At 37.8% G+C, this 121,896-nt stretch overlaps 1 protein-coding gene across 1 annotated transcript; it reads right to left on the reverse strand.

Moving 5' to 3' along the window:
* Window positions 1-76,488: 76,488 nt before the first annotated feature.
* On the reverse strand, window positions 76,489-121,361 carry LOC121877164 (stomatin-like protein 1). Its single transcript, XM_042382776.1, has 11 exons — window positions 121,287-121,361; window positions 118,179-118,400; window positions 108,886-109,163; window positions 107,259-107,419; window positions 106,904-107,002; window positions 102,852-103,063; window positions 96,377-96,418; window positions 94,798-94,854; window positions 92,031-92,180; window positions 87,904-88,089; window positions 76,489-77,880 (listed from the first exon to the last, which is right to left on the reverse strand). Exons 2-11 carry the CDS (start codon window positions 118,396-118,398, stop codon window positions 77,870-77,872), a joined length of 1,416 nt encoding a protein of 471 aa, XP_042238710.1. The 5' UTR covers window positions 118,399-118,400; window positions 121,287-121,361; the 3' UTR covers window positions 76,489-77,869.
* Between the last annotated feature and the right edge of the window lie 535 nt (window positions 121,362-121,896).

Raw genomic sequence — 121,896 nt, forward strand, 5'->3', positions numbered from 1 at the left:
TCTCCTTCGACATTGTCCCACCTCCTTCCATTACTCTAGGTCCGAACACACTCCAGGTTGTAGATTCCACGAAGCTCCTCGGCGTCACCATAGACAACAAACTAAATTGGAAACCACACGTCATTGAAGTATCAACATCCTCCAGTTTCCGTCTCCACCTCCTCCGCTGACTCCAAGTCCCTGGAGTTCCTGCACACGAGCTCCCCTCAGTGTTTCATACATAACATTCCACCTCCTCCGCCGACTCAAGTCCCTCGGAGTTCCTGCACCCAAGCTCCTCAGTGTTTACACAACATTCATACTTCTCAAGCTCACCTATGCCTCCCCCACCTGGTCTTCCTCCCTAAATGCCACACAACATAAACACCTAGAAAAAGTGCAAAAGAGGGCATGCAAGATTATTCTCTCCCCTTCCTACTCCACATATCAAGAAGCGCTCAACACACTGACCCTTTCGACTCTCACTGACCATCACCACGACCTCATCTGCAAATTTGGTAAGAAGCTTCTACACCAGCCCCGACACCGGCTCCTACTACTACCTGAGATCCCTTGTCCGAGAATTGCTGTTCGACACCACAACCGCATCCAGCCCGTACGTGCACGAACTGATCGCTATAAGAACAGCCCAGTCCCAACCATTGTAAAAATTATCAATAACTTGTAATAAATCAGTGTATTCACTCCCAGTAAACACTGCTCCTGTTGAAATGAACTGTAGTTTGAGCTTTTCCCCATCTAGTTATTATATGTCTCATTTGTGTCACTTATGTTACTTGTATATTATTTGTAATTCGTAACCCATTCCCCAAATATGTAACTGTATATTTTCAGCCTTCTGGCTGCCAAGCTCTTTCAATAAACCGTTAATTATTATTATTATTATTATTATTATTATAGTTAAGGTTGTGTCATCACCAAGTGTGCTATAGTTAAGGTTGTGTCATCACCAAGTGTGCTATAGTTAAGGTTGTGTCATCACCAAGTGTCCTATAGTTAAGGTTGTGTCATCACCAAGTGTCTATAGTTAAGGTTGTGTCATCACCAAGTGTCCTATAGTTAAGGTTGTGTCATCACCAAGTGTCTATAGTTAAGGTTGTGTCATCACCAAGTGTCTATAGTTAAGGTTGTGTCATCACCAAGTGTGCTATAGTTAAGGTTGTGTCATCACCAAGTGTCCTATAGTTAAGGTTGTGTCATCACCAAGTGTCCCATAGTTAAGGTTGTGTCATCACCAAGTGTCCCATAGTTAAGGTTGTGTCATCACCAAGTGTCCTATAGTTAAGGTTGTGCCATCATCAAGTGTGCTATAGTTAAAGTTGTTTCATCACTATGTGTCCCATAGTTAAGGTTGTGTCATCACCAAGTGTCCTATAGTTAAGGTTGTGCCATCATCAAGTGTGCTATAGTTAAAGTTGTTTCATCACTATGTGTCCCATAGTTAAGGTTGTTTCATTATCAAGTGTCCTATAGTTAAGGCTGTGTCATCACCATGTGTCATATAGCCAAGGTTGTGTCATCACTATGTAACCTATAGTCAAGGCTGCATCGCCAAGTGTCTTATAGTCAAGGATATATCATCACCAAAGTGTCATATAGCCGAGGTTGTGTCAAGTTGGCGAACTGTATATAGAACATCATCATGTCATACTACCTAGGCTATCATCATCATGGCTCAGAGTAGCAAGAAGATGGAAATTAGTACCTGTTAACTGATAGTGAGGAACATATAAGTCTGTAGCCCCTGATGAGACTGTGAATGTGCGCGCGCTTTGGGATTGAACCAGTGACCCTTAGGACAGGAGGCGAGCGCTGTGTCAACCCGGCCACCGCACACCTAGGCCCTGGGAGCTTCATCTGTATTTTGAAATTATTAATATTAAACTAATAAAGCATGGGATAGGTACTCAGCTCCCTACCTCGACCCTGTGCTTTGTTTTAATGCCCACATACTCAATATTCTCGGGAGTTATGTTATGTGTATGAGATATTATGGGATATTATTGTACTATGGACCAAATAGAGAAGATTTTGTAAGGGGGGCGGGGGACAAATTGATACGCATTTCTGTTCGTCAGGAAATCTAGCTGAAGGAGACTTTATATTTTCTGAGTTTCCATGCTGTAAACTTCAGTCCGCACGGTAAGGGAATTCGTGTTCGTAACCAGCTCGTGAACAATGGTAGATTCGTACATTTTTCAGACGAACAACAAGAGCCCTCGGCCACACTCACCGCTCCTAAAATAACCTTTACAACCAATAAGGTCTTTGTGATGAGCTGACGTCACGCAGTCCCTTGAGAGACCACCAGAGACTTCCTATTATCCTTGGCATTACAATTATACTTGAAACTAAAAAAAAAAGATAGAGGATGCCTTCGATTTTTCACAAATAGGTACCCAATTTTCACGAGGATATAAATATCGGTCTCCAGCTCAGGTACCGAGAGTTTATCTGCGTCTTGGGAGTTAAGAACATAAGAAATTTTTGTCGTGTTTTTCTAAAGAACCTCACTTTCGGCATTGTCTTACGTTATCCTTCCTACATTTACCTTTTTTTCGGGGTTTAGTGTAAAGAAAAAAAAAAGCCCGAGTCGACTCTCCATATCCCGGGGATAGTAGGTACGGCTCCCGGAACTGATATAATGTCTTTAAACATGGGCTTGATATAGGTTTTTTTTCGGGGTAGAGAATTCAGGAAAACATTCTCTGCGTTGTTTTCCAGCCGAGTGAGGCCTAAATGCCACGTCAACACGCGAGTATCTGAAATCGTTGGTTACTGTGGAGGCGGCTGGGGAGGATGCCTTAGAAGGATATCTGGGGAGCGAGGCTAGGGAGGATAGTTGGAAAGAAAAGCTGGGGAGGATGGCCGAGAACATTTAGAGTGGAGCACTGTGGTCGCCAACCCTCAGATATGAGGATGGTACTCTGATTGATTGACGACTGGGATATGCTTAGTGAGGATGGCTGGAGACGGAGGATGAGGAGAATGGCTGGGGAGGCAGGAAGAGGAGGAAGGATTAGGATATAAGTTGGGGAGGAAGACTGTGGAGGAAAACTGGGGAGGAAACCTGGGGAGGGAACTTGGATAGGAAGACAAGGGAATCTAGGGAGGTTGGTTAGGGGAGGAAGGCTAGAGGAGGGACTACGTAGAAGAGGACCTAATCAAAGAAGCAGTAGAGGGAGGGGAGGGAGGGGAGAAAGGTTGGGGTGGGAGGGTAGGGAAAGAGGCAGAGAGGGAAAGAGGCTTGGAAAGGAGGCTGGAAATGGAAGAGGTGGAAAGCTGGCCAGGTGGATGTAAGTTATAGTCTTCATCACTGAGAAAGATAACGTTATTACTGTGTGCGTGTGTGTGGGGGGGTGAGTGTTTGGGTGATATTACATAACTATATGTAGAGAAAGAGAGAGAAAAACACATGTGTAATTTTTACGTACACAATTTTACTGCCTATTATTTACCCTCCCTGAAACAAATTTTAATATTACAACTATTTTTATTTACTTTTTTCATTTACATTTGGTTATTTTTTCTCCCTTGCTGTTGTTGTGGTTATTGAACAAGTTAATCGAATCGCGCGCAAAGCTCATAAAATCGCCGCAAACTGTGTTATATATAAAGGCACCACACAACACCACTATTTCGAAAGACAAAAGAGGAAAAACCATTGTACACATGTTGGTTTCTCTTATCGACTATGAAATACGTAAACGATCCATATGTATAGAGGGCACGAATTGATATACATACATACATACATACATGGCCACTTAGGCGTGAATCTGTTTAAGGTGTAGAAACGGTCGCCAATACAACAACCACACCCTAAGTTAACGAGCTGAGTGACCCAGTGTCAAGGAATAGTCCAAGAAGACCGGACACCTCGCCAACTACACTGGCTAACCATTACCATTACAATACATTATTCTATTATATAAAGCGTATTTAAAGTTAATTTCGTTCAGGTTTTTTTATTTGTATTATCTTTCTACGTCTGTTTTCTTTCTTCTGATTGTTATTTTCTTATTTTATTATCCTATGATTTAGTGGTCTGAAGTTTCGAAGGTTCATTGGTTCGGTGGTTCATTGGTCCAAAGGTTCATTGGTTTAGTGATTCATTGGTTCGAAGATTCATTTGTCCAAAGGTTTACTGGTTCTAAATTATTATTGTTCTAAGGGTTCATTACTCCAAAGGTTCAAAACTCAAAGGGTTCATTACTCCAAAGGTTCAAAACTCAAAGGGTTCATTACTCCAAAAGTTCATTACTCCGAAGGTTCATTACTGCAAAAGTTCATTGCTCCAAAGTCTCATCAGTCCGGAGGTGTTGTTTTATTAGACTTTTAAACCAATGAATCGTTAAAGTATAGATTTTAACCTTTTTTTACACACATTTTTATTATCTTTCGTATCTTTGAAGCTTCACTGTCCTGATCTGATGATATTGTGTGTTCTCTCTCTCTCTCTCTCTCTCTCTCTCTCTCTCTCTCTCTCTCTCTCTCTCTCTCTCTCCTTTGTTTCATTCATTTTTACTAGTCATCTGAATATTCCATAATTTATTGTTTTATTTTTAATTCATATCGTATTCTTTTATATTTTCCCTCCTCTATTATCATATCTCATTTTACCCACTATTATTAATTCAAAACTATTCACACTTTTTTATACAATTGGTCGTCATCTTATTATTTTATTATTTCCATATATTTAATCATTATCATTATTTATATATTTTTTGTACTATTTTTATTAGTATTATTATTATTATTATTATTATTATTATTATTATTATTATTATTATTATTATCTGGGTTTATTTCTCTCCTGAACGTCAAAGACAGACTGGGGTACTTACTGTCAAACACCATTCACTAAAGTCAAAACCCTTCTCCTCCTACCACCCCACAGAGCATCATACAGAGGGTCTATCTTCCATCATTCTCCACTCCCACATCTCGCCCACCATTCCATCATCCTCTTCAGAGAATATTGTATAAATATTTGAAATTCTGGACAACTCTTCCCTCGTATAGCTTCCTCCAACCAACCCGAGAGTCTCAGGTTCTCTATCTCAAAACACTAATGTTATTATATTGTTATTTGGCTTGTTATCGTCTTTGTGTTCTTGTTGTTTCTTAAAGATACTGATGAACACTATTTTTAGATTTACGTATCGGTGTAAACTTATCTAAATGCGTCATTACACACACACACACACACACACACACACACACACACACACACACACACACACACACACACTCCAAAAATAATACAGTGATAATTTTGAACACACAAACTGTCCCCCTTAATAGCACAGAATAAGTTGACCCGTTCCTGATACACTACATAAACTCCGCCTCACCAGTGTACGTAACGTTTTACCAATAACAATATCAATGTTTTCTGATAAAATAGCGTAGTTGTACCTCTCTTGTTATAGGAATTATATCACATAAAAAATATATTATTATTTTTTATGAATTGGTTATTTTGTTTTTTATGTAACCAAGATGTATTTGAAGTTTAGATTCAATTGGCATTAATTGGTATTTTATGGAATTGGGGAATATTTACAAACATGACGAAATTATTTTTATTTATTTTTTATAAGATGAAAATTTTGGTTGTGGGGAAGGATAAATAATATTGTGCCTAAAACATTTTATATATACTGTAGACTGTATATATATTTTTTTTAAAAGATAAACATCCAGTTTAATAATTCCGGATGGCAAACATGTTAGAAAATGCTTAGAAATGAATACCACATTTTTTTTAGCGTTGAATAAATATAAAATGATGACCATGCTTGATGTTTTGAAAGCCACGATGACAAAAAACCGGATTTCCACAAAAAATTTAAGTATGCATCGAGAGATTTCAGTATTCAATTGGTAAAGATTATGGAATTATCCCCTATAAATTTTACAAAACATTAAAAACCACAATAATAATAATAATAATAATAATAATAATAATAATAATAATAATAATAATAATAATAATAATGATAATAATAATAATAATAATAATAATAATAATAATAATAATAATAATAATAATAATAATAATAATAATAATAATAATGATAATAATAATAATAATAATAATGACAGATGTGACTCAAAATCAAACCTCGACGACCTTGACTCAAGTTGACTGGTATAAATAATTTACACCATTCGCGGTTTAATTCTCAGTCTTACTAAATAAAAAATATATTTCCTCTGTAGATAAAAAACCTATATAAATTGTTGTCTTTGTATCACGGTAAAGTACTTGCGTTTACCGTAGTCTGCAGTCTAACATTCACACTCTCACACTACCTACACCAGTACACTATAGCGATGCCTCTCCTAGGCCTGAATTTTTCCTAAAAGATTTTCCGCCATAATTCTGTCTGGTGTTAAGTAAAGTTTACAAAGATAGAGTCTTTGTGAAAATTTTAAGCCATTTTTTTTTTGGGTGTGTGTGTTTTTTTAGATGAATTAAAAAAACCTAAGTACGTTTTGGTTCGTTCAGATACGAGGAATAAGTCATCGTACGAACTGATGTGAATCCGCGGAGAGCACACGAGGGCAGATATAACCAACCCTTCCTGTCAGTGATCATTTTACCCCCCAGTTACCACCTCAATTTGCAGTTTGCCACCGTCTTTTATGACTTACACACACACACACACACACACACACACATACACACACAATAAAGATCACAAACCAATGCTCTTCACGGTACAAACACCTCCCCTCCGCCCTCCCTTCCCCCCAAGCACAAAAACGACCTTACAGACATACTCCACATTTGGGAGCAAGAAAGTTAGGGTGGTCATCAAAAACCACTCTGGGAATGCTGGTTGGATTGCTTCGTCTTTCCATCAAGGTCGTAACTTTTCATCTTTCCTGTTTTATCTCTCCCTGGAGCCACGGTTGAGGTTCTTCTACCACCTGGAGAGACAAGTTTTCACTGGAGGGTTGAGTCCCCAGGTGGTAATGTGCTCCTCAAGGCTTGTTATTCTCCTCCTTAACTCTTTCCCTCCGTGTCTTTCCCCTAACTAGGATATCAAAGGCTCACTCTCTTGCTTTATAAGTCGCAAAATGGATAACATTACCATTGAGTTATTCTCCGTTGATAATTGGTATCTTCTTCCCTATACCTCGCTCCTCAACACGACCATCTGACTGGTGCTCTGCTGCTGGTAACTGTGTATTTTCTTGTTAAGTTTCTTGTCAGTTTTTCCAGGTTTGGTTGAAGGTAGAATTGTAGCAGTCACTAGTCATTGTCAATATGGTTTTAGATGCCAGGAGCCTCCGACTAATGATTTGTTCTGGAAGTTTGATGAATTGAATTTGGAAGACAGAGAAGATCGTGTGATAGTCTTGTGCTTGACCAGATCATCTCTAGCCCAAATAGGTCCCAATCTAACCTAACCTAACCCAACCTAACCCAAACCAAAAGATTCCCACCAAGTTTTAATGGACCCTCAATCTTAATGGGTCATAAATCTAATGGCTAATGCAGGTTAAGGAGGGAGGGGGCCATTTAGGTGCATTAATCACACTAAGGTAAAGCATACGACCTACAAAGACGCCAATAAACACGATAAAGAAGAGAAGAAAAAAATAAACCGGAGAAAAATTTAACCTCAACTTCTGGAGGCAAAAATAGTTACGGACGGAGCAAGACGCCATCACAAACATAAGTAACAAGAACAACTTAACATCAGGCACTAATGGCTGCTCCACCACTCTCACCAACAGTCTTAAAAAAGCGGTCACTTATGATTGGCTCCCGGCGGGCAAATCCTCTTACGAGACAACTTCCCGGAGGAACCCTAGGCCTCCCACCCACCCTCCCCCTCCATCTTACCCTCTCCGCCCTACCAAACCTACCTCCTACCCCCCCCCTTCCCTCACTCCACCTACCATAAGACCCTTGATCTTATACGATATGTTTGGAATCGATTGGTTTAAGAGTTATAAAGTTCTTCACCTCCTCCCCCTCCTCCTTCTCCATCTCCTCCTCCTCCTGTTCTTCCTCCTCTTACTTCTCCTGTGTCTCCTCCTTCTACCTCCCTTTCTTCTACTACATGTTAGGTCACAGGATGAATATTATTTCCACATTGTATAATTCACAACTGAGAGACTGTAAAAGAAACACACACACACACACACACACACACACACACACACACACACACACACACACACACAGCAGATCCACTCGTCTTTATAATACTCAAAACTTAAGACCCGGTTTAATTATGCAGTTTGTTTCTTAATCTCATTTGTTTTTCGTCTGTATCGTTCCTTGGCGGACAAACAACATGAGATTCGGATCATTTATCTAGACTTTTACGTAGAATCAGATAAGACATAGAACCATTTCATATTTTATATCTTTGAACTAAAAATCTTATGATGCGCTCCTGAATCTGTGGCTAGAGGCTGTTGTGTGAGACGCAGTGGGAGGTAATCAAGAAGAACAACTTTCCTACACTGAAAAACCCGAAACCCGAAACTCAAAGATAAGGCTCTCAGGCTGCCAGACATCCAGCCGGACCAAACACTCTTTGGAAGCATGTTCATGGTGAATCAGGAACACTCGATGGTGATTCTGGTTTGGTCTTTACACACGAATACCAGCCAGCCTTCTCCCGCCCCCTGCCTCTTGTCAAAGTCTGGGGAAGAGGGTGTGATTCTGTCTTGCGTTGATCTTCCCGACCATGGCGAAGTTTTACCATATGTGGACCCAATTTTCTTTTAACGTGTTTTTCTTTGTTCAACTGCTGCCCCACAGGATGGTTTACGTCCCAATAATACGCTGAATAAATGTTTATCCCATTTATCAGGAGAGAAGTTTAAACGACCTCCCGAGTGAACATTGTGTGGGACAAGAACATTCACGCCAGCTTGAGATAAACAACTAGAGAGAAACGCAGACATGATGTAAGAGTAAGAGTGGGGAAGCTGCCAGAAAAATGACCAGAGTTCCTGCAGGAGTCAGAAAATAAGGAGGAACTTTTCAACTCTTTAGGAGAAACTATCCAGGAGGCTGCGGCCAGTGTGCGTGACAATGGTGACACTGTCGTTGTGGTTCCATGAGGGAGGTTAACACTTTAGACACGGATATTTTCATCATCTTCGTCGGGTTGTTCTTCTTTATGAAAGCGACTGTAGAACACTTTCAAATGTGTATAACATGTGGAAGAAACACACGTTAACAGCAAGTGTAACAGACAGCCTGAGGGAGCATCAAATCAAAGACATCCTGATGCGAGCACCATCACAGGTTATGGCTCAGTGTCTACATAAAATGTGTCTGGTGTCACAGAAACATTCATCGTGAGGTCACCATTTTCTGACATGATTGGCGCTAGTCCGGAATTCAACTTGCTGGAGAATTTCGTCGCCACAAGTCAGGTGCAGCAAGGTGGGATCCCTTTAAGAGGAAGAACTTCGCCTTTGATCGTCGGCCACCTACACTAGATGTATCGTTGCAACAGGTCAGGCAGAACATCCACCAGCCCAGCGTATGGTCCTTGTGTTTCATTGCGCCGCCGGACGCATCCTGTCCATAAAACTTCTGAAGAAAGTTCGAGAATGGGAGATGACTTCTATAGTCAAAGGCTTCTGTAGTTTCAGAGGTGTTCCTGAAGCTCGTGCAGTCCGTTACACCTGCGGTAAAACTGGTCTGTTATGCACAGAACTCGACACGTTTCCGTGCATAAAAATATGACACATCTTCGTTAATTGTTGACCAGCACATAAGTATATATTCCCCTTACACGACCCACCGAGGACTAAGAAAAAAAATAATAATAATTCATATGTCCTACACCCATACGAGTTATTAATAAGAAATAAGGTAAGAGTGATCAAGAATCGGTTATTAGTTGCGTTAACCGCACTTTAACATCTCCCTCACCCGCGTGAATCATCTATCAGTCTAGTCAGCTGAGATAGGTTAGGTTAGGTTAGGGTGACTGACAGAAAGCATAGGCGCTGCACGCAACCGCCCTCACTTCCCCAGGTACAGTAAGTGTTCTTGGAGTATCCCGGAATCTAACCATTGGCTCTTAGGACAGAAGGCAAGCGCTGTGTCCACCCATCCAAAAAATAATTAAAATTCGAATCATCAGAACATCAACTACAAAGATTCACCGAGGCTGTAAAAGTGTAATTTGTTCTCCTCTAATTAACTGATGGAATAATTTCTCGTGTAATGGCAGTATTATTGAATGTTATTGTGTAGTATGTATTTCCTCGTCCTAATTAAAAGGTAAAGAACGACGCCATAATTAACAGGTGTTGAATAAGAGAGTGTGAGTAATGCTCCCCCAATATCCATTCACTAACTTCTGCCAAAAATAGTTGAAAAAATATTTAAGTGATCGTTAGTGTTTAATTTTACAGACACACACACACACACACACACACACACACACACACACACACACACACACACACACACACACACACACACACACACACACACACACACACACACACACACACACTAATTTGGATTTTCAGGAAAGATGAATAGTTCCATTTACCGGGTTTTTTTTAATATAATTTACGTTAATAAAGAAGATATTTCTCCCCTAGTATAGCCAGCGACTTAATTAAGCTGTTAATTACTATATTTGCTTAAATCATTAATTGATCATGATAATAAATGACAGTAATATAGAACCGATAACCTAACCTAACCTAACCTAACCAAACTTTTATGTTGTTTTGTGTAGAAATTACTACTTACTGGACGGTTCTTAAAGCCAATGACCGCTGTACATATATAAATTACATAAAAACAATAACAACAACAACAACAACAACAACAACAAATACATACATGGACATTAACTATTAGAAAACATTACTGTACTATTTTGTAAGTGAGTTTACCGTAACAAATTAGTTTCTTTCTGCAAAAAAAAAAATTAAAAATCAATCAAAGTTGAGTTTGTTGGTTATATATATTTGTAAATGATGTACTGTACCTAATTACCTACAGACTAATTTGTTCTATGTAAATAATTGGACTTACATCAGAGAATAATTAGTTGTACTTAATTAAAGATTCGTCGCACGTAAGCAAATGATTAGTTGCACTTACGTGAAAAATCCCTCGTACTAAAAGAGGACAACTTACGGAGTAATAATAGGGTAGAGAAATGTATGTCATTGCCGTGAAGATACCAAGTCATCACCGTGAAGAGATCAAGTCACCATCATCATCATCAAGTCACCATCACCGTGAGGAGGACACCATTAAACCACCACGTTTATATGAGACAAAACATCCAAGCAGCTAACTAGAAAGCTTACACCGGGAGGAGGGAAACCAACTTTCCCCCCAAGAAAGGAGGTTGCTCATTTTCTTCCTGCTGGCGTCTCGTGGAGATTTGTCCTGGGAGTGAGGTCCTGATTATCCTCTCCGTCAAGTGAAGTCTCCGTGGACCACTCCAAGAGGCAGGTTGATGCTGTGGGAGGCGTCTAGCGAGGCCCGTTTGACAGATTCTTATTTGAGAGCGGAGAGACGGTAGATCTTCGCCCTCACCCGGATCATCAAGTCATCATGGTTACGATAATGAGTTGTGGTGTATCTGTCTAAGGCGTGTTATTGTGGTTGATTTGTTGTGGTTTGGGCTTTGGGGTTAATTTACAGTGGTTTAGGAAAGGTCTTGGTGTGGCTGATTTATAGTGGTTTAGGCAGGTCTTGGTATGGTTGATTTGTGGTGGTTTAGGAAAGGTCTTAGTGTGGTTGATTTGAGTGGTTGGTATGGTTGATTTGTGGTGGTTTAGGAAAGGTCTTGGTGTGGTTGATTTGAGTGGTTGGTATGGTTGATTTGTAGTGGCTTAGGCAGGTCTTGGTATGGTTGATTTGAGTGGTTGGTAAGGTTGATTTGTGGTGGTTTAGGAAAGGTCTTGGTGTGGTTGATTTCTATATGTTGCACCAGAGGAAATATTTTCAATCGTAAAAAAAAAAAAATCCTTCAAGTCTCTCGAAAACTTGGTCAAATATTAGTGTATTTATCGCTGTTAGATCATAATAAGTCTTCGTTATGGCGAATATTACCAAAAAATATCTAAATTGAATATAAAAGCAAAATAAATTGAACTTAACATGGAAGTAAAATCAGGTAAAAGACATTGTTTTTCTTTTAACATTGGAATCTTATATACGGACTTGAGTGAATGTATACAAAATCAATGGCTGCAACAAAACTCAGACGGCTCTTAGTATAGCTAATTAACTAACTGCTGTGTCCTTTTCCTACTGTAGCTAACATTAATACATTTTGTCACACTGATATACGATTAGATTCATCTACGTCGATCTAATCACTACAGGTTGAAGGCTTCCACCACTCCGGACCGTCGCGTGATTCTTAAACGTCTCAACATTATTAAATCAAATCTATTTAACAACTGATCTTTCTTTCAGTGTCTTTTCTCATATTGTGGGACCCAATGGGACACTTCCTTGGGTCATTCTCAACCTGCTCTTCCTACAATATATGTGTGTGTGTGTGTGTGTGTATGTGTGTGTGTGTGTGTGTGTGTGTGTGTGTGTGTGTGTGTGTGTGTGTGTGTGTGTTTATCGTAGAAAAAAATATACATGGGATAAAAAGTGTATTCTTGCTTCCATTCACTTTTTTCCTTCTTTCTAAATAAAAACAAATCGAATCACTCTGACATTAATTTATTCCTCGTCTAAATAAATCATCTTACCTCCCTTCCGGCATCTTCCTTCACTTCTCTCCTCCTCCCAAAAATAAATTTCTTTCGCTACAAATTTACTCTCTCGCCCTCGGGTCAACCTTCGAGATTGAAAGTTTGAGGGTGTCGACAACCTCATCACGTGCAGGAAATTCCCCAGTCACTTAAACCCAGAGTCTGTCCTCACACTCCAGGTCGCTCTCAGCTCAAGTTCGTCCTCAGTTCAAGGTCGTCCTCAGTTCAAGGTCGTCCTCATCTCAAGATTAATCTCACACTCGAGTTTTATTTTTTATCTTGCACTCAATTTTATCTTCACGCTTAAGTTTGTTTACACACTCGATTTTTTTTTCACACTCATCATCATAAAATCTGTCCACATAGACTCATCTTTCTCCCACACACTTATCTTTCCTCGTGGTAGAGTGTGTCAATACACTCATCTTCCATCCACACGTTTGAGTCCATCCTCATACTAAAGTGCATCAGTTAAACTCACCTTCATTCTTCATCACGCACACAAGTCCGTCTATATATAAATGCGTTCATACACACAAGGCGATGTACTGTACACACACGCTCAAATTTATCCCCTTGTTCAAGTCGGTCCTCACATATCCAAGTCCCTCCACGCGCTTAAGTTTAATCACAACATCAAATCCCTTTCCAAACACCCAGGTCTCTTCACATATGAACTCAAGTCCATCCATACACTCAAATGAGGCCACACACTCAGTTTCAGACATAAACACGAGCGTTTTACCCATTGACCTCTTATTCACATCCTTTCAGTACACTCAAGTCAACCATCATCAAAAAAAGTAAAAAAAAAAAAATTAAATCGACATATACCAGCAAGTCCATTTTAAAAACAAAGTCCAAGAAAAAAAGCACTTACGTCCATCTATACAAAGAAGTCCACCATCAACAGAAAGTCCCAAGGAAAGCACTCAAGTCCATCCAATACCCAATTCTAACTTGGACGATCCCGCCTCCTCGAGTACAAAAAGTCTTACTCACACTCTGATAAGTCCAAACATTCAGGTCCAGCGAGGCGGAAACTTCCAGGCGACTTCATGAACATACAACAATAACACAATAACACACAATTAACTCCATAAACCAATTTCCTACCCCAATTTACTAATGACTAATAATAGAACACAAAAAAAAACTGAAAATATAGTTGTTGTTTTTGTGGTTCATTCAAGTTCTTTATAAAACCAATTTATTTTTATCTTAATCAAAAACCATGAAAGTGTTACAAATGACAAAAAAAAACTTTACCCCCCCCCACAAAAAAAAACAAGAAAAATGGGGGAAAAAACTCAAATCATTATTTTTTTTTACCCAATTACTTTTTACTCTATAAAACCAATTGTCTTTCTCCTTTTTTACCAAAACCAATAAAGCGTAATAGGGTCCACGAACCACCACAAACCCCCCTCCCCCATACTCCTCCTCCCCCTTACTTCCCTTCCTCTCTCACCCCTACCTCATCCCCACCACCTCCCCTCACTCCCCTACCACTCTTCCTCCTCTCCCCCAAAGGGATTTATTTATAGAGTCGAGAAAATGAAGGCGAACTCCAAGTTTATATTGACGATTAGAATTCTTCAACCAGTCTTTGAAATTCTGTTTAGGAGGTTGGCAAAGAACGTTTAGCCCACCACCAACTTCTTACCTGAGCTCTAAGATACACGGAGAGAGAGAGAGAGAGAGAGAGAGAGAGAGAGAGAGAGAGAGAGAGAGAGAGAGAGAGTAAATGTGAGAAAGAAAGAAAGTATTGGGGGGGGAGAAGGAAGAAATAGGAGAAAGACGACGCAGGAACAGAATGACAATAGAAACCCAACAAGAACGAGAGTGGAACAAAAAAGAAAGGCAGAGAAAGGGAGAGATAGAAAGAGAAAGATAGATCGAAAGGATATCGGAAGACTAAAACCATGAAAGACAAAACAGAAACAAATCACCAATGAAAGCATAGAGATAGATAGAGAGAGAGAGAGAGAGAGATTACAGAATACAACAGAAACACAAAGAAGAGACAGAGAACAACAGAGCTACGTAAAGAGAGAGAGAGAGAGAGAGAGAGAGAGAGAGAGAGAGATAACAGAACTACAAAGATAAGCATAGATAAACAGAGGGAACAAAGACAGCGCAAGAGAGAAAGGTAACGAGAACAACAGTACTACATAAACAGAAAGAGGAAGATAGAGAAAGATAAGAGACACAGAGAGGAGAAAAAGAGACATTGAGAGAAAGAAAACATAACTACAAAGATAAACATGAACACATAAATAGAGAGAGAGAGAGAGAGAGAGAGAGAGAGAGAGAGAGAGAGAGAGAGAGAGGAAACAGCCAGGCCACTTTCACCTTCGGAGTCTAATACGGTAAAGAGTAATGGCACAATATTTTACCGCGATTATTGGCGGTAAATAAAAGGTGACGAAACTCCACACGGGAGAAATTGACTTCCACGTGATCAGCTTCCATGAATGGCTTCAAATTATTCAAGACCTGAAAGTTGGTTACACAAAACTCAGGTCAGGCTTTAACCCCTCCCTCCCTCCCTCCCTCCATCCCCCCCCTCACTCCCTCCCTCCCTCCTGGGTATTGATCTCTGGTGGTGGTGGTGGTGGTGATAGTTGTTGTTGTTGTTGTTGTTGTTGTTGGTGGTGGTGGTGGTGGTTGTTGTTATAGTGATGATAATGGTGCTGGTAGAAGTGATGGTGAAGATATTGGTCGTGGTGATAGTAGTGAAGTGGAAATGACCAAAGCAGTTTTAATAGTAGTGGTGATGATTAGGGTGTTGGAAATATTAGTAATGACCATGTTGATGTTGGTAATGATGTCAACACAGTACAGAACATACTAAACTGTTGTCAGCCAGCATCAAACTTTACCCTACATAATTTACCACAGAATTACGAATAAAAATAAATAAAAAAACACTAAATTTTACGGTCAAACTTTCAGACGCTACATATTTTACAGGTTAAATTACTCTGTAAGCAAAGACCAATAACATCTTACATTATTTGATCTGTAAACATGCAAAATAAATTAGGGGAATCGTCTTTCTGGTCGTAAAATCAAATTATCTTCTTCTCTATCATACTAATTTTTTTATCTTTTCTTTCAGCTGCCAAATTGTTTTTTTTTTTGTGGTTAAGGAATATTTAAAATTACGAGGAAAGAATAATTTAAGTTTTTTGACTTGTAAACATGAAACAAATTATCATCATGAATCTTACTATCTGTTCATAATGTCCAATTTATTTCCTTCCATTCTTTTAAGTTTCTTTTTTCGTGTGTGTGTGTGTGTGTGTGTGTGTGTGTGTGTGTTAAGATTTGTCCATTTATTTTTCTCCGAAGAACTTCACGTAAATTTTTCAACAGTGTGCATGTCCCCGCACCTGTGGTAAGAAATGCAGGGTCATTGGCCAAACAGCAGCAGCGTGACCCGTACCAGATACTAACCTTGGCTTCGTAGTCATCTTGTGAAGCATTGAACCATTAAATCAGAACCACGCAGGTCCAGTCTCTAGGTCCCAAGCTCAGGTACTGGTCTAGGTTAAAGCACAGGTTCAGGTCCAGATCTGAACCTGTCAGCCAAACATAGATACTCAGGTCCATCATCAGGTAAAGGTCAAGGAACACTCAGTGAAGCAACGAACACTAGCTAGACCTGTTTCTAAATCTTCGTAAATGTGAACTTTCCCTTAGGCAAACTTTGTATTTGTAACCAGAAAGTATCCCGGATTCTCTCAGAAAATACCCTCGGTGGAATGCATAATGGCACTTCTTCAAAAGAGGCTTAGCGGAGGATTGTGGGCCGTCCATCAACATGAAAAAAATGAAAGTCGTGACGCGCAACACAAACACACACACACACACACACACACATCTAAAGGTCAAAGTTCTCGACATCTCACGCAAGGTAAAATAAATACTTTCAAAATACCAAGTAAATTGAATACATTATTTCTACACAATAAAAACTATATTCCACGAAATTAAAATAAATAAAAAACAAATAATTTTAATACACACAGCTTTTAGACTTCGACTGGAGGAAGAGATGATGATAAAAATGGTGTTTGTTCCCCCAGGCGTCACTGTAAGCAACTGCAGTTTTAGATTTACTTTTACGAATGAGCTGAGTAATTTACAGAACGTATCCGTGGAGGTTTATGGTAGGGACGAGGGTCGTAGTTCAGTGCTGGCGGTAAATATCGGTGAAATAAAACTCGGGTGAATCTGTACAGCTATAACGGAAGGGCTTAATAGTGATGGTCATATGGTGTGTAATGGTGATGGTGATGGTGGTAGTAGGGGTGGTGGTAGTATGGGTGGTGGCTGTGATGGTGATGATGGTAGTAGGGGTGGTGGTAGTATGGCTGGTGGCTGTGATGGTGATGTAGTAGGGGTGGTGTGGTATGGGTGGTGGCTGTGATGGTGATGGTGGTAGTAGGAGTTGGTGGTAGTATGGTGGTGGCTGTGATGGTGATGGTGGCTGTGATGGTGATGGTGGTAGTGGTGATGGTGATGGTGGTAGTAGGGTGGTGGTAGTATGGGTGGTGGCTGTGATGGTGATGGTGGTAGTAGGGGTGATGGTAGTATGGGTGGTGGCTGTGATAGTGATGATGGTAGTAGGGGTGGTGGTAATGTGGGTGGTACCTGTGATGGTGGTACTGGTGGTAGTGATGTTGATAGTATGGGTGGTGGTAGCGTGATAATGATGATTGTGGTGGTGGTGATGATGGTAATAGTAGTAGTGGGAGTAGTGGATGTGATGGTGATGCTGGTAGTAGTGGTAATGATTGTAGTGGTGATGGTAGTAGTGGTGGTGGTAATAATGCCAGTGATTGTGTTACGATGTTGGTGGTAGTAGTAGTGGTGATTGCCATAGTGAAATTGGTAGTAGTAATGGTAGTTTTAATTGTGGAACTGGTTGTTATGGTAATGTTAGTAGTGGTATAGGGTAGATGTACTATAATTACAATACTATTAATTATGTTGACAATAACAAAAATTAGGGCGCTTGTGTGGCTATTAGTGGTGTTGTAATTGGTATTTGTAATTATAATATTGACTATAATGGTACCGAAGGCTTTTCATTCAGCGAGGAAAGTGAGTTTTACATAAATCTCTTTGCTTGTAGCCGGAACACTCGTAACTCGCTGGGTGAAACTACAGAGTGGCATTGGTATCACACACACACACACACACACACACACACACACACACACACACACACACACACAATAGATTTCATGCTGAATGTAAACACGTAAACACAGTAAGTTCTTATCACATATACATTACATCAGGTCTAGCAGATAATACTAGTTTTAACTATACCTGATGCAGTTATAATCTCCCAATTGTACAACTTGCTCCAGCGTTATCAATACTCTTCATTACATTGCAAAATCAACAAACATATCCCTGTTAAAACTCTTAATACGACAAATTATTAACCATCTATAGATATATAAAACAAAGAAGTATGTCTGTTTGTGTGTGTGTGTGTTTGTGTGTGTGTTTGTGTGTATGTGTGTCCGCACGAAAATCTCGGAAACTACTTTACCGATCTGTAGTGATGATGGAAGATGTTATATGTAGTGATGTTGATGGATGGTGTTATATGTAGTGATGATGGATGATGTTATATATAGTGATGATGGATGTTATATGTAGTGATGATGGATGGTGTTATATGTAGTGATGATGGATGGTGTTATATGTAGTGATGATGGATGATGTTATATATAGTGATGATGGATGTCATATGTAGTGATGATGGATGGTGTTATATGTAGTGATGATGGATGGTGTTATATATAGTGATGATGGATGTTATATGTAGTGATGATGGGTGGTGTTATATGTAGTGATGATGGATGGTGTTATATGTAGTGATGATGGATGGTGTTATATGTAGTCATGATGGATGATGTTATATGTAGTGATGATAGGTGGTGTTATATGTAGTGATGATGGATGGTTTTATATGTAGTGATGATGGATGGTGTTATATGTAGTGATGATTAGACAATAAAATAATAACAGTTTAATGCTAAAAAAATATACTTTGCTGTGCCGTTGTAGTGAAAAACATGGAGGAACTTACATACACCGTTAATGAACTATTGATGGAAGAAGAAGTTTTGGGGACTGAACAGTGAGACAATGTGGAGCCTCCCGGAGGGTGGCGTCCTACTGTGGCCTAGGGGATGAGCCGCCCGGAGCTAACAGCGGACAGTCGGTCACAGGAAACAGATCAGGAAAGGGAATCCCGTCTTAATGCTAACAGAAAGCGAACAGCGGACAGTCGGTCACAGGAAGCAGATCAGGAAAGGAAATCCCGTCTTAATGCTCAGAGAGAGTGAACAGCGGACAGTCGGTCACAGGAAACAGATCAGGAAAGGGAATCCCGTCTTAATGCTGACAGATAGCAAACAGCAGAAAGGCCTTCTCTAGAAAATGATCAAGCGCATGAAATTCGTTTGAATGCTAATAGACAGAGAGCTGCGGGATCCAGAATTCTAAGAAAGAATACACAGTGACATCCACTTGCAAGAGCAGCATTTAACTATGACAATGAGATAGAATATGAAAAGTATCCCTCTGTTGTCATTGGCAACATGGATAAGAAATGTGAACACTGCGGTGCAAAGAAGTATAAAGGAGAATCTGCTGAACTGTGCTGCTCTCATGGGAAAGTACGACTGCCAAATTTGGAAAAACCACCACAACCATTGAAGACTCTCATGCTGGGAACAACACCAGAGTCAAAACATTTCTTGGAAAATATACTGAAGTACAATTCATGCTTCCAGATGACATCCTTTGGAGCTACCAGAGTAGTTAGTGAGCACGGATACATACCAACATTCAAAGTCCAGGGTCAAGTCTATCACAAAGCAGGATCCCTCTTACCACTGGAAGATGAGCAGGCAAAGTTCCTCCAAATCTACTTCATGAGAGATCATGAAAAGCAGACTACTATCAGGTGTGGCAACATTCAAGGTGTCAGACATGACATTGTCCTATCTCTCCAAGAAATGCTGCATGAGCGCAACACGCATGTACAGTACAGTCATTTAAAAATGCTCTGGAAAACATGCCTTCTGACGAGTATGAAGTCAGGATCAACGCAGACACTACCCCTAAGGGAGAACATGAAAGAAGATTCAATGCTCCTGTAGTTGATGAAGTAGCCATCCTGATTGTCGGTCAAGAGTTTGAGAAACGAGACATCATACTCAAAATGAGAGACGAGTCGCTCACAAGAAGAACATGATGCCACATGTACTGGAAGCTACAATACTGACAGGAAAAGCTAAAGGAGAGGACGTTTTTATACCAAGGATACCTCTCATCACCACTGACCTGCCATTTGAGTTCAAGCGACTTCAGTTCCCGGTTAAAGTGAGCTTTGCCATGACCATCTACAAAAGCCAAGGACAGTCCCTAAAGATGGTTGGCCTAAGCCTGGTGTTTCCTTGCTTCTCTCATGGACAGTTCTATGTTGGATGCTCCAGAGTGGGAACTGGCAAAAATCTGTACATACTTGCTGCTAATGGCAAAACCAAAAATGTGGTCTACCTTAATGCACTACAGTGAGGCAATGTGGAGCCTCCCGGAAGGTGGCGTCCTACCGTGGCCTAGCGAAAGAGCCGCCCGGAGGGCGACGATTCCGCTAGTTTTTTTAATAAATATTTGTTTCTTTTAGTTTTCAATAGGACATCGACTTACTTTATCATGAGTCTTGTTTGGTGTTGTGTATTGCCATTGTCGTGTAAGTGTGGAACATGTGGGACAGAAGTAGTGTTCTTCTTTAATGTGTTTTATCAAGAGGAAAAATGAGAAGAAGAAAGAAGACGTGTTTGACTCAGAGGACAGGCAACATTATTTACCTCCGCCTCTCTGACTGCACTAAGGTATATGAAATAGTGCAAAGGAGTTTAATCTTGTAAAATGTACACTTGTCACATAATACTGTCTAATAAAAACGAATGGACTGAATATATTAAAGACCAGAATTTTACAGTTACTAAAAACCAGGTTTATACAGACATTCTCGCAAAGGATTGTGGGTCGTCCACCAAGACCCAACACAAGAAAATAATGAAAGTCGTGACGCGCAAGACAATTGCACACCTCAAGGTCACTTAAAGAAATATATATATATATATATATATATATATATATATATATATATATATATATATATATATATATATATATATATATATATATATATATCATACACGGAAAGAATATAATTTACATAACGCAGAAATTTTGAGTGACTGGTAGCAGAAATGGTGGAGAGGCGAGAGCCTGGGGCGACACAGTGAAGAACTGCAGTTTAAATTTACTTATCTCGCTGAGTAGCTCAGTAATTTGCTGAATATCTCCCTGGGGGGTTTACTTTGCGGACTATGACCGTAATTTAGGTGAAAAAACACGAAATCTGAATTTATGCGAAAATAATGAGAATCTTTCCCGGTGTTCTGTTGATGATAGAGAGTTTGTGGTGGTGGCCGTGATGTCAGTAGTGGCAGACACCATAAATCCCAAGCTTGGTAAATACTACACGTCACTCCCTCCTGCGTAAAATTTGCCAAATTTATGCAAAAATATTTTGTTCTCATATTTTATAAACAAATTTAAAGAGATTTATACAAATAATATAAAATAAAATAAAGAAATGTTATGTCCGGTGTTGTGTTGGGGACTGTCGGTCGACTGCCCCGAGCATCACGGTGACCAACAAACGCTAATGGAGGCACAGTGGACAATAAGGGCACTGCAGATGTGCAAGATTAATTTTATTTTCAACTTGACCTTTACATTTCATCATCACACAAATGTCACAAAGGCCAGATCAAAAGCTTCTCTAAGTGTGAACTAAATTCTACCTGACGATATCACTCAAAAATATACAGCAAAGCTTAGCCATAAACTTTGTTTTTTCTCCAGTCAGAACATATCTCTCCCATGCATATTGTTAGCCTGTGTGTGTGTGTGTGTGTGTGTGTGTGTGTGTGTGTGTGTGTGTGTGTGTGTGTGTGTGTGTGTGTGTGTGTGTGTGTGTGAAGAAATTCAGCATCGGATCAGATGTGCATCTCATGCCTTGGGCGGACTCCGAAATCGTGTCTTCAGCTGTAGGGAGCTGAAATTATCCACAAAGCTGCACGTATATCGAGCAGTGGTCCTGCCCACCCTACTATATGGCAGTGAGACATGGGTCACATACAGGAGACACCTCAAGGCACTAGAAAACTTTCACCAACGTAGTCTACGTTCCATCCTCCGAGTTCGCTGGGAAGACAAGAGAACAAATGCCAGCATTCTTGTTGACATCAACTGTAGGAGCATCGAGGCTACCATTATCCATGAACAACTACGTTGGACTGGTCATGTTACCCGCATGGACGACAGTAGACTGCCGAAGCAGCTACTTTACAGTCACCTAACGAATAGTAAACATAACGCTGGCGGGCAACTGAAAAGGTGCCAAATCGATCCCCTCACCTGGGAGTCGATTACTCCACAACGTAACGATTGGAGGAGCATCACACGGGAAGGTGTCAATACTTTCGAGTTAGCCCGACTGCAAACCGAGGCAGATAAGCGCCAACGTCGGAAAGACGCTGCCACCGCCCCTCCCACAGTAGATGGAGCCCTCCACATGTGCAACGAATGTGGACGACGCTGCGGGTCCCATATCAGCCTTTTTAGTCACCTCAAAACTCACTAACGTAGGTGACATCCCTAATAACCCATATCATTTTTCCATAACTGAATGATCGTCATACTCGATTCCGAGTGACAGCAAAATAGTAGTTAGTAGTAGTATGTGTGTGCGTGTGTGTGTGTGTGTGTGCGTGTGTACCTTAGTCCCTTCCCTCGTAAAAACAAGGCAGTAGAGCAACACATTAATACACACACACACACACACACACACGAGCCTCACCGCCAGCACGGAAGCGTAACCTGCACTAAGCAGCCTCAACGCCAAACCCCGGTGTTGTAGTGACCATAAAACATAGTGTTGTTGGAGCTGTACCGAGCAGATTCGGACCCAGGTTTAATTGTAAGTCCAGGTTTGGGTTCAGATGTAAGTCCAGAAACAAGTCCAGGTGAGGATCTACATCAACTCACTTTTAGAATATTCAGACCAGGGACTCACCACCACCCTGGCTGCGCTCTGATGCTAAATCATTATCAAAACGAGGCAAGCGGAGATCCTGCATGTACAACCGGGAATTACCACGGATGAAACTGGAAATACTCTTAATGGAATCTATAAATCTGGCTCTACATAAGAGCTATAGAGAGGATTGTGGGTCATCCATCAACGCGAGAAAAAAAATATATGAATATCTATCGTGATGCGAACAGTGCATACACGCATTTCAAGGATAGAATTCTCAGCAAAAAATTTTAAAATATTCACTATAAAAATCATTCATTGTGATGTGCAAAACAAACACACATTTATGGATAATAATTATCAGATAGAACAACATTGTATAAAGATGAATGATTTCGATAATATTCAGACTTCGACTTTAAGCAGAAATGATGTAAACAGCGCCACCAGACGATGATGTGAGGAACTGCTTTTCACATTTCCCAATGGCGGAAGGTTGGCTTCAGTAATTTTCAAAATGCATTCGTGAAGGTTTTAGTTTATGGACTGTGGCAGCAGTTTAAATCCAACAGTAAATGCCTGTGAAAGAAAGAGGGAATTTATGTGGAAAAGGTCGGTAGCTTATTTTACTGTGTAGTGTAGTGGTGGTGATGGTGGTGGTGATGGTGGTGGTGGTGGTGGTAATGGTGGTGATGGTAGTGATTGTAGTGGTGGTGGTGGTGGTGGTAGTCATGCTGTTGTTGGTGGTGGTGGTTGTGGTGATGGTAGTGATTGTGGTGGTTGTGGTAGTTATGTTGGTAGTAGTGGTTGTCGTTATGATAGTGATGTGGTAGTTGTGTTGGTGTTGTGTGGTGATAGTTGTAGTTATAATGATACTGATAGTGGTGACGTTAAGGGTACTAGTGTCTATAATTGTGGTAGTGATGCCGGTAGTGTTGATGATTGTGGTTGTTCTTACAATACTAACAGTACAATTAATATGGTGAAGAGTGATTTAAATTGCTATCAGATGTCTCCGTTTTCGTGAAGTTAGGTTAAGTTAGGTTAGGTTAGACAGCATTAGGTTAGGTTAGGAGTGGTTAGACAGCATTAGATTAGGTTAGAATTAGTTAGACTACGTTAGGCTATCTTCAGTTTAGTTTGACTACCTTTGGTTAGGTTAGACAGCATTAGGTTAGGATAAGATTAGTTTGACTACGTTAGGTTATCTTCGGTATAGTTAGACTACCTTTGGTTCGGATAGGTTAGGATAGGTTAGGTTAGGTTAGGTTAGGTTAGGTTAGGTTAGGATAGGATAGGTTAGGTTCGGTTAACTTTGCAGATAGTAACACAAAGAAGCTACAATTCATCGTCAGTTTACATTTACAGGACCTCGAAAATAATAGCACTCCCCTTCGATCCTGAGACATATTGCATTAGGCAAGAGCCCAGTGCACCTCGTGGGAACCTCTTCAACAAATTGAAGATGTGGAGACGGGTCAGCAGAATCCTCCCACTTCAACACCACTGTCTCTTATTAGACTTTTTGCGGAATACATTTGATCATCTGACTTTCGAGGATATCATATGACGCAGCTCCTCTCTCTCTCTCTCTCTCTCTCTCACACACACCTACACACACACACATGTAATCACGGATAGATAGACTTATAAATACCGTAAATACACACTATAAGACCCCCGCTAAAGTAGATATTAGCTTCATTCCTCATATACTAGTGAGGGGAGAAATATAATGTTTTATATATATCGTCGACATTTCCGTTTAGTTGGTGTGAATTTATGCCCTCACTGCCACTCTTCTTCACTAGTTCCTCCTGCGATATTACAGAATTCTCGTTTGTGACAAATTATTCCTTTTATATTACTTTACTTGATGTGTTTTGAATTACTTATCTACTTACGTTTTATTTTTGCATTTACTTTAATTTACTCATCTACTTATTCGAATTTACTCACTTACTTTAATTGACTTACTTACCTAATTTACTTACTATAGTTAACTCGCTTAAATTTACTTACTTAAATTTACTCACCAACTTTAATTAGCTCACTTTAACTTACTTTAATTAACTTACTTTAATTTACTCACTCACTTAAATTTACTCACTTACTTTAATCTACTTACCAACTATATTCACGGTTCTACTATAATACACACAACATCTTAGTCTGTCCAACGCTTGTCTCAATACCTCATCGACTCCTATTACTTAAGACACATGCTAGTGATAATCCTAAACCATGGTGTAGAGAGAGAGAGAGAGAGAGAGAGAGAGAGAGAGAGAGAGAGAGAGAGAGAGAGAGAGAGAGAGAGAGAATCTTCGTGGTCTTCCTTGTTGTTTTATACCAGTTAATTGAGTATAATTAACCCCTTGAGTGCGATGTAATAAACCCCTTGAATACAATGACTTCAGTGCTTGAGTACGATATCTGAACCATTTGAATATGCTGACAAATTCCCTTGAGTGCGATCCTTTTGTACTCAGACGGTTAAATCATCGTACTCGAGGAGTTAAGCTAAGGTGTAGAAGACTTAGCGATAACGAGATAATTTTATGGCTATTGGACTTGTGTGTGTGTGTGTGTGTTTGTTTTTATGTATGTGTGTGTGTGTGTGTGTGTGTGTGTGTGGTTAGAGTTTCATTACCAACTTTCAGGTTACAGATTGCTGGTGGGTCCCGCTGCTCTGTCATATAAACTTGTGCACCGGAAAAGAGCAGATATTTGGGTGAGAACAGAGTGGGAGAGTGAATAGTTCTCTTTCAAAAATAATGGATTCAATTATGTTTTCGACACAAATGGAAATTGCACAGATGGGATTTCAGAGAGGTGATGAGTGGAACTTGCGGAATTTGTCACTATCATCCCTACTGAAGAGCCAAATGGTGTGGAATTTGGCTTGGGAGAGACGGAGAAAAGAAAATTGAGAACATGTTGGTGAGACAAAGCAGTGATCAGAAGAGCCTCGTGGAAGGGACGATAATGGTGCCAAGGTTCGATTGAGTGGAAGAGACTAAGACAAGAATGTTTTTTTTCTAGGTCAGGGATGTGGGGTGTTGCAGGCACCAGCTGTGTGAGTTGGTTAACAGTCAAGATTTCTGCTTTTATTCTTGCCAATTCTGTTGTGGAGTGTATTTTTTTTAAGCTGTGAAAGCTGTAATCACTGATAGCTCTACGATTGGAATATTATCATGAACTTTTGTTGAGAGAAAGTGTTCTGTTGGCACTGAGAACAAGATATAACATGAGCGCCTCGAGTGGGTGTAAATATTCATCCATTTCAGGCTATTGACCTAAAGGCAACAATTAACCAGACGATGACGCCAACCAATTACCGCCACAGGAAGATATTAATAGCTCTTCGTTGTCCCCGATAGAAACGGATTGAATCTGTATGATAAGCGAGGTGTGGGGAGCGATGGGTATAGCACATGGAATAAATATTTGCAGCAGGTAGGCCGACATACCAAAACCTTCTTTTCATACAGGATTGGAAAGTGAGGAAAAATGAATGTGTACAAAACATGAATGACATTGACATAAATATTGAAATTTGCTTCAGTTTAGGAATACCTGCACAATGGTAAGGAAAATTATATGGACGTTGTTAGAGACCGACGGTCAGAGTAAAGTGAATCTAATTCCCAGTCAAAATAAATGGTTCGTATTACCGCGTCAGGCTTCAAAGCGCGAGTGACCAATAGAGGTATGAAGACGGATTAGTTTACGCTTCATTGAGATTGTTGACGACGTGACTAATCAGCAAGTTTAAATCTCTAGACTAAAAGTTATATTGTGATAAGAGTGAAGACACTGGTTGAGGTAGAGAGGAAATGAATATAACTTCCAAAACTCCCGCTAATGTGCAGGGTGTGTGAAAAAATATATTCACACTGTTCTCACTTGTGGAAGACCTTTCTCATTAAACCTGTAACGTAGTGTGTACAAATTTTTCTAAGAGGCCCTGTAGTTTACATTAATTCCTCCCTGCTGGCAAACTGACCTCGATATTGACGTCCCAGAAGCGCCACCACCAGCTCGAGGCACAAAAGCTAAAAGCGGTCGGACTCAGTTACTACGATTTTCACTTGTAAACTCGGCAAGAATTTTACCTCCTTCAGAATGATCAATGTAGAGTAACGAGGTAAACAATCATTGGTATAGAAGCAAGGATATGATGAGTGGACGTACTGTGAGAATGATAAAGCAGTGGTAGAGGAGACGTTTATAAAATTGTGTTGAGCGAGGGTGTGCAGGACTCAGCAGGGTGGTCGGCGTGGGCGAGGCCAGAAGTATACCATTAGTGGAGAGGGACGCTGGAGGCGGTGGTCCTGCTATCCTGCTTCTTAACTCTTCACGATTTTCACAGTGTAGTGTGTGTGTGGGGGGGGGGGGTACGCTAAAAAGGAATTATCGTCAATTAAGGTTTAAAAACCCACTGACATTCTTGCCAAATAAAAATAACTTTTTATTGCTACTAATTAATGGTAATTAATTCGTATATGGTAAAATGGTCTCTGCTTCATTTAAGACGACGTTTACCGGCATAAACTAGACAAATTATACCAACATAGGTTAGGTTAGGTTTAGTTTGTGGTTATCAGCATATACCTAGATCACGCGCACCTACAGTGATTTACTTGCATATATATATATATATACATACTTACCAGAAGACGATGCACGAGCTAAGCGTATAAGGATATTATTTGAGAAACTAGGTCATACATCTCCTCGATGGAGTGAGTTTCATATCTGTGGGATTTTTCTGGAGCAGCGCCAGAGTGTGTCCCCGCCACGCTGCGGGGGAAAAACTGAATAAAATGTGACGTTTCCATTTGTGTGGATGAGATGATACAGACTTAGTTCAAAGTTTCTCTTGTACTGTACGTGCCACTTTATATTATAGACAGGCAGGCAGACAGACAGACACACAGACAGACAGACACACAGACAGACAGACAGACAGACAGACAGACAGACAGACAGATAGATATGATCACAATTAATGACAGCTTTGGTCCACAACTGTTATTGTACCTTGAGAAACTTTCTAAGTAAAATGGAAACGACAAAATCTATATAAAAAATAATATGAACTCTATCTCTTGATTTTCCATTCAGTCGAAAAATCTTTGTCGTGTATTTGGAAATTAACAGATTTATTTTCGGTTAGGTTAGGTTAGGTTAGGTTAGGTTGGGTTAGGTTAGGTTAGGTTAGGTAAGGTTAGGTTAGAAAAAAGCATGGAAACGTTTAGGAACCCGGGTAGTTATTGTAAGTAATTAGATCATTTTTTGGGGCGAGAAATTAGAGCACATTTATAACAGAAATACGTTTTGGGACGTCAGAACGAAATTTACTACGTTTAAAGGTAACTTTGATGAGATTTTTAGTTAAGTCAAAGGAATGAAAATACTATAAAAAATATATCCTTAAAGTTTGTTATTTGCAAAGCCTTTCCTTATTTCAAAGTTTAATATAACTTAAAGCTGATTGAGGACCTGACCTCGTTCTAACATCTGAGAGCAGAAAATTGGCGTCACTAAATCACACACACACACGCGCACACACACACACACACACACACACACACACACACACACACACACACACACACACACACGCACATAGCTGCCAAACACAGTATCACGCCAACTTTGAATCCCAAATATGATCCAGTAACAGGTTGTGGAATAATATAACCCAGAAAATAGAATAGAGAGAGAAAGAGAGAAGGGGAGGGGGGGGGGCAGTAGTAGGTCATGATCCCAGAGCTGTGAGTGTGGCCACCACAACATGAGGCTGGCCAAGGAAGCTGGCGCCTCCCCTGGGTCAGGTGATAAACACGAGAGCTCCTTGGCCAGCCTAGGGGGACCTGGCCTGCCCACACACCTCGTGCAGATTGAATACTGAAATTTACTTATATAATATTGTTTCCAGAATTTCGAATATATATATATATATATATATATATATATATATATATATATATATATATATATATATATATATATATATATATATATATATATATATATATATATATATATATATATATATATATATATTTATTTATTTATTTATTTATTTATTTATGTGGGTTGTATATATTGTAGTGGTTTTAAAATTAAAGTTTCTTCATCTAATAGGTGTAAGGATTAAATTATCATATAAAACAATGTTGTAAGTAACTGAAGAAATTTACGTTATATAACATAATTCAAAACACAGAACTCCATTATCAAACGCCAAGTGATGAGTATTCTTATAAAACAACTGACAGTAAAGACATTAGGTCAACAATACTGACGTCAGAGATGTGAACACCTGGTGACTTATTTACAAAATAAACGTAGCTTAGAGAAATTAAGGAAAGTTGATGTTGACACAATAAATTTATAATATAACTTAGGATCCTCCCCATACTGGCCAGATTTTATGTAAATAATATTGATGGTGTTGAAGGAATATCCTTCTTTCCTTAGGCTTTAGTAAGCCCCTTTGTAATATTTATATGTACTTGTGACACTTGCTAGATGCTTCTGGTATTATCGTACAGGGGTACCTTGTGACAGCACTAGGATCCCGGTTCCTCTGTCAAGGAATAAACTATTGAAAGTTAACTTATAGATTAGGACATATGTGAATCGAAATAAATAAGAAAAATCCTGAGATAATGACGTAAGTGTTAATGATATCCTGAGTCGATAAAGCGGAGGTGATGTTTACAATCTGAGTGCGTTCTAGCGGCACTATTTGAGTTGATATTTAATGCAGTATACAACTCTTGTGTAGAAATTTAATAGAAAAATTATAAATATAAATATGTATTTTACTTATAACGGAACAATACTTGTGATCTCTTTGTGAAGCAGAAGATATAATATCGCCTTTGGGACAATTGATGGCAGGCGCTCATAGAGGACATAACATAGTATGAGACGTTTGCAGAGACACACCCCACGGACACCGACAATAGGGCTAATTCTCTACGTTCTTTGATCACATACCACCTACCACACTGAGAAGCACCCTCACAGACACCCACAGACAGTACTATCAAGTAGATAATTATAGGAAAGTGTTTAGCATTGGTTTTCCAGGAACTGCGATGAGGAATTGTTGCTTCATGAATAAGACTGAGAGGTGATCTAGGTTGTATTGGCTCCACCTGTTGAATGGAAACAGGTATGCAAAAGCTGTTTCCTGTGAAGCCTTCCTGAGATTTGAATGGAATGTTGGCCATGCTTATGTTGAGTGGAATGTTGGCCATGCTTATGTTGAGTGGAATGTTGGCCATGTTTGTGTTGAGTGGAATGTGGCTTGTGTTGAGTGGAATGTAGCCATGTTTGTGTTGAGTGGAATGTTAGCCCAGGTTTGTGTTGAGTCGGAATGTTGGCCATGCTTGTGTTGAGTGGAATGATGACCACGCATGTGTGTTTAGTGGAATGTTGGCCATGCTTTTTTGTTGAGTGGAATGTTGGCCATGCTTATGTTGAGTGGAATGATGACCACGCATGTGTTTAGTGGAATGTTGGCCATGTTGTGTTGAGTGGAATGTTAACCATGCTTGTGTTGAGTGGAATGTTAACCATGTTTGTGTTGAGTGGAATGTTGAAAGCCCAGGTTTGTGTTGAGGTGGAGATGTTGGCCCATGCTTGTGTTGAGTGGAATATTAATGACCACGCATGTGTTTAGTGGAGATATTGTATACTTTTGTTAGGTGGAATGTTGGCCATGCTTATGTTGAGTGGAATGATGACCACGCATGTGTTTTAGTGGAATGTTGGCCATGCTTTTGTTGAGTGGAATGTTGGCCATGCTTTTGTTGAGTGGAATGATGGCCACGCATGTGTTTAGTGGAATGTTGGCCATGTTTGTGTTGAGTGGAATGTTAACCATGCTTGTGTTGAGTGGAATAATGGCCATGCTTGTGTTGAGTGGAATAATGGCCACGCATGTGTTGAGTGGTCCCTGTGGATATCAACTTGAAGTAATTCCAGAAGATAATAAATATTTCACTCAGACACTGGATTAATCGCCTCAGGTATAAGTTAAGGCATTTTAAATTTTGTTTGTGATTAGAAAATATTTGCAACGCGAATGAATATACCACAAGAGTCTTACTTAACTGTGGGCACAATTACTGAAGTTCTGTATTGAAATAGATTAAATTTTAATGGGTATTCAGAATGGTTTAATGTAGTTTTTATTAATACCATATTTTACGTCAGATTAATATTTTTCACCAAAAGAAATGTATTAAAGTACGTATTCTAGGTCCACATGGTAATTCAAGAGATTGATAACCTCAAAATCACTCAGTATGTCATTCGGTTAGGTTAGGGTAGGTTGGGTTAGGTTAGGTTAGGTGAGAAGACTGTTTATTACGAATTGTTTCAATATTATGTTCTTATAGAGATGGTTTATAAATTTAAGCTTTATATGGTCTATAAAATAGTAAGTCAGAAGAGTTTAAATGTTAATGTGTGGATTTAGAATTAATATTTCATTTTTACTCTCTATCAGAACTATTTTTTTTATCTCCGAAGTAACTTTATTTGGTTATATTATATTACTTTCAAATATATTATGTGACGTTTTATCGTGAACTAGTTTAAGAGTTATTAGTTGAAACAATATACTTGATTTATCGGTGCACCAAAGTTTCGAAATTTTGTTACTATATCCAAGTGTAAATAATGTTCGGATTTAAGTTACTTAATAATTCTTTAATATTTATTTCATAGAAAAAACCCATTTATAGATCAATATATTTTTTCTTGTAAACTGGTGGAATTAATACCAAAATAAATCAAAATTACTTGTATTTTATATCGTTTTTCTGTACTAAAGTTTCTTCCTAAACCATCCTCCATCTTCCTCTTCCTTTGTTTCACTTATTTCTGGTTTTACTCCCTTTAAGCAAGTCCTAAATTCTCCTTCGCCTCCTTCCACTTCCCACTAATACCCTTTCCTTTCCCTGAGCATCAAAACAAAGGTCCTCATCACCGCCTCTTGGTCTCAGAAATAAGATAATTCAAGTCTTCTTCATCCTCAGATCGAAGAAGAAGAGAGCAAGTCTAAAAGAGAGAGAGAGAGAGAGAGAGAGAGAGAGAGAGAGAGAGAGAGAGAGAGAGAGAGAGAGAGAGAGTTAAAAGTCGACGATTGCGATTAAGCTTTGATTTGGTTACAGACTATAAATTCTTAAGTGTTCTCTCGGGAAATCTAGTGAGAAGGACAGAGAAGCGTTTGTTTTGGTAACATGACAGATGCGACACTACATGAGATATGTTACACCTCACCGATTCTCTTACTCTGGCTTGTAAACACGATTAACCTTTTACTTTTAGCCTAAGTACAATATATCTAAGCCCCCTTTGTATAGTCATCCTAATATTAAATAAAAAAATAAACTATGTCAATCGATTTTTAAGGTTTTAGAGCTAAAAAAAATTTGTGCAAGAAATTACATTTTTTTTCTAATTTAAGAGTTCACGTGAGGTTAGTAATGACTTCCCTCTCACCTTGAACATGTTGGGGAGGGGGGGGGGGAATCAATTAAAGTAATGTGCAATAAGTAATAAGCAATAAGTTAATTATCTAACTTTCTCCTCGTTGTCTGTCCTAATCATACAATAATTCTTCCCCCTTTGTCTAACTTCATTCTTGGGTGACGGGGAAAAAAATCTTACTGTGCAATATAAGTCCACCTACACCAACAGGACACTCACTATTTAATGTTTACTCTGGATTTCCTCCGGATCGCCTAAGATGGACGATCATCTCTGTCAAGAAAACCTGTTAACACGTTCATGAGTTATAATCATCTCACGACGGATCGGTCAGGGAGGCGACAGATGTGAACGCGATGTGACGGACACAACGACATACACGATTCAATAATTATCTCGTGTTTAATTTGATTATATAAATATGACCAACATATTTTACTTTTATTATTGAAGAAAAATGTTTATAAGTATCTCATTCTGCGACTCACGACAACGGAAATAGACCAATGGTGGAGAGAGTGAACCCAAGGAGCAAAACACCTTCATAATGACAAGAGTGGCAAGAAGCGAGGCGAGGCTGGTGAAGGGCGTCTTAGAGTCTTGAGAAAGAGTCAAGTCAGCTCCCGCGAGGTAGACTGAAGACTCTCTTCTTGAAGGACAAGTAACAAAAAAAAACTAATTCATAAATCCGAGGAACTGAAGAAAAACAAGCGGTCAAAAGGCTTCCAGGGTTAGGTGGCCGTCCTGTGTGAGACTGTGAGGCAGGCAAACACACACACACACACACACACACACACACACACACACTCTCTCTCTCTCTCTCTCTCTCTCTCTCTCTCTCTCTCTCTCTCTCTCTCTCATCTATCCATCTCCTTTTACAAACACAAATACTTTAATACTCTATAGATACATCCCTTGTATGAATCGGTTAGGAACATTTGTTTTACTTAAGGTAAACCCAAAACCCTTTCAAGAAACCGACGAACTCCCTTACAAACACACGGAAGATTACATACATATTATATATATCAAGGAATTCGTATATACTTGGCTGCTTACATACCGAGTTATGTATTTACATTACACACACATATATATATATATATATATATATATATATATATATATATATATATATATATATATATATATATATATATATATATATATATATATACTGACCCGGGATGTGATCTAGGGGTCATAAATGAGATGGTGGGTACAAGATAAACAAATAATTTATCTAGATCGAGGAAGGGCAGACGTCTTGATCCATAGCGCACAAGATCTATATGATAATGTGACTCTTCTGCTCATCACTGATATATATGACTCGGAAGTTTTCGTCCTTTTGAGCCACATAAACGTCTCGTGTAGCCCCAGGTAGAAACATCACAGCTATGGACTGGTAGTTGATTCCGACGATAAAAACCTTCATATCTTTGTTATCTATGCTATCTTCTGCATGTTTATTTCTCCTCTTGTTATTATGCTTTATATTGAGTGTTAGAAATATTATAAAGCCGCGCCATAAATCAAGAAAATATTTTAGCCCAGTAACCCCCGGCCGCCATCGCCTCGTCTCCCACCACAACAACAACAACAATGACAACAAATGCCACATCAGCGCCACAGGGTCACAAATTCACTTTCTCCCACTATACTTGTCTTGTGTAAATTTGTCTTTGTGCTTTATTGTTTTTTTTTACGTGTTTTAGTTTCATTTATTTTATTTTATCTCACTTTTTTCCTCACCCCCCACAACAGCCACAATAAGAAACAACTGAGAATTACGAGGTTACAAATCTACCCTTATTCACTATATTGTCTTTCCTGTGTATCATAATTTTGTTCGTGTTTTAATTCCATTTTTCACTGTATTTCTTCTTCTATCTCTCCTACCTGCTTTATCCCTTGCGTTTTCGTCTTAAATCTATCCATTTTCTTCCCGCTGTGTATATATTTATTGTCTGTGCATATCTGGCTTCCATTCTTTCTTCTCTTTCGCCGTATTTTCTTCTCTTCTCGTTCTGAAATTACTGTTAGTTCCTCTGTTTACGCGGTCTTTATCATTGCCTTACCTCCTCTCCCCGCCAATTAGTCCTTTAGTTTGTCAGTCAGTCAGCCAGTCAGTCAGCCAGTTAGTCAGTCAGTGATTCTGTTATATAGTTACTTTCTTTACCATTGAATCAAATCGTAAGTCAGTCAGTCATTAAGTCCGTCAATCAATAAGTCACTCACTCAGTAAATTAGTCAATCACTCAGTCAGTCAGTCAGTCAGTAAATCAGTCGGTCAGTCACTCAGTCATTCAGAAAATTAATAAAACAGCTAGTCAATCAGTTAGTCAGTCAGCTAGCCATATAATCTGTTAGTCAGTCAGTAAATTAGTAAACAAGTCAGCCAGTCAGTAGGTCAGTGAGGCGAGGCATCTAGAGCTGACTGAGGCAGCCCAACACAAGGGAGGCAGAGAACAATTTCCTGCCGGCCGCCGGAACATTTAATAACACAGCGGCGTTGATATTTATTTCATTATCTTTTTATTTACAACTCTGGCCCGGGAACATTTTGTGGCGCTCGCAGAAAAATCACACACGAATGAAACTACAGCAGCGGTGAGCATGAGAGAGAGTTTCATAAATATTTGGGTATATTTATGAGCTCCTGGGAAAAACGTGTGCGCTTGTCTGCATTCATAAATGTGTAAGTCCTTATACGGGAAAAAATATATTTGCACAATCCAGAACGAAACTTTCTTGGTTTTCAAATGTAATTTTGCTAGTGTGTAAACTGACTTTGTGAACGATGTTCAAAGACCCTAACAATTGAGAAGAAACAAAAAAAATTATCCACACACACACACAAGACACGGTGACCAACCCGAACACAATAGAAACACACTTAAGTGGCCTTCCTTCTCCAGAAACACTGGAGGAGGAGTTAGCTGAATGGAAGGGCCTGGCCACTGAGAAAGAACACAGAAATCATGTGAAACCTTGAAGAAAAAAATCTGTGGTAGACTGTAAACTCCACAGCGTCCCAACATGACCTTTCTCCTGGTGCTGGCATGACCCCTCCACGTTACTCCATGTGCGTGTGCTCACGCGCCTCACTGTCACATTGCGTAAATTATAGAAAACATGAAGAGAAACAAAAATACCCCCCACCCCGTCACACACACACACACACACACACACACACACACACACATACACACACACACACGAGTCACTCAGATGGAGGGACAAAGAGAGAGAGAAAGAGAGAGAACGAGCCTGGAGAGTGATGCACGAGAGAGAGAGAGAGAGAGAGACAGAGAGAAATTATAAAACTAACCACTTGATTGACGCGTCATTAAGGTCGCCACGGATCTAATTGACCAACAATCAGAATCTTGAGCTAAATGTCACATGGCTTCACGTCGCTCCAAATTCTTTTTCACAAATCACTTCAAACGTTTTCTGTGTGATAACTGATTCAGAGAAAACGATAAGTAATGATTCGATTTTTTTGTCTATAAATGATTGATATTGCTGAGTAGCGAGATGAATATGGAAAATGACTAAAAAATATTGGTTCTATAAATAATATTCTTTCATATGTGCATCATCGTAATGGGTATGTATATTTAAATGTATAAATATATAGATACATGTAAACCAGACACAGCGTATAGCACAGTGGTTAGGATTATGTATCGTGTATAGTATTATGAGTTGTTATGTAGCCCGTCCCTGCATAACACCACACTCGCCTCTGTACAAACATTCTTTCATTTAAATGCTAACACGGTTTCTCTTTTTCCATTTCTACTCTCTCTCTCTCTCTCTCTCTCTCTCCCTGGGCGTAGCGTAAGTGAAATTGTCATTGTCGGTTGGATCTATACTCATCTCTCAATGATCGGTAGTGTGTCGGTAGCGAGTCGGTAATGAGTCGGTAGTATGTATGTATGTATGTATGTCTCCCGTAGCATGACTCGGGGACTACTGAGTTAACCCCTTAAAACAGCAAAGTCTTACAGTCAAAAGATCGAAAGATAACCATCACAGCTTTACATGAGATGACACTCAGTGTGATTCACCATCTGGCTCAAGTGCAATACAGTTTACATGATCGCTCAACCTCTCAGAACCAGAGTGACGTATCTCTTAATTTTCTGTCTCTGGTGACTTTAAAATACGCGATAAAAGACCTTAATTAGTGACATGTACTGTAATAGTTAGAAATAAATAATAATTACATCACTAATTGAGGTTTTAGACAGGTATGTGTGTAGGTTAAAACAACACGAAGAGTCATCTCCTGTCAATGTGTACGGTATCTGTCTCTGATAATCCCGGGTCCATTAGGTACCATGTATTCGTAATTAATTACTTTCCATGCTAATCACAGGCGTCGACTTTAAAAAACGTTTAATACATGGTAAGAGGATTTAACACTTGGTAATCTTTGTTGGGGAGAAAATTACAACCGTGTCACAGGGTCAAAAAGTTAGTGTCTTAGGTAACTCGTTTAGTTTTGTCATATAAATTATCATTGTTGTGGCAGCCGTGTTTTTTTTTTATATTCTTCATTTGTCTTCTACGATAATCAGAAAACTGTTTTATCTTATATTATATTAACTCTACCTATTATTCTTTTCTATCCCTCTTCTTTTCCTTCTTTCCTCTGTGTTTCCTCACTGTTAAAAAAAAAAGATCACCGAAACAGCTACAGCAACATTATTTACCCTGTCTCACCTCCACTTCACGCTGGGAGACGTACAGTTAAACTCTCGCTCTACAAACACATTCCCTCCTCTGTCAACACACTTCACCGCCTCCCAACACCTCCCCTCTCACACCCTACAAACACAACATGTAGGAGGCGACCAAAAGAGTAAGAGGTCATTGGATGGAGAGAGAGAGGGAGAGAGAGAGAGAGAGAGAGAGAGAGAGAGAGAGAGAGAGAGAGAGAGAGAGAGAGAGACGGCACCTCATTCACCTTTCCTCCCCCCCACGGCAGTCCTTCAGCAGGCTGCCGAGAACAACTAATCTACTGTATTATCTGGCTGTAACATTTGATGGAAAAGTCAGGTGAGGGAGCTCACTGAAACAGTACCTGGCCTTACAGAACGGCTATCACTCTTTGTATTGGTTTCTAAAATAAGTTTAATTTACTCTATATCGTCACCTTGAGATCTGATGTAACTTACTAAACTTTTTGTGTTTTTTTCTTTAAATATATTCCAGTTTGTCTAGGATGAGGTTTTGTTGTCTCCAGTCGCATGCACATACACGCACGTAGAAAACCACGAATATGCAACACGTTCTTACACACATTTACACAAAGAGATGTGCAGACATGCAAATATTATGTAAAGAAATACACACATATACAGTATAATGTACAAACATTTGTGGAAAGAAACGCACTAAGACACACATATATAAGCAAACAAAACCACATATACACACATTTCAGTCAACGAAATCACACACGTAACATACATATTTACCTAAACAAACACAAACACACACACACACAAAAGAGTTCAAGAAATTCATACAGTATAATAAGAAGGTGTACAGTTACCTCCAACCTCCACTATAGGCCAAGACCCTCAGCTACCTCACAGTCTTAATGTTTACTTTTCTTTCACATCACTTTGTTTTTCATACTGTTAGATAAAAGTCATTATTTGCGATATTTCCCTCTCCCTTGTGATTACTCTTCTTGTTACTATCGTTTCATTTTATACACTAATTAATATTTTATGTGTGTTTACAGGTACGTTGATTAAAATCTAATATATGATTCCATTTGACGGTAAATATAAAATGTTTCCCGCGTGAGTGTATGTGTTCCCCTTGTTGACATAACCTATACGTCAAGATGAACACAGCGGCAGCAGGTTCAAGCCGCTGTGAAAAATATTCCTTCTCTTTCTCCTCGTTACTTTAAAGAAGGAATGCCGCACACAACAATTTTTTTCTTATTTTTTCTTCACTGTCTCTGTTGCATTTAAAACTTTTTCTAAAATAAGTCTCAGAATATGATATCACACGGAGAGCTGAACACTGGCGCCATATTCCAGCCTCACATCAACAACAACAAAATATCGACGTGATGTTTAAACAGCCTCTTGTCTTGCTTGGTCACAACACCACAGGAAGTTAACGTCAATACTGTGACAAATATACAGAAAAAAATACTGAATTCCTCATACGTGAAATACGCTTCTGTAAATATTTTTCTTGTTAACATTTCGCGCCTTGACAGCCACCAGAACTGCTTTCTCTTTTAAGTGTGAGTGAAGTAGTGGAAGATAAAATCATATTTTTGTTGAAATATGTTCATTGACACTCAGTTCCATCATTTGTCACATCAATATCATTATGTATTATGTATTTTAACAACTGCATTACAGGTACAGTTACTTTGAACCTATAAACAGAACCACAACATGAAGAGTCACAAACCTGTACGAGTATACAGTTAACCAAAAGTAACAATGTTAATGATGATCAATTTAACAACACTGGCTTTTAAATACAGCTTCCAAGACTAAGATAAATTTCAAGAATCCCTGTCAACATTACTATATACGATGCAACCAGCTGAACAAATACAATGGAACAGAAACCCGAAGCAAATATTCCCTCCTGTATTTTATATATAAGAAAAAAAGTGAATCTCCTGTGTGTGTGTGTGTGTGTATGTGTGTGTGTGTGTGTGTGTGTGTGTGTGTGTATGTGTGTGTGTGTGTGTGTGTGTGTATGTCACTTTCCTCGGGTCCACAAGATAGAAGACAATTTTTTTTAAAGGATAGCCTAAAGGAGTGGGTGAGCTCGTCCCCCACCACCACACCTGTGCACCTGTGGCCCTGAATAATGACCCAGTTGAACGAAACCCTCACCTATTCTCACGCAACGTAGTTTACTGCACCTCACTCTTACAGCCAGACCATAATAGACTATTTTTTTTTCCTTACTTAATTTATTTGTCTTCTTTTTTCTTTACATATTCGCTTATTAATTATTTATTTGTGTGAATATTTATTTGCCGATTGCTTTTGTTTGTTTATGATCATTTTCTAGTTTATTTACACTTGACAGTTTGTGGTAGTGGTTGTGGCTGTGGTTGTGGTAGGGGCTGGGGTAATGGTAGAGGAAAATATGGTGGTGGTGGTGGTGGTAATGGCGGCAGTGTAGGGTAGGTGTAACGGTGGTGGTGAGGGTGGTTAGTGAGGGTGAAAATGTAGTGGTGATGATGGTGATGGTATTGGTGGCAGTGTAATGATGGTAATGGTGAAGATGTGCTGGTGATGGTATTGGTGGCAGTGTAACGATGGTAATGGTGAAGATGTGCTGGTGGTGGTAAAGAGTATGGGTGGCCTGGAGCGTATCCCTCAGTACACAGCCACCTCCACCATCACCTCCAAAGAGACATCTCTCTCTCTCTCTCTCTCTCTCTCTCTCTCTCTCTCTCTCTCTCTCTCTCTCTCTCACGATTTATTCTCGCTACGGGAAGGAAAAAACACACGCTCAGTCAAGCACCATATTAAAGAAAGGAGAGAAATGGCTTAGTTTATTTACATACACAGCATAGTAATGAAGACCTTTTGTACTGGAGGGCAAAAAGGCTGTCATATATTTTTTTTTATTAGTACCTACAAGAATTATGTCATTATCCTAAACTTTAATAAAATATTTCAGTCAACTTTATACCATATAATTAATCAAGGGTTATGTCATCGTACTCAAAGGGTTATCGTACTCAATGGGTTATGTCATAGTACTCAAGAGGTTAATGGTAATCTTTGCTCTCAGGCAGAAGGTCCGCCACCTCTTCGCCACTATTTTTGCCGGTGTTTATAAAGACGTTAATCAATAAAGTCAATAAGATTCTGTTCTGATTCGAAACTTTCCACAGAACGTCAATCCATGTAAAAAATATATAGTATTTTCAGAACGTTTTTTTAAATATCAAACTCTTCCTACCTTCACTAATCACTCAAGTCCCACAAGAAACTCAATATATTAAATTCTCTTACTTAGATTAACATCAACTTTTAAATTATAAAGGAACTCCGGAATATTGTAATAAGATCATTCATATAAATAAATTTCTAGTTTGTTTTTAGAAATAATTTCATCATAAAAATAAAAGAAGTCTTCTGCACGAGTCAGTCGACCATCCACTCTCCCTCACAGCGGCCCCATGGTACTGACTGGCCTATTTGACCTCCTTATTCAAGAGGGAACATACAACACCAGGTTAATCACCCAACTGAACAACTCTACAATTGTTTACACACGATTTGACAAGTCTCCTTTATTAGATACAATATGTAAACGACATTTTACTCAATTGTTGTTTTTTGTTTTTAATATTTGTAATTTTGTACTTAAGTCAAATCTCTGGCACTGAGATTTTATGCTGAGTCTTTATAAATATTGTACACCGTGTTTTAGTAAGTTATATTATAATATCTCTCATGTCGAAGGTCACCTACAGATGGTTATTCTTACAGTGACTGTAGCATGTGTTGTGTCAGTTAAGGGTCTGGTTAAAATATGGTAAAAGAAGGAATAATAATATTAATATATGGAAAAATCTCTCTCTCTCTCTCTCTCTCTCTCTCTCTCTCTCTCTCTCTCTCTCTCTCTCTCTCTCTCTCCCCTCGTTCCCGCCGTTCCTACTCCTACACTCTCCGCGTTAACCCAGTTTGTTATTTAAAACTTAGCTTCACCAACTAGCAAATGAATACCAACATGATTAAACCTCCGGTAACAGTATGCAAATTCTAATGTTGTGGCCATGGCTCGTTGTTGTCGCATGGCCACCATGCTGTGGTCCCTGGCCACAAATGTGGTCCTTGGTCACAATATTGTGGCCCCCTGGACATATTATCGTGACCTCTTGGCCACCTTCTTGTGGCCTTTTGGTCACCTTGTTGTGGCTCTTTAACCGCCTTGTTATGGTCAGCCATTGATGTTATTGTTATTAATATTGTTACTGTTATTGAAGTGGCTATCGTTACTCTTATTATATTATTGTTAGTACTGTCATTTGTACTACTACAAATATTGTTATCAACGTTATCATTATATTATTTATATTCTTGTTATTATATTATTATCATTATCATTAAATTATTATGAGTAGCAGTATCATTAGTAGTACCATTATTACTATCATTATTACTATTATATATCATTCTTATTATATGCAATCGCCTCGTTGGTTAGTTTATATTATCATGAAAAACAAACATTACCCATTCTAAAGATGTGTGTGTCTTTAGAAGTCCTTTGATGCTTTGGAACACCTCCAGCATCCCCCAGCACACCGCACCATCATTATCTCAGAATCGCTATGTAGGGAGCTGTTCCTTGGGCGATTATTGTCTACAAGTATCCTTAGCTACGCATTCAAATTTCACAAGGTTGGGAGTAATATTAATCAAAAACAAAACAATGCCAGGTACCTTAAGGGTTAGAAGCGTTATTCGTGACCTTTAACCTGTGATGACTTACAGTGTTTTGGTTTTTCTCGGGTGGAACAAAATGGCCTCCTCCCTATACGATCTCCTATAAGCATTAATGATCTTTATAATCAACCTGAAGGTTCAAATTTAAGCTCAAATAACTTGATCTTTTTCTGTTGCGTTAAATTAAACTTTTACAACTCAAAGATTTCACCACACTACGATGGATACCTTAAAACAAGCCTCTCTTGCCAACTCTAGAGTAATATAATTAAATAACAGTAAGAGGTAGTTTTTCATTGAAACTCAAACAATTACATACAGTCGCATGCATTTATACTTCATACAGCATCTGACACATTTTGTGAGATGTGGTAGCTCTGTGTTTGTTTACATCGTATTAAAACTCCCAGAATGGCCCAAAGGAACCTCGCAATAGTAGCCAGACAAAGGATGATAGATAAGCATGCCACACAATGGGTCAGACAGTGTACAAGGTATAAGTGTAGGCCACTGTTCTTTTGCCAGATATCATAGTTAGGTAGAGAATTCACGATAACTAATTACCTTGAAAATTATGTCAGCAAATTGACCTAAACTGAGCATGTACCCTAACCAAACCTAAGCTAACTAAACTACACCTAACCTAACCTAACCTAACCTCAACTAGGTAAGACTATCTTTATTTAAGAAGATATCATTCCCTGTATTTAAAAACTGATTTGCATTACAGCGCCCAACAGGGAAGCATGCTAAGTTCATGCTTGCCTTTATTTATGTCTCATGAGTTAAGGGCGTAGAAGCCTGAAGAGCACAGAAGCCTGAAGAGTCAATGGTTTATGTCATCAAGTTATTGGAAGCTCCAACAACTCCCTGAATACGAATTCGCAACTTTCGATTTACACCAGGTACCTACTTTACTGCTAGGTGAACAGGGACTAATGTGGGCTAGGAAGTATGTCCAAACAACTTCCACCGGCCCGGGAATTGAACCCGTGACATCACGCTTGCGAAGGCAAGAGCGGTACCACTCTACCACCAGCACCCCCAATATAACTAATGATATCCTCTTGACACGACAACAAATTGGTGTTTCTCGCGGTCACCATCACCACCCCCCCCTCCCCACCCCACCCACCCCTCCCCCCTCCCCACCCCACTCACCATCACACACATCATCCCCGTGAAGAAAATTAATGCACTCTTTTCATAATAAATCAATAAGCCGGTAGAGGATTTTATAGAATTTCACACAACACCAACACTCAATACTTGTTCAAGATATTTAAATGGTTTAGTTACACCATAAATAAACATACAGAAGTAGTGTCCTCTTTCAGCATGTAAGGATTATTAATCGTATATTTAATTAGAACTGAAAATATTACTCAAAGGATAAGATGGAAGAGTTAACAGGAATTTTATATTTATTCTACATACATGTATAGACTTATTTACACGAGAAAATAGAACATTGTATATCATCTACGTCATTTTACAAGTTATATTTATGGAAGAATATTTTGCTAATGTGAAATTTGTTCCAACACACACACACACACACACACACACACACACACACACACACAACACACACACACACACACACACACACACACACACACACACACACCACACACACACACATACATAAACAATGACAACCCCGATAGTTAACATATACATTCAAGGGTCAAAAGGTCACAATTATAGTTTCGAAAAAGAAGAAGAAAAAAAAAACATCAGCGTGAGTTGTCACCTCCCTCGAGTGTAGTTCAGTTAATTGAATTTCTGTAGAGCCACTCTGTTTTTCGACTTCAAACCAACAAACCAACAACACCTGAAACGACCTAAAGACACATTTAAGTAACACCAGTAACCCTTAAAAGGTATTACCCTCGGCTTAACTATACCTGAAGATACCAAACTACAGAATGGAAAAAAAATTACTACGAACTTCCACAGGTAACTGATACATCGCTTTCATTTATCTAATATATATGCAAATTAAGAAGGCCTCAAGTGGCTGGGATAGATTATAGCAGACGGGCACAGATGGCAGAAGGAAAAGGAAAAGAAAGGAAAGGAGGAGACAGGGGAGAAGGAGATAGAAGGAAGAGACGAGGAGAAATACTGAATGGGATTAAAATATACAAAAATGAGGGAACGGGAGGGAGGGAGGGAATACGTTATACAATGGAGAGAAGGACAACTGAGAGAATTTGTTGATGACGTATTTTTATGGTTTATTATGGAGGCAATATTATAGCCTAAATGTATGGTGTGTTATGGTGCTGTAGACATATGGTGCGTTATGGTGCTGTAGACATATGGTGTGTTATGGTGCTGTAGACATATGGTGTGTTATGGTGCTGTAGACATATGGTGCGTTATGGTGCTGTAGACATATGGTGTGTTATGGTGCTGTAGACATATGGTGTGTTATAGTGCTGTAGACATATGGTATATTATGGCGCTGTAGACATATGGTGTGGCGGTTATGGTGTGTTATAGTGCTGTAGACATATGGTGTGTTATGGTGCTGTAGACATATGGTGTGTTATAGTGCTGTAGACATATGGTATATTATGGCGCTGTAGACATATGGTGTGTTATAGTGCTGTAGACATACGGTGTGTTATGGTGCTGTAGACATATGGTATGTTATGGTGCTGTAGACATATGGTGTGTTATGGTGCTGTAGACATATGGTGCGTTATGGTGCTGAAGACATACGGTGTGTTTTGGTGCTTTTAGACATATGGTGTGTTATAGTGCTGTAGACATACGGTGTGTTATGGCGCTGTAGACATATGGTGCGTTATGGTGCTGAAGACATATGGTGCATAATGGGACTGTGAACAATAGGTGTGTTATCTTGTGTTATCTGAATTTAGACATAAATAGACAGCAAAAATTTGATAATTGATTTCTCAAGTCAACTTTTGGAAAGAGGAAATAACACAGGAAGAGGAATGAATGTATGTATGACTGAAGGAAAACAGATAGGTGTGATTGAGAACAGAGGATAGAAATAATAATAATAGCTACCTGGCTTTATAAATATTGCAACTAAGAAGTCTTCCCTATGAGACAAAAGTTCAGTGAGGAGAAGAGGAAGAAGTTAAGAAAATAGATTAGAATGTTATTGAAGAGAATGAATTAAGTGAAAATAAGTAGAGTTGTGCTTATGTGTACTATTATTGAGAGATAGAGTATATAATGTGAAGGATCTTAGGTTACGTCTGCTAGGGGCTACTTCAGGTAATCACGCGTTCCATGGTTTCGATACCTGCCACGTAGTCATATTGAATATACTTTAAAGATTAAAGATAAACCAAAAAAATATTACCATAATCTCATCCCTTAAATCTCATCCACTTCCATAGAAATTCCTTATTCTTACCTGCCATATACAATGAGAGATATTACCTTGGTAGTATTTTAAATGTACAGGTGCTGAGAGAGGATTAATTAGCGCATCAAGTCATAAAAGTGCCTGACTGCATCATATTTTTATTTCCCACCATGCACGCCGTGGCCTCGTGTACACTGGTTGATTTATACTCTCCTGTCTGCTGTAATCCTTAACCCACTCACTAGGAATTTTATTTTAATTGAATGTATAGGACGTAATTATTTTAATGAAATAGTATTATCACCTAAATTCCATTAAAAATCATGAGTAACATCATTTTAAATTATATCTCTAAAAATATATTTGATAAATGTTAACATATTTTACATTCATAATTTAAAAGTATTGGGTACTGTACTTGATGATGACTTGTTCCTGGAGAGTATTTAGACGTCCGAATAATCAAGAGTATTTTCATATTAACGTTCCTTAGTGTTTTGTCATTAAAGGTAATTAAAACTTTTGTGAATTGGAGGTGTAATTGAGTGAAAGAGTGACATTAGAGACTAAAACAGACTGACTAAATGCCCCCCTGGGAAGTAAAAAAAAAATTGAGAGAACCAATGAGAACGACTTTGTAAATGTGTTGATGGTCGATGACGTTATGAGTAACGTCAGATAGTAAAGAAACTCACGAAGTCCTGATTAATAACATACAAGATATAGAAGAGCTACACCAGCAGTCAGGCTAAACAAAACAGTGAAAAGACAAAAAATAAAAAATAAATTAATAATAATAATAATAATAATAATAATAATAATAATAATAATAATAATAATAATAATAATAAAATAATAATAATAATAATAATAATAATAATAATAATAATAATAATAATAATAACAATAATAATAATTATAATAATAATAATAATAATAATAATAATAATAATAATAATAATAATAATAATAATAATAATAATAATAATAATAATAATAATAATAATAATAATAATAATAATAATAATAATAATAAAAGAACACACCAAGGTGAGAAATTATCCCCACAGCTCTTCAACTTTTTTTTTATCCACACGCTCTTATTCTGGTTCCCACGCTCTTAACCTGGTTCCCACCTTCTTAACCAGGTTCCCAGGCTCTTAATCTAGTTCCCATGCTCTTAATCTGGTTCCCACACTCTTGAGCAGGTTCCCACGTTTTTAATCTGGTTCCCACGCTCTTAATCTAGTTCCCACGCTCTTAATCTAGTTCCCATGCTCTTAATCTTGTTACCACGCTCTTAACCTAGTTCTCACGCTCTTAATCAGGTTCCCACGCTCTTTACCTGGTTCCCACGTTCTTAATCTGGTTCCCACACTCTTAATCTCTTTCCCACGTTCTTAATCTGGTTTCCACGCTCTTAATCTAGTTCCCATGCTCTTAATCTTGTTACCACGCTCTTAATCAAGTCCCATGCTCTTAACCAGGCTCCCACGCTCTTAATCAGGTTCCCACACTCTTAACCCGGTTCCCACACTCAAATTATAGTTCACACGCCTGGTTCCTACGCTCGTAATCAGGTTCCCACGCTCTTAACCTACTTCTCACTCTCCAAATCAGGTTCCCACGCTTTTATCCCGGTGTGTGGCAAGACATCTGTTGTCTTTGGGCCTGAAATTCAGCGCCATAACAACTCTGGAAACTGGAGCTTAAACATATAAAAAAATTCAGGTGTGTTGGGATTTTAACCTGATCTTGTGCATATGTTAGTAAGTTCAAAGTTGGCAGGACACACACACACACACACACACACACACACACACACACACACACACACACACACACACACACACTCCAAATAGCGACAATAAGAGGTAATAAATAAAGAATTAGTGATAATCATGATTATGGCGAAATGATAGAAAATAGAAATAACACGAATAACAGTAAAATTCAATAAGAGAAAAAAAGGAGAAACAAATAGAGGATAAAACAGGGATAGGCAAATAGGAAAGTATAATGAATACAATGACAGGAAAATGAGGAAAATAACAATAAGGTGTAAATTATATAAAACTACGGTATAAAACCCAGTGGAAAAAAAATAATCATTATAAATCTTATTGAAAGAGCTACAATTTATTGATAAAGAGCCACGACCTACGCAAGAAACAACCACAACTCACTGATAAAGAACCACAAACCCACTCACAAAAATGACAACCCACTGACACAAAGCATAAAACCTAAACACTTGATAAACCTAAAGTCGTTCCCTCATGAAATTTTCTGTCCATGAACCGTTCAGCTGACGGATGCAAATAGACGGAGACCATAAGCTGTGATAATTTTGCAAGAGCATCCCTGTACCTTGCAACATTGATATGCATGAATCCTGTATACTGAAACAAAGTATATCATGCATAAATTTCATCTGAAAGTCATGCAACATATTATACCTCTCGTAGGTAAGCTATTTTAACCCTCTCTTGAGTATGATGTTAACCCTCCTGAGTATAATGAATTAGCCTTGTGTGATATTCTAACATCTTGAGTACGATGATGTAATTTAGCACCTATTGAGTATGATGTTAACCCCCAGAGTACAATGAATTAGCTTTGTGAGTATGGTGAGTATTATATTTTAAGCACCCACTGTATTTACCCTTTGAACACTATGATATATCCCTTTGAGTATAATGACATTGTATTCACAGTTCTATAGGAGTTAAGCGCCATCTATCAGACACACGGGAATGTAGTTATTGTCTCTCGGGGGTTAGGTTAGGTTAGGTTAGGTTAGGTTAGGTTAGGTTAGGTTAGGCGTCAAGTTACGTCAAGGAGGGTATAAGCAGCACTGTATTCGTGTCCATAAAGACTGTAACTCTTGTAATCTCACAGAAATACAACAAAATAAGCCTTCACATCTCTTGGTTTCCCTTACACAACTATATACCAATACACATCAACAATGGAAATATAAATATAAATCATAAAAGATTGAGAAATATATAAAAATTTGTCGGCGTCCAGATCATTTGAAAATATAAATTTGATCAACCTCTGCTCCCACTGGGGAAAAAAAAGAGTTTGTAATTTAGTCGAATTTCCCCAAAAAAGAATTACGCATGTTTAATGAACCTCGCACTGTGGGGAAAAAAGAATGTTTAATATATCGAACGAACATGGAACAATTCAAATGAGAAAATAAAAAGAGAAATTAGAGAAATACAAAAAAGAGAGAAAGAAAAGAAATACAAAAAATCAAGAGAAATACAAAAATAAAATAAACAGAAATAAGATAAATAAAAAAATAAATAAGAGAAATAAGATAAATACAAAAATAAATAAAAGAGAAATAAGAGAATTACAAAATGGTTCACGTCCTACGCTCAATGAATTTCACAAATAATTCAATAAACTGTAAAAAAAAAGAAAAAAGAAAAATAAGGACCAAATACGAATGACTGTGTGTTGTGTTTCGGGATGTGTTATGTCCACCCTGGCGAGCTTCAAAACACCGATATAAAAACTGTGTAAAGGGTCAAAATATAGTTAAGTTTATGTCATGTCTGTCTCTCTGTCCCGTTTAGGTTCTTTGTGTCTCTTTTCGCTTTATGTCTGTCTGTCTGTCTGTTTGTCTTCATTTTTGTCCCCTTAATATTTGTGTCTGTTTACCTTTATGAGTTACCTGTCTATACGCGTGTTGCTTTTCCTGTCAGTGTCAGATATTTCTGCTTGTTATATCCAGCTGCCTGTCTCGGCGTGTGTTTGTGTCCGTCTTCTGTTTCTTTATACATTTGTTTTTTTGTCACTTTATATTAACCACAGTGTCCGCCATATCTTTAAATAATATTCCCTTATAAGCCTAAAATAAACAAGAATGATAAACAAAAGGTCATTGATTGCTTTTTAGCTGTACACTTAAAACAAAAACATCACTCGCTCACAAAAAAACTATCCATCAGTCAGATCAGTCGAGCCGGATATTGGGTTAAACTCAAAACATCCCCCCCAAAATATATTCCCTACCTGGCCATCACTCGTTCACAAAAATAAACTATCCATCAGTCAGATCAGTCGAGCCGGATATTGGGTTAAACTCAAAACACCCCCCCCAAAAAAAATATATTCCCTGTCTGGCCATGCACCATGAAACGTCTCGCCATTACCCCGAGTCTGAAAGAATATAAACAAATTCTCCCACTTTCAAGGCGTTATCTCCCTTTATGAAAACATGTGAGCATCATATCTGTACTTATCCTAAGATCTTCACACTGCATGTCGACGACGCTACCAGCTATAGCCAGCCCAGGGAGTCTCGGGGAGGGCTGAGGGGGGAAAATGCAGGCGGTACTCGTACAATAAAGTATATAATTCCGACGAAGAGTGGGAGATATAAGATAAGATAAGAGGAAAAATAGAGGGAAGGAGAGATAAAAGGAAAGATACAGAGAGGTGTGTGTAGGGGGGGGGGTTGAAGGAGAGGAAGGGAGAGAGAAGAAAGAGAAAGGAAGAAGGGGAGAGGAAGAAATAAAGAGAAAAAGAAGATAGATGCAGACAGATAGAGGGAAAAATGCGTACGTAAATATCCTGTGTTTAGTCACTGAGGCGGCTGTTGTGATGAGAAAAAGGAAAGATATTAGAGATAGAGGAAAATAAGAAAGAATATGAGAATAAGAGAGAACTGAAATGTTAATAGATAAGGTGTAAACAAATGGACTGAAGAACATACAGACATTTTGATACACTAATTGATTAATGAATTGAGAAAGAGTGAGAAGAGGAGAAAGAAGGGAAAATAACAGGGTTTTTTTCTCTCTCTCCCTTCATACTAAACAAATTATCCAGGGAGCAATACACACTAAGGGAGAAACATGTAAAAGACATGTAAATATAGCACAACATACACTCGTATATTTCTCCATAAATTCATTCATAAATGCGCGCATACGTAGATAAAAATTCTACACACACACACACACACACATTTTTACATTTTAAACCGGACACACACACACACATACGGACAATCTCCCTGGTGGTGGTAGTGGTGGCGCAGCAGGAGCGTGTGACAGCATGAGCCACTAAAGAAGAACACCGCCACCACCAGCAGGAGCGCCGCCACCGCCGCCGTCACCTCCTCCTCCTCCTCCTCCTCCTCCTCCTCCTCCTCCTCCTGCCTGCCCGCCCGCCCGCCCGCCCGCCACCGTTGCCGACCCAGTCATCGATCCACCACCTACTGAGGGCAAATACTAACTTGGGCCCCAAGATCGACCCTCCTGCCCGCATCTCTCGAGCGAAGGAACTTTTTTCTTTTCGGTATTGCTACGAGATCAAGACAATATAGTTTAATGCTTCTAAATATGTTTGGCTGGTGTGGAGGATAAGAGAGTTAATGGGTGATACCAGACATGACTCATTCACAAGGAGGTTTGAGGCTTAGCACAGGGAAGGTTTATCTTTATCACCAGGAACAGGGGGAAGAAATATGTAGTGTCTGGCTGGTGTCGTCCTCGGTGTTAAGCCACTCAATAAACTATAAAGGTAAGTACAACTTCTATTACACGATTAATTGATCGACCAACATACTGTACAGACCCGTGAGGAGCAGCAGTATATATATCTTGCCCCAGGTTATTTTTTTATAATTTGGATAATCCGGTGCTTATCATCAGCTATTCATTAGATTATTTACATAATTATAAATTCAAGATTGATTGAGAATTTCTTACGAGCCAGGAACTAGCGGTCTCATATAAGGGTTTATCAGTCCAGTGAAAACTTGAATAGAAAACGCGCCCTGTACGACCCTGACCTGAGGGATGTTGATGAGAGCAGTGACCCCCGCCACTCTGACCTTACCTCCACCTTTTGACGGACTTTCTCCAAAATTAAATCAGCTTTACCTCGGCCATCAACCATGACTTGACCACAAGCGGCCCGTCTATGTTTCCAGCACTCACTTAAAGCAAATGAACAGACATAGAAGGCATGAACAGCGTAAATAAAATTCTCGGCTCTCAGTGTGGGATAGATAAGAAATTCAAACTTGAGTCGCATTATGAATATCAAACATGAGGTTCAACATTACCCGCAGCGCTCAGAGGTGAGGGAGAGAGACGTGTGGGAGAGAGAGTGCTGGGTCAACGTGTAAGTAAGGACCTCGTCATCTAGTACATCCTAACACGCATCAGAGTCTCAGAGAATAATATAGCAGATCTCTTGTCCGACCATCCGAGAAAAGAAAATTTATTTCCACTCAATTACACTTCTATAGATTCAAAGAATTTTATTTCAGTTTTGGGAATAGCGTGTATTAAGATAACTTCTTGGTGGACTAGTGGCTGACCCGAGCTACTTGGGCAGAGGTCACGGAGATTAGTCACTATTAATGGCTCTTGTTTACGTGTAGTGCAGTTAAAGGTTAATTTTTCTATGGATGACAGAGGAATTATTTTACACATTATCAAACAAAAGCTTTCATTACAAAAATAAAAGGAAACACGGGGTGAAAATACAAACTGCAGAAACTATAGCAGGGTGTTGGATAGCTGCAGGTGGAGAGGATCCGTCCCAAGATAGTGTATAGCAACTCTGTCCCTAAACTGGTAGATAGAGATATAATGAAGATCAGAGGGGCGCTGAGAGGGTCAGAGTACCGAGTGTCTCTTGATAGTTAGTTCACAGAAGCACTATAACATTGCCGTCCAGGGATCCATTGTCTCGGAGTGTTTAACTGGAATTCTCATTATGTTGTTGTGGGAATTCACTTGTAGGGGGAAGGCGACACTCAACAGGTCCCGTGTGGTGGTGTTGGCAAGGGGCGAGGGATGCCAGCCACGACCCTTGTTTACCACCACTGGACACTAACTCAACAGATATATGCATTGTTCACGCTGTAGGCCCCATGCTTTCCGAATTGAAATTGTCACTCTCATAGCAGTCAACATCAAAACTTAAAACCGAATGACCTCAGAAATATTAAAAGTGACACAGAAGCAGTGTTCGATGTAAGCCATTCTGACATCCATGAATTTTGAAGATTAAACGATTGAAGGTAAAGTCTAGCTTCTGATCAAGTTTATGACCATCACCACATACCCATCATAACACTACAATTGGAATATCCATCTCCGAACATATTTTTAAGTCCTCTCTCTCTCTCTCTCTCTCTCTCTCTCTCTCTCTCTCTCTCTCTCTCGTTTTTCATTGCCCGGAAGATAAAAAGGTGAACGTAGGTGGTATACCAGGCTGGGCTGTTCGCTTCTCCTTTTATCAGGAACTAATTGATAGATTTTAATTAAATTTTGGGCGTTGATTAATATCGCGTTGTGGTCGTACCCGCTCAGTTACGAAATTACGCATCCAGTTTTAAACTGGTTTTTTTTTCCATATACGAATTTTCTCCCCCTTGATTCTGGATTATAAAATAGAGTTTGTTTCATATTTGGAGGTTACTCAGACGCGCACACACACACACACACACACACACACACACACACACACACACACACTGTTCAGAAATCACACTGCGAAAATAAGTATTACTGAGCCTTAGTGGTACTCACTCCAGCCTGTATAATATAAATAATTAAATTGCTCGCACCAGAAACTACAGCCACTGTCTCTCTCTCTCTCTCTCTCTCTCTCTCTCTCTCTCTCTCCTAGACAACTGTGAGAGGTCGTACTTGTGGTCGTCAGGAAAAAAACATAATTGATTTCTCTACGAGGCATCTAGTCACCGAGGTTGCAGTCGTCATGCTTGACTTATGGACAGCAAGTAGTAGCAGCCTAATTGATCGAGTTGACACCACGGAAGTTGTGTTTCAGACGAAGAATAGGAAAAGCTTTATATATTGATGCCAGATAAGACCAGGTAAAGATGTGTGATTTTCGCATTGTTCGTCATTTGTTCAAAGTGTACTGCAACTTTGAGAAGGGCCACTTTGTAAAATTAATTCAAGGTGCTCACAACGACCTGTCTGGCTAATTTGTATGCGTCACTCTACAACGGCTGTCACCTGCTGCCTTTATGCTAATCTTTGGTATTACAGAGTGAAAATTAAAAATAATTAGTTGGTTGAAACTAAAATTTAGTTTTTTCTTTGTGAAATTTCATTGTATTATTTATAAATTCATTGTTTATTTAATTTGAACTTGAAGTAAAGACGAGTTTGTGGAAATTGGAGGGAAAAAAGTAATTTGTCTAATTACTTTTTGCTGGGAGAATTGCTGTTTAAACAGTGGCTTAACTAATTTTGAGCAGCGCCAGATGTCACATTCGGTGAAATAGTTGAAAGTGATGCAGTTTATTGTTTCCAAGTTGAAGTACAACAGAACAACCTCAAGCGTCAGGTTTGTGAATGGGAAGTGTAAACTGACCTCTTTCTTTCTTTCTTTCTTTCTCTTTCTTTCTTTCTTTCTTTCTTTGTCCTCCAACATGGTTGCTACTTGGGCGTCTGCCTGTGCCATATTGATCTGAATTAAAATAAAAAATAAAAGCCCAAGGTTAGGTTAGGTTAGGTTAGGTTAAGTTAGGTTAGGTTAGGTTAGAAAAAAACATTCTTTAAGTCAGATCAGGAAAGACGCGCATCACGGAGACTAATCGCAGCTAGAAATCAGTAGAATAAAATTGTACCAGATTATCAGTGATGACTAATACAAAGCACAAGAATACATGTCAAGTACACTTTTAAAACAAAAAAATTCTTGATTTGCACAAGTTCATCATTCCATCAGGCCGTTATAATCCACCTAACTCATGATTACAATTACACAAGAACTTAATTATAGACAGAAATTAAACTTTGTTACCTACAACATAGAACCGAACTTATAATTCTATCGGAATGTCTGGATATTAGCATTAAAAGTTATCCCTAACTATGACTTTATTACCGGTCTTGTCTCGACTGCTTGACTTTACACAGCTCCTTGACAATAAGGATTTTCTATTTATATCCGGAGAATATTGTTTTCTATATACGGATGTTGTCTCGGCCAATTATTATATCCTGAAGAAAATTTAAAAATGAATATCCCATGATTTCTGTTTCTTCATCATTTTGACTTTCCAGAAGATGTAACACAAAGAAGCATGCGAGTTGTAAATTTATATTATTTTTATTTTTTTTTTGGGGGGGGGGCTAATTACAGTTCCACAAAATGAAGAGCTAACCAAATGTTTATAGTATCACGATTAGAAGTAAATTTTTATTACAATATTATTTTTTCACCAAGTAGTGCCTGGGGTATTCTTTTAGCGTTTGGATACGATTACTTAATCATGGGTTTGGCGAGGATTGGGGGGAGGAGGGGGAGGGAGGGAGGGGGAGGGAGGGAGGGAGGGAGGGGGAAGAGAACAGGTAGTAGGTGGGAGAGGGAGGAGAAGTTAGTGTAGTATACCTTAATCCTCCGCATAACTCGTACTCTGAGCTTCAAGTTAGGTAAACAGATTAAGTAAAGATGCAGCAGTAACTTCTACAAATAATTCTTTGTGTTTTTTCCAAGTATATCCGCCGGCAGTGTGTTGGATCTGGAGAGCTGCAAGAGGAAAGCTTCTTTAGTATTTAACTTTGCAAATACAGCCTTGGATCTAAACCCGGTTTTGTTGACTTGATATATTTCAAAGCTGACTTGAAGTTTGCACGAGACGAGGGCATCATCTGATAAGTCGAGGGATCACTTCTGTGTCGAGCCGTGAGAGAAAGACATCACGAGGAAAAGCAGACAGAGAGGGAGGCAGTAGGGAGCTTGGAGAACTGTTACTGCTGCTGACACACACGGAACCATCTTTCTAATAGTTAAACTGAGGTGGTGTAGGGATGACTAGCCTGTTGTTATGACCTTCTCGGACACACACACACACACACACACACACAGAGGGTAGTGCAGGATACCAACGTGTTCATGCAAATACTTTTTTTCACAAAGCACACAAGAAACTTTTCAGTTTTCTCATAAGTCCACCTCACTCTAAGGTGCGTGGTGGTTTAACCTTGAGTATCCTGAGAGTAAAAGACGGTAGTTGTTAAGTGAGTAGCCTACACCTTCATGTCACCTGCAGAGGCGCATAAGAAGTTTGGGTGCAACGCGGTAGACGTTTGAGCAGAGTTGTGAGCAGGACGTGTCCCTCGTCAACATGGACAACACTCTCACTTGTAATGTACGCCAAGCAACACACACACACACGAACATCCTTCACTCACACACATTCTTTGAACTCTGAGACAGAATAGATTATATCTTTTGAATTTGAATTAAACCTTCTATGCTATAGTAATGATCTTTATTTTGCATGTCAACACTTGTACCGTCATGCTGGTAGGTAACAGCCGAGGGAGACCGTGCGTGAGGAATAAGCCTGAGTTATTACCTCAGGCCGGACAGGTGGTCAAAATATACGCGGTATGTGTATGTTTGTATCAGGGGAGGGGAGGCGAGGCGAGGCATTGTCCTTCTCCACACAAAGAAAAATAAGATATAAGATATTAAGATTATTACGGATTATCCGTAGATAAACAAGTGTTAAAGGTAATTAAGCTGCTAATGTGCACTAGACAAAGAATTCAGATGTTATATATATATATATATATATATATATATATATATATATATATATATATATATATATATATATATATATATATATATATATATATATATATATATATATATATATATATATATATATATATTTCTGCCATTTCTAATTTTTTCGTAAATATTGTCTGTCTGTCTCTCTGTCTGCATGTATCACTGTAAGCTGCGGGGATTAAAGAAGGTCATAAAACTCCACAAACGACCTACTCAGACACTACTCAAAAAAGTTGCTGTTGTTTTGCATTCCCAAAATACCGGTCTTCCACTTTTCCAACCTAAAAAAACAAGAGTGGAGATAAAATTCTACAAAGTTTTAATTGCTAAACCAGGCAGTTGGATATCACTCCCTGTTAGATATATTGAGATCGTGAATAAATTAATGCTACAACCCATTACAGAGTGAGAGCCGCTCGTGTAGTCTGTGTAACTCGTAATTAAATTGTCTCGGTTTACACGATTAGTAAATAAAGATTAAAAATCGTAAGAGGATAAGAAGGATTATGCCAGGAAAATATTAGAGATTATAGAATATGTTTAGAAATGAGATTATTTTGTTAATTATGAAGATAAGTCATTTATCAGGAATTGAAGACTCAAATGAATATGATAGGATGTGAAGTATTTTTTACACTCACAGATTAAACCATCATCCTGTTAAACCATCGTCCTGGTAAACCATTGTCCTCTTAAACCATCGTCCTGTTAAACCATCGTCCTGTTAAACTATCGTCCTGTTAAATCATTGTCCTGATAAACCATCGTCCTGTTAGATCATCGTCTTGTTAAATCATCGTCCTGTTAAATCATCATCTTGTTAAACCCTCGTCCTGTTAACTCGTCGTCTTCAAAGGATTAAACCATCGTCCTTATTTAATTAAACACTTATCCTGAAAATGTTGCACCGTCACATTCTGAATCATCGTTCTCAGAGGTATTAATCAATCGCCCCGTTTACACTTTCAAAGGTTTAAACCATCGCCTATATTGCCCGTACTCCAAAGCCATGTTGGAGATATAAAGAAAATTTGAGATATTAAGACATAATCTATACGAGGAGTAATTAATTCCATTATTTCTCCTATTGCAGTATATTAAAATCTTATGTAGCTCAATTAATTAAGTGTTTTTTTCTGTGTATATCAACTTAATAAAAAGTTCGTTGTATTATGATGAATATATATATATATATATATATATATATATATATTGAAGTAACTTGACATAACATTATCTAGCAGTTGAATCATGAGACAGTAATGAATTACACTCATGGGAACGATGATAAATGTCAGGAGATATTGCAGCGCACACACACACACACACACACACACACACACACACACACACACACACACACACACACACACACACACACACACACACACACACACACACACACACACACACACACAAACATTACCACATACCCTTAGTAACACAAAAATACACAAACAAACACACCATCGCCAACGCCCAAGTTACTATCACACGCTCCGAGTTTCCGCCTCTGGAATTCTCAGTGCACAAGTTTCCCTGCAACAGCCCACGGTCTGTCTCACCAGTAGAGGATGTGAAAGTCGTCCCTGCTGATGTCTGACCTCTAGCTGGCAACGTTTGCACCTCTATTGATACAACAGCGCACACGGGAGTTTACGGTCCAAATTTCGCTGGGTACAGGCTTCCATGGAGCTTTAAATATTGTGTTATTTTAAGCTTGAAACCATTTTCCCCGCGGGATGAAGAGAGTTGCGTGAAATTATTCACGGGTGAACGAGGTTATACATTAGGGAGAGCAGCTGCAAAACTGGCGGAGAGGAGGGTGAGGCGGCGAGGAAAGTGGATTGGCAGGACCAGCCAACGAGGGTTTGTTTACGGGCGAGCGAAGTGATATCCAGGACCCAGGTTATGCAGCTGCCCGAGTCCTCCCTCACTACGGCAGGCACCAGTGACTACCTTGAACTTCTGTACCCGCTCTCCCAGATGCTTTCAACTTACACAAACATTATCATTCATGATTCCTTTTTTATTAATTAATTTGAAGATGTACTTAAAGAAGAAGTCTGTAATTAATTTAATTTCTTAATTCAGACGTTACAAAAAATAAAATCATCATCAGTTCAGTAAACCTAGAATGTTTACGAATATGACGAAGAGGTGAAATTCATAATAAAAATCAACGTAAGATAATTGAAAACACTGAACCATATTATAATTAGATGGTGTATAAGAATCATTAGGCAAACCTAATTACATTAATATTATAAGGAAAATTAATATGAAAAAAGGAAAACTAATTTGTATTATTATTCACGATAGTTAATGATAATCACTCAATTCAATTAAAGAAACTATTGGTAGTTATTACGAAAATACATCGCAGCCTCAGTACATAATTAATTTTTACTTTTGAACACAAAAAACATAATATAAATATAATTAAATATAAATATATCAAATACGGTAATATTCCAACGTTTACACACCTTAATCCTTATAGTCGAGAGGTTTCAGCCATCGTCCTCAAAGGAATCCTTAACCATCGTCCCCAAAGGGTTCAATCTTCGACCTCAAAGGGTTAACGCGCCATTCCTCAAACTACCGCAGTAATATCTGACCACACTCATCTTCACATTCCACTCCATCGCCGTGTGGAGTACCTCTTAAAGCCAACTTCACAGATTTGCGCAACTTTCAACAAGCTTAACCTAACCTAACCTAACCTAACCTTAACCTGGCTGTCGCGATCAACTGTGACTCCAACACAGCGATTCATCTTTAATAAGCTGTTGCAGATGACATAAACTGACGGCTAAGTGAGGAACGCACGAATGTGAGCTCGATCTATACCTGTATATTCATAGACTATAAGAGACGTCATAATCTGTTGTCCTCGCAGTGTGTGTGTGTGTGTGTTTAATTTAGCCAACCCTTACAAAAAATCGGCGTGGAATCTCTTCTCAAAAATAATTAATGAATCTTGTAAGCAACAAGGTAAGATTTTGCTTTAAAATGATTGATGTTTAGCTCGGTGTGTTCACGTCAGCAGAAGAGAACATTCACTAACTTGAGACCGATGAGTGACGCCCGTGATCACACTGACAGTTTCAGAGTACATAACCGCAGAGTACAATATGCTGTTACAGTTCATTTTCTTATCGTCATTTCCTGGTGCAAGTCACCCATTGTGTTGTGACCCCTCGTAGACTTGAAAAACATAGTTCAGCAGAGAGAGAGAGAGAGAGAGAGAGAGAGAGAGAGAGAGAGACTAACCCAATAACCAGTACACCATACACAAAGACAGTGCACCATACACAAAGACAGTGCACCATACACAAAGACAGTGCAGGTATACAAAGATTATACAGTCTGGACCTCAAAAAATTCCGTGTCTTTTTCCGAATGAATCAGTATCGAAATTAAATGAGATAATGCAACGCCAGCTGTGTTGAAATCCTGAACTACATACATATTGATTAGTGAACATTCTTGGTTACAGTGTCCCTTATCTGAGGATGTTATACACATTTATGACATATGTTGCTGGTCCTGTCAATTCACTCCCCCCTGCCGCTGCTCTCCCTAATGTACAACCTCGTTCACCCTCGAATCAATGAATTTTCCCCAAAGTGCATGATTTCGCGGGGAAAATGGCCTAAATCCCGAAATAGCACCAACATTCACACGCTCTAGTGGTGGAGTACAGTGCAGTATTATTGGGCAGCTTCTCTAGACAAAGTGCAGACCATATTATTGTCGTCTTTTTGTGCTGCCGGTGGCATTAAGTTTAGTCCTGATGAATATGGATGGCAGCTAAAGGAAAAGTCTCTACTTGTGTGATGAGGATTGACAATAACCCCGAGGGGAGTTTAAGATAATGCATATACTGTAGAAAAATCTCTCTCTCTCTCTCTCTCTCTCTCTCTCTCTCTCTCTCTCTCTCTCTTATTTTTATCTTCACGTATCAACCCCTGTAGCGCCTGGTGTGGGAGTAGTATCCGACACACACAAGGCTTTGCTCAACGTGAATCAGACAGCAGCAGCCAGCCTCCCCAACTTACATTGTAACTCAAGGAAATCACTGCATTAATGCCAGTGGCTGCGAGCACAATATGTTTGCCTCAATTTGCCTCCCTGAAAAGCTTTGTAAAACGCATAACATCATCGTTTATTAACGAAATGTCCCGTTGTAATTTATACACGGCAAGCGCAACTGACTGCAACTTTTCCCCCCACAAAATTTTCAATTTGGTGCAATTCAAACTTTGTGGATTGTTATTTTCTCTTTGGTTTTGGAGTCTTTAAAGATTGATGATTCGAAGTTTGCGGAGGAAATCAGAAGCCAGAGAATTTTGCGGGTGTGAAATCGCTGATTATAATGAAACTTATCCAATCATTCTGGTTCAGAAGCTCACCAGTTGAATGATATTTTTAGCAACAACCTCACATGTGTCAAGACAAGTGACTTAAAGTTCTACGGCAGTTCATAGGCGTTCATGAGCGTGTATAAACCTATTCCTAAGAACTTATTTCGTTCCCACACAACACAGACAGTCATATAGCACCTCGAGGCCTCTTCAAGCGAGTACCACAGCCTTCTGTCCGGTCGCTTCACTGTGGAAGAACACAACTCGATTCCATAACCGATAAAGTTTCGGTTGACAACGCTGCAGTGGCACGTGTACTCTTGGTACATGTGTAATGCAGGAGAGGGCTTATTGGGGCGGCGTGTTCATGGGCCCGTTCCAACACATCCATGCTCTGCACTACCCCTTGCAGTGAGCTTCAGCGCATCTTACTGAAGCAGAGCGCTTACTTGCATCTACCAGCGTCAGTCGGAACTGACCTTGTGCCGTATATAATTCTGAGCATTGACTTCGTTATATCCACACTTACACTTATCACAATTTTTTTCTTCTTTTTCTTCACATAGGATCCGACCACGTGTACAAAGAACGGTCTACACTACACGGTTGTCTTCCCTCAGCACATCAACGTGTTGTTACCACACTTAAGCTGAGACAACGACTCACGTGAATTCGTCTTAATATACAGTACCCAGCTTTAATTAATGACGATACTTCCATTACTCTGTGACCTTTGTAATAACAACAAAATTCATCTCCTCGTCAATTCATCAACATCAAATTCAAGAACAACTTCATTAAATCATACAGTACTCGTCAGATAATTTTTTCCTCTTATTTAGTTTTGGACACAAAGATTGACAGTTCCCCCACTGGCAGAGAAAATCATGAGAGGCTTTTAGAAAACTGGAGAATTTCCCTAGTGCGCTGTGACGGATCATAATGGAACTTATTCATTCATTCTCTCTCGGAAATGCCATGGGAATTTTCGTCTCCGTGAGCAGTGACATTTAAATTATTGGATAGAATAATTTGCATAATGATTATAAATGTTGTTGGTATACGTTTTCATGTATGAATTAATGTATGCAATTCTATATGCATATATACAGTATATATTTGTATACCTAGCAGGATGGAAACAACAGTAACATGCATGGTGGTATTCACGCATGCGCAAACACACACATATACACACACACACACGAATCAGATTTCACAGTTGAATTCCAATAGTGGCGACTATCTTAATACTTCTGTTCTGGATGAAGGCTAATCTAAGTCTTTACTGCAGTTTTATATATCATTCTATATCTATCTCTTTAGAGCTGGTGTATATACAATATAAATAATGACGAACTGCATTATTGATTAAGAATAAGAATAATTAACGTGCGAACAGAAACATTAGTTGTAAGTGTGGACAATGAAATCAAGATGTTTACATTGGAAGATGATAAATTTATTGATTAGGAAGGTTTTATACCATTCACATATCAGTAATGGTGAGAGCAGCAACACCACGACCATCACACCTCCACACTACATAACCCGGGTGCTTGATATCACTTAACTTGCCCGTAAACAAATCCTCGTTGTCTAGTCCGGTCAATCCACTTTCCCCAACAGCTAGCTCACTCCCCTCCCCTCCCCTCCCTTCCCTTCCCCTCCCACGCCACCAGTTTTGCAGCTGCTCTTCTTAATGTATAACCTCGTTCATCCATGAATAATTTACTGGGACATCCATCATCCATCCGGGGGAGGAAAGGTGCTAGGCATAACGCAAAAGTAATCCTATTTCTTTACCGAGAGAATTGAGGAGTCGGTGAGTGAAATCCTTCTTGAAAATGGGTCATGGGGTCTTGGAGAAACACAGATCAGAGAAGTATATATTGTGTTGAGAGGAAGGAAAAGAAAGTGTATGTGTTTCCTCTGATTGTGTTGATTATATTAACTTGTTTATGTGATCTTTTGTGTTTACAGTTGGTATATTAACCTCGGTCTATATTGCAACAAGGTACAGAGAGAAATAAAATAACCCGTAGTTACTTTAATTACACCACAAAAAAAACATCCCTCAGACGCAAAAAGAATCTATCAATCATGTCAGGAAAGATATAATTGGACAAACTAAACCTCAGCCGCCCCCCCCCAAAAAAAATTTGTTTTTTAATAAATCTCTGTCATTCTATCCTCGCAATGATAAGGTCAATAACATTATCTCGTAAAAATATAATAATACTCTTCGACGTAAATACGGACCATTGTATTTTCATTCACGTTGTAATATACGCCATTAAGGTCAAACCCTCCTAAATAATGATCCAGTAACCCAGGTCAGTATTAGGGTATTAGGGCACAGGTGAAGCCTAAGGGATCGTCACTGTGAATTGTAGCCAATACTCTCCTCGGTCACTGTTTTAATACAACTTTAACTCTCTCTCTCTCTCTCTCATCAGCTTAAAATCCACTGACAATTCAATAGCATAACTCCCTATACATCTTCCCTCCCAACAAAACTTTCACTACGACGTAATCAAAACTTCTGCCTGCTGTGGGGGTTTACTTTCTCTCAATACGCAAAGATTGAAAGTCCGTCACTGGCGAAGGGAAAATCACGAGAAGAGCTTTCAGAAAGTCGGGGTAAAATATCCCTAGCGTGGAGTGATGGATCATGATGGAATTTGCTCTTTTATTTTTCTCTGGGAATTTGCTCAAGAAGTTTGGGGTCTTTTGAGTTAGTATCGGTGGGTGGAATTGTACGTGTAAAGACCGGATGCAGGTGTGTCTATGGGGTAATAATTGGTTTAGTTCTAGGCTAACTAAAGATGTAACACGTAATAATTGATAAACACACAGGCATGTCATCGGTGATATAGCCGAGACCACTATGTCCGAGACCAACTGATATCGAGACCAAATCCAAGACCGAGAAAGAGATCGAGACCTCCCCCACCCCCCCACCCAGATAACGTTAGGGTGACTACACTTCAGGTAGGATACGATAAGGAGTCCAATCTTATGGTGACTATAGACTGAGATCTAGAAAATTGGTCTCGAAACCTACGTCACTGCATGGACGTTATGTCATCCCAGCGTACACGTGCATACACCCACACAAACTCTAATCTATTGTATGTATCAGCGCCAAGAACACACACACAGACACACACACACATGCAATGGACATATATAGCCTTAATTACTAAAGCCCCTCATAAAATTCAGCAAGACACACACATCAAAAAAGTCACACAACATACACGGGCAATAATAATAATAATAATAATAATAATAATAATAATAATAATAATAATAATAATAATAATAATAATAATAATAATAATAATAATAATAATAATAATAATAATAATAATAATAATAATAATACCCTTACCATTTTGTACTCACTGGGGAGGGAAGAGCAAAAACTTCATACAATTTACAGCTGCTTCGTGATTTATTAAACGAAAACTGCCCGGTATAAATTTATTAAGCCTCTAGTACAATACATCTACCCTGCAAGCTTTTTTTTTCCTACGGGAGATGAAAAAAAAATCACTTGGGTGCGCAATTAAAACTTTGCTGATTTTTTATTGTCTCATATTTTTGGAGGCATGAAATTTAATAGTCTGTAGTTTGCAAGGTAACATTATGAAATTTTCCTCCAGAGAGAAAGAGAAAGAGAGAACGCCGCCGCCGCTACTGCCGTTACGGGGTGTTTCTGATAAATGATGAATTAAACCTCATTCATCTGCGTCGTCCGGGATTTCATTGTTGATAGGATGGTTCTTCTTTTCTGAGTGATGGGAGAAGAGGAATGACGAGAGGAGGAAATGAAGGACGACAGACGGGGAGGCGAGAGAGAGAGAGACACAGATAGACGGGGAAAGGGGAGAGAAAGAATGAGATATAGATAGATATAGAGATGAGGATAAGAAGAAGAAGGAGAGAGAGAGAGAGAGAGAGAGAGAGAGAGAGAGAGAGAGAGAGAGAGAGAGAGAGAGTACAGGTCACCCAGCATTATGACGACAGAAATCAGATAACCTCATCCAACACCACAGACTCACCCATGACACACGCCTCTAAACTCATGAAGTCACTTGAGTTGATGAGTCACTTACTGTACTGGGTCAATTAAGTTACTGAGTCAGCTAAATCACTGAGTCACCTTCTACCCTCTACTTTAACCCATTAAGTACAATAACTTTAACCCCTTGAGTAAGATGACTATGACCCCTTGAGTACAATTATTTTAACCCCTTGAGTACAATAACTGTAAACCCTTTGAGTAAGATGGCTTTATCCCCTTGAGTCTGAATTCAACCCCTCCAGAGTGCAACGTCATTGTTTATAAGCCGTCTCGCGTCAACACTTATAGTTAGGTCACTAAGGGTCAGTCTTTGCTAGGCACTTGGTCAAAACGTTGAAGGTCAAAGGTCAAAGGTCAAGGTCACCGAGAAAAGGTCACATTATTACTCTAGCGTCTAAATTCATGAAACGATCCTAGTGAAATTCTGCACAACTGAGACGTCTCCCTCTATCACTTTATTATTATTATTATTATTATTATTATTATTATTATTATTATTATTATTATTATTATTATTATTATTATTATTATTATTGTATGCTGAAACAATTCATTTTATTTTATGCAATGTTTTAGATTAGCCTCACTTCATTTATTGTTCTAGGTCAAAAGGTAAGGTTACTGTCGCTATTAAATATTAGATTAGTTTCCGAGTCGTCACTTGAACTGTTGCGGCTCTTGTGAATGTGATAAGTGCTCGGGGAACTTGCCCTGGGGAAGAGCAAGTTCTCTATTGATTTTGAACTCGCTGGGTCAAGGGTCAAGGGCTTTGTTGTGTAGCTCCGTCGAGGAAACTCCAACAATTTTTTGCACCGTTCTTATTCTAATAATTTTTGTATTATTGGAAAATCTAAATTGGTTACTTACAAAATTCTATAGGTTATCCTTTAAGTAGAATACTTCCCTGCAATTTAGAAAGTTTATGTTTGATAAAAAGCCATAAACAATAACGGTGATAAAATACAGTGCTGCTACATTATCATCTAGCGACAATACCACCCGTCTAAGGATTGAATCGACTCGTGGCAGACAGAAGCGATTTGTTGCCTTGAGTCCGAACTGATTCAGAACAATCCTCAATTGCATGTAAGAGCTCTCACCCCCCCCCCCACCCCGCTCTCTAAAGACTGCAGGAGAGCATGTAAAGTGGTCACAGAATGCGACAACATGAATATTGCTAGTGCGTGAACTCTGAGTGAGGGTAGTTCTGGGAGCGAAGTCAAACCATAAATAAGTGAACTCCTGGATAGTGACGGCAGTGTTGAGGTTATGACTTATGAGTGTCATCAGATGGGATCTCGTCTTTCAGGTTATACAACACAACAGGGATTAGTGAACCAAGAACATCAAGGAGAAGACAGTATGTGATCAGTTAACACTCCAAAGATCTAAAGCAAAAGAGACAGTCACAAAAACCAATAATTAATTTGTCAAATAAACTCCTAATATGAACTTTTAAGCTTACAAGTTCAGACTTCTTTATTTTGTGAGTGTTTCTGAATAAATAAACATTAATTCAGAAAAAAAAACAATACCTGGTTTGCTCATACACGGTTCGTTTCGTTGTGATTTCGGAACAGAGCACATCGACTGTACGGCTGAAAAAATCTATTGAAAAACTGCCAAGAAAAATATCGTGGAAAGTCGTTTCATGTAAGCCAGTAGAGAAAACCTGAAAAAGATGAGAGATGCTTGGGTAAATTATAATTATTCACCGGTGAACGAGGTTATACATAAGGGAGAGCAGCTGCAAACCCGGTGGTGAGGAGGGTAAGGTGGCGAGGTGAGGTGCACGAACAAAACTCACCCGACCGAAATACACTGGTTAGGTTAGGTTAGGAAAGTTTTGTCCAGTGAGTTTTTTTTTTTTGTCCTACCCACATGCTATACGGGTCCTGTCAATCCAGCCGCATGTGGCTGGATTGACAGGACCCGTCAATAAGGGTTTGTTTACGGGCGAGTGGGAGTGATATCCACGACCTAGATTTTGTGGAGTGATGTAATTCTCTGTGATCTTGTTGTGGTGTATTTATTGACATAGCAAGTTCGGTTAAACTACATTGCTATCAACAACCTCTGTTTCTAAAATCAAATGTGTGTGTGTGTGTATGTATTTGTGTGTGTTTACAGAGTATTTTCTGTATTTTCGTGTTTTCACATGCATTAATAGTAAACATGATTATATTTATGTGTACATGAGTATGCATACTTATATGTGAGTATATGCAATTCCATTTACATTTACATGTATATGTACAGTACGTATGTGTGTTTAAGTGCTTGTTTTCATCCGGTGTGCCTTGATAAAAATACTGTATGCACATTCGTATCAACATATGTTTTCATATTTCATACATAAACCTACACATGAAAACATAACATATGTAACATTTATGAACGCCGTGCGGATTATTCCTCCCATTACCTTAGTTGTTGTTTTTCATGAAGACAAAAATTCCCGTTCTTTTTCTGGGGAAGATGAATGAATAAGTTCCATTATGATCCGCCACTCAGCGCTGGGGAAATTTTCAAGCTTCTGAAAGCCTCCCGTGGTTTTCTCTCACAACTACAAACTATTAATCTCTGTATATTAGTTTCAAAGAGAAAGTAAAACCAGTTAGTTTGTTAGTTGTGATTACCCATGGCATTATTAATCTATACTTAGATTAGAGATTGATAAACGATGTGGAATTGCACTTTTTTGTGGTTTGTAAGGGGGGGGGGGGAATTAATCTTACAATTGCTGTAAACACATTGACTGGCATAATTGTGAGTGATTACAGCCAGTTGGTGTATAAGCCTGCGAAAACAATACCATACTGATGTCCAGGCGACAGTTGGTAGTAAGCATGGCCTCCAGATATTTTTTCAGCAACTCGTGCGTGTTAGATTTACAGACATTGAAAGTATCCTGTCATGTTCCCGTGTGATAATGAATGTTCGAGTAAATTATGTTATACATTATGGAGTGCAACAGCTGGAGTGTGAAGGTGGACTAACAAGACAGTCAGCGAAGGACTGTTTACGAGCAAGTAAAGTGATATCCACTTCCACGATCAGTATAGTGTATGGAGCGTAGGTGTGGTGGCCCAGCTCGGTTCACCTCTACTCACTAGGCTCCTTTCAAATTCATTTTGACCTTCCCATTTGCACTATCAATATACTTTGTTATAGTCAAATACATACACATGAACTTGGGAGCAACACTAACTTAGGAGTCGGGGAGGCACTCAGAATTAAAACAGCAGTAAAGGCTTCACGAGAATGCGCATAACCAGAAATTTCTCAAGGAGAGCTTATATTGGCCACGCAGCTGCTTACAACTCTTGCATAGAATACTTGACATAACGGAGAAGTAAATAAACAATGGCATGCAAGAGCCAAGCAAGGGGGTTCGTCCTCTCTGTTACCTTTTCTTGTAGTCGTCTTCGTCCAGATTTTACCAACAGGTACACCCGCACCAAAAAGTATCGGTGGAGGATGTGATCGACGACTTCCGAAACGATACGTATACACTGTGATATGTCGGGTTGGCAAGTGTATCCTCATAACCCCCCCCCCTCCACACTAAGTATTGCCATATGGCTGACAATCAGTGTGTTTGTTTCCTCTTTTCGGATTGTTGCTTTGAATCGACTGAATGATGAGCGAGGGTTCGGTCTCGGTAAACGTGGGTATAAAACAGAAGCAATATGAAGCAGTAGAGATCTACACATGCCAGACGGCATGGAAACCTTAGAGGGAACACGAGGAGCTATTATTGCCCTTCATAACGATGGGTTCGGAGTCACAGATATTAGCCGGCAGGTTGCTGTCCACATGAACACCGCTGCACGATGGATTCGGCGATACCTCGAAACTGGTGCTACAGACGACAGGTCTCGTAGCGGCCGTCCACGCTGCATCACCCCCCAGGACGACCAAGTTGAGTGGTTTATTTGGTAGCATAAATTAATGTAGCAATGTTCACAAGTATCACAAATAATTTTGTTAACAGGGAGCTCCTCATATTTCATACTATTTATCACTTCCCGACCTTATTTATAACGGTTTGTTTCACTTCACCAGGCCATAGTAGCTGCTCAGCAGGATTACAGGGCTGCCAACATACGGCTGGAACAACTCACCTTTCCCAATACCTATCGTCACTGGTCTCAAATTGTTCACACTACAGTATGCACCGATACTTTTTGTTGCGAGTGTACGTACATTCAAGAGCCCATACAGTACATTGTAGTGGATCTCTCCCCTACAATTGCGTAGCCGCATTCCAATTTTACAGTATCCTAGCAACCAGCGAGCTGCTCACGGGGGGTCGCCACTTGCGACATTTACCCTAGCAACGGAGTCAAGCAACCGGCGAGTTCCCACGGGTTTACTTCCGGCTGCTGTGTATATAAGCTCTCAGTCTCTCCATTGAGATTCATTCTGCCCTACGTTCCTGAACACGCAACACCTCCTCCAAGCAAGCTCCTCGCTGTCCAGCTCTTATTCAACCTGAAGGACAGCAACACGCAACATCTCTAACGAAGCTCCTGTACAGATACCTCCTCAACCACGCTACTCACTGAACGCGTCTCTTGAGCAAGCTTCTCACCGCACGGCATCTCCAGCACCAGACTGTCTTGTATATAATATATTTTATATAAGAAAACCACCACCTACAGTAGAGTTTCCATCCATCCATCCTGAGTGCTAGACAACATAACATCACGAAACCCTACAAATGGTGACCCCCGGAAAAACGCACTCTCACAGGATGGAGGACGGACGGATCTCTCTACCGACTTTCAACCACAACGTCGAGGACTGGTTAGATCATGTGAAAGCAATGCTCATCGGCTCACAAACTACTGACAAGCAAAAGTACGGTGCCCTGCTCTCCTCCTTGCCCACGGAAGTGGCCACGCATGTATCACGGACTACTTCCAACCCTCCAGAGAACAACAAATTCGCCACCCTGCGGGACGCCTTAAAAACGCATTACCGACGGACCCGCCCCAGTCTCCTGCAGAACCTATCTTCAATCTCCCTTGGAAACTCAACTCCGGGACTTCTCTGGGAGGAGATGTGCAGGCTGAACTCCCGGCACGCAGACAGACTTCCCGAACCTATCCTGCACCAGCTTCACGCACAAAAGCTCCCCACACAAGTACGTATCACCCTGTCCGCAGTAGATTACTCGACGACATCTGAACTTTACGCAACCGCGGCAGATAGAATATTCAACGAATGCGCGGCTGCGTGCCTGGCGGCTGCGGACAACCCAATGACCACACCAGTATTTACCTCCGAACTTGTAAGCCGGGTCAACACCTCTCAACCGAGCAGTACCTCACAAGACATCACGGACCTGTTGCACGGTTGCAAGCCTTGAGCCGCAGTATGAACACCATTGAACAGTTCTGCTCCTCCATGCCTGCTGCTGGGCCTGTTCCTAACCCACGCACCGCGCCCTACAATCCCCGACGCGCCCTTCCTGCCCCGGAAACTGCCGCCAGCCCCCAGCACAATGAATACACTGCTGTGTGCCATGCTGCCGCAAACCACTCAGTGGTCACACCTCCACTTAGCCCCAGTTTCGTCAACCTGATCAACGCTCCTCAGAGAAGTAGCATTCCTCCAGACAAGCAAGACACCAGGGACCTGTTGCAAACTTTGAATCGCAGGATGGACACCATTGAGCAGCTCTTCTCCTCCATGCCTGCTTCTTCTCCTGTTCCTGCCCCACGCACTGTGTTCTACCAACCCCAACACCCCCGTCCTGCCCCAGACCCCGCCGCCAGCCCCCAGCACAATGTACCTACCTTCTGTTGGTACCATTAACGTTTTGGCGCTAAAGCTAGACGCTGTGAGGCTCCCTGCAACTACACGGCGAAGCAACATCGACGGAGACTGGTAGGCGCCATAACCTCCGCCACTATCAAGCAGCACATCACACGCCTTACTTCTGACCTTGACCGCTTCACTCCTGCTGCCCGTCACGACCTACTACAAACACTACGTCAGGCGGTTTCTGCATTCAAGGCTACTGCCCCACGCCAGCCTTCCCACCGCCCTGAACACATTCATCCCGCACCTCCTCCGCCAGTCTACCCACCATTGCCACGTAGAGCACCACCTCGCCCACAACATTTCTGCATACCCTCTTTTTATCCTCAGGTACCTACTGCTCCTGACGACCCCGCAGCCGGCCCTAATGACCCAGATACCCCACCCGGCACCCTTGCACCTGCTGCGAGAGAAGCACCACATTCCTTGCCAGTACAACCTTCTCTAACCCACAACCCTCCTTCTCCCTCTGCTTCTCCCACAGATCTCGTGCCTCCAGACAGAGTCGTCACCCATAGCGGCCGAGTCGTCCACACCCCTGCCCGTTATGTCTCACATGTGAGATACAACCCTGCCGACACCAAGTCTCCTGCAGCGCCCGGAGGGGAGGGGAGTATTGTAGTGGATCTCTCCCCTACAATTGCTTAGCCGCATTCCAATTTTACAGTATCCTAGCAACCAGCGAGCTGCTCACGGGGGGGCGGGGTCGCCACCTGCGACATTTACCCTAGCAACGGAGTCAAGCAACAGGCGAGTTCCCACGGGTTAACTTCCAGTTGCTGTGTATATAAGCTCTCAGTCTCTCCATTGAGATTCATTCTGCCCTACGTTCCTGAACACGCAACACCTCCTCCAAGCAAGCTCCTCGCTGTCCAGCTCTTATTCAACCTGAAGGACAGCAACACGCAACATCTCTAACGAAGCTCCTGCACAGATACCTCCTCAACCACGCTACTCACTGAACGTGTCTCTTGAACAAGCTTCTCACCCCACGGCATCTCCAGCACCAGACTGTCTTGTATATTATATATTCTATATAAGAAAACCACCACCTAGAGTTTCCATCCATCCATCCATCCTCAGTGCTAGACAACATAATATCACGTAACCCTACAACATATCCAGTACTTTCCAGCAATGTTTGACAGAAAACAGATCGACCGCTTAACCGACTTGTAAACAGACGAGTGGCGTAGAATCTGTAGATGATAGTCTTCATAAATTACTATTCAATTTTGTGATCATATAAGGCCAATTCGCTGTTTAACTTATCATTTGCACATTACTAATTGAGCTGTCTTGTATAAGTCTACCTATCCATATTTGCGTCTTGTTGCTTTTACTTAATCTCTATATCCCCCTCCCCCCACCGAAAAAAAAACACCAAGCGCACTTGTAAACATTTTCCCCAGGTTGCAGACAAAATTTGAACCATTTTAAATGTTACAAATATATGTACTAAATCATACCAACTACCAACCTTTAATGATGAGAAGACTCCTTTCAACGTTGTTTTACTTCAGTATCAGAAATTCTTGAGCCGCTGGTAACTGGTAAATTTATAACACGTATCGTATCTGGTTTCAAATCCCGATAGTTTTTGACAGATTACAACCAAATAATTCACATTTTAGATTTCGATCTTTCGGTTCACTGATAAAATGTTGTTCACATATCACTACATTCTTCACATTAACTAAGTCTGTTCTAGGGAAATGTTGCACCCATATATATATATATATATATATATATATATATATATATATATATATATATATATATATATATATATATATATATATTGCTTTGTCAATGAGTGATATTTCTTAATGGCATCTCTTCCTAGAGTACACGGCACACACTCTTGCTCCCTCATTTTACATTAGTAAATACTATCTTTGTTTTTTCCTTGGAGCAATTTCAAGTTCTACTTTCAGTTATAGTCACCTGAGTATAAGTAATATCTAGATTTTCACCCAAATACACTGTTTTTCACAGCTTTATATTGTGCACCAGTATCACTGTTTATATAAGGAGAGCCGGAGACGCATTGTGATGTACACGTCATGTTCCAACACGCGGCCGCACGCCTCCTTGTTGGGTCGAGTGTATTTACGACAATACAACTGGTTGATTTGCAACGGAACGCTCCAAAGCAGCATTTAGGTATTTTTAAGAACATTTTCGAATTTTTCTGTGATTGTTTACAAAATAAAAGGGCAGCGTTTTTTTTTTTTTTTTTTATTATTAATTAAAGTGATGGTTGGTAGTTAGGGCCAATTGCAAGAACAGTCGTGGGGTGTACGATGCCATTTACGATGACCTTCCTGCCCTGGTCTTTTTTTCAGCAATATCGCCTTTAACACATGGAATTCTGCACTTTTCGAAGCTTTGGAGGAGTCTCGAAACAAGTTTCCTGGTGGGAATTATTAGCTAGTGCTGTACTCAAAATATCGAAACTTCGAGATTTCTCCAGAGCTTCAAAGGGGTGGTATAACTGAAACAAGATCAGGGCAAGAAGGTCATCGTAAATGGCATCGTACACCCCACGACTGTTCTTGCAATTGGCCCTTAGTGCCATTCTGAACCGTCGAGTCATTGTGGAGTGAAAGTGATTCAACTTGATGACTGGAAATTCCCTGGTTCAAGTTCGTGAGATGTGTTTTACGAAAGCTTCTGCTAGGCTGCTGACCCAGTCGAGTGGGCAAGCTTCACTTTCTGATTTTAGGTAGATACAGGGTTTTTTCCAGGATATTGCTGAAGGAGGTGGCTCGGGGAGAGGCCACCAGCAAGTGTCCAGTGGCAGAGTCCTAGTGGAGGGTATAAGGGGCTGAAACCATGGAAAATTCGTTGGGTGAAAAACCACAGTCTGACGCTTTTTTATTATTATTAATTCTTGTATCAAAATCTGCCTCAAATTGCTTCTAAAGAATGTTTTCTGGTGTCTATTTCGATCGGTGATAAACTACATATTTTGCCATATTTTCAAACATAAAGTACGATAATATTAAATTTGTAAGCTTGTAAAAAAAAATAATTAAGGTGGTTAGTCACCTCAACGAGAGTATGGTGGTAGTGCAGAAGTATAGTGGTGATGGTGGGAGGCGAGAGTGTGATGGTAGTGGGGGTTGGGTGTGTGGTGGTAGTGGAGAGGAACGATCAGTGAGTGTGGTAGTGATGTTGGAGGAGGACGGGAGTGTGGTGGTGGGGAAAGAGTGTTTTTTGTTTTTTTTTGTTTTTTTACGACGATTAGCCCACCCTGGCACAGGTCACTGACCCACAGCGGGGCCTGGGGAACATGTGCAATATATGTAATATGTGTGTATATATAATAATAATAATATATATAATAATATATAATATAATATAATATAATGTAATAATATGATGATGAAGATGATGATTGATGATGATGATGATGATGATGATGATGATTGATGATTGATGATGATGATGATGATGATGATGATGATGATTCATAGTAAATAAAATTTATAATAAAAATAAAATAAATATTAATAATAACATTAACAATAATAACACTGTGATAATACTACTACTACTACTACTACTACTACTAATAATAATAATAATAATAATAATAATAATAATAATAATAATAATAATAATAATAATAATAATAAAGAACTTTAAACAAATTTAAAATAAAAAAAACAATAGTGAGACATGATATATGCATGTTGCATTGTCAAAGTAAGAGAAACAATTGAGACCTGAAATTGTGTGTAAATGAGGCAGAAAGACAGATTAGCAACCTGGGACTTGGTCACAAGTTTCGTGGTGCCATATTAGGGATGTGTGGTGGTGGTGGGTGGCACATTGGTGGTGTTGGTAGTGGGTAGCATGAGTGTGATCAGCATCTTACAATAGGTGCATGGTAATCATCTCAGCAAGGGGGGTGCCAACAGATCTCTGGGGTAGGGGAAAGGGCGGATCCAAGGGGGTCCGGACCCCCCCTTTTCATCAGAAAATTCCAATACTTTTTCTTTAATGCAGTATTGTACTCAGGCATTTTTTGTACAGTAAAACGTAATTACTATGACCTCAGAACATCCCCTAATATCAAGTGCACATGACTTTATAATGGCCTCAAAATGCCCATGATATTGAGCAGATTTAAAAAAAAATTCTGGGGGGCAGCTTACAGCACCTCCCAAAACACCATTCAGCTAGATGGGCTCGCTTTGCTTGCCATGTTCCCCAACCCAAAACTTCTTGGATCCCCCCCCTTTTTTTATATTCCTGGATCCACCCATGGGGGGGGGGGGCATTACCCCACCTCCACCCCAACCCACCCATCCCCAAAACTCCTTACCAAAAGGTAGAGATGTTCTCTTTTCAGATATCAAGTTTTATTAGAAGCTCAAGGGGGGTTGCAACCCCAGGAAACCCCCCAGTACAGTATATGGTACAGGTTGTACCTCTCTAGTCCGGCATTCTGTGGTCCGGAAACTCCCGTGGTCCGGAACGATTTTAGTTTGTCCAATAGGTAGATAGGCAGCTTTTTTTTTTTTTTACTTATCTGAATTATTATTATTATTACAGGAGTATTAAATTTTTGCCACTCAGCCCCAATGTGGGTCAGTGACCTAAGTGACCTATGCTCGGGTGGGCTAATCCCTGTTAAAAAAAAAAAACAAAGCCGGAGGAAATTAAGGTTTGTTTACATCCGGCAGTTCGGCTGCTCTCCCTCTCTCTGCTTGTCTATACAGAGTACAACATTTAACCCTTCAATATATTTGAGCATTAAATAAGTGATGCTTTCATATTCTTATGTAGAGTAATGATGATATGTTTTCACATGTGCGCACTTACATACGCGATCTCTCTTTTTTTCTTTACCATTATCGTTAGCTACTTCTATTTTTCCATTTATTAACATTAAATAACATTACAGGTACTTCAAGCAACCATATTCATTTTTTTACATTAATTTTACTACCGCTAAACTCAGGGTCTTATTTTCTTCAGTTTTATATGTAGAACCAATCAGTCACTGGTTTCGTAAGCTTTAACATAAACGATGCCGGCAGCCGTCTCGTCTCCTCTAATATTCCACGTATTATTAATAAATTGTATTGTTAATTTTGCACACTCGTACATTAATTCAATAAAAACAAATTCAGAAACATTAATTAAAATATATATGAACAGTAAATAAGTGTTGCTTTCATATTCTTCTATTGTTCCATTTATTAACATTAATAACATTACTTACAACAACCATATTAATTTTACTACAGCTACAACCAAGGTCTTATTTTCTTCAGTTTTATATGTAGAACCAGTCAGTCACTGGTTTTGTAATCAACGAATACAATGCTGTGTCATTTCCTCGTGTGTTTTAATATTCTACGTATTATTAATGAATTGTATTGCTCATTTTTCACACATAAACATTAATTCAATAAAAAAGACATTCAGTAATAAACAATAATGAATCTTTTGTACATAAGAGAAATGACGCTGTTTACACGATTATGCACGTCGTCTGCACGTTGGCGGGCCGTTCAAACCCGTCGAAATTCAAGTTTCCGCCGTCAAAATTTTTATTTATTTATTTTTTGTGTTCCAATAAAATACGTTAAGAATTAAAAACTCGCGAAATTTGAGAAGCTACTATACGACATTTAACCCTTCAATATGTCTTCAAAGAGACCATGATGCAGAGAAAGTGGTGCTAGTGCTTCCAGGCATAAGCACAAGTCACTATCTATCCAGGAAAAGGGTGAATTTCCATGGTCCGGCACCGGTCAGGTCCCGAGGTTGCCGGACTAGAGAGGTACAACCTGTAATACAATACATTATTCTGTAACTTCATTTCCCAAAACTTTTGTGGTGGCAACCCTAAGGCAAGATGAGTTAACTTACCCCACAGGATTGAAATGGCTGGTGCCATACAGTTCTCATAGGCCTGATGTTCTATTTGGGGCAGAATGAATACAGCACAGCCATAGTCACTACTAAGCTTTCAGTACATACACAAGGAGGCAATGTGGTCAGCATTGCACTCAATTGTCTGCATGGGTGTGATGGCTCAACTGTCTTTACTTCCCCATCTGAAAATAATGATTTACAGTGCAAATCATTATTTTCAGATGGGGATGTATAGACAGTTGAGCCATCACACCCATATCCTTAGCATAAATAATGAATAAATAATATATGAAATATACTGTAATTAGACTGAAGAAAATATCTAATCAGCATTGAAAGAGATAAGCAAACTTATACAGAAGATGAATAGTGAAACAGATATGAATCCTTAGGCAGAGAAATAGTGATTCAGAATTTGCTGTGCTATGCCAGAGCTTGGTAGGCAAAACAATACATTGTGCAATGTGATCTTTATTGAACAATCTCTACATTTGTACACAATATAGATAAACTTTTCTGATATGTCTAACTTTGCGCAAATCCGTGTTTCATGGACAACAAGAATAACTCTGTGATATAGATGATCCAAAATAGTACCTAACTTGTGGAATTCTTTAGGTCATTTATTATGCCTGTAATTATAAAATCATAATCTCATTTTGCATGCACATACACAGCTCGGTCAATCAGTTCCTCATTACTTTGTCTCTGTGTTAGATGGGAGTATGTTATGTTAGTTTATTCTTTATAAGAATTTTACTATGCCTATGATTTTTTATTTTTTTTTTACAGTACCAATGAATCAACCGAAAAGTGCTTATTATCATACCGAGTTTTGGATCATTTACCCACAACTATGGCAAGAGAATAAATCAGCTAGTGCTGTAATAAATGTACAGGTATTTAGGTATTAGTCAGTAAATTGTTACATTCATAAAGAAAGTGCACAGCAAACTTCTTTTTTAATACACTGGAGCATATTGCTTTGAAGGATGCAATAAAATTAGCTATGAAGTGAGACATTAAATAAAAAAGCCACAGTAAACACACAAGGTTTTTCATCAAGAGCAAGAGCAAACATGCAGCAGGGAAGGGGGTTAGGTGGAGGAAGGCAGGGATGGACAACTCTCTGCCTCTATTTTGACCTATCATATGTCATTTTATTTTAAGCCTTTGATCTCTGCAATTTTAGTTAAAGAACTTTTAACTTCTGGGTAACAAATGCCAATAAGGGTTAAGAAATATATTGTATATTGTAATTATAAATGGCCAAATTAAGGCTCAAAGCTCTTCACAGCTTAAAAGACTTGTTCATCAGTCCGCTATACATACTGTATATACAAAAGTTAACTACTGTATATTGGTTACCTAGACTTTAATTTCTAACCATACTCAACATTCAAGGCTATGTGACTCACAATGCTTTATGAAATAACAATAAATCCCACATGTGGAAAAACTAAATTTACTTGGTCATCTTGGAACATTCCAGAGTCTAGCAGTAATCCAGGGTGCAAAGTAATCTTCAAATAGTAGAAGTATAACCGAGTGTGATTATCGTATGATTATCCACTGTCCAAGTCAAAGAGCATATTGCTTGTCTTCAGCCTTACTAAAATGGAACATAAGAACCACTGTTAAGTAACCAGAATCTTGATTGGGGGAACACTAGAATTTAGTACAGTACAGTACTGTAGTACCCATATTATAGAATATTTTATAATTAATACTTATGTTACAGAAGCTAAGAAACATGAATAAATTAACAAAATAATAACTGATGGACTGGATAATAAAGATGGTGATAAACAGGGTTCTGGATAATAAAGATTCTGGTTATCCAGCTCCTGGAAAATAAAACTTTTATTAAAAACATATTAAAGAAAACTTTTGTTAAAATCTAACTTAAGAATACCGTAAATTTTTGGTCAACACTCTGAAGGGAGAGTCAATACTTATTTAGCAGTGAATCATTGATTTATAAGGAAGTGATAACATAATACTGTATTGTATTTATTAAAGGTTTGAATCAAGAAGAGTTTGTTCAGGAGAAACTTTGTTCAGAGCAGATAATAAATGTGAATGTTTTGTATAAAGTACAGTACTGTACTATATGTTAAAGCTCTTACTGGATACATGAAAAAATAAATCCTAGATAGTTTAGCAAGGTTTGTTTAATTTAGGTTAGGCTAAGAAATGTACAGGACAAAATATATTGTTAAAATCTCCGGACACAAACTTCCCTATATTCATTCCACTGGATATACTGTACTGCACTGTATATACATGGAAGCAATAGCATGACAGTACACACAACAATTGCAAGAGATAACAATGCTGTACTAAATGACAAAAAAAATATTTCCTGACTCAGTGTTTTATATATTCTTATGTTGTAATCTTGAAAAAAAATTTAAGATTACGAATTATTTAGATTTGGGTGTCTATATTAATTTTTTGTACAGAAATTAAAGAAAATTTTTATTGAAAAATTCAAACTTACAGTATTTTAAATTTAACTAGCTCTGTAAACTAACATAAGCTATACAGTACTAAGCAATATTCTATTATCAAGAAGCAAAATAAAATATGCAGGCAGGAAGTGTCATCAATAGGAGTAGCAGGAAATAGGAAAACAAAATTTAAATTAAGCGCTATTACATGATGACTTTGGCGTATTAAGTAGGACACCTAGATGTGAAGTAGTACTGTACCAGAAGAATGAGTACCAACATCAGAAACATTGTTACAAGATCATAAGAAAATATGTAAATGATGGGTACGATAGGACGTGATGATGGGTATATGGCTGTATGCAAGATGTTAATAAGGAAGGGTGTAAATGAGAGAAAACACTGTTACAGTATACAGTAGTGTACTGCATATAAAGATAGATATAATCAGTACACAGAGTAAAAAGTATACCAGTAGTTAACAGCATTACAGATCCATAGGTACGCAGGTGGGGTAATCTATGATTACCTCAGGTAAAAGTGACGCTGCCTATCAGCTATGAAGGCATTTAGAAGTCTTACATTTAATGCCCAGTTCCCTCTATGTAAAAGAGGGTTGGCAATAGGAAGGGAATCCAGTAATAAGACTTGTTTCAAATTTCCCTGACGGTAACCAGGACACCATGACTTCAGCTAATCATAGGTAGCTCATGCGAGAGTGGAAAATGGTCGTAAAATGGTGTTAGCGGTAATGATGATGATAGAAAATTGTCTGGTCATATGTTAGCATGCAGTCTGTAATTTACAAGTATCGATCAGGCTTTTGACAACGATGTAAACTGAAAAGTCAGATCCTTGTGAATTCATCATTGCTAAAGATTCTTAATTTAGCAGTAGACAGTCCACTTTTAAGTTCTACATAGGCAGTGTTCACTAAAATAAATCATTATCCAAGTCTCCAGAAATAATATTCCCTCAGTAGAGAATGTTAGCCATATAGTACTAGGACAAAACAGAAATCCTACTAACTTTCCTTACAACTTTTGTAATGGTAAAAGGAAACTCGTGTACTGTATAATCAATAAACATCATGAGTACATCATATTACCTGTAGTATTTAAAAAATACATAAAAAAATTTTTATTACCCTTACAATACAGTAGTCATATGTAAAGGACAATAAGAATCTTACCCTACATGAAGAAAATGTTGTGGGTTATGGTTGTCCAAGATGATTTACAAATATCATCTCCAGCTTCTATCAGACCTCATCTTTGTTAATTCTACCATGCACCCTCTTTACTGTGAAGTTGTGAAATTATAGTATTTTTTGTATCTGTAATACCCACACTTCAACCTCAAATTAAAAGCCTATTAATTCTTTGAACTCCTGGTCTTTTATATGCCACACAATCACATAGGTACAGTGTCATGAAAGCTTGATTTACCCACCTCGAGCACTTTTATGAATAATTCGAAAATTTGCCTATTTCATTACCCTCTCCCCTCAAGTAATTTAATTACGTACTGATATTTCACTCAATTCACTCTATTTTCCTATGCATAGTGAGTCAATCTTTACTCTTAATTACATTTATCTTATTATATTTAAAGAAAACTCTGAAGGCCATATTGTCTTGTAACCAAATCTATAGTTCTTTTCTTAACATTGAGATTTGTTACCAGATTTGAGATTTCTCATGTGGTAAGTCAACCTACTTTTTTGGCCCTAAAGAAGGAAACAGCTTTTACAGTAGTGGCCTGTACATATGGATTAAGAGATAGCACATTAAGTAGAACTACGAAAAATATTAAAAATTGGTCAAACTTTGCAGAAAATAGCACAAAATTTAATAGACTGTTTTATATTTTACCGATTCAAGAAAATACAAATACAAATAAGGCACATTAACTGTAGCCAATCTTTAATTACTTTTTATTACTGAAAATCAACATTCAGATAATTATAGTACTGTACTGTACTTTAAACACCTCAATATCAAAACTAATTCAATTATAATTTATTATACTGTATTACTGTACATTTATAAAAATTCTGAAATATGTAGGCAATAATGGTAAAAGTCCTGCTACAGTATTTTGAAACCATTATCACAACATATAAATACTGTACAGGGTACATTCAAATAAACTGAAACTGTAGTACAGTACAGTACTGCACCAGTTAAAGGTGAATTATATACATTCATTCAAATAATTGTTCAACTGAAACTGTAGTATAGCACAGTACTGTACCAGTTAAAGGTGAATTATATACAATCATTCAAATAATTGTTTAATATGAACCAAGTTCACTCAGATGAAAGCTTTGGTAAGAAAACGAAAATAGAGAACTCCTTTAGTAAGGAATGATAAACATTAAACAAAATATCAAATCACCCCCATGTCGTGGCATAAGTATGTACAGTATTCACAGAGTACTGTACTGTACCATCAAACCTGAATAGCTTAATTTGCCCATTGTAATGTAATAAGGCAACATGAGGGTATTCAAGATAAACCACAACCAATAAATAAATAAATAAGGAATTATTTGACATGATGTAATGAGACACTAGTAATGTGTACAGTACTGAAGATGAAACATATCTTCCAATCTTCTCTTTTTCATTAGCTACCCAATAAAACTTTCAAAACATTTTATGTAAGAAATAAGCCAAATTCATTACTATATTCTTGAAAAAACTTCCACTATATATTTTTATCATACAGGTATTTATCTTGAATCTTCAGCTAGTATACCAGTAAGATAGAATAAGTTAACAACCACTGGAAACATTAGACAAATATATAATTAATATATATATATATATATATATATATATATAATATATATATATATATATATATATATATATATATATATATATATATATATATATATATATATATATATATATATATATATATATATATATATATATATATATATATATATATATACATACAATATATGGTACACAGTACTGTAGTCTGGTCTACCATTATGTTTCTTAGTTTCATAAAATATTTCAGAGGATTTTAAATAAGGTCATGCAGGTGCATTCAAAATCATAACCACATTAACTATTGTTTCATGCTATTAATACATTTATACAAAAGGATAATCAAAGAGGGGATAACAACAATAAATAATTTTTATGTGAAGATTGTCTCATAATTATATATTCTTGCATAAGTCAAAACTTATCATTGTATGAAACAAAAGACTGAAACAGCAACAGTACCCACTGGTACACTTCTCATGCACTTATCAACATTTCCACAAATTTGCTCGTACTTTATGAAGTATGGCAAACGTGGTATGAAAATGGATTTGCATGTAGCTGATAACTATGTATATGTTACATCAAGCTAACTAATAACAGTAATTATAAGGGAGACACACACATCTTCAGTAGGTTTCTATTAGAACACACCATAAACAAAATTCTTTCCTATTGCATTTCAATCACTAAATTTTTAAGTAAATATATAAAAAAAATTATTCTATTACAGGTATTTCTATACTGTATGATGATTTAAAACATAGTTTGTGTATGTCATGGGTAATATCACAGCAAAGCAAACTTCATTTATAAAATAATGAACCCAACAAAGACAGGATATACTGTATCATTATTTTTTTTGTCAGTTTTACAGTACTGTACTGTACAACGTATATACTGTACTGATACTTTCAACCAGTTTGCCATAGGAAATGAATAATGTATACAGTATAGGAATGCAAAAGTGAGCAGCAGAGAACTTTGCTGTATGTGTCCTAGTACTGGATGGGTGACAACTCATGGGATAATAAGCATAAAATTATGTACAAAAATTAAGTATATGTTACATTTATTCTACAACAAAATGAGAGTACCAGACTTTTGACTTGAACTTAGAAAAGGAAGACTGAGTGAGGTAGTCCACTATAACTAGATGGGTGCACGAAGACATTCCGGTATATAAAACAAATGATTGACAGTAAAATAAAGTAAATAAGTATGATTAGCAGTGTATTATAATGAGCAAAATATGTATGAAATTACAGAATAAAGTACTTCAGTCCTCATATTTAATGTGGGAGGAAAATGGATCAAATATTTTATACTGTAAAACTTCACTTACAAGTGAATAACAATATATGATAGTTAAGAAAATCCTTGAAAATGTAGAGTGCAGGTACAGGTCCTTCTAAGCCCAAATTAATATATGTGGGAAGAAGCTGAATCTAATTATATATGATGTAGTGGCCTGTAAAGCTTTATTACCATGGACTATGTCAGTAACAGACACTGACTATGATTGATAGATTCACTAAGAAGGTTGAGTGGAGTGATTGGAAGAATGTGATGAGGTGAGGTGATGAAATATGATAAAATGTAAAGATACTACATAAGAATACCCAAGGAAAAAGAAATAAAGGATTGAAAATATACAGATTCAGTGAGGTATTTTCATCCATATAGAAACAAACCCTTGTACTAGATGGATCACACACTCCTTTTTCCACATATCTTAGATCACCTCAAATGGGATTTTTTTTAAATGGTAAATCATATATGAGAAGATATACAGTACTTTTAAACTGTGCTTTCAGATCAAAGGCTAAGTCTTGAACATGATATCTATTACAGCGATAAGTATTTTGGAATGTAAGTAATGAAATTATCCTACACAATTAGATGCTATTTGTATACAGTACTAAACAAAGTAATATTCACTCAGAACTTGTACACATTAAGTTTTTGTGCAGTAAAAATCAAGATAATCATTTCACATATTAATATATATATATATATATATATATATATATATATATATATATATATATATATATATATATATATATATATATATATATATATATATATATATATATATATATATATATATATATATATATAGTACGTATATACAATTGTGTATATATTACAGTAGAGTATATGTTTCTTTGATTATTTTTGTATTGGAACTTATGAAACAGCATCTGTCTTTCATTGACCTCCTGAATCTCAAAAGATGATCAACAGGATGCAAATGGTATACATATGGCAAAAGTTTATTTAATATATAACTGTAATAAAGTTCACTAAGCAATTGGTCAAAATACTTAATCGAAAATGAATTATGGTATACCATGTATATAAATATCTATCGCACACAGCAGAGCACTTTGCATAATTGCTATATTACAGCCCTTGTACACCTTAAGAGGCTTCTATTGTCTAGGTAGATATTTTGTTTCTGAAGATCAACTCTAGTGATCACCAATACCTAAAACAAGGCGGCAGTGTGCCATAGAGAAAATTTTATCCGCCATCATCAAACTTTGGCATTATCTTTATTAAAAAAATTGCTAATTTTTGCATTCATCCAGGTTCATTTCCAAAACCCCTGATGTAGAATAATTCATTTACTTTTATAAAATGAGATGCTCCACATTATTTACTCGTACTGTACTGTTCATTAAGTACTCCCGTATACACTAAAACAGATGTGTGTGTCAATCACCATATATATTGATCATTAACCTTCTTTTAAGTGTTTAAGTGAATCAAATAACTACACGGATTAAATTCCCTTCTGCCTTTACAGTATCATGAGAATGAAAATACAGAGAGATGATAAAGTTACACATGGACCAGAAATGAGCCAATCAACACTAAAAAGATGTGTAAAAAGTTCACCAACTGCTTTCTCTGTTGTTAAACTTAAAAACTGATGATCACTGAACTCCTAATATACTGTAATTATATAGTAATATATGAGCAAGCCATAATTATATAGCAATAATATTTCCTTAAATATACCAGTCCCATTAGGAGAGGAACCTTTTCTTTTTCTTTTTTAAAGGGGAGGGGAATTACTACATAATTTAGTCACATACAGTAATGACAAAATTTTAAACAGAAAATGGCAATAATATTCTACAACAGCATGTACGAAAATAAAAATAATATTACCGATTTGAAAAAAAATTAAATAAATAAAAAATGGAACAGCTACAAATTCTCAAGTAACTCTATCCATAATGTATGGAAATTATATGTAAAAAAGATTAAGGTACTGTACTGTACCAGCAATATTCTGTTTCTTCAGTATTGTATAATCATTGATAATCATACAGACCCTAAACATAATATACTGTACTGTAGTTATTAATTTCTCTTCTTAAAGATATTTTATATAAACTTTACTTAACTACTGTGCTTATATTTGTGCAAGACTTTATCTTTCATAAAATATGAAAACAATAAACTGCATTATTTACAGTTTTCTGCCCCCAGTACTAGTGATTTTTCTTAACATTAGTTTCAGTACAGAATACACTTAGAATTAATCTAATTTCTGAAACTAATAAAATTGTGTAAAATTTAAAATAAATTCTTGACACATTAAGATTGAGTTCAACTTAGTACCTATACATTTATATTTATATTACAATTTGAAAAGAATTTTTTCCAGTATTCTACATGTTCGAGGCTAAGCAGCCCAGATCTTGTAAAAAGTGCAGTTCATAACCCTTTGAATTACCAACAGTTTCTATTCACAAATTTTTAATATTAATTATATAAAATATGTAATGGCACTATTTACCTACGTAGCTCAGTTCTTGAATATATATATATATACAGTGACCCCTCGTTTAACGAACACCTCGGTTAACGTAATTTCGATTAACGAACTGCCTTCCATAAGGATCTTCAATTCGGTTAACGAAAAAAAATTCGGTTAACGAAGTTCTTACGAACCGACCTCAACATGTTTTCGCTTGCACTGACCGGGCAACCAGCTTTAGTATCAGTCCGCCAATACATTAATCGGTTCTAGGGCTTAAATTCCTTACTATTTTAGTAAATATCAAGAAGTTTATACTATTCAATAATTTTAAAAGTTTAATATTCAATTTCTTAAGTCATTTTAACAATTATTGAACATAATTGAAGGTAAAGTGACTAGTTTAATGCACGCCATCCAGCCTCTTAACACAGCAAACAGGAGTTAGTTTCTCTCTGTTTTCACTGGAGGTAACATCTTGCTTGAGACTCTCTTCAACTAAACGCTTTTTTTCTCTGTTTCCAAGCAAATTATTGGTCATTTTGAAATAGATTTTACATATTGACAATATATAATGCAGTGCAGTGTTGATTTAAAGAAAATAATCTTGAATTACACCAAGAGAGCTAAAATTTTATGGGTGAAATGGCGCCATGGGGTGACTTCTCTTCCACCCCAATGCCTTCTCTTCTTCCTTCTCCTCCACCCCCATTCTAAATCCTATCATCACCATCATCATCATCATCCAGGAGCCTTCTACATACACACCTCAAAGTAAGTGAACTTTTCTACCATTTTTGTTGAATTTAGGAAATTTTCGGTGAGCTGGAACCAATTACCCAAAAACCCATTGAAACAATGGTTTCGGTTAACGAACTTTTCGGTTAACGAACGACCTTCTGGAACGGATTGAGTTCGTTAACGGAAGGGTCACTGTATATATATAGTGGTCCCTCGGTTAAAGAGGGCCTCGGTTAACGAGATTTCGGTTAACAAGTTACTTTCCAAAGATTCTTAACTTCGGTTAACGAGTTTTTACGAGCCGACCTCAACATGTTTCCGCTTGCATTTGGCGCTCCACCAGCTGTAGTATTAGTCCGCCAATACAGTAATCGGTTCTAGGGCTTATATTCCTTACCATTTTAGTAAATATCAAGAAGTTTACAGTATTCAATAATTTTAAAAGTTTAATATTAAATTTTTTAGTAATTTTAACAATTATTGAACATAATTGAAGGTAAAGAAACTAGTTTCTGGCACGCCATCCAGCCTGGCAACACACCAAACAGGCGTTAGTCTCTCTCTCTCTTTTCAATGGAGGTAACATCTTGCTTGAGACTCTCTTCAACTAAACGCTTTTTTTCTGTGTTTCCAAGCAAATTATTGGTCATTTTGAAATTTATTTTACATATTGACAATATATAATGCAGTGCAGTGTTGATTTAAAGAAAATAATCTTGAATTACACCAAACGAACTAAAATTTTATGGGTGAAATAGCGCCATGGGGCGACTTCTCTTCCACCCCAATGCCTTCTCTTCTCCCTTCCCCTCCAACCCCATTCTAATTCCCATCATCATCATCATCATCCAGGAACCCTCTATATACACACCTCAAAGTAAGTGTACTTTTCTACCCTTTTTGTTGAATTTAGGCAATTTTCGGTGAGCTGGAACCAATTACCCAAAAACCCATTGAAACAATGGTTTCGTTTAACGAGTTTTTCGGTTAACGAGCAACCTTGTAGAACGGATTGTGCTCGTTATATACACAATTTGTCCGGAAAGAGGAAACAGGAGGAAAATCTTTCTATTAAATTTTAAGTCATATTCAGTATCCCTGAAGAGATGCTGAAATTGTCAAGAACTCGGAACACCTGTTTTTCATTTCCCTGGAGGTTTAATTTAAAGTATCACTCACATGTGTATTGTACTTTGATTTTTCTTCTTTTCTTATATTTACTCAAGTACGGTATGTGCATTACAATGTCTACCACTATCCAATAGGATGGAAGACCTAGTCAAAACATATTCCTACTGTCTTACTCTAACAAAACTAGAGATATTTATCTCAAATTTCCCTCCTCTGAAGTTAAAGCCTCCTTCATTTTATCTTTTATTCACAATATACAGAGGTTATATAAAATTACTGAACTCTCTCATTGCTTTGTGTGGAATGTTAATATAATTATATTCACTTAATATACATCAATAAAATAACTAGTCTTATAATAATAAATTTTCTTACTTAGCTTATTTTCAAGTAATCACCTAAAATGGAATATTATTTTATCTCATAATAAAAGACCAATGTCCTGCTTTTCATGTCTTCAATTATTTTAACAGATTTTGAAAGTAATTACAGTAAAAAATAATTTTCCAAAGCAACTACCGGTACATGAAGCTGACAAATAAAATCTATATCAAAGGAAAATATAATATAAACTGAAAAATATGAAGATAAAAAAATCTACCTAAATTGCTTCAACTGAAAGTATACTGTAATGAAAATCAAGTTATACCTATAGCAAAGTCAATATAAAAGAAAGACATGCAAACACCTCAATCTCTTTAAATTCATAAATATTGTGCCTTATAGATAAATAGGTGTCTTCACTGTACTATGTTAATGTCCCATCATATATTGAAACAAGAAATAAAAATGCCAAGAAAAGTCTGTCATATTTGGATTATGATTTAGGCATGCAAGAAGCATTTTCCTAAAGGAAAATTAGGCTTTTGTCGTATTTGTTCAAGCTACTGATTTTATATTATGTCTGCAATATTTAAAATTTTGAATAGAAATCATTTCATTACACAATGAAAATGTCATCTTTCTCTCTCTCTTTATTACCCTGGCGGAGAGACTCAAGGCCCATAAGCATCTGCACGTTGCCCTGAACTGTCAGATGGCCTGACAGATATGCCTGAAGAGGGGCAAGAGTCCCTTCAAAAATGGCCATCAAATCACTCTTTGCAATGGTCACTGCAACATCTGGAGTAACCTTTGGCAAGTCTCCTTCTACCACCTGACGCACTCCTGCCAAAAAAAATAATAGTAAAACAAAAATAATTTTTTTTTCTTTGCAATTTGTTATTCACATACCAATTTTATTTAACCGTGATAATTACTTATAAAAATATCTACCTCCTCCTTGCATATTAACAAAAGTGAAGCAATGATCTTAAAATCTCATTTTATAACAGAGTCAGGATCAAGTAACTCATTTATTGTCAGCATAGCCAAAGGGCAAATTATAAAGAAATACTTTTCCTCCGGCTGGTAACTGGACTAAAGTGTAAATAAATATATTCTTTCATGTCATACGTTTGTGCTTACAAAAGATACCGAATGAATAAGAAATTTAACACTTGAGGATGAAAGCTGAGATGTTTGCCATTACACTAGCACATGCACTCTGTAACTCTGATTTATCTCAATTAGCTACAGACTGTCATTTCATGGGTCAATCTCCTGTTCCGGTTCCCCTTGGTGCCATTTATTGGGAAGAGGAAGGGCAACTCAAGAGTCAGTTATACAGTATACCTGTAACACCATGATCAGTCCTTCTTTTGTAACTTAATCCCTGGCCTGGTCAACTACTAGGGTGCACCGGATATCAGATTTTGCAATCCGGCCAAATACTGGGTAACCCGGATATAACAAAAATATCCAGCTGGATATTGAATGATTAAAAATGCTTAATTCATGCCAGCACTTGATCTTCACTACTACTGTATACTTGAGGCAAAATTTCTTCATTGTTCTCTGAAAGCATCACAAATTATTCTGTTACCTATTTGCACACATATTACACACCATTTTAATAAGTAAAAAACAAATTAAAAAGTTTGATATTTGCGTAATACGGTTAAAGCAAATACAGGTTGTACCTCTCTAGTCCGGCAACCTCGGGACCTGACCGGTGCCGGACCATGGAAATTCACCCTTTTCCTGGATAGATAGTGACTTGTGCTTATGCTTGGAAGCACTAGCACCACTTTCTCTGCATCATGGTCTCTTTGAAGACATATTGAAGGGTTAAATGTCGTATAGTAGCTTCTCAAATTTCGCGAGTTTTAAATTCTTAACGTATTTTATTGGAACACACAAAAAAATAAATAAATAAAAATTTTGACGGCGGAAACTTGAATTTCGACGGGTTTGAACGGCCCGCCAACGTGCAGACGACGTGCATAATCTCGTAAACAGCGTCAATTCTCTTATGTACAAAAGATTCATTATTGTCTATTACTGAATGTCTTTTTTATTGAATTAATGTTTGTGTGTGCAAAATGAGCAATACAATTCATTAATAATACATAGAATATTAAAACACATGAGGAAATGACACAGCATTGTTTTCGTTGATTACAAAACCAGTGACTGACTGGTTCTACATATAAAACTGAAGAAAATAAAACCCTGATTTTAGCTGTAGTAAAATTAATGTAAAACAATTAATATGGTTGTTTGAAGTACCTGTAATGTTATTTAATGTTAATAAATGGAACAATATAAGTAGCTAACCATTAATGGTAAAAAAAAAAAGTGAGACTGCTCGTATGTAAGTGCGCACATGTGAAAATATATTGTCATTACTCTACATAAGAATATGAAAGCAACACTTATTTACTGATCATATATATTGAAGGGTTAAATGTTGTACTCTGTACAGACAAGCAGAGAGAGAGAGAGAGAGCAGCCGAACTGCCGGATGTAAACAAACCTTAATTTCCCGCGGCTTTGTTTTTTTTGTTTTTTAAGGGGATTAGCCCACCTGGGCATAGGTCACTGACCCACATTGGGGCCTGAGGAGCACAAATTTAATACTCCTGTAATAATAATAATAATTCAGATAAGTTAAAAAAGTTGCCTATCTACCTATTGGACAAACTAAAATCGTTCCGGACCACAGAATGCTGGACTAGAGAGGTACAACCTGTAATAAAATTATTTTAAAATTGACCGCGTAGTTAGCCCTTCATATACAGTACACATATGTAGTACAGTAATGCATGATTAAATTATTTAAAAAGCAATATTACTATGTACCAATAATAGATAATCAATCATTTTCAAAAGACTACCAACTCCAATTGGTAATAAAACCTAACTTAGGTAAGTATAATTATGAATTAAAGTTGCAACATTCTTCATTAAATATGAAACTGATCGACATTCTACAGAACACAGTAAACCAAATGTTTCTGCGTATATATTTTTAAAAGTACAGTGAAATAATAGTTTAATTCACTTAAAACAATTGAAGTCATGTACTTTTAGGTATTTTTATATCCTTAAAAGAAAAATTTACAGTAACTGATTAGTCTTACACATGGCAGTGATAGTCAGTGCCTCATCATCTTAAAAGAATCACATGAATGAAGTGGCAAAAGCGATCGATCTTCACTTCAAACTGCAGTTTTTCTCCATGGGTGAAAAAGAGTAAGGAGAGTTATGGTTCCTGGAAGAAGTATTGAGCAATCAAAGTAAACAGCTCATAAAGGCAAAAGAAATGGAAAAAGCAACAGTGACAGAGGAAAAAATTCTATATGCTCATCAGCCAAGTTTAAAAAAACCATGGGAAGAAGACGATACAATCAAGGCTGATTCTTGGAAATAGCATGTACTGTTACTAAACTGGCACATCAGGTAACATAGGGTATGGTGGAAGTAAAACATCTGATAGTCAAAGTGCCCTTTGTTGAGTCTATAGAATGAAATACGTACTGCTCTTCGTTCGCCATCATAGGAACAAACTTCCGTGTGTCCAGACCCTGTACATGGTATCTCACCAAAACAATGTTGAAACACAACACCTAGAAACATCCTCTACCACCAGAAGCACAACAACTATAAACAAATTCTGCTTATTATTATCTTTTATTCCTAGCATCTTGTCAGTGAAATTCTCTTTCAACACATCTTTCCACCCTCACACGATGTGAACTCTTTTAAACGAAGAATTAACAAAAACTTATAAATAACAACAATTTAATGTTGTGTTTTTCTTCAAAGTGTATGATAAGTTTCAATTATGACAGTGTAATCAGTGACAAGTGTTCAACACAAATATATACTTGTATTCATACTTTGTCACAGAAAAGAGAATACAAGGGAAAGAACAAAAAAGATATGTATTTGTAACTGGCAAAAAATTAAAAGCAAGAAGCCCACTGAGCCTATGTACTCACCGAGTAAATGTTCTCCCTATGTGCCCCACAAGGCATCATTTGCACAGCCTTACTTCTCCATGTTACAGGAATTCCACACACTAGAGTAAATATCTTTTCATTTGATGCTGTAGTTTATGAGAATGTGTAATCATTTTTCCCCATTTGCCCTTTTAGGGCTCCAACCCTCAGTCACCAATGAGAGCCAGCAACTTTAATTGGATTCATATTCATTCTCATCCTCCATTAATATTTCTGATTGTAATTGGCCCAGTGGTTCTGAGACATCCTTTAATGAAGTTGAAACAAAACAAACAAGAGAGGCAAACACAAAAAGAGGTAGACAAACTGTGCACCTTGCCATAAGGTTACTTGGTTCTCCAGGCCAAATGTGTTAAAAAGAAACAAGGGACATTGAAGTGGGATACATGGCAGGATCATACAGACATATACTGAATATTCCTGGTACTTGAGATGTCTTATATCCAAATGATTCATTACATCCAATTACTTAAAAAGCTTACATATTTGTAGTGTAGATTTTCCCAATATCTACTTGGATACGTATCATGTCAGTGGAAGTTGGGTAAAAAAAAAAAAAAAGAGCAAAGATCACGCACGATAGTATGAGGAGGTTTGTAAATGAAAATGTAAAAAGTATAGAGAAGACTGATGTCTACTAATATCAAATGTCATTATCTAAGCAAAATGCACTGGGATGGGTTTTACAAGTCTAGAATATGAAACAGCAAAGTTACAGACAAAACTCAAAGTAACAATATACTGTACTCAAAATTCACTTGCCATTTCCAACAAATATGATGAAGATGCCACCATCCGTCCCCTCCACCTGTAGTCTGTATATCCCATGGGCCAAATCAGCACCTCCTGCACCAGTAATAAGACCCTGGAGATGCTTCCCAAGCTTGGACTGTGGTGATCGGCTGCTGGTTACTACAAAGAAGAAATACCATTTTGAGCTTTCAACCCAACATTCTGCATAAATAAACCTCATAACGTAAAATTTTTTGCCAAGAAAAATATATATCCTATATGGAATCACTGTAATCAATTGAAGCAGTAAAAGGTGGAAATAAAAATGAGCCTTTGTTAGTGAAACATAAAATTTTAATAGGTAAAAACTGTAAGTTCTAATGAAAATATTATGTGCAAGTGAAAGAAAAACTAATACTACAGTAATTTAAAAATATTAAAATTGCAAGAACTCTAAATTTTAGTAAGGCAATATACTGTATACAGTACAATAGATAATATTCATCATCAATATAAACAACACACACGTGAAGACTCTCCTGCCTAATCTGTAGTAGTATTGGAGAAAAAAAATTCACATCATACAAAAGATTTTTTTTAATTTTGGAAATGTAGTTTTGCAAAAGGAAAGAACATCTTTGTTGGGGAGCGATAAGAGATACAATTGAGAGTGAGTTTTATCAATAGGTACAGTACAGTACAGTACAGTACAGTACAGTACAGTACAGTACAGTACAGTACAGTACAGTACAGTACAGTACAGTACAGTACAGTACAGTTCAGTACACACAGCATTAACTTGAGTCACTTGGTCTTTTTCTAACGAGAAATGATTTGTGGTGATGTCGGTGTCATGTAGCAGGATGGAGAGGTATATATTTAGATAGAGGACCTAAGAGGAATTTCTGCCCAGGCCACCTCCTCTAGGGAAATCCCTCGAGTGAACAATGCACAGGCAGAAATGATTCAAACATATTTTACCAAGGAAGAGGATGCACACTTGTAGCACTTGCTAAAACAATAATCACACAAGAAATAAGATTTAGGTACCTACAGAAAAAAAAAATACTCCTCATCAACAAAGATTCTGGTGGCTCTGAAATATTTATAAACAATAATTGTAGCTGCTGATTGCTATGATACATAACTGCAGCCGATTATAAATATACTGAGTGAAAATTTGTATTGGCAGTCCCCGAGTTACAAATGCACGACTTACGAACACAGGCACTTACGAATGGCATCCCAATATATTCATCACAAAATTCCATAACTAAAATCTAATTTTTTACATTACTTTATAATGTTTAACATCACTTTACTTACAGTATTTACATCATTTGTTATGTATGTGCTATTAATGTTGTTTGGTATGGGCAGGGTTGTGCTTTAAGCTAACCTATGGAAATAACACTGTTCTGACTTGCGAACATATCAACTTATGAATATGGTCTAGGAACATAACCCATTCATAACTCAGGGACTACCTGTATATGATTTAATAGTTAAGAAGCAAACCTTAGTATACCATATGGCTTTTAATCCTACTCAATATACAGTATACTGTACTGTATGTATTAAGCACTTATCTTCATTCACAACATCCACTCTTCTCTATTCATAATAACATCACATACACTGCTCTTTCCTCTCAACCACACAACTATGCATTTTACCATAAACGTTTTTCTCCCATAAACTCAAGTAAAATACTGTAGAGTACTTTTCAATAAACTTATCCTTAGAATAAGTTAACAACACAGAGTCCTTTAAATACAATAGATGTACCAACTTCCACTTAAGAAAATCTTGAGAATTTTCAACAAATTTCTGGTTACCTATTCCTGTAAGACCTTCCTGTTCGACTTATTCATTTGCTTAATATTACTTACCAAGATTTAAAAATACCAAAATTCTGTGGATACAATACACGTACAAAACGGTTATTAATAAATATACGTATATAAAGGAATCAGACCTAGTACCAGCAACAGACTATATGAACTCTATAAATACTGAACTCAATAAAAGGCAAAGGTCAGGCAACATGCTGCTATCTCCATTTCCTTCACTCATTAGCTCACACTGTACAAATCCACATGCCTTAGAATTAGAGTCGGTGCAACTTGGGGCCTGCGGTTTACCTTCCCTAGACCAGCCAAATACAATTCATACCATGGTTGAGTGAGGTGACAACGGTGTAGTTTCTTGACTTTACAGACACTGCTTGATCCTGAGACTGATATCAAAGGCCATGTCTCTAACCACTCACAATTCAAAGTAATGTTAAAATAAAATAAAAGTCAGATGGGTTCATATTTAGGAAGAAAAAAAAGGTGACCTAAATGCAGAAAAAGGATTAAGTACAGCAAGAATGTTTGAGAAAGAATAAATACAACTAAGGTGGGTGATGTTGGGTGGATAAAGAAAGTGACTGTTAAGAGACAAAAATTAATAATGCGAGTGAGTCAGTGTGTAGAGATTAGTAAAGCTATAACAAATTATTCATAGTTCACCTTAACTTAGACAGAAAATAAAACTGCAAATGAATAATGAAAAGAATGTTATGTACTGTGTAAGTAAATGAGTCATAAACAGAACTAAATTCTCGTTAAAAGATTCATGCAATCAAATTTACGCAAAAAAAAATCAATCCCGTCTTACTCCTATTTATAATAATGAGCAGAGATATAAGGATCTGCAATAGTGTATTGATAGTTAAGCAAATTTATGTCAAAGAATCATCATTCATCCCATACATGCAGTGAAAAATCCAGAGTCGTTCAGTCAGGAATACCTTGATTGTTTAGCTGCTTAGGTGGCTCACTATTCTCGTCTGAGAAACCCAGTAGATCTGTGTGGCGGAGACATGGGGGGTATTAAGAAGTGATACCCAGGCAGGAAACCCCCTAGCACGCACACCAAGGAGCGTGCGAGGTCAAAATGCCAAACAATAACAGGCTAAAGGAGAGGAGGCAAATCAAGACAACTATGAAGCAATAAATGAATAATATATAGAAGTATAACAACACTTTTTTTTTGTTTTTATTCATGGATTTGGAAATAATATATTACAGGGGTAACTGGAAAATTCTTGTTTATCTAAGAAATAAAATGCTATACAAAAAAAAATTTCATGTGAAAAGAAATAAAAAGCATGCTTTAAATGCTATACATTTTGTCTGTTTAACTTCAGAAATTAAAATCAATAACTCATATTAAGAATAAATAACCTAGTTATATTGTATACTGTATTCAAGAAATGACTACCAATACATAAGTGTCAGAAAATATTTTTCCCTCGACATTACAGGGTATAGAATCATTAACATCACAAAGCAATGAGTAACCTAAATGCTACAGTGCTGGATTATACTGTTAAGGTTCCAAGTCATTAGAATCCTGATGATCATATTCCTCATTTCTGTCGAGGAAAAATATTGTATGTCAACACAATATGTACAAAGGGTAGGTACAGGTATTAAAAAAAACCAAAGGACCAAGGTGACTGCTTCAATTGACTCATTTAAAGTTTTATATACCATACAGTATATATAAGAATGACATCTTACTAATACAATTTTCATGTTTCCAGACAGCATTATAAAATTATAAACATTCATTATGTACAGTAATTATAAAATGTGTCTTGTTTTGAACTGGTTATATCAACATTAAGAGTTGTAAACGTCATCATAGTGATGTAAATTTCTCAAATGAAGCATAATTCTACTTTTACAGGTTAGGTAATATCACCCAAGGAAACATACAGTATCTAAAAAAATCTTTTATTTTTTACATCTATCATTTTTCACTGTGTTTTAACCTGCAAATAATTTCTTTCACAAGTGCTGGTACTTTTCTCCCCCATAGTGCTTCATGACAGTACTGTAGTTATCTAAGCCTATAAAGCAATATTCCCACTACAAGGCCACAGCCCATGAGTATAACTGTTGGCAGAATGTGGAAGACCTAGAAAAGCACACCCCCTTAGTACCATGGATTCTAAGGCAGCTTAATACAAATGGTGCGAGAGAAAAGTTTGTAGAACAACCCTACTCATTTTCTAGCCAAAGAATCAACTCAAATGTAACATTGGTTGCTCATGTGAAACTAGTTTAAACTATAACTTTCACCTTATCTACCTAGTAGCTTCTAAGAGTATCTAATAGTCACCTAGTTTGAGGAAAGAAAGCCTATAGCTTGTTAGGGTTCCCCCCATTTTTTCTGATTAACCTACTAAGGGTTACACTCTAAGTTAGTACAGTACTGTTATTGTTTTTTGCAGATACTTGAGTATTTTCCTGTTAGTATTTACCAATGGTTATAGAGAAGAGAAAGCCAATCAAACATTATTTCCTAAAAGGGTTCAATACCTGTATAGTATTGCTGGATACACCTCATGAATGAATCTTCATCTGTAATAATCATAAAATGGAAGATATATATATAAATAATAAACAAAAGAAAATAATTGAACTTAAAAGTAGACTTTACCTGCTGAATTAATACCCATATGTGAGGCTCTCACACTGTCATTAAAAATAAAAAAAATTACTGGGATGCTGGAGTGATGCATCCAGACATCTTGTTGTTGTGGTTATTGTGTAGTAGACAAAGGTAACGATGAAATTTATGAGAGTCATAAGGGAACTAAAAAGTTAGACTAAACAGGTGTAATAAGCTGAGAGCTGTGTAATAACATAAAGGACCTTAACAAAGGATTAAACAGGTGCACTAAGCGTGCTGGCATGTTTATACACATAAAGAATTCTTTCTAAATATAACAAGCACAAGAGTAAAACTAGCTAAATGTGCAATGTGGAATAACAACCTCAAACATCATGCTATCAACAACAATTAATACTACTGCATACTCCAGTAGGAATAGATTTTTTAACTACTGTATCTGTTCTTGAGTATCTAATGAAAATTTCATAAAAATTCACTACCACAAGACTTGGAAAACCTGTTGGGAATGATATGAGGAAACCTGTCATGAGTGTTTGAAGATATAACTAAACATCAATGCAAATAAACTACTGTACATATATAAGAAGATAAAAATACTTATTATGTATAATACTTATCAATCGGTGCATTATGTATTAAATACTGTATTTAGTCAACCATGTAATCTGTAAAAGAGTATACCACCCTATATTTTGTTGTACAGTACTCCATTGATACTATTTGCTCCCTTTCCTTTACTTAATTCTCCTGCTGGCTGTATTAAAATGAACTCATAGAAAACTGGTCACCTTCCTCTTCCACTGACTCAATAAAGCTGGGAAACAATATAAGAAAATACAAATATGCAACTTCCAAAAAGGATTATGGCCACAAAACATTGATGATGATGAAGATTATAATTACAGGTATATTTCAATTGTGTGGTGAACATGTACTGTATACATAGCGGTTTGACTCAGAGACCAACTAGTGTACAGTATAGTCTCGATTTACGCGGATTTCCCTTACGCATTTGGTCATTTACATGGCACCAGGCCAGACCGGCAATTATTAGTTACGCGGTACATTCCATCATTTACGCGGAAAGCGGCGCGGGCAGGGTGCGCACAAGTTCGCCCAGTCAACAAAACATTACCGAGTTCTTCACCCGCCACCCGCCACAGCCAGCCCAAGTCAGTGATGGAGATAGTGAGGATATGGACTTTGAGGGGTTTGACAAAGAGGCCCTGCAAGCCTCTGTGGTGATACAGGTGATACAGGTGATACAGGTGATACAAGTAATACAGGTGAGGGCCAATAATCTGCCCTCTGCCTCGGAACCAACCCCCCATCCTCGTGTGCCCAGCCATCTCTTCTACTAATGTAAGTGTTAAAAAACCTAATATTATTGATATCTCTCTTAAATATTAATTGTGTGTGCATACCATCATAAAATTAAGATGTTATTTTTACTACAACGTGCTTACTGTGTAGGAAAAAGGGTAGTCTGGGGGTCAGACCAGTCTCTATTTCAATTAATCCCATATGTTCTGTTATTTCGTTTACGCGTTTCTCATTTTACGCAGACCTCCACGGGTTTAATTGACCGCTTAAAGATTTATATTTATATGAAAGTATTTATCATTCAACTTTTGTCACTGACATTAAGGGGTTTAAGCATGTGAGTCTTCCACACTCGATTTTCATTCCACCATGTTTGAATTTTTTAGCACCACAGTAAAATATATACCAATAATACAGTAAGTCCTCGCTAATGTCGGGGTTATGTTCCTGAAAACTCGACGTCATACGAAACAACGTTAAGCAGATAAATTTTCCCTATAACAAATAGATAATATATGGGAGTTACGTTCCTGAGCCTCCCTTTGTCCCATGAAATACATTACATATCCAGAAATTCAATGGAATTTTTATAGAAAATAGTATACAGTGAACCCTCACTTTACGCAGTTAATTCAACCCACGGCGGCCCGCATAAAGTGAACAACATTACATATGGGATTAATTGAAATAGAGACCGGGCCGACCCCCAAACTCCACTTTTTCCCGACACAATACGTACGTTTTACTAAAAATAACATCTTAACTTTATGATGGTATTCACCCACACATAATATAGAAGGGAACAGTCAATAAGAGAAGAATAAACTGAAGGTTAGGTTAGAAAAAAACAAGGTTGGGGTTAACACTAACGTTAGTAGAAGAGATGGGTCGGCGTAGGGGAATGGAGGCTGGTTCCGAGGCAGAGGGCAGGCTACTGGCCCTCAGGTGAGTCTTCATCGGTGTCATCCACACTTACTAGTGCCTCCCTGACAAATCCCTCAAAGTCATCATCACTGTCTCTGCCTCTGTCACTATCACTGGCTTGGGCTGGTTGTGGTGGGTTGCGGGCGAAGAACTCTGTTATGCTTTGCTGACGGCTGGTGTTTATGTTGTCGTGATAAACCTTAATGTAGGGCTCCATAGTCCGCAACAGCTGGGTTGTGAAGATTTCATACCTGTTTGCGTCAGGGTCGTCGGAAAGGAGGAGCTTGACTTTCTCAATACACTCGATTGCACCCCTAACATTACTATGGGATAAGCGGCATTCTTCTTGGGATGACGCACCACCTGCCTCTTCACTGACGTCATCATCATCTACCATCTCGACGGTAGTCACAACAGGATCCCTTATCACCTCCAGGATGTCGTCGTTGGTGGTCTCGGAGAAGCCTGCAACTGTACCACTCTGTGCAGCTTCTCTGGCAAGGTCCACTGCTACTGCAACAGTCTGAACCTCACCAGTCACAGATTTACTCTGCCTAACACCCGGAATGCCTTGCAACACATGTCTCCATGCGTGACGAACAGTTGCTACAGACAGCTGATCCCATGTCTCCACCAAGAAATCCACAGCTTTCTTGACGTTGAATGTTCTCCAGAATTGTTTTAAAAGTACTTCTTGCTCTGCCAACTATTGATTCTCATCGTCTTCGCTCTTGCTATCGGTGTTGATGTCACTCAGGTTACGCAACTCTTCCTTGGTGTTGGTGTAGTCGTTCAGGAGGTTGAATTTTTTAGCAGAGAATGCAGCTTTTACATTACAGATCAATTCTTGGTCCATGGGCTGTAATATAGACGTAGTGTTGGGAGGAAGGAAGACCACTTTTACGTTGGGGTGACGATCTAACAGTAGGGGCGAGTGTCCTGGTGCATTGTCCAGCAGCAACAAAATCTTGAATGGCACATTATGTTGCTCACAGAATTTCTTCACATCGGGAACGAAACAGTCATCAAACCAGGAGAGGGGGAGTGTAGAGAACATCCACGCCTTACGTGCGGTCAGCCAGTGGACATTTAGCTTGGTCATGTCCATGCTCTTGTAGGCATGCGGCTTGCGTGCTGTGTGGATCACCAATAACTTGAGCTTACAGGTACCGGAGGCATTGGTGGTAAACAGGACGGTGATGCGCTCCTTCTGCAACTTCCGGCCCCGACACTTGCTGGCATTCTTCACAAAGAAGGTCTTGGAAGGTAGCTTTTTCCAAAAAAGACCAGATTCGTCCATGTTAAACACTTGGTCGTCGGTGTACTGTCCTTCCTCCATAATCTCACGTAAAAACGGAGGAAATTCCCTAGCCGCAACACGGTCAGCACTAGCTTCTTCACCACCAATGTTGATATTGGTGATCTTGTTTCTCTTCTTAAACCTCTGTAACCACCCAGAGGAATCATTAAAGGGTTTGGGCTCTGTAATTCCCATCTTTCGTGACACTGCAGCATACAGTTTACGTGCGTACTCCTTAACTGATAGCGTGTCCACCGCCATGTTTCGTCGCGCCTGACGCACCAAGTAGCTCACAAGTAATTTTTCTGTCTTGAGAAGCACCTGGTTGTGGCAATACTTGATCATAGAAGCACCTGTTCATGTGCTCCTTTATCTTGGCTGCATCCTTCTTAATTGTCCTGATTGTAGACTCGTTAACACCATGCTGGCGAGCAAGATCAACCTGTCTTGTTCCTTTCTCCAACTCTTGTATGATCTTATATTTAATTTCGTAGCTTAAGGAACGTCGTGTCTTCTTTGGCTTAGGGCGGCTGGGTCCAGGTAATGCAAGGTTTCTTTGTGGTGGTGGTCCGGTGGAAGCCATTCTTATAGAACAATGGATACTGATATACACGGTGTAGCCTGGAGGGGTGTAACTGACGCGGTAGGTCGAAGGGCTTGAACGCTCACGCGGCAGGGCACGTCATGTCATAGTACTACATTAAACCAATCACAGCTAGCAGGGAGGGAGGTAAGGATGCTTTGCCCAATCACAGTCCGCTACATCATATGACGTCACCGATAACGCAACAAAGACATACACTGCGCAACCTACTCGCGCCGCTTACACAACATGGCGGATGGCGGGAGGTTTGGATCCAAAAATGGCGCGGCGCGAGAAGACCGCCAGCCGCTCTCCACATAAAGGGGTACACGCACCGCGGAAAGTGAGCATTCCGGTTTCGGCAGGGTACCGCGTAAACGTGGAAACGCGTAAAGTGGGACCACGTAAAGCGAGGGTTGACTGTATATATAAATAAACTAAATCATTTTGTATAGTACTCACTGATGGATGGAGGTGGTGGAGCGGAGGAGGAGGGCAGGAGAGGAGGAGGAGGGTGGCGAGTCACTGAGACCCGACGGGTGTCTCCTCCTCCCGGTTTAAATCCTCCATTTTCGTAGCAAGGCTAATGGTCTTAGGTTGCTTCTTCACAACACTAGCATCAGTAGCACTTGATGGGCACTTGGAAGCCATTTCGAATTGTTAGAGTACAGTATTAAGAGCAAAAACACTTAAATACGCAAGAACGCTGTGGAAGGCTAACAGAGACTGGTTTGGTTTCGCTTGGGGATGTTGTGACGTTCCTGGATGCGGCATAAAAAGTAGTTCGTGATGAAGCAAAACGACGTTCTACTGAGTCATCAGGACGTTAAACGAATTTTTGGTATCTAAAGATTAGCAACATAGTACCGAAACAACGTTAAGCGGGCCGACGTTATACGAGGACTTACTGTACAGTACCTCAAAATTAATAAAATCAGTTAAATTTCACGAGTTCAAAGATTTTTATTCAAATTTACAGATGACACATGATAAGTACTGTTCTGTTCTTCTAATTACTGTAAGCCTGTATTTCTATCATGTTGGTTTACCATGTAGTGTACTAAATATGAGAGGGACTACATATACTAGTTTGACAATACTGTACACCTCATCAGAAGCTGCTATGCTTGCATCTTTTATTGTATTGACCCCTCTTTACATAGAATAAGTACAGTACAGTATACCCACTGCAGATAACTATTTACTTATAAAAGTAAATTTTTGGTACTACATCCAAACTTTTACTTAACCTACTTACATATAATGCAAGGGATACTTGTATATCAATAAAGCAAAGCTCTACTACTTATTTAATAATCAGTAATTTCAGGGACAAATAATGAAATGGAACACACAAAGACTAAGTATCTGTACACAAACTCAACATATGTGCCAACAACAAAGTTCGATAAGTGCGTTAATTAAGTGTGACTGTCATTCTTATGCAAGCTTACAATACATATAGAGATTACCTTCCTCTCAGTGTAGAGTAACAGTTTTCAAATAACATAACCACCCAAATTCAATAAATTACTGCACTACTAAAAATCAATTGGGGCATTTTTTGTTTTAAAGTACAGTATTTGAAAAAAAAAACAGCAGTAATGTTTAGCAATAATGGTGTTCATTTGATGCCTTCTAATACATAAGCAATGTTAAAACACAATACTGTAATATGTACAGTGTATAAAACTGAAGGTAAAATATGGGAAGAAACTGAAGAATATAATTATTAAACTGAATTAAGCAAAAAAATAAATCAAAGCTAAAGATCAAATGAGATAAATTTAAACATTGAATAGAAACATTATCCTTATAGCTATAGTTTTAGACAAATTTCTAATAAAACAAAAATCTGCCTACATCCTATACAATGTGTACTGAATAAATTAATAAAGAAACAACAGTAATTCCTCAAGTAAATAGTTTAACTGATACTGGATATGGTGATCTCTTCAAATTTTGAAACAAATCTTTTTTTCTAGGAAAATATTTACAAGTTCTGTATCTTCTCTATTGTAAAGTTAAAGCACAACTAAAACATAGCCAGTTAACTCCTGTAACACTACAGGATGACAGTTAATGCAAGACTAACTGTAAACTGTTCAAGCAGAATGAAAGCTGAGCCAATTAAATTGTAAAGAATATTGAGATATGATAAAATACTTAAAACTCTTATAAGGGGTAAATATCATACCTGAAGTCACTAGAAATTCAGTAAATATTTTATCTCACTAATGGTACTTACCAATGGCCTCAGATTTCTTTTTCGAATTGCCACTGAGGAAGCTGAAGTCTCCCATGCTGCCAATGCCAGGGATATTGAAAACTGCCGATCCTGTTGCGGAAGTGGCTGATAAAGGTGGAGCCATGATCTCTCCTCCTCCGCCACCAAAACAGTTCATGATGGGCTTCAGTGGGTTGTTGGGCTCTGCTTCCTTCAGGATATTGACGGTACTCCTAAATAAGAATTATATCATTTACCACAGTCATGTGACAAAGGAAATTATTACATGAGAAATATGTTTGAAGGACTTATTAATCCTGGGAACATATCAAAATCAAAGGGTTCAGACATCATATTTAAAGGATTATGGAAGTGTACTATAGGTCTGTACACTATATAATTAACTGAAAAGGTGATTTACATTTGGAGAAATTATTCATTGAGAAAAATCTTAACAGCATAATTGTAAGCATCTGTACTTAAGTATAGATGTTTACAATTACTGCACAGGGGTATTTATAAACACAGGGAGTGCAAAGGAGAAAGAAAAGAAAAGAAAGTACAGTACTGTACTGTACTGTGTTTGTAATAGTCAAAAAATGAAAGTACAAAACTGTACAGTATAAATAATTAAAGCAAAATTTGCATGATATACCGGTACAGTATTAAGATAATCATTTGTACAAGAACAACAACCATGAATCTAGAAAACTGCTTCTCATATATATTTTTTTTATATAACATACAGTAGTTAGCCATTGCATGATAACACTCCTGACTCTGATTACCTACAAAATTGCAATTTATGTTTTATGTATTTTTGGAATCAATGTTACATTACCAAGGATTTACAAAAGCAACAGGCCCTGTGCATTATTCCTAAAGTATCATGGCTGACTGGCAGCCTTATTTTGTATTTGCCAGATCAGTCCTATATTTCAAGTAAAGTCAACTGGTCTAACCTGAAAAGAAATATGCAATGGAGAAACTGAGCTACTGGTATCCAGGAGGTATTTACAAATCTCATCTATTCCCCCCACATTATTATCTGGACATAAATTTCCAATTTAAGATTGTTTTGTGTCAATCACCAATCCTTTGATTAACAACTCTTTGTAATGCCCTGTTACACCCCAATTCATACTACACTGCACTTTTCATACTACTTAATACAGCTAACTAGAATTTATGCCCCTTTAGTACAAAGGTTAACTACAGCTTTACCTTGTCCAAGCATTAGGGTGTCCATCAGAATGTGACTCTAGTGATTTACAGAGAGACAAAAACACACACATGTTGCTATATGACTTATGGATGCCAAAACATCCTTGTTCCTCCATGATTAACTCCAGTTTTATCATCTATTCCAAGTACAGTATCCTGTTAAGAATACAGTATTACCCCGCCTAACGCGGTTTCACTTAACGCGTTTTATCATATACGCAATGCCTCGCCAGAGCTGAACTTTCACTTAACACGGATTTTTTCCACATATACGCGGTGAGTGTCCGGCTCGAGACGCTATTTTTAGATTTGCCCCACCCGCCACCCTGCCTGACTGCCTGTTTTAGCTCATAAAATTCATACAAATTACCCGGCCAGAATATAATTTACATTGCTGGAATTCTTATAATTTGGTGATCATTTTGAGTATAAACATCATATATTTTGCATTAGACATACAAATTTTAGATAAAATTTTTTCTCTGGGTAACTATGTTATCTTTTGTGCAAAATATATGACATTTATATTCAAAATATTCCTGGTCTTACAAGGAATCCAGCAATGTCAATTATATTATCCTAACTTTAGTTTGAGGTATAATTTATTACAAAAAAGTTAAGTATTCTGGTTTTCCGACACATCTCCTTGGGACGGTTGGTGGGGGGTGGGGGGGAGGGAGGGACCGACCGACCATCTGTTACCCTGTGAAGAATATTTTTTTTTTTTTATTAACTGAAGATATTTGTTTTAGCTCATAAAATTCATACAAATTACCCGGTCAGAATATAATTTACATTGCTGGAATTCTTATAATTTGATGATCATTTTGAATATAAACATCATATATTTTGCATTAGACATACAAATTTTAGATAAAATGTTTTCTGAGTAAATATGTTATCTTTTGTGCAAAATATATGACATTTATATTCAAAATATTCCTGGTCTTACAAGGAATCCAGCAATGTCAATTATATTATCCTAACTTTAATCTGAGGTATTATTTAATACAAAATGTTAAAATTTATTTTTTTCACCCCACATCTCTTGAAGGGAGGATTGGTGGGGGGTGGGGGGGAGGGTTGGGACTGACCGCGCGGTTGGAAGAGGGGGGAGGCAAGGTGGGGTACTTTGATTGACAGATAGTGTCGTGAAGATTATTTTTTTTTTATTAACTGAAGATATTTGTTTTAGCTCATAAAATTCATACAAATTACCCGGTCAGAATATAATTTACATTGCTGGAATTCTTATAATTTGGTGATCATTTTGAATATAAACATCATATATTTTGCATTAGACATACAAATTTTAGATAAAATTTTTTCTCTGGGTAACTATGTTATCTTTTGTGCAAAATATATGACATTTATATTCAAAATATTCCTGGTCTTACAAGGAATCCAGCAATGTCAATTGTATTATCCTAACTTTAGTTTGAGGTATTATTTATTAAAATTTAGTGGTTTTCCCCCAAAAATTTCTCAGAGAGGGAAGAGCCGGCAGTGTAGTGTGAGAGGGGGAGGGAGTTGAGTCCATTATTATAATGGACATTAACTTGGCGACTGTATTTCTCTATTTCTCTTAAGTATTAATTGTGTGCATGTACCATCATAAAATTAAGATGTTATTTTTACTACAACATAGTTATGTGTCTTCAAAAAGTGGAGTTTGGGGGTCGGGCCAGTTTCTATTGGAATTAATCCCATATGTTCTGTTGTTCACTTAACGCGGATTTCACTTAACACGGGACCCTCTGGGTTCTATTGACCACGTTAAGTGGGGTACAACTGTATTGATGTACATTTGCTCAATCCAATCACACCCAAATCACTTGTCTTGTATTTAGTAATATTGAAGAGCATTTGCCAGTCTCAAGACCATTTGAACAGCTCATGCAGGTCTTTCTGCAGTGTTGTGACATCATTTTGACTTGCTACCTTCCCAAAACATCTTCGTGTCATCTGCAAACTATTTTCATCTATGTCATTTATGTAAATCACAAACAAACAGAGCCTTGTGATGCTCCAATTTGAACTTTTTTCCATTAAGAATGTACTCCATTTATTACCACTCTTTATTGACTGTTTTTGAGCCAGTTGTTAATCCACTTCAAAATCTTGTCTACGATGCCATATGCCTGGATCTTAAGAGACTAGTTGTGAGTGTGGGACTTTGTCAAATGCCTTGGAGAAATCCATGTTCTGTGCAACACATTCAATGGTGAGCCTTGATCCATGTAGGCTGTTACCATTTCAAAGAGCATGATTATGTTTGTCAGACAGGATTTTCTTTCCTTGAAGTCATGTTGTGATGCGTCAAAAACACTGTGTTCAGTCAGGTGTTGGATGAACAAGAGTCTGTGAGTCTGCATTACAGTTAAACAAATACAACTGTAATGTATTAACTACCTGTATTTCATTGGAGCCACACCTCATTTCATATGCTATATTCCATTGTGGAAACTAACCTCCTTTCATTCTCAAATGCTATAGGTATTCCTATATGGCAACTTATCTCCTGCATTGGATGTTTCTAAATGTGGACAAAACAAATTAAACTGTGGTGTCTAGATTTCAAGAGGCTCTATTGAAACTTATTTATTTCATTCTAAAGGTAACATAAAGAGGAGTACAATTACTAGTATGACATCATTAAGAAATGCACTTTGCAATCAAGCATACTAACCCTTCCAATATGACAAGGGCCATTATGCTCATTCTGAAATCCATCATATTCAGCTGTAAGATACTTTTCTTGCTGTGTGCATACACACTGACCTACAACATATCTGAACAGTATGTATACCTTTAATACCATGATTAGAGAAAACACAGACGATACTTACAGTGTCACTTCTCCAATTTCAATACCCCATTCCAGCACTCTTAGATTTAGCTCCTTCTGTATCTGAGCAGCGATCATGGGACGATCCCGTTCAGTCTCTCTGTAAAACCAATAAGGAGTTGATCAGGGCTTGTAATATGCTTGTAAATAAATCTTAAATTAATACACATTACTACAGCTGGCAGGATGGCAACACATATAGTTATAGGTTATAAGTTTGAGAATTGAGCTAAAATAAGATCCCTATGTAATATTTTCAATCTTGAAAGCCTTTTTCCCATTATAATAAGTATAATAAGTATTTACAATCAAAGTATCAATAATGGTAAATACCATAATGAAGTAGGAATTCTTACCTGACAGTATTCTTGGTAAGAACATTCAACATCACTGTTTTTCCAAATGAGCGTAAGCCATGTTCAGGAGAGGTGACAGAGGTGGTCAGTCGCTGTACATCACTGATCCGATACTTCACCTCACAGCCCATCTCAATTATCCCATTATCAGCTGTAATGAGCTGGAAGTAGAAGTCAAAGAGCAAAAAATTGTAGTAATGTTGAACTTGTTTACCGAGTGCTACCTCTAATAACCCCAGAAATAGTTTATCCTTAGAAGCTGGGTTCCAAGATGACAACTCACTGATGTGTATAATTAAAATCAAGGAGGTTGAACGGATGGAGGCAGTGTTCGCTGTGTATGCAACAGAGGAGCGTGAAGCCAGGCTGCCATCTTGGTCAGAGCAACAAGGCCACAGTTGCAGCAGCTACTTACGAACAACATTGGTTACAGACAACTCTGCAGGATTTATACTATTGTTTTATTTATTATGCACATTTATAGAGGGATCAACCAAGGAGGATGACGTCACTGAGAGAAAAGCACCGCCATATTGGTAAAGGCATCAGTCACACTCAGTGACTTCGCTTGAGGCAGCGAGTGCCACCTCCATCCATTCAACCTCCTCGATTAAAACCAAATCCTTCATCTGCAGTATCCAACCTATAACAAAACTAGTTACTATTTCATAAATAACCAAATAATTACAAACTTACAGTGAAACTTGTCAATCAAACCACCTGTAATCTCAGACCACCTCCATATTTTGGCCACTCAAATTCGTTTCCTCCAAATTTCACCACATCTCACTGAATTATGGAAAATACAATATGCTCTTTGAAATAGATTTGGTTTGCTTAAATTCAATTAAATGATTGTATGTCTGGAGCCTGGATCTTTAACTCACAATTACTGGACATTAATTTTTTTTTTTTTTATTTATTGGGCACCCCCCTACATCCTTGTGTAAGGTGAAGCGCAGAAGCTTTTACAGCGCCCAACAGGGAAGCATGCTAAGTTCATACTTGCCTTTATGTCTCATGAGTTAAGGGCGTAGAAGCCTGAAGAGTCAAGGGCGTAGAAGCCTGAAGAGTCAATGGTTTATGTCACCAAGTTATTGGAAGCTCCAACAACTTGTCCCTGAATACGAATTCGCAACTTTCGACTTACAACAGATACCTACTTTACTGATAGGTGAACAGGGACTAATGGGGGCTAGGAAGAGTGTCCAAACAACTTCCACCGGCCCGGGAATCGAACCCGTGACATCTTGCTTGCGAGGCAAGAGCGATACCGCTTCTACCACCGGCCCCCCGGAGATTAAATTGTAAAATTCAAATGCAACAGCTTGATGAACATCCCAGCATTTCTTCACACATTCCACTACCCTACCCATCACTACTATGTTTGCTGTGTTCATGGTATATTTTGTGTATCACCCTTGGCTTTTGGTGGATTTTGGAGGGACACAGATTGCTTGCATAGGTTGTAAAGGAAGAAAATCATTTATTAGCTTTAAAACTATTTTACTGTATTCTTCCTGAAATGAATTTTCAGGGATATGAAAGAATTTATGGGGTCCAGGTATGCAGCCTTCTGTATAATAAAACAAAATACCCTGTACAGTACTATACTTAAACTATTTACCTGTTGTGGGGGCACCGAGAAAGCCTTGGTTCTCATGTCAACACGAGTATGGTGATCTAGCCATGGAATTATGAATACCATGCCAGGCCCCAAAGCACCTCGTAGCCTGCCAAGGCGGAACACAATAAGACGTTCCCACTGGGCGATTTTCTTGAAGCAGAACCACAGCGTGATGGGGAAGGTAAGAGCAATGAAGAAATAACTTATCCATGTTGCCACCGACGACAGACAATTCATGATACTCCAATTTGCACGTTTCTTCTTCTTCTTTTCATTGTCTAAAATAAAAAGAAATACAATACATTGAGGGTTATAAATGTTTAGCTGAAGACTTAGGAACATTTCAAACAACAACAAAATTATTGTTTTCTTCCTTAATTACATCTCTCTTTGTACAGTCAGCCAAAGATGCACCGACCCCACCCTGGGTTTCATGCTCACAATATTACCTGGCAATACTTGGTAAAGGAAGGCTGTATGTAAAGGTGATTGTGATTGGTGGATCTGTTTTCGGCTGTATCACTGTCAGGATAAATATTAAACAAACCAAAGCTAGAATTTGTATGATAAACTGTTCATTGTTATTTAAGGTCATGAGAAAATTCAAAATTTTCGTAAACCTGCATTTGCTTAAACAATGAAGAAAATTATATTAATGAATTGGCAACTCAACTACAACCACAGCTGCCACAAGATTCTCACATCAAATTTTCTTCATTACAGTATTTAAATATAAAAACATTTGGAAACTTCTCATGACCTTAAATAACAATGAATAGTTTATTATTATAAAAATGTTACCTTTGGTTTGTTTAATATTTATCCTAACAGTGATACAGCCAAAAACAGATCCACCAATCACAATCACCTATATCATTTCTGAAATAATACACCCATATACAGTACAGTCGGCCCTTAACATACGCGGGGGTTACGTAACAGAGATACCCGTGGATGTTAAAAATCCGCGTATATGTGCTGCCCCCCCCCCCCAAAAAAACTTGGTCCTCCCATGTCCTTATTTACCGTATATACCTGTGTGTAGTTCAAGTTTTTAAGACCAAATTATTTGGCAAAAAATGGGGGTCGACCTCTAAACGGGTAATAGTTTCGTTAGGTTAAAAAATATTTACCAGTAACTACCAGTAAACAATGGAAATGACACACCAACACACCACCAGCTGTGAGTGTCGGTACAGTTGCTAGGGCAGATCTCTTGCGTCATCATAGCAAGCCCAAAGTAGCCAAATGCATGGTATGGTATGCACAGGACGATGTAAAACATAAAGTATTCATTTTTTAAAGTTTATTTATAGATACTGTACATAAATTTTTGTTCATTACATTTGAAACATCAATCTTTGTTAATTAAATTTGAAACAAAAGAAAACTACGATACCGTATTTCTAAATACCTGGTATTTTCATTAAAATATTACATCACAAGTATATTTTGCCTTAACTGTGACTGAATGAATATAGGTATTCTCAGAAATAAATATGGAAATATAATATTTTTGCTGGAATGACTTACATATTACAGTGGAAAGACGAAAACAATGACTTTCTCTTTCTTTCGTTCAAAAGATGTTACCATAATCGCTTTTCGAATGATTTTCAGTTAAAAAACTGTTGTACTCGTACTGTATTACAATAATATTCTATCCTATCATTAACCTTATAATCCCACAACTGAAAACCATTCGAAAAGCGATTATGGTAACATCTTTTGAACGAAAGAAAGAGAAAGTCATTGCTTTCGTCACAATTTTATCCCACTTTCCACTGTAATACGTACATCATTTCAGCAAAAATATTACATTTCCATGTTCTCAGAAATAAATGGTAGTTTTGTTGAAACGTAATGTACAATATTTAATATTAAAATGCAAAAATAGCTATAAAAGCAATTAATACACCCGTAATGTACTGGCTGGCATCTCCACTCGTCCCTGCTCCCGCGTCCAAGGTCACCACTCCTCCCAACTCGCTCCCTCCTCCACCTCCTCTGCCTCCTCCCTGTCACTACTGCCGACAACGAACACAAATGTTTTGTGAATAACTGCACCTCCACTTCCTATGTACAGTACTGAACTGTACTGTGCTGTGCATTTTTACAAACAATAAACATGGCAAGAAAAGCTATTAAAAAAAAAGAGATAAAAATTTCACTTTACTGTACAGTACCTATCCTCGGCGACAGGACGGGGGTCATCGGGCTCATCGTCACTCAATTCCATAACGGGTGGTGAAGTGGGGGCGACGGTGGATTCAGCTGCTTCCTCACTGCCGCCAGTGATTGATGGTGTTAAATCTCTCCTTCGGTGATCAAAGAACATGGTGATGGGGAGTTGTCGTCTCTTTCTTTCATTTCTTCCATGATGTTTTTGTATGGAGCGAAAACGTCATCCATCCCTCGCATGAATTTCAGGGCACGCACCATGGAGGGGTCCATACTATAGGCCAGGTTTTTCAGTGCCTCAATATTCCTGGTCATCTCCCCCAACTTCTCCAACGTTATTTCTTGGTGCTCTTCCTCATCCTCTTTCCCTTTCGCTTCCTCTTCCTTGCCTGAGTCTACTAACTCCTGTAGATCCTCCTCGGTCAGCTCAGTGTCGTGCTCTTCAATTAGCTCCCTAATCTCGTCCTCTGCCATGTCCCGGAAGCCTTCAGCAGCCACTTTCCTTGACAGTGCCAGGGTCTTTCTGAATATTTTCATTAAAATCCATCAAAATCATTTTCCTTGTCATCGTCTTAAGCACCAAACAGCTCCTCCCAGTCTTCTCCTTGAACAGGGCTAGAGGGTACGTGTTTTTCGAATCGTTTTCAATTAAAAAAATGTTACAGCACATGTATATTTTACCTAAACTGTGCCTGAATGAATATATTCTCAGAAATAAATAGTAGTTTTGCTGAAACGTGATGTATTTCAATGTAAAATAGGATAAAATACATGACGAAAACAAAAGACTTTACCTAACCTTCCAATGTTCAAGAGATGTTACTCGTTTTTTTAATAGTTTTCGGTTAAAATACTGTTATATTACAATGATATTATATTCATACTGTGCTTGATATACTACATTCACAGAAATGTAATATTTTTGCTGAAATGACGTACGTATTACAGTGGAAAGTGGGACGTGACGAAAACAATGACTTTCGCTTTCTTTTGTTCAAAAGATGTTACCGTAATCGCTTTTCGAATGGTTTTCAGTTAAAAAACTGTTGCATCACAAGTGAATTAGGATAGAATATTATTGTAATACAACAGTTTTTTAACTGAAAACCATTCGAAAAGCGATTACGGTAACATCTTTTGAACGAAAGAAAGCGAGTCATTGCTTTCGTCACTTTCCACTGTAATACGTACGTCATTTCAGCAAAATATTACATTTCCATATTCTCAGAAATAAATAGTAGTTTTGCTGAAACGTAATGCATTTCAATGTAAATTAGGATAAACTACATGAAAACAAAAGACTTTACCTAGCCTTCCGATGTTCAAGATATGTTACTCGTTTTTTTAGTAGTTTTCGGTTAAAATACTCTTATATTATTGATATTCTATTCATACTGTGCTTGATATAATACATTCACGGAAATGTAATATTTTTGCAACTACAATGCTGATGTCAACACAAGCGTGGTTACAGCGAGACTGACTGAGTGAGGGAGAGCTATGCGTGTGTGTGTGAGGTTGCGGGAGCGGGCGGTGTCCCGTGTTCGGTGCCGCGCGCGAGTTGAATGGCGCGCGATTTGAATGTACTTCAATTACTTCAATGTACAGAATATTCCTCCGGCGGGGCAATCCGCGTATTTGCAAATCCGTGTATTATAAACCCGCGTATGTTAAGGGCCGACTGTACTGTACCTGTATAGTAAGAACCCATAAAATTGATTAATCAGTATTTAATGTATAATAATACCTTTATAAATTTTATTCTACCTGAAAATTTTCTATACAAGTACAAGATTGATGAATATATAAAGATGTACAGTATACTGCATTATAAATCGTCAGTCCTGCTTTAACTTTTTCTATCTTGTGAAAACCAGTGAAATAGGAAGTGTGAGGTAGCACAAGCACAAGCAGTTTGTCTAACAGCGTCCTTCTACCAAGAGTCATTAATAGCAATGGGCATCACCTAGGATTAACTAACTGTCATAAGGAAGTGATCTACATTATTTAATTTATGACATACCGTACGTACATGCATTGCATGAAACAGTAAAACATATTGTGATCTTTGTGCTTTCAATCATTTTTATCTTAATCTGAAATACAGGCATAACTAATTCTGGAGGATGCTCTAATATCATAACAAAATTTGCTACATTCCTGAGTCTGGCTCACAATTTATTTTAGCTACAGAGCCAGGTAGTTACACCTTGGTGCATATCCATAATCATAATTGTGTATCATTGTATCCACCATAACCAGTATGAACAGCCCACCAAATGTAGAAACAAAATGTAAAGACTACCAGTAAATAACCATCAGGCTTGAAGTTGCTTATTTTGTACACTGATAGACCTGGTTTTCTATAAAAAAAATATAAAAAAATAAAATAACAGTTCGAGAGCCAGAACAAAGTCTGTTGAGACAGACTATAAATAAAAGATTTTACGTTGCCTATACAGTACACTGCATTTCGGGCAATACCTAAAGATCCAACCTATGTTACTAAGGGCCAATTGCAAGAACAGTCGTTGGGTGTACTGCGCCATTTACGATGACCTTCTTGCCCTGATCTTGTTTCAGTTATACCACCCTTTTGAAGCTCAGGAGAGATCTCGAAGTTTCGATATTTTGAGTACAGCACTAGCTAATAATTCCCACCAGGAAACTTGTTTCGAGACTCCTCCAAAGCTTCGAAAAGTGCAGAATTCCATGTGTTAAAGGCGATATTGCTGAAAAAAGACCAGGGCAGGAGGGTCATTGTAAATGGCGTCGTACACTCAACAACGACTGTTCTTGCAATTGGCCCTAAGCACTGCACATACATTTAGGAAAAACACCTTTTTTTAATATTATCCATACCCTCTTAACTTTTGAATATACAGTGGGGTATGCTATAACGAATCTAATTGGTTCTAGAACCTTGTTCGTTATAGCATTCGTTCGTTATAGGATTAATCTGTTCCAGGCCCCCAAATACAACCACTTAACACTGAAAAATATAATATTAAATTGTAAAAATTGTAAAAAAGTGCATAAATATGCATCTAAACCCTTGAAATAAAGAATATCATTAATACTTGTAATACAGAAACAATAAATTAGTAAAAAAAAAAAAAAAAAATTATAATGTTCGTTGTACGAGTTTCGTTCGTTATAGCATTATCAATTTTATAGGTAAAACCGTTCTTTATAGGAATATTCGTAGTAGGATCCGTTCGTTATAGCATACCCCACTGTACATCGCTGTAAAATGATAATGACTGATATTCCCAGTTTTAATTAAATATTAGAAATCATTCATCTTAATTCAAAACTTACACTATGTATTATACTGTACTTAATAGCTGTAGGTGAAATACTCAGTTCAGCTCCCTTTCCAAGATGAAACCAGTAGCACAGTGTCTGAATCCATATCATAAGACCAGAAAAGAACCAGTGTTCTAAGAGGCTTGATTGTCTACCAGCAAATAGAGTAATTATGCAAAAAAGGATAATCCTTGAATGTATAAATAAATAATCTTAAAAGAAACCTCTAAAGCCAACTAATAGAGTGCAAATTCCTCCAAACAATAAAATTAAGCTCTGTTAAACCAAATGTAAATGAAATCATTCAAAGTATGAAAGATACTGAGGTTTGCAAAAAAAAAAGGACAAAAAGACATGAGCTGTCTAAAATCAACATAGCTCGCCTGCAGGTGCATTGTTGAACCATGTGTTTTATTTCAGGGAGGTGACTGGGTGTCATAACCTAATCACTCCCATGAAATCTAGTGATAGCATTATGTTGCACTCTTGTAAGACCAAACTTGGATATCAAACATAACACGACCCAATCTGTCTAGATGTGGGCCAAAATGACCTACTGTAGTATTGAGAAAGGTGAGTACTGTAGTTATTATTAGATTATCATGTACATAAAGTTTGTTTGCCATGACAAGTTTTGCATTAGTATCAATTACTAGATGTAGGTTACTGCAACCAAGTTTTCAAAAGAGTTATAAAGTGTTATTGGATAACCATACACAAGTATGGTGACTGTACTATGTTGTGGCCATATTTCCAAAGAAGAAGGTCACAGTGACCTTTATTTTCAAAGGGGTATATATGTCATTTGATAATTATGATCATGAATGGTGAGTGTAAGATTGTAGATATTGTCATCTAAATTTTCCAGGATATTTTAAACATTTGGAGGTTTAAATGACAATAATGTACAGTGTGTACATAAAGCATACTAAAGACCAAACTCTTAGTGCATAAGGAGGGAAGGTGGCTGGCTATGCACTGGAAAGCTTCACTTCCCCAACTGTAAAGTTAAGTACAGTATTCAACAACAACTGGTTAAAATAGAAGTGCCCTGGAAGCAAACCAGCAGCCCTTATGACAAGAGGTAAGTGGTATATCCACTCAGCCTCCTTGTCCCTTCAAAGCAATAAAGATTAAATATACCTGGATGTGAAAATTATGAACCTGATTACACAAAACACAACAAAAAACTACCACACATATTTACATATGTGGCAAAGGAGTGACGACATGATACAGAGACAACAGTACTGTACGATAAAACCAAATTAAAATCAGCTTACGTAAAAATTTTCAAATTAAAAAAAAGGCTCAGTGCCAACATTAAGAAAATCTAATACATTATTATTAAATTACGCTTATATTGCACTGCAACTTCTGGAAATGACAAGCCTAAACTACCATCTTCAAGGTTATAATGAAACATTGACAACTACAAAAATGACCATAATTTCTTGGGACAAAACTCAAAAGGAAGATCTCATTCATAAAACAAACCTTTATACACCATAAACTTTGATAATAACCTACTGTAGTAAGACAAAAACTTGGAGAGAAACGCACAGTACATGTAACCTAAACAGACCTCTTTAGGTCTCCGACTATGTTGAGCATGTGAGAAATGAAGCAACAACAGCAGGAAACTTATTAAGATTTCTGGGGCTGCAAATAGGTTCACATGGCTATTCACTCTATGTCGGTAAGACAACCACATCAAATTTGTCTTTCATTTTGTTGTTAAATATGTAATAGTACATAGTTATGGCACTATGGGACACTAAAGTCATACATTTTCATAAGAATAACTCTACCATTCATCGAAATTCAATAAATTAACACACAATTGGCAATGATATGTGGTTAAAACCTTCACTGTTACTTGCAACATTTAGTTTATATGGTATTCCTAGACAAATAAGTTATGGAAAACATCACCACACAGTCATTGCAGCAAAAAACTGATGCCTAATTTACATGAAAAATTATACTATTTAAAAACCCTACTTATTTCGCAATCATGCTGATGGACAATTACATTCACTACTAATGCACTTCTATTAAAACTCAGAGTTGGCAATTCAAAAATTATGTCTAGAAACTGACAGCTTTAGAAAATATCCTCATCATATAAAGGGTCACTGACAACTTGGAAAAATTCTCCCACATACAAGACAGTGACAGGGAACACCCAGAAATATTGGGAAATATACAAAAGAAACGAGACTAATTACAAAAGTAAGTCCTGTAGTAAAAAGCAAAGTAAGGGAAGAAAAAACTTTGGTAGAACTACCAGAACAACATAAATGTTTCTACTGTGACAAAGTTTACACAATAATTTGCTCAATAAATTCATGTAAGTGCAAAGTAAAACCCAACACTGCACACATTTCTAGTCTATGAGCGTATACTGAACTAACACTTTTCACTGCAATTTTTTTTTTAAGAAAACTAATTTAGTTAAAAAAAATTCCCCAAAGAGTAGTAATCCAAGTATTAATTTCTTAATGTTTCATCCTCTTCTTCACTTGTTGGCCCTCTAGCTTTTCATTTGGTACACTGTCAAACACTGTAGTAAAACCAAGGTGCAATACACCTTTTCACATATCCGTTGAGACATTGTAACATAACTATTTGACAAATCTCATAACCGAATGACAGAACACATATCGAATGACAATCTAAAATAACTGTTCGTTCATGCTAACGGAAATGATTGACATAAGTTATGAAGTTGACAGACGTGAACAATAAACCGACAGTCTACACATAGTTTGAAAATGTAACAATTGGAGAATGACATACCACCAACAGTTATTTTAGATTGTCATTCGATATGTGTTCTGTCATTCGGTTATGAGATTTGTCAAATAGTTATGGAACAATGTCTCAACGGATATGTAAAAAAATGTACTGTATGTGTTACCCATATTAACATCACCATGTTCTATAATTATGTGTTGATACATCCTAGACTGTATCAAGCAGCAGCAACTAGACTTTCAGTAGACATATCCCAGCAGTTTTAACAAGATTATTCTGTATTTAAATTATCCACCATGACATCACATACTATAAAAATAAAATTACCAGAGGATATTTATAAAAATTTTGGGGTATATCCTAAGCTATAATATTTCCATAAATACAGACTAAATTACAAAAAGATCCATAACATTAAGATTTCCCAATATTTCTAATGAAGACCAATCTTAAAAGGAATACACTACATAATCCAACCAAGTTTCTGAAAAAAGAAATATCCTTGCCAACCCTGTCAAAAACTATGACACACTCAAGGCCAGTTAAAAAGCATACTCTAAAGGTTTCAGGAAATTCATTAAGGATAAACTGTTAGGAAAGCACTGAGAAGATATGAGTCCAACTATGGGAGAGAAAATTTAAGTCACAAATCAGCCTATTTTTAAGAGAGTGGTGCAAGTCTGGGTTTGTGTTTGGAGGTATGCTGTAATCTTCATGTATGAAGGCACTTTTGCTTGAGTTTTTCAGCACAAGGTAAAGACAAGAAAGAAAAAAAGACTATTGTATGTATATCCAGGGGATGCAATCAGTTCCAGTGATAAATTCAAATGCTCAGGTAAAGAAATCAGCACAACTTTACATATGTGTAGTGGTGTTAATGATAGCTAGTTACCACATAACTTCGAGCACATTTCAAGGCATGAAAATATCTCTGGACACACTCCTAGGTACCTACCGGAAAAAATGAAGGTTGCCGAAGAAGAAGAAAGCTACAACATGGATAGGAAACTATAGACGCAATATGAATCAATGCCTCTACAAACCCTTCTCCCCAAGATTGAGGGAAACTGAGTGAGCTCTGTGACCATAGCCATAGTCGAACGCAGACTGGTACTGACTGGAAGTTTTACTGTAGTCGAATGCCGACTTGTAGCTGAATGCTGAATTGTAATCAAAGGCGCCTGAGACTCTTGACTGTAAGGGATCTACTGTCTCCTTTGGGTCATCTGTGGGAACCAGGCTGTACTTCGCAAAAGACACCATATCTGTGAACAGAAATCAATAAATGCGTACCACTTTTACATGAAACTCAAATACATTGTATGAGGTATTATTATTCTATGAGTCATATGAAGCTATAATGTATTACACTATTATTATGTCACAGGAAACCACAGTACTGTACAGTTATTCTATCAATCTCTATCACAACAGAAAACTACAGCACATTACAGTATTATTCTACATATATATGTCACAAGAAACTTCAGTAGCTAAAGTATATTTGTCATATGAAAATGCAGTATAGTAGTATATATATACAAAAAGGTCCTATTTAACATGCAATATGTATTCTTGAAAAAGTGTTTGTTAGGTGATTTCTCACTAAACAGGACCATTTTCAAGTAGGATCCCATGTTAAAATTAAATACATTCCAAACCAAAATTTGTCAACACAAAAATAATATAAATAATTGTTATTCAGTCAATTTGACCAAGGACAGCTGATAAAGCCAAGGGATGCTGGTTTCCAGTAAAGTATAGGTACTTATTATGCCACCAGCATCTGGTGTTCTTAGGGCCAGACCCAATGATGCTAAACTTCACTGATCCAACAAGAAGCAGTATTTCCAACATGGTACTACCTTTACTGTAATGTGGTATAATCCATGTTATAATAAACCAAGGTAAGGTGCACTCTAAGACAATTTTTTTTACTTGATACTGATTTGATAGTGAAAACTAAATAACTGTAGTCTGTAGTCACCACAGCTGAAGATTTATGCTAATCGTGTTGGCCTACCACAGACTGTACACAGTATACAGAAAATTAGTGCACTAGACTCGCTGTGCTGTTATAGCACTGTAGATAAAACAATACGGAATGTAAATTTTGGCAATGACATTCTCTCAAACCACTGCTTCTCTCCACATACTGTAGTTTTGTTGCTGGTTTACACAGTACTTAGTAGATTCACAATGTCATAGTTATCAACTTGAAATCAAACCCACACTAAAATAATATAAATTTCCATTTTGTCAACACCAGCAAGTGCAGCATACTTAATATTGGAAGAACAAATACTTATAATGTATACAGCCTTAACAACATCAACCTTGAGAAGTCGACTTGTGAAAGAGACCTAGGGGTACTTGTAAGCCCGGACCTACGGCCTAGAAAACAGTGCGTTAATGTTCGAAATAAGGCAAACAGAGTATTGGGTTTTATATCTAGAAGTGTAAGTAACAAGAGTGCAGAGGTCTTATTGCAACTATATCTTGCGCTAGTCAAGCCACACCTCGATTATGCGGTTCAGTTCTGGTGCCCCTATTATAGAATGGATATAAATTCACTAGAGTCGTTACAGCGAAGAATGACAAAAATGATTCCGGGACTTAAAAACCTTCCATATCAGGATAGGTTAAAGAAACTTAATTTGCATTCCCTAGAAAGGCGAAGAGTGTGGGGAGATATGATAGAAGTATTTAAGTGGGTGAAAGGAATCAATAAAGGGGATATAGATAAAGTTCTTATAATATCCGAGCAGGATAGGACTCGGAGCAACGGATTCAAGTTGGATAAGTTTAGGTTTGGGAGGGAGATAGGAAGAAACTGGTTCACAAATAGGGTGGTGGACGAGTGGAACAAGCTTAGCAACTTTGTAGTAAGTGCAGGAACTCTGGAAAGTTTCAAAAGGAGGCTAGATAGGTTCATGGATGATGGAGAGTGGTAGTAGCTCTCGACAGGAGCTGCCATGCACAGGCCAACCGGCCTATTGCAGACTCCTTATTTTCTTATGTTCTTATGTCTTCATTACTGTACTGTATTGTGATGGTGGTGGTAAAGTAGTAGCACATTTGCCGGTGCTACTATAGCGTGCGGTCTACAAAGATATCTTCAAACCTTATCTGACCTAACCTAACTTAACTTAGCCTAACCTTGCCTAACCTGACCTGACCTAAACTAACCTACCCTAATCAAAATATTTTGTAAACAGCACGCTATAGTAGCAGCCACTTGCCTCTAACCAACATATCCCGGGTCAGATGTGAACCTACTAAACATACTAAGGTTTCTCCAGATACTCCAGTTTCTGCCTTGTACTAGCACTAGACCCAAAATAGATCAAGAACAATGTGGGCATTAAAATGCAGTCAGCTTTCTTCCCCCCTCACGGAAATTAAACCATGTGGCTCCGTGGCTATAATATTGCGACTACCTTGCCCACAGGCTAAGTGATTGTGATATTGCATTCTTAGGGAATAGAATTCATACCATCCTACATTTTGCATTACATTGGAGAGCTTTTCAATGGGTGAAACTTTCTCTAATCTAACCTAGTGGCCTAATAAGGTCATGCAATTTGTGGGCTAGGTAACCACAACATTACGGCCACAAAGCCACATCACATATTAAATTACTTCAAAGCTTACAAAATAATTTCTGGGTTTGATTGTCAGATTAAGTTGGGTTTGGTTAATTCATCATGTATGTTGTCATTATTGATACACCCAAAAATTACATCCTTGCCACAAAGCTTTATCTGACTAACACTATTCACCTTTACTGAGGTTTGACACTAAAGGGACAGGAAGAGGTTTCAAGTGGCATCAAGCATCACGTACAGTCTTAACATTTAACTTCCGTAACATTGAGTCATAATACAGTATTAAATCCTATGATACAATTAAGAGTGACAGAAAAGCGGCAAATAACACCAATGATGTCCAAGAAAAAACTAAGTCTTTGTTTATCTTGGGTCGAGCATCTCAAGGAAAAATCTTCTTAACTTTAATTTATCATTTCACCAGTCTTCTCCCTTTACGACATTGACTCCACCTTCAATAAACTTTGAGATGACCTCTTTAACTGTAGTAATCATATACCACAATATTTGTACAAGAATATGATAAATATACAGGAGAAATACCTGAGATACTGCTGAAAAAAGGCCCAGCAGCGGCCCACTCTCTGCACTTCGATTTTGTCGTCTGCTGTGCGTCGTCTGCTGGAAAACATTAATCCGAAACCTTGAACAAGTTTCTCTTAAAGTATTGTCTGGTTTTAATGCAGTGTCTTTTAGTAAACTCTAAACTTGAAAAAACATGTCTTAAATATATTTCCATTTTTATCCATAGTTATTATCATCGTCTGTCAATGTTATTGGAGTAGGAAGCATCAGCCTTAAGACTAGGAAGTACACAGAGAATCGGACATGATGCAGGTACAGGGACTCTAACGGCGGTATTAATTCCTGCATCATTATTGTATGAGATGTTGATACCCATATTATGCATACATAGAATGAATGTCTATGCATTAAATAGATACTGAATACAACAGTTTTAATCGTAAATAGCTTATCATGCTATGTTTTGATGTTAAATCCGAGTAATCAATACAAAAGGAGAATTGTTGTAGTTAAATTAGTTAGCATCAACCTTATAATGATATTGTACAAATAGTTGAATATACAGATCTGTAACGTCTTTTTTTGAAAATCATTTTCACACTATGAGAAAATTTAAATGAACTTAAAA

The sequence above is a fragment of the Homarus americanus genome, unplaced genomic scaffold (genome assembly GCF_018991925.1).
Source record: "Homarus americanus isolate GMGI-L3 unplaced genomic scaffold, GMGI_Hamer_2.0 scaffold29963, whole genome shotgun sequence".
NCBI lineage: Eukaryota > Metazoa > Arthropoda > Malacostraca > Decapoda > Nephropidae > Homarus > Homarus americanus.

Excerpts from the sequence above, each read along its gene's own strand:
- LOC121877164 (XM_042382776.1), bottom strand. The coding sequence starts at position 118,398 with ATGGTGTCTTTTGCGAAGTACAGCCTGGTTCCCACAGATGACCCAAAG. Across the intron at positions 107,003-107,258 it reads CTTACCAAGAATACTGTCAG|AGAGACTGAACGGGATCGTC; the intron begins GTAAGAATTCCT and ends TTGGTTTTACAG. Across the intron at positions 96,419-102,851 it reads AAAGAAATCTGAGGCCATTG|ATGAAGATTCATTCATGAGG; the intron begins GTAAGTACCATT and ends TGATTATTACAG.